The 144,179-nt window shown below is 41.1% G+C and overlaps 2 long non-coding RNA genes across 5 annotated transcripts; both read left to right on the top strand.

Annotated features, from left to right (window-relative positions):
* Window positions 1-24,307: 24,307 nt before the first annotated feature.
* Window positions 24,308-71,920, top strand: LOC138748901 (uncharacterized). Of its 4 annotated transcripts, none has more exons than XR_011348337.1 (6): window positions 24,308-24,384; window positions 33,356-33,484; window positions 34,210-34,360; window positions 65,407-65,578; window positions 65,710-65,817; window positions 71,602-71,920. It is a non-coding gene; the product is annotated as an uncharacterized lncRNA (long non-coding RNA). The 4 variants fall into 4 exon arrangements; XR_011348317.1 differs by lacking the exon at window positions 24,308-24,384 and adding an exon at window positions 27,316-28,125; XR_011348327.1 differs by lacking the exon at window positions 24,308-24,384 and adding an exon at window positions 29,735-30,043.
* A 3,129-nt stretch (window positions 71,921-75,049) lies between these two features.
* LOC138748867 (uncharacterized) lies at window positions 75,050-101,084 on the top strand. Its single transcript, XR_011348294.1, has 5 exons — window positions 75,050-75,081; window positions 76,686-76,754; window positions 92,706-92,942; window positions 96,375-96,448; window positions 97,585-101,084. It is a non-coding gene; the product is annotated as an uncharacterized lncRNA (long non-coding RNA).
* Window positions 101,085-144,179: the final 43,095 nt, after the last annotated feature.

The following is a 144,179-nucleotide window of genomic DNA, read 5'->3' as shown; positions in this document are numbered from 1 at the left end:
TTTGCTTCCTAAAAGAAACTTGTGGATTATGATAGACAACTTTAAGATGAAAACAAAGATAATTTCACATTTGCTGTCTCGTTAGGAAGTTGGAGAAAAATTAGATGAACTTTTATTGAATTTAACATGTTTAATCGCATAATGATGCTGACACATTGTGTCAATTCATCTGACCTAAAAATGTTTTGCTGCCGATTTTCATTTGTACTCAACATCTGATGCCTCTCTTTTCAGTGTCCAATAATAGTCGGCTAGCATTGATGGATCCTATTTGCCCTGATTCTGCTTTCCTATTATGGCAATGTCTTGGTGAAAACTTTCATCATCTTCGTCACCTCCAGCGCTATTATTATAACTGGTTACTTCTTGATGCGTTCATTTATTTTGGAAACCTTCGATTTTTTTTCAATCTAAGCATTGTGAAATGTTTTCATTGTGTTCCATTGATCTAGCATGCAAAAATAAATAGGAATGTACAAATCATCAAATTATTTTTTTAGATTAATGCATTAAAAACTGCAGTGAGATCATTGCTATCAAGAAATTACTTAAAACATTAATATTTTCATTTCAGACAGATGGGGCTGTACTTCCATCTTGCAATGGTTAAATGGTTAAATGAATTTGAATATTTTTGGCCCTCAATTCTTAAATGCTCAAAAATGCTAATTAAATTTATATTTCCTGAGCTATTCACACAGATGCCTTGAAATTAGTGTTGAACATTAGCATATGAATGCTTTACACATACATATGCAATTACATTGTCTATTATTTTTACAAAGATGTTAACCAATTTAACATTAAAGCATTGCACACAATAGGCCTTTATCCATACCCCCATATGATTCCACTTTTTCCATCTCTTTTTTACCTACTTCAGCACTTATTTTTCTCTCTCTATCTCTGACTTTTCTTCTGTCCCCTCTTTTTAATAGTTTCTTCCTCTTTCCACCTCGCCACCCCTCTCCTATACTCAAGCACCCATGGTCCCCTTCTCCAGCTTATTTCCCTGTTCATATATTTAATTTCACCTACAGTAACATGTTAGTCCTAATAAAGTGTTCATACCTGAAAAGTGAACTGGCCATTTCTACCCATGGATGCTGTCTGACCTGCTGAGTTCCTCCAGCATTTTTTTTTGTTTGATCATTTCTAGGATTTAGAGTTGGGCAGTGACAATAATAGGGATGTATTTGTACATTGGGTGATTAACTGCAGTCCATTTTGTACATGCTGCACATTGCAACCATTGCTCAGTAGGGGTGCAAGGAATGGATATTTGGAATAGCATTTCATAGTTTGCTGTTTAAAAGTTACTTTGTCATGGATATCCGTCATCATAGGGTCTTGCAGAACAGAAGCAGGAAGTACGGTGCTCCATGACAATGCCAATTATCATTAGTGAATCTATATGCACTCATCCCATTTACCAGTACTTTGTCCATAGCCTCATATATGAATGAAATCTTTTATGATTTTTGCACAGATTTCACAGAATTTTACTGTTATGAAGCATCTCCGATATCCCGGCATTGGTTGTTCACACAAATGTCTGTTTCTGGCAGCAATTTTAGATAGCATACCGGCATTGCAGTATGCAAAAAGGTGGGATGTGCAACGCCACTGCGTCGACATCGATTGAAACATATTATATACAAGGGACATAAGGCGCCACGGTGTCAACATCATTGTGACGTGTATCAAACGCGACCGACATATCCTCCAAAACAGAGCAAAACGGCTGTAGATCAGGAGGTACTGATAACTTGTTTCAAATTTGAAAATTGTGCGCTTTACGCATCATCTCACGTCGTATTAATTAGCCAATTTGTCTTGGAATACCTGCAGTACAGGGGGTCTAGGAGGAAAAAGGTCAGAACTGGAATGCCACCCGCATTCCAGTTCCAAGCTTTTTACACAAGATGCGTTCTGGGAAAATGGGGATAATTTGCCAGAACACAGCAGCTGTGTAAAAAAACAGAACTGATTAATCCAAACCCACTGCACAAAGACACTTTGACCCAACCTGTGTAGGCTGACCAGGCTAGTCTCATTTACTTGCATTCAGGCCACATCCCTTTAAACATTTCCTTTTCCATTTAACTGTCTAAATGTCTGACAATGAATCTGCCTCCATCACTTCCGCTGGAGCTCATTCTATACAGCCACCACTCTCCTTATGAAGAAAGTACTCCTCAGATTCCTTTTAAAGCTTTCCCTTCTCACCTTAAATCTATGCTCTCTAGTTTTAGATACCTCTGCTCTGGGGAAAAAAAAAATCTATGACTATATCCCTCATGATTTTATAAACCTCTATAAGGACCCCTTAAGCCTTCTAAGCTCAGGGAGAAAAGACCCAGCCTATCCAGTCTCTCCTTATAATGCAAGCCTACCAGTCTCATTGATGATCTTTCTACTTTTTCCTGCTTTCCATCTTAGGGTGTTTCAAGTACTTTACTAGATATTCCTGAAATGTTGTAGGAGTACTTGCCTCCAGAACCCATTCATGTAGTTGATTGCAGATTCTAATCACTGAATAAATTCCTTCTCTAGATCTCTTGTCCTAAACCTATCTGCCATGGGGAAATATTTCTTACTCTCTACTTGCCTATGCCCTTCATAATTTTGTACATCCCAGTCAAGTCCCCTTTTACTCTTCTCTGCTTCAAATAAGCAAATCCAATCTATTCACTCCTCATAATTGAAATGCTCCCTCCCATATCTTGGTGAATCCCTGTGCATCCTCCCTTGGTTTGCATCCTCATAACACTGCACAGTACCTTGATGGTGTTTTAATCAATGTTCCATACAATTGTCTCATAACCTCCTCACTCTTCCAATCTGTTCCCCAATTAAATAAGGCAAGTGTGTGTATTGGGAAGGGTTGTGGCTGTCATGTGACATCCCTGCCCCCTACCTAGTCAGAGGTCACACCAGCTGTCAATTAAGGTTTGTTTCCGCACCAACCATTAGTGCACACCTTGGTGTTGGGTCCATGTAAATTACCTGGACTGGACTCTCCAGGTTACCTTGGGTCATTGGCAGTTGTAATTGGATTAACCCTCCTGACACCGAACCATTATCCCTGGTAACGACCTGGGCTGGAACCTTCAGCACTATAAAAGTGCCATGTGTTCTTTGTTCTCTCTCTTTGCCAGTTTGGGACCACCCTGTTTCACTCTAGGCCTAGAAATGTGGACAGGTACTGGAGAAACTGTTGTTAAAATGTGCAATGTTAAAAGGGTTGGGAGCATTTAATTAGTGTTCCTTGTAGCATAGAGCCATGCCTGTTCTGAGTCAAGGGGGGGCGGGGGGGTGGGAGAGAGACATCATAGTGATTTTCCTTGATCATTGTATGTATGTGTGTGTGTATTTGTTCCCATGTTATTTCCCCATGTTCATTATGTCTGTTAACATGTCTGTTATTTCTTTCCCATAGCTGCTGTAGTGTGTGCGTTGCATCAGTTTTCATTTTTCTCACTTGTGTTCTGTAAATAAAATCCATCCCTACCAAAACTGTGTTCAGAGTCCTTGCCTTTGAGACCTACCAAACCTCTTTCCTCACTCACGACAGTGTGTCATTGGCCTTCATAACCAGATAATCGATCTGCGTTGATACTGTGAGGAATCCCTGGACTTGTACACCACCGATCTTTTCTTTCACAATCTTTCATCCTACTCTTCAATTGTACCTGCCAGCTTTATTAACCCTCCCAAATTATTTCATCTCACACTTAACAGAGGTAAATTCTATCTGCCACATGCTCTGCTGATCTTATCAAATGATAGATATCATCTTGTAACCAGAGACGGTCCTCACCAATATTATCAAAGCAATCATATTTTGTGCCAAGCTTCTTGAGAACTGTTGATTCTGCATTTAACCATGTATTGGCAATTGTTCCTCTATGGTTCTAAAGGCCTTGTGGATGGTGGAAAAGCTGTGGCACATCAGAAGGTAAGTCACTTACCATAGGATGTCTAGCCTTTGACCTGATCTTGGAGCCATGCTTTTTATCTGGTTGGTCTAGTTGGATTTATGGTCATTGGTGACCTCCAGGATGGCATTTGCAGGGCATCATTGAAAACCAAGGATAAGTGCTCAGACTTTCTCTTTCTAATGGTCATTAGTTGGTACTTATATGGCATAATATTATTTGCTTTTTAATCGGCTATGCTTGAATGCCTTTCAGGATGTATTGCATTCAGAGATGATCTTCGTTTGTTGAAGAGTTGAAAATGGATTTGAATATTAGAACCATAGAACATGACAGCGGAGAAACAGGCCCCTTCAGCCCTTCTAGTCTGTGCTGAACCATTTTTTTGGCCTGGTCCCACTGATCTTTCCCAGTCCATAACCCTCCATATCTTTACCATCCATGTACCTGTCCAAATTCTTCTTAAATGTTAAAATTGAGACCACATTCACCACTTCAGCTGGAAACTTGTTCCACACCCCCACCACTCTCTGTATGAAGAAAATCCCCATCACCTTCTCCCTAAACTTTTCCCCTTTCACACTTAACCCACATCTTTTGGTTGGTATCTCACCAAACTTCAGTGGAAGAAGCATACTACTTTTATCCCCTTCATAATTTTAAATATCCCTATCATATGTCCCTTCATTGTTCTACACTCCAGTGAATAAAGTCCTAACCCGTTTAACCTTTCTTTCCCTGTAACTCAGTTCCTGAAGTCCAGTCAACATCCTCGTAAATCTTCTCTGCACTTTTTCTATCTTGTTGATGTGGTTTTTTTCTGTAGTTAGGTGACCAAAACTGCACATAATACTCCAAATTTGGCCTCACCAATGTCTCATACAAATTTATCATAACATCCCAACTCCTGTACTCAATACATTGATTTATGAAGGCCAATATGCCAAAAGCTCTCTTTGCAACCCTATCCAGCTGTGATGCCACTTTCAGGGAATTATGTATCTGCATTTCCAGATCCCACTGTTCTACCACACTACTCAGTGCCCAACCACTTACTGTGTATGTCCTTTCTTGGTTTTTCCTTCCAAAATGCAACACCTCATATTTGTCTGCATTAAATTACATCTGCCATTTTTCATCCAGTTTTTCTAGCTGGTCCAGATCCCTCTGCAAGTTTTGAAAACTTTCTTTACTGTCCACAATGCCTCCAATCTTAGCTTTATCTGCAAACTTACTGATCCAATATACTACATTATCATCCAGATCATTGATATAGATGACAGATAACAATGGTTCCAGCACCAATCTCTGAGATGCACCACTAGTCACAGGCCTCCAGTCTGAGAAGCAATCATCCACCACTACTCTCTGGCTTCTCCCATTCAGTCAATATTGAATCCAGTTCACTACTTCAGCATGAATACCTATTGTTTGAACCTTCCTGACTAATCTCCCATGTGGGACCTTGTCAAAGGCTTACTAAAGTCCATGTAGACAACATCCACAACTTTCATCAACTTTCCTGGTAACCTCCTCAAAACACTCTGCAAGATTGGTTAAGCATGACGTACCACGCATAAAACTTTTGAGCAATTGTCAGTGACGATGTGACCTTGTGATAGAAGGAGCTCATGGATAAAGCAGCTGAGAATCATTGGGCTGAGGACTTTGCTTTTTGGAGCTCCTGCAGCCATGCAAATACAGTGAAGCATTGGCACAGTTAGCAAAGTGCAATGCTGTTATAGCGCCAACGATGGGGACCAGGGTTTGAATCCCACACTATTGGTAAAGAGCTTGTATGTTCTCCCTGTGTCTGTGTGGGTTTTCCCCAGAGGCTCCATTTTCCTCCCAACATTCAAAATGTACTGGGGTTGTATATTATTTGGGTGTAATTGGGCAGCATGGGCCCATGGGTAAAAAGGGCCTGTTACCATGCTGTATGTCTAAATTAAGAAAAAAATTGCAGCTGGGACAATTGGCTGAAAACAAATGTGAGCCATTTTCCTTTGTGCAAAGTGTGACTCCAACTACTGGAGGGATTCCTCTTTCATGTTTATTATTAATTTTTCCAAAGTGCCCTGTTGCCACACATTTACATGCTGCCTTGAAGATGAGGATGGTCTCTGTCACTTTTTCTGGATTCTGCCCCTTAGTCCATTCTTGAACTAAAAGCTTAGTAAATTCTGGAGCAGAGGGGGGCAGATGAAGTCTAAGTGGGGGAATGGTGAGAACATTAATGCTGAGTAAATGGCATTTCCTTACATTGTCGATGACCACTTCCATCACTTTTCTGGTGATCAACAGTAAGTTGATTGAACTGAAGTTAGCCCTTTAGGTAAACAAGAAATATAAAATTGGAGGCTTGGGAAAGGAGATTACAGCAACTAATAGCCTGAATATGCCTGAGATAGCCTGATCTCGGAAGCTAAGCAGGTTCAGGACTGGTCAGTTCTTGGAGGGGAGACTGAGACCATAAGATGTAGAAGCAGGATTAAGCCATTCAGCCCATCAAGTGTGCTTCACATTTCGAATCATGGCTGATCAAGCGGATCAGGAACTTGTCAATCTCCTCTTTAAATGTATCCAATGACTTGGCTTCTGCAACTGCCTGTGCCAATAAATCCCACAGAAGACCCCATTCAATCCCATTCTACCCCTCACCCACATATTAAGACAGTGGCTAATTAACCTATCAACCCACACCCTTTTGGCAAATGGAAGAAAATGGGAGTGCCTTTAGGAAACCCATTTGGTCATAGAGAGTGTGCAGAACTACACCTACGGCACTTGGTCAGGAATGAACCTGGGTCTTGAAGCTGTGAGTCGCGTTCTACAGTTGTGCCATCATGAACCCTGCTTACAAACTTGCATGTGTAGGGGTGGGGTGTGAATTTCCTTTCTTCATAATTTTACCCATCCAGTGGTTGGCCTCATTCTCACAAACTAGAGAGTGCTTTTCTTTCCAATGTAGCATGAAGCATCTATCCCAAACAATACATTAATGCATTTCAGTTATTGCTAATTAATGAAAAAAACTTGTGTGTGGATAATTTAAAATTTTTGTCCAAAAGTTTAAATTTAGACATACAGCACAGTAATAGATCATTTCGGCCTTTGAGTCCGTGCTGCCCAATTGCATCCAATTAACCTACACCCTTGGTTTGTTTTGAACGTTGGAAGGAAACCGAAGCTCTCAAGGAATACCCACGCAGAGATGGAGATAATGTACAAACTCCTTACAGACAGCGTGGGATTCGAACCCTTTCCAGATCACCGGCACTGTAAAGGCATTGCTCTAACCACTCCACCAACCATGCTGCCCAAATTTAAAACAAAAGCAAGTCGCTGAATTCTCTGTGAGCAGACTTTAATTCATTGTAAAATCAATCAATAAAGAAAAACATTTTTTCTTTTGATATTTTGATTGTTTTTTTTTTGTTGCTAGTGTGTACCTGAGCACAATGTTGTCAAATGACAAGATGTAGCTCCCCTCTGCAAATTCCCGTCATGGTCAGGATTTGCCTCAGCTCTGCCATTTGACTGAATTTCCCAGCAAACACCAATGACTTTGTCGGAGGGTAGAGAGGGAGATTATGACTCAGGTGGAGAGGTTGCAGGGTGAGCTGTTGAACAGCAGACCCTTAATTTGAATTGGCTACAGGTTGTCAAAAAATATTTTTTTAAAAATTATTTTCAAAATAACAGTTTGCAAAATTGTGTGAACTCCCAGGGAATATTTGTTCTGTTTGTACTCTACACCTGGTTTCACTGTTGTTAACGTGGTTGTAAACATAGTTATATGGTGCACATATTGATAGTGAGAGGGATTATGCCTCATTTCCAAAAAATAAACATCATGCACAATTGTAATTTCCCCATTGCTATATGCCAATCTCAATATGCCTTAGCTTTAACTGCCGTGTAACTGTTAGACCATATGTGCTAAGATCAGAATTAGACCATTTTTCCCATCAAGTTTGCTCTGCCATTCAAATCATGGCTGATGTATTTTTCATCTCAACCATATTGCCCAGGCTCCTCACGTAACCCATGACTCCCTTGATCAACCTCCACTTTAAATATACACGAGGACTTGGTTTCCACAGCCATCTGTGGCAACAAATTCCATAGATTCACTATCCTCTGGCTAGAGATTTCTCCTCATCTCTGTTCTGAAGGGATGCCTTTTTATTCTGAGACTGTGCCCTCTAGCCCTAGATTCTCCTACTGCTGGAAACATTATTTTCATGTCTACTCAATCTATCCCTTTCAATATTCAATATGTTTTAATGAGATCGCCCTCATCCTTCTATACTCCAGTGAGTACAGGCCCAAAACCATCAAACACAACTTGTTTGTTAACCTTTCATCCCTGGGATCATTCTCATAAACCTCCTCTGGACTCTCGCCATCACCTGCATGTCACACCTTGGATAAGGGGCTCAAAACTATTCATAATACTCCAGATGAAGTCCGACCAACGCCTTTAAAAGCCTTGGCATTAGTTTCTTGTTTTCATATTCTACTCCTCTCAAAATGAATGCAAGCATTACATTTCCATTCCTTACTATCGGCTTAACCTACGAGTTCACCTTCAGGGGAGTCCCTTTGAACATTTGGTTTCGGAGTTGTCTCTGTGAGAAAATAGTCTAAGACTTTATGTCTTCTACCAAAGTGTCTGGCCAGACACTTCCTTACCCTGTATTGCATATGTCACTTCTTTGTCCATTCTCCCAATCCATCCAAGTACCTCTGCAGTCTCTTTACTTCATCAACACACCGTACCCTCCACCTGTCTTCGTATCATCCACATACATGGCCACACAACCATCAATACCTTCTTTCTCTATCCATAGCCAAGTGAAGAAATAAACTAAAAGTGTTGGAAATACACATTTAGTTAATTAACATCTATGTAGAAGAAAGGAACTTGCATTTAAATAATAACTTTCATAGCCTTAGGACATCCCAAGTACGTCCCATCCCTCTTGTTATCTTTTATTGATGGACACTCAATAAGCAACGAAGGCATGAGTGTTCATCTGAAACTTGCACTGACAGATCATCCTTTGAATTGTTCCTTTTGTATCCAGCACTGATAGACTGGATCTCAGTTTAACAGATGCGAGGAAAAAAAATAAGATAGGTGAATAGATATTGGAAAAGGACCCTCCTTTGAAATGGAAAGCTGAAGGCTTGCATTACCAGATTCAGGAACAACTGTTTCCTCTTCATCATCAAACTCCTCATTCAAGGACTCTTTTACTTGTGGACTTTATTGATTTTTATTTATCTCTATATTGCAGTTTGTTTACATTTCTTTATTTGTTTTCAGGCACTTAGACAAGTCTCAGAAATGCCCCTATTGCTCCAGCCTTCACCACCACCTCTGGCAAAGTATTCCAGGCACCCACAACTCTCTGTGTAACACAACCTAAACCTAATGACTCCCCTAAACCTTCCTCCCTTCACCTTGTGCATATGTCCTCTGGGGTTTACTACTCCAGCCCCGGGAAAAAGGTGCTGTCTGTTTATCTTATCTATGCCTCTCATAATTTTGTAGACTTCTATTAAGTCATTTCTCATCCTTCATTGCTCCAAAGAGCAAAGTCCCAGCTCTGTTAACCTTGCTTCATAAGACATATTTTCCAATCCAGGCAACATCCTGGTAAATCTTCTTTGCATCCTCTCCAAAGATTCCCCATCTTTCATGTAATGAGGTGAACTGGAACTAACCACAATATTCTAACTGTGGTCTCACCAGCGATGACCACTGAACTCAATTCCATGATTAATGAAGCCCAGCATCACATAGACATTCTTAACGGTCTTATCAACCTGCACAACAACCTTGAAAGATTTATGGACTTGAACCTCCAGGTCCCTCTGTTCTTCCACACTCTTAAGTATCTGGCCATTAAGCATGTTCTTCTGGTTTGACTTACCAAATGCATCACCTCACACTTATCTGGATTAAACTTCATTTGCCACACTTCTGTCCAATTTTGCATCCTGTTTATATCCTGTTGTATATCCTGTTGTATCCTAGGTCAGACTTCATTCCATTCCACAGCACTGACAATCAGGGGTGCACTGCTAATTTTTTAGGTACCAGAACATCTAATGTCACTAATGGTATTTTTATCCCACAGCCACCAGCCCCTTTCCCCATCCACCACCCAGCACCCATTTCTGTAAAATCCCCTGTATTCAGAGTTGGCCTCAGTACAAATCTAATAAGAGTGACATTGAGGTAACCGCGTATCTGCACAAAATAGCATCTATGGCAGGGGTGGCCAAAGCATCAAAATAAATGGTGATAGGGAGGTCTTGTGAGACCTGGCCTTGGAGACTGCCCTGTGGTATAATTGAGAGTGAGGAAGGAGGACAAGTGTACTGGTCATGAAAGAAATAGGTTCCTTGTATGTCCAGAATTGTGCTCGGTGGGGTGGGGAGGGCCATGATGAAGATCCTGTCTGTATAATACGCGGCCGCTGTTAAAAATTCACCACTAGTTAAAACTTCCCACTTATTTATTTTCCTTTTTTTTACAGGGGTGCAGGAGCAGCACTCCAGTGAACTCTGGCAGCACTCTACCCTTGCCACTAATCTTCATATCATCTGCAGTGTAACTGATCCATCCTTCTAAATCTTCTTCCAGGTCATTTATAAAAATTAGGAAGAGTAGAGGTCTCAGAACAGATCCCTGTGGAACTGCACTAGTCACTGACAGCCAGGTAGAGCACTTTCCTTCCACTATTATGTTCTTTCTACAGGCAAACCAATTCTGAATCCACGCAGCCAAGTTTCCATGGATCCCATGTGTCCTGACTTTCTGACCAAGTCTCCCATGGTAGACCTTGTCAAATGCCTTACTAAAATGCATATGGACCACATCTACTACCCTACCTTCATCTATTTGTTTTGTTACTTCTTAAAAAACTCATTTAGGTTCGTGAAGCTCGATCTTCTCTTCATAATGCCATGCTGACTAGCCCTGAGAAGACTGTACTTCTCGAAATGCTTGTAAATCCTGTCCTTAAGAACAATCTCCAATAGTTGGCCCACCACTGATGTAAGACTCACTGGGCATATTGCAGACTTTCAGACTTAACATTTCATTCTACAACCACATTCTCTATGCAGATTAGATCTAGTCTCTCTTGCTATAAGTCATCCATCTCTGATATTGATCATTTTTGTTCTTTCCATCAGTACAGTCTGGACTGCTGTGTATGTCCTTCTGTCCTTCTGTGCTGCATTTCACTTTGATGGTATTACAAGATCAAACCAGCAACCACAAAGAAGGCATATCACACGAGTAAAGATGAACAATTACTTTATTAACAAAAAATTCACCTTCAAACTTTAATTCAAAATCCCCCCTTTTATAACAATCCCCACTGGTTACTATGCAAATTTCTATAACAGTATAAAACTAATAAATTCCCCAGCCTAAATATAACATGTAATTAAAGTCTAAGTTATATTTCCAACCAGCCCAAAGAAAAACTTAGACAGAAAACAAACACAAAACACACAAGACTCACAAAACTTCGATCTCAACCGAAGCAAAGATCTTAAACAAAATTCAGTTTGTTTGGTAAACTGACGCCAGAAGATCTTTGAGAGAGAGAGAGAGAGAGAGAGAGAGCACAAAATTCGAAGTTGACTTCTTGTGTTGGTTGCAGAGAGAGGAACAATGGCTTGGTCCAGATTCTTCTGGCTGTGTTCAGAATGTTCATCCCTTTTAAAATGCCCAACATTCTAAACTGCCTCCCTGACAATGACTCATGCTCTGGGCCTCCTTCCACTCCACACCACCACGCAGTGGTGGTTTGTCATCCAAGTCCAGAAATTTTTAGATCATTTTCTGTATATGCCCAGTCTGTCTCCCACTCTCTCAGTAGTCCACCTTCACCTTGGCTCTCAAAGGCAAACTGTCACTTTCCAACACAAAACCACACAACTCATAGGCCAATACACAACACAGAAATCTGTAACAGATGGTCTTTTCTTTGTATTCGTATTGTAATTGTTCCTATTAACCTATCCACAAAATGACCTCTACCACACTGCATTCCTGGCCTCAATCCAGCAAAGACATTGTCAGTAGATGCTTTGAAATTGTAGCACCCGTGTAGCCCTGCTGGAACCCGGGTGAGATTACTTGGTAGTGTGTGCCTTCAACACCTTGCAAACAGCAGTCTAACCTATCTGGTTAATCAGTAACCCACCAATTTAAGGGGGATCCTGCCCCTGCAATGTCATGGTGAGTGACTCGTCATGCAGCCAGCCTGTTCCTTATGTTCTTTCTGTTCCCTTTTTGTTTAAAGTTCCAGAGTAACCAGGTGAGCCATTTCTCTTTCAAATAGGCAGAGGAGGACACCTGGGTAAGTTTTACTGGGTTCCCTGACCACCTCCAAGGTAGGCCTGGGACCAGGATAGATTTTGACTGGGCTTTTCCGGTTTGGCCCTTTCAAATAGCCCTGTTCCTGGATCTTTAACCTAGTGGAGTCACAGAGTTATATAACAGACTCTTGGTCCCAATTTGTCCATGCCAACAAAGTTCCCTGAATGTGCTTGTCCCATTTGCTCATTTCCTTCCAAAGCTCCTTCATCCACATAACTGTCAAAATGTTTGCAGCCTCTGCCCCCTCCTCTGCCACCTCACCATGTTCTGTGTGAAAAATGTACCATTTAGGTTCCCTTGGAATCTTTCCCTTTCATGTAAACCCTCTAGTTTTATACTCCCATACCCTCAGAAAAAGGCTGTCACTATTATTTATGCTCCTCATAATCGTATGTAATGTCTCCCTTCAGCTTCCTTTGCTCCAAGGATAAAAGCTCTTATCCAGTCTCTCCAGATGTGGCAATGAACTCCTGCTTCTTCTTTGCACCCTTTCCAGGTTAATCGCACTTTTCTTCTCATTAGGTGACCAGAATTGCACATAACAGACCATGTGAGGTCTCTCCAGCATCTTGTACAGTTGTGACATAACGTTCCAATTTTGGTACTCAATACCCTGACCAACAAAGGCAAGGATAACATTTGCGTTCTTTATCACCCTGACTACATGTGCCATCATTTTCAAACCCCAAGGTCTCCCTGTTTTACAACACTCTATAGGAATATTGTAGAGCAGGAGTTATTTACTGTGTAAGTCATGCCCTAATTTAACTTACCAAATTGCAATGCCTCCAATTTGTCTGAGTTAAATTCCATCTGTCATTCCTTAGATGACTTTCCCATTTGTTCAAGAATCTAGATCCTACTGTCATATTTGGTAATTCTCACCATCCACTCTGCGACCAATTTTCACCGACTTATCCTTCCACCACCTCTTCTGTAACTTAAAGCTCATTTCATTTTCCTTCTCTTCCTGTTCTGTCCAAGAACCTTTAATTTGAAACATTAACTCTCCTTCTACAAATGCTGCCTGACCTTCTAAGTGTTTCCAGCATTGTTTTGTGCTTATTTTCTATTAAATGTGATCAGAGAGGTTAAAAATGCAGTTAAGAAAATACATGAATTCCTGGGATTTATAAACAGAGGCTCCGAGTACAAGTGCTGGGAAGTCACTGAATAGAAGATTTCCACAAAGCACTAACCCCTTCTGTGTTTGTTCTTCCCAATGTAGACTATTCACATTTTGAGTTAATGTGAAAAATCACAGGTATCACTGTTTTACATGTATGTACTAAAAGGCATTTCCCTTGACAAATATTTGCCTCATATATTTTTATGTAATTCTAGTTATACCATGCTAATCATATTAGACGTGCTGCTATTTGTAATTAAATCTTGGATCGCTACCTAGAAATTCCAAAATATCCAAAACTTGACCTTTGCCTCCAAACTGAAACAAGTTACTGACAAAATAGTCGGTTGTAGTGAAATCTAATTTCTATTCATTTTATGAGAGATTTAAATGACCTGACATTTTGGTGAGAATTTTGGACTACTGTGCTCTTGTTAAACAGGTGTTAAAGAAACTTAAGAGTGCAATGTTTAGAGACGGGCTTTCCTTGAAAACAGAATTTTTTAAACATGAGAAAGATAATTTTAAAGATTATGGTACATTAATCTTTATTTGACATATTCCACAATCCTTTGAACTGGAATAGGAATTGAAATAATGATTACAAGTAGTACTCATAATGAAACAGTTCCTCATTTCCAAACCATCAGTAAAAATCATCATTCTGTACTTCTGCAGTCTTCTAAGAATATAGCTATTAATAATGTCATGGTGACTGAGTGCAAAATTGAACTAAATTACAGATTACAATATCAACAGTCAAGTCAATTTTCTAATGGAAGATGCTCTGGCCAAAATCCTTTGAATTTATTGTCTTATCACTGCCGAATGCTTCATCTAAGTATCCTTTATCTGAGCACAATATGATTTTGCTTCATGAAATCAGAATCAGCTAAGATCAGATCATTTTTCTTTATCTTAAATAAAGCACACAGACTACCAGAAAATACAATGCCTACCATATATATTTTTTCTGACAGTGACAATTTAAACAAATAGCTTGGAGTAAGGTTGCTACACCATTTAAACATTTCATTCTTCAGGCCGACATACGGAGGCTGTGCATGAAAAATGCATCAAATCAAGAAAACAGTGCTTCTCCCTTTAATTTCTATACCATTAGATAGATAGTGCTAACTGCACATCTCTCCAAAACTTGAGAATATTGGAATTGTCCATTATAAATAAAAATAAAATCTAATTGATCTTCTGCCATTTTGGTGTTTGCAGAGTACAACAATTGTATGTCATTAAACATAGCAACAAATTATTGGTTGAGATGGATGAATTATAGCCAAAAATGGATATAAATGGTGAATTGCAGCACAGGGTAAAAGAGTCATAGAGTCCATACTGCTCAGAAACAAGCCCTTCATAAAATTCATCCTTGACGACGAAGAAGCTTTTCTGACCTAGTCTCATTTGCATGTACTTGGTGCACATCCCTCCATCCCTTTCTTAATCATGAAGTTATCGCATTGTTTGTTCAATGCTCTCTGTCCGTTCTTCTGGTGGCTCATTTCTTATATTATCACCCTCTTTGTGAAAACTTGTCTCCAGGTCCCCTTTATATCTCTCCCCTCTCTCTATAAATTAAAAATGTAAAAATATTTTTTTTTATCCCAAGGTCCCTCATGACTTTATATAACCCCACAAGTTCACCACTCAGTCTCTTTCATTCCAGGAAAAACAGTTCCGGCATATCCAGTCTCTCACGATAACTGAAGGCCCCAGTTCCAGCTACATCCTTGTGAATCTTTTTTGCTTTATTCCTAGCTTATTCACATCTTTCCTATAGCATAGTGCTCTGAACAGCACAGAATATACCAGGTCTGCCCTCAGCAAAGATCTATACAGCACATCCCAATTCATATCCCAACTCATGTACTCAATGCCCTGTCCAATGAAGGCAAGCAAGCCATTTGCCTTCTTCACCATTTTGTTCACCAGTAGTGTCAAGTTGAGGGAACCATTTATTTGTACTCCTAGGTCTCTCAGTTCTACAACACTCCCCAGGGCCCTATCATCGACCATGGAAGTCATGCCTGGTTCAACTTTCTAAAATGCATGCTTCCCATTTGTCTGAGTTAAATTCCATCTGCCACTCCTTGCCCTTTGTCCCAATTAATCAAGATGCTCTTATAAACTTACACAAACTTCTTTGGCTGCCACAAGAAAGAATTTTGGTGCATATGTACTGTATATATTTGTGTAATAGCCGATTCTGTGTAATAGTCAATCCCCACTTGCTTTTCTCAAAATTAGCGTGTTTTCGGTATAACCCATGTAAAAGTCGAAGAGATGACCCCCCACCCCCATGTTTATCCCTGGCCACCCACCTATCCAAGCTCCCGCAGATCTTCACCCCAGTTGCCCGCCCACTAAAGCTCCCGAAGCCCTGGCCACAGACTCTCTTCTCGGCCCCAGTCACCTGCCCATTCGAGCTCCTGACATCCCAAATGCAGATTTCCACCTGGTCATGGCTATTTCAGATCCTGACGCCTTAAACGAGGCAGGTATTTACTGCAGTCAAAAGTATGATCCATGTAAAAGCTGACCCCATCCCCCCAAATTTGACCTTAAAAATTGGTCCAAAAAACTTGACTATTACACAAGTATATATGATATATTGTACAATATGTGAGTGGTCTAGTATAAGATTTAGAGGCTTTCAATTGAGCGGCTTCAACGTCCAGAGGCTGAGGACAACAGGTAAGATCTTGACATAGTAATAGAGTAGGTAGTGAGATGGCAATTATGGCAGTGGAATGCTTCGATTGTGGGATTTAGGAAATCTGGGAGAACACAATTGTCCCTGATGTTTATGCCTGCAAGAGGTGCATCCAGCTGCAGGTCCTTATAGACCAAGTTATCAAATTGGAGCTGGAGCTGGATGAACTCCAGATCATTCAGGACGGAGAGAGGGTGACAGACAGAAGCTCTAGGGAGAGAGTCACATCCAAAATACAGGAAGCAGGTAGCTGAGTGACCGTTAAGAGAAGGAAGGGGAAGAGGCAGCCAGAGCAGAGCACCCCATAGCTATTCCTCTCAATAATAAATTTTCAGTTTCAGATACTGTTTGGGGGGGGGGGGGGGTGGACACCAATTTACCAGGGACAAGTCATAGTGGAAAGTCTTTGGCACAGAGTCTGGTCCTTCGGCTAAGGAGGGAAGGGAGAGAAGAATAGAGCTATTGTGATTGTGGGTTTGATAGTTATGGGAACAGACAGGAGGTTCTGTGAACAAGATTACAACTTGTGGATGGTACATCTCCCAGGTGTTAAGGTCAAAGATGTCTCAGATCAAGTTCACAACATTTTCAAATGAGAGGAGAGCAGCCAGATGTTATGGTCCACAATGATAGCAATGACTTAGATAGGAGTAGGGATGAAGTCTTAAGGAGGGAATAAAAGGACTTAGGAAGGAAGCTGTGAAGCAGGAGGTCAAGGATGGTAATCTCAGGATTGCTGCCTGAGCCACACACCAGAGGGTAGGGATAGGAAGTTGTGGCAGATGAATGAATGGCTGAAGAGTTGATGCAGTGGAAGAGGTTCATTTTTATGGACTTTTGGGATCTCTTTTGGGGAAGGTCTGACCTGTACAAAAAAGGACAGGCTGCACCTGAACTGGAGAGGGATCAATATCTTGGCTGGTTGGTTTGCTAGAGCTGTTGGGTAGAGTTTAATCTCATTTGGCAGGATGGGAACCAGAATTTGAGGACAGAAAATAGAGCAGGAGGTGAAAAGGATGATACTATGTGTTGAAGGTTTCTGAGGAAGGGCAGGCACGGGAGGAAGCATAAATGTGGACAATAGGAGGGTTTGAAATGTGTCCATTTCAATGCAAGGAGTATTAGGAATAAAAGAGATGAACTTAGAACATACATGGAATTGTGATGTTGTGGCCACTACAGAGGCATGGCTAACATAGGCTAATGCAGGTCTTGGATTTTAAAAGTGATAGGATGGGGAGGGGTGGGGTAAAAAATGGGGAAGAGTAGAATTACTAGTCAGGGATAGTATCACAACTACAAAAAGGGAGAGAGTGTCTACTGAGTCAGTGTGGTTGAAAGTCAGAAATAGGAAGGAAGTGATCACTGTATTGGGAGTAGTCTATAGGCCCACAAATAGCCTCCAGGACACAGGAACAGATGAGTAGCCATATTTTGGAAAGGTTGTTATGGGAGACTTCAACTTCCCAAATATTGACTGACACCACCTTACTGCAAGAGGCATAGAGTGGGCAGAATTTTATCAGGTGTGTCCGAGAAGGATTCCTGATACAGTATGTGGACCAGCCGATGAAGGGAGAGGCCATACTGGGTAATGAATCTGGTCAGGTGGCGGACCTCTCTGTGGGGGAGCAAATTCGGGGATAGTGTTCATAACTCCCTGACTGAGCATAGCTATAAACAAGGATAAAAGCAGTCAAAATTGTAAAATGTTTAATTGAAGAGGGGCTGAGGCAGAAATTAGGCATAGTAAATTGGGAACAGATGTTCTTGGGAGAAAGCACGGAAGTAATATGGAGGATGTTTAGTGACCACACACAGGGTTCTTGATAATTGAGGACTACCTGTATTCCCCAAGTTACTCTGGGAAGGGAGGGAAGAGATTGCTTAGGCATTGGCAATGATCTTTGTGTCCTCCTTGACTACAGGTGAGGTTCCAGAGGATTGGAGAATGGCAAATGTGGTCCCCATGATTAAAAATGATAGGGAGATTAAAAATGATAGGGAGAATCTAAGGAATGAGTAGCACTGGCTCCTCAAGCTTCTATTTGCTTCAATATAACAGTACGAGAGATCAGTGCGATTGAGATGAAGAATTAAACTGACTGGCAATAAGAAGTCAGGCTTTTCTCTGTTGTGAGAAAGCATGGTCACTTCCAATAATTAATGTGCATATACACACAATCTCTCTGCCTTTATATCCCTTTTAAAACATGGGAAACACGATAGGCTGCAGATGCTGTGAATGATGGAGGAACTCAGCTGGTCTTTTTAGTATCTAGAGGAGACATATATTGTCAACATTTCAGGCCTGAGCTCTTCAAGGAAAAAAAATCAGAAAAGGAGAAGCAGGATCTCTCAGAAAGTCTCATAATCCAAACAATTGGGGAGAAACCTAGACCAAAAAGAGGTGTTCATTGGATGTGATCAGGGACTAGGTAGAATTTATCATGTCTGTGCAAAAGGAGACAGGGACTGGAGAGGCAACGGGGGGAAGAAGGGGGTGGTGGGTGGTTTTTCATGAACGTCAGAGAAGTTGATATTAATGCCATCCGATTGGGTGGTGCCCATTTGGAAGATGAAGTGTTGTTCCTCCATTTTACGGGTGGTCTCAGTCTGGCAGTGCATGAGACCATGGACAGACAAGTTGGCAAGGGAATGGGATGGAGAATTGAAATGGGTGGCCACTGGGAGATCTACACTAATGTCAAGGTGTTCAACAGAGTGATCTCCCAGTCTACATCCAGTCTCTCTTTAAATTTTATTTAGTATTTTTTCAATAAAAATAAACAGACTTTTACAGAACTGCATCCAGTCTCTCTGATGTTGAGGAGACCCTATGCTTCCGACTGGGCATCTCTATCCAGATGGCACTAATATCGACCTCTCTGGCTTTCATTAACCACCCCCGTTATCTCTCCTTTCCATGTCTTCTTTTCCACAAGCTTGATAAATTCTCACCTCGTCCAATATCACATCCAATGAACACCTTTTGTTGGTCTGGATTCCTCTCCTATTCTTTGAATTCTGAGACTTTCTGATCTATCCTGCTTCTCCTTTTCTGATTTTTTTCCCTTGATGAAGGGCTCAGGCCCGAAATGTCGACAATATATCTTTGTCTCTGATAGATGCTGAAAAGACTGGCTGAGTTTCTTCAGCATTTCAGTGTGTTTACATTTAAAACGTGTGTCCATTTAAAACTGCTTCTCCTCATTCATCCAATTGAACTGAATCGCACCATTTTTCTATTACATTTCATGTGGGACATGTTCACCATTTTCACTAACCTGACAATGCCCTGCTGAATTCAATTCACCATAATTATTTATTCTCATTTTTGTCTTGTCCCCTTAAAGTACTCCTTGTACAATTATTTAATTTTCATTTGGAGTTCTTAACAGCAGAAAATTCCACATTCTAAAACAAGTTATGAAGGTTTTTTTTATTTCTCCACATTTTTACGATAGTACCATTCTTACTAATTATTTTTACTATAGTACCAGTCTTACTCATGATTACTGTGACATTATGCTAGGGATTCTCTGGTTTAATTGGTGCCTTTGGCCTTGCATATAGCTTTAAGAAGGCCAGGAGTCTGTTCAAATTGGACCATCCAGATTTATTGCAGCTGCTTAGGAAAAGGGATGACACGTTCAATCCTTTGGATAACACCTCAGCTACCTGCTTGAGGATTCTATTGATGTTCCTTCTGGTTTTTGGAAGGAGCCAGAAATACAAGAAGTGAGGACTTCTGTTACCTTGGCAACGAAAAACACTGCCATCCCCATGGTTCTGCTTGTCTGCAGGCCTTCCAGAAGCAGATGGCACAGCTCCGTTGCTGCGCCCTGTTAAGCCTCAGCCTTTAAGAGAGTGCTCTTTAGTCATTGCCAGGTACCAGTGACTGGGTAGGAGACTGGCAAATCAACATTCCACTTGTGCCATCTGCTCTTGCTGGTGTTCAATAGCAGACCAGCATTAACAAGCCTATTGCAGCAAACTTTCTATCAGTATGATTCTATGAAACATCAGAATTTCCAATCTGAATCCATACAGATGAGCAATGTCTGGGAAGAATGTCACTTTGACAACTAGCTGGTGGAGTCAAATAGTCACTAGTTTAAGATGCATTCAGACAGATATTTAAGTGGGTATTGGTCTAATGCAAACAACTGGGATTAGTGTAGATGGGCAAAAAGGTCAGCAACAATGTGGCAGGCCGAAGGACCAGTTTTGGTGCTGTCCAACTCTATGCAGTGCAGAGTCATCTGAGCATTGCAACAACAATTTCAGGATGTCACAGAGCAGCAGATTAGATTGGTGCATCACGTTAGCAGGGAGTTATTGACACTGTAATCTGTGCTACTGTAAACCCTCACATTTATTATAATTTCTTCGATGTACAACTGAGAGTGTCAATGTATTGACCAAGAATGCCACGATTTTCTTTGGAAGAGTAGTCCGGACTCCATCACAAGTGGCAGCAAAACCTACCACAAGTAGCAATTCTGTTGAATGTAACAATATCCCAAAAGGTGTAATTTGGTGGTAGCACCCATTTCCATTTCGGTTTGTCTATTTATTTTGGTTTATGTGGAAGATTAACACAATTCTGGAGAAACTTGGCATGTCAAACAGCGTACTTTATATAGCAAAGATAAAGATACATTCATCAAGCTATCTTCATCATTCTTCGATGGGTTCAAGCCTGAAACGTTAGTTATTTATCTTTACCTTTGCTATAAAGCATGCTGTTTGACCTGTTGAGTTTCTCCAGCATTGTGTTTTTACTTCAATCGCAATGTCTGCAGGCTTTTTACTACTTATGTGGAAGATCAATTGGGCCTATGCCCAGGTGCTTATGTGTCAGACTTCGACCAGAAAAGAAGTAAAAATTCAACAAAATTAAGAGCACACCCACAAGGAACCTGCTTGATTTTCTATCCTTACAATTATGCAGATTTCTTTCTCTATTTGTTGAGCAGAGATAATGTAAACTATTTCAGGATCAAAATACATTTGAAATCCACTGATATTTCTTCAACTCCCATTTCCATCCATTTTTTTTATTAACAGTTTTTTCAAATTTATTTTAACTCTTAGGATTAATGGCCCAGCAGATGACTTTCATGTAAGCTTCACTCTAATGTCAATTTTAACTGAAACTGTAGCTCTTGATGGCATAACTTTCAGCATCTATGTAAGTTGACAGTTGTGGAAGAATAAATATATCCAAAATCCACTATCATTCTAAACTCCCCAGGTATTTCTCTTCCATTCACTCTTCCCAGAATGGGCGGCACGATTAGCATAGCTGTTAGCGTAACGCTGTTACAGCGCCAGCGATCCGGATGGGTGTTCGAATCCCATGCTGTCTGTAAGGAGTTTGTATGTTCTTCCCATGCCTGCATGGGCTTCCTCTGGGGGCTCTGGTTTCTTCCCATCATTCCTTAATGTACAGGGGTTGGAGGATGTACATTAGGCAGCATAGAATTATGGGCCAAAATGACCTGTAACCAAGCTGTATGCTTGCATTTAAATAAACTTCAAGCTTGGAATTTAATTTCTGATGCTCGAAACATAATGCCACATGTAATTAAAAAAGTTGGTTCAAATGTTTCTACACTGCAATTATCATGTGTCTTCTGTATGAATTATTTTGCTCATTGATATGTTACCATTAATACCATTAATGTATTTTTATAGCACCTTTCACAATCTCATGTTGCACCAAAGTACTCTATAGTTTTTAACTAACTTTTCAATTCCAGAAAATTGTTACATGTAGAAATCACAGCAAGAAATTTACTCACAGTAAGCTACAGCCAACACCAAGAAAGCAATAAACATGATCTATTTTAGTGTTGCCTGCGCTGAAAATAGCAAACCTGGAAACTGCCTCAGCGTTTTCTAAGTCTACCCAGGAGGACACATAGGGTCTCGGCAATGCAACAATTGCTTAATGCTTGCAGTAAAGGTTAAATTTAGTTCAAACCTTCAATTGGTCACTAACTCAATTCCCAGGGAAAATAAAAGAGCAGCAGTTATTTGATAATTCATTTCGATGTCCTCAATCATTTGGAGTTGTTTAGACGATGATGAGGACACTACCCTGGAAAACCAAGACACACCATAGCTGTTGCAGTCCTGACAATGCTGTAACTCATACCTGGATTGATGTTTGAACAGCATTTCAAGTGTTAATTAACAAATTATTCAATATGTGAGAGAAGGTGAAGCAATCTCCATCTTACAAATCAAATAAACTGATGACACTTTGTCAGCACCCCTGCGAGCAGGTTAAAAGGTTACCTTGAGCCTTGCAGTGTTAGTCCGTGACTTGTTTCTTTTTTCCATTTTTGCAAGCCTATTAAGACATGATATCCTTGGCCGGAAGCTTGTTAGCTTGAAGTGCATGTTAAATGTTAAGACAACAACTACTCAAGGTCTGCAGCTTGCATTATACAGGGATTACTGATGTCAGGGAAGTGCTGATTTGCTCACAGTTATGTAGGAGCATCGTAAGACTTTTTGAAACTGAGATTCCAAGCCCTGAAAGCAGGAAAAAAGTATCTATGGAGAGGGTTTTACCTATGCTGAGTGCCATCCTCAGTAAAAGACGTACTGCTCGCTAAATAAAACATGGTTACTTTCTGAGCAATACAAGTTCCCAAGTACCTTTACGAATAGTGAAATAGTGTGTTACTATTTGACAGAATTGTATAGGTCGACACAGCTGTTGAGCTCATCAGATATTGAAAAGTTGGGAGCATGCATTCCAAATGGGAGGATCATTTTAAGCATGAAGAACATCTATTTTTCCTGAATTAATTTATTGAATTTTACTATCAAGTAAACATTTCAGGTCTGAGAGGTTCACTGCAACATGCTTGTCCACTGTTCTTAATATGGTCATGGGAGGGAGAATCATCAGTCTTAAATAATTCAGGAGGCATGAAAAGCTGAAAAGCAATTCATCATGAGCACCTCTTTTAAAATATTCCTGTGCCTTAAGTGCATAGTCTATTTGATTTGAAAACTTTTACTGTTCATGAAACTTTTAAGAATGATGTTTCAGTACCTCAGAGATCTGGTGAATTAATCAATCCAAGTACGACGTTAACAAAACTACTGACATTTCTACCTTGATCTTCCTCCATGGGAGTAAATGAGCTCTGGCAAACTTTTATCCTTAGTGTGGAGATACAAGAGACTGAAGATGCTAGAATCTGCAGTAAGAAACAAATTGCTGGATTCAAAGGGTCATATGGCATCTGTGGAGACAGAAGGACAATTGATGTTTTGACCTGAAACATCCACTGTCTCTCTGTCTCTCTGTCTCCCCAGATGCTGCCTGAAGGTGCTGAGTTTATCCAACAGTTTGTTTTTACCATTAATGTATTGTATAATCCTTAAAGTAGTGCATAACTAATATCACAAGTGCCACAAATTCTACACAGTTGATAGAAAGACTGTTCATCACCGGAGGAGAAATCTTTGTCTTGTCTTTGAAGTAAAACAGTGTTCTGTCAAACTGTTGTATCTTTCAATGAAAGACACTCTGAACAGAGTATTTGCTATTAGTTTGATAAATATGAGCTTTATAAGCTGAGTGACTGAGAAAGATAGAACAAAAAGGGCACAGGAGAGGTTGCCTAGTTTAGAGAGTGGGAGTTGTGGGAGAGACTGGACAAATTTGGGTTCTTTTCTCTGAAGTGTAGGAGGCTGATTGAGGAGTATAAAATCATATGAGTCATTGATCAGGTGGACAGTCAGAATCTTGTCCCCAGGGCAAATGCATCACCCACCAGAGATGCATTTAAGGTGAAGGAGGGTGAAGTTTAGGGAGATGTGCAGGCCTATATTTTAGTGTTAGGTGTCTGGAACAGATTACCAGAAGTAGTTGTGGAAGCAGCTATAATAATAATGTTTAAAATGCTTCTTGATAAGACATAAGAAGATGGAGGGATATCGATCAGGTGCAAGCAACTGATTTTTAGTTTGATTTGGACATCATGTTTGATACAGACACATGGGTTGAAGGTCTTCTTAACATGCTGTACTGTTTTCTATTCTCTGTTCTATATTAAAATGAAAGCTTCACGCTGCAAATCCACTTCAGGAAGAGGCGTCCCTGATCTAAATGTTTATGCATATCATTCTATGCAGACAGGTAAGATCTGTGCGTGTCAACATAAACAAGAGCTTTAAATGCATTAAAAAATTCTGACATCAAGTTGGTCAAGCTAACCTTGACTTCATAGTGTTGAAAAGGAGAATGTCTGCGGTAGTGACTGAAGAACTCTATAAAAACTAAGATGGTTCCTTGCGAAACAGGACATCATGAATGATGTTCCTGTTGTACGGCTAATGTGCCTCATCTAAGATTTAACAAGAAGAAATAATGGCCCATGGCAACTGATACATATATTCTCAGTTTACTTGTGTAGAACAAAAGAGTCAAGCATTTTTGAATTGGTATATCAGAGCTGAGTTAACGTAGTAATATTTTCAGATTCCTCATTTGGTTAGGTAACGATCCAGCATGGAAATCTAAAGATAGTAGTTCTTTGACTGCAGAATATCCCCGATAGCATACTGTAGTGTTGGTCTAGCTTATATGAATCACTGAAGACTCTCGAAAACCTCTACAGGTGTACTACAGAGAGCATTCTGCTGGTTGCATCACTATCTGGTATGGAGGTGGAAACACTCAGGACAATAAAAAAAAGTTCCTTAGGGTTGTTTACTCGGCCTGCAACATCACAGGCACCAGATGTCACTCCATCGGAGACAGTTACAAGAGGCAGTGTCTTAATAAAACAGCCTCTATCCTCAAAGACCCCCCACCACCCAGGCCATGCCCTCTTCACTCTGCTACCATCCGGAAAAAGATACAGGAGCCTAAAGATGAGCACTCAGCGGCACAAGGACAGCTTCTTCCCCGCTGCCATCAGATTCCTGAATGATCAATGAATCAAAGACACTGCCTAACTTTGACTTTTCGCGCACTATGTTTATTTATTGATGTAAAGAGTTTGATATGGATGTTTTCTCACTGATGCAGCTGTAAAACAATGAATTTCATGACTTGCTCATGATAATAATTTTGATTCTGATATGTTTGAATCATAGAACTACAGAGTTAAATGTTACCAAGTTCTGAGATTCATTCCTTGTGACATGGTTTACTTGGCTTCGATATACCTAATGGTTTAAATAGTGGTCTTAGAACCATGGAACTATAGAACATTGCGGCACAGAAACAGGCCCTTTTGGCCTTTCTTGTCAGTGCCAAACCATTTTTTTTGTCTTATCTCACTGACTCGGATCCGGTGCATAGCCCTCCATACCTCACCCATCCATGTACCTGTCCAAATTCTCCTTAATTGTTAAAATTGACCTCAGATTCACCACTTCAGCTGGCAGCTCGATCCATGCTCCCATCACTCTCTATGTGAAGTTATCACTCATGTTCCCCCTAAACTTTTCCCCTTCATCAACTTTCCTGGTAACCTCCTCATGGTGATATGATTGTGTGCACTAGTTGGCCCGCCCTCCTGCCTTAGCTCCTCCCTTAGTCCTGCCCATGTAACCCCAGGCCATAAAGGTCGAGTCCTCTCTCCTTCCCACTCATTTTCCTAGCCTGGACCTGGGCCAGCAGTCATTCGCTCAATAAAGCCTATCGTTCCCCTCAGTCTTCTGTCTGTGTAATTTTTGGGGCTACTGATAGCCCCCAACAATTTATTGAGCTAGATTTTTGGACCTCTCCAGTTATCGAGAAATTGCTGTGCCCCGAATGGCTGGAAATAGACCCCCAAGTCCCAGGTGCATCGGTACTCTTCGAGCAGCGGGTGAACTACTTTAAGAACTTCCTCGACGCCACTGCAGAGATGGTTGACTTGGACGAAAAGAAGCTCAAGATCCTTCAGGCACAAGTCAGCCATAAGGCTTATCTGACCATCCAAGGCAGCGCGACCTACACTGAGGTGATGGCTGAGCTGTGGGTGCTGTATAAGCCGAATGTGAACGTGGTTTACTTCCATTACCTGCTAGTGTTCCGGAAACAACAGCCTGGTGAAGTGTTTGCCCAGTCCCTGGTCACACTGGGAAAAGATTGTTTGGGGGATCCCATGGGCACGATATCACTGACCCAGTGTGTGGAAACACTGATCAGAGACACCTGTGTGTCGGGGTTGAGGTCGGACTACATCTGGCAGAGACTTCTCGAGGAGGACCGGCTCCTGCTCAAAAAGGCTATCGATGATCAGAACTCTGTACTCGGCCCAGAGCCATGGGGTGTCAATCGCAGGCAGAAACGGGCCATCTGCATACATTCCACCACGAGGGCCGTCGGCCTGGGACTCAGTATTGGGTGTTAGTGACCCAACCACAGCTGCAATAACGTCGTCTGTATCATCGAGATGCAACCTCTGTGGGCAGGCCAGGCATGCGAGGTGCCTCTGCCCCGCGAAAGGAGCAACGTGCTAGGACTGTGGAAAGAAGGGCCATTACCACAAGGTCTGCACGTCCTGACGGCAGTCCGTGAGCAGTGCAGCATGCAATCCTGAAGAGCTTCTGGCGCTGACTGCTTGCGCGGTGAGGGAAGTGCCATTTTACCAGCCATCGGCACCTCAGCCTACCGCTCCAGTGATGTCACTTCCAACCACTACGACTCCACTTCTGCCTTCTTCATTCAATGCTGCGTGGTCAACATGGAGGTCGCCATCTTGGGCGGGCCTCCCCACCGACGACGACGATGAAGAAGTGCCAGTTTTATCTTCAGTGACACTGAATCAAGCCATTCCTCACCCGATCTCGAACTCAATGATGCAGATTGAGGGGAATGGACATAAAACGAACTGTCTTTTTGATAGCAGCAGTACGGAAAGTTTCATATACCCCAACGTGGTCCAGAGACTCTCCTTCCCGGTCCAACCCATGACCAGGATGGTTTCAATGGCAGCAAGGGACCAACAGATGAGTATCCGGGGATATTGTGTAGTGTTGCTGACAGTGGGGGGTGGGGGGGGGGATGGGCAGGAGGGGAGTGTTATAATGACTTTGATTTGCTAATTATGCCGTGCCTCTGCACGCCAATCCTCCTAAGCCTTGACTTTCAGAGTCAGTTTAGGAGCGTGACAATGGCATTCGGATGCCCCCAACCACCGCTGACCGTCCACACCCTGCAGGATTTGGATGTCCATTCCAAACCGGAAGCCCAGCCCCCGGTACGGTCCTGTGGCCCCAGCACTCAACCCCGGCACCATCTAGCAGCCTCAACACTCAGTCCCTGGCACCATCCTGTGGTCCCACCATCTTACGAGTGCCCCCTCCATCACTGTTTGTGAACCTCATCCCGGATTGCAAACCCATCACCACCAAAAGTCGGCGCTATAGTCAAAGGATATGCAATTTATCTGGGCTGAGGTTCAGCGACTCCTAGTGGAGGGGATCACAGCCCATAGCACCAGTCTCTGGAGAGCGCAGGTCCTCGTGGTCAGAGGGACAGACAAGCCCTGGATGGGAATTGATTACAGTAAAACTATCAACCGCTTCACCCGGTTGGATGCATACCCGCTCCCCCATATAGCCAACTTAGTCAATAAGGTCACCAGGTACAGAATTTATTTGACGATTGAGCTTAAGTCGGCTTACCACCAACTTCCCCTCCATTCGAGCAATCGAATCTATACTGGATTCGAGGCCAAAGGGAAACTCTTCCATTTTCTGAGGATACTCTTCGGTGTTACTAATGGTATTTCTGCCTTTCAGAGAGTAATGGACCGGATGGTGGAGGAACACGGGCTGACGCCAACTTTCCTTTATCTCAACAACGTCACCATCAGCGACCAAATCTTGTAAAGTTCTTGCGTACATGATAGAGGAATTAGGGGATATGGGGAGAAGACAGGTAGGTGGAGTTAGGTCATAAATTAGATCAGTCATGATCGTATTGAATGGCGGAGCAGGCTCGATGGACTATTTTTGGCCTACTCCTGTTCCTACTTAAAAAAAAGTCACTCAACCTGATGTACAACAAGGAAAAATGCGTATACAACATGGAATGCCTGGCCACTCTTGGATGCATCATGACACGTGTCATTGCCCCCGACCTGACTGCATGCAACCGCTTCTGGAGCTCCCTGTCCCTGAAGGCACTAAAAAGGTGCCTGGGGCTGTTCTTGTATTATGCACAATGGGTGCCCAACTATGCCGATAAGGCCCACCCCCTAATTCGGTCAACCACCTTTCCATTATCACCGGAGGCCTAGGCTGTTTTTAATCAAATTCGAGGAGACATTGCTAAGGCCACGCTGCATGCCGTGGATAAATCCGTCCCCTTTCAGGTGGAAACCGATGCCTCCGATTTCACTCTGGCTGCCACATTAAACCAGGCAGGCAGGCTGGTAGCATTTTTTCCCACACCCTTCACGGTCCCGAACTCCAGCACTCCTCTGTTAAGAAGGAGGCGCAAGCGATCATTGAGGTGATGTGCTGCTGGCGACACTACCTAGCCGGTAAAAGATTTACCCTGTTGACTGACCAGAGGGCAGTGGGCTTCATGTTCAGTGCCAAATAATGGGGTAAAATTAAAAATTATAAGATTCTGAGGTGGAGGATTGAGTTATCCACCTACAACTATGACATCTTGTACCAGCCGGGTAAGCTCAATGATCCCCCGGACGCCCTATCCCAAGGGACGTGCGCCAACATGCATCTCGACCATCTCCAGATCCTGCACGATAGTCTGTGCCATCTTGGAGTCACGAGGTTGTATCACTTTATCAAGTCAAGGAACCTCTCGTACTCCATCAAGGATGGCCGGTCCACGACCAGATGCTGCCAGATCTGCGCCGAGTGTAAACCCCAGTTCTGTCGGCTAGAAAAGCCACACCTCATCAAGGCCATCCGCCCTTTCGAACGACTCAGCGTCGATTTCAAGGGCCCCCTCCTGACCATAAATAGGAATGCCTACTTCCTGACGGTGGTGGACGAATTTTCCAGGTTCCCCTTTGCAATTCCCTGCCTGGATATTAAGGCCCTGAGCAGTATCTTCAATCTGCTCGGGTACTCCGACTATATTCATAGTGACCTGGGGGGTACCTCGTTCATGAGTGAGGAACTGCGTCAGTACTTTTTGGCCAGAGGCATAGCCACCAGCAGTACCACTAGCTATAACCCAAGAGGCAATGGCCAGGTGGAAAAGGAGAATGGCACCCTCTGGAAGGTGGTGCTCCTGGCCCTTAGGTTCAAAGATTTGCCAGTGTCCCACTGGCAGGACGTCTTGCCCGAAGCTCTCCATGCCATCCAGTCGTTACTGTGCACCGCTACTAACACCACCCCACATGAATGCCTCTTTACTTTCCCTAGGACGTCAACAAATGGTTTATCCATTCCTCCCTGACTGACAACCCGGGGCCGGTTCTCCTTTGGAAGCACGTCAGAGGCAATAAGGCGAATCCACTGGATGAGGTGGTCCACCTCATTCATGCAAATCCTCAATCTGCATCTGTGAGGTACCCGGATGGCCACGAGGACACTGCGTTCATATGAGACCTGGCTAGGACTGGAGACCCCAAGTCTGCCTTGCCAGCTGCTGACCATGCCACGGACCCGATGGTGCTACACCCGAGCACAGACCTGGATTTCGAGTGGCCTCTCTCGCCGCTGGATGTCCAGGCTTCTACCCCTCATGCAGCTGCAGAGGACCACCCGAGCACTCCAGGATTCCACTGCCAGCACCCCTACAGTTCCTGTAGCGGATACTCCTCCGCCGGCCCCCTCTACAGAGGAGCACTGTACAGACACGCCGGTTCAACCTCTAGCTGGTGGGGGCATCTGCTTCTCCCGCCACTTTGTTTACTGATTGTTAAATACTGCTGTATTGTCGTATTGTTGCTGATATCGCCCCCGGTTTTGTTGTTACTGGTGGGTCCTTTTTTTAAAAAAAAGAGGGGTGAATGTGGTGATAGGATTGTATGCACTGGCTGGTTCGCCCTCCTGCCTTAGTTCCTCCCTTAGTCCTGCCCATATAACTCCGGGCCATAAAGGTCGAGTCCCCTCTCCTTCCTGCTCATTTTCCTAGCCTGGACCTGGGCCAACAGTCTCTAACTCAATAAAGCCCATTGGTCCCCTCAGTCTTCTGCCTGCATCATTATTGGGGCTACTGATAGCACCCAACGCTCCTCAAATAAACTTTGTGAAATTGGTTAAACACAACCTACTGGGCACAACGCCACATTGACTATGCCTAATTAATCCCTAGCTATCCAAATAATTGTATATTCAATCTCTTAGAACACCTTCCAATAATTTACCTGCTACTGACTTCAAGCTCACTGGCCTATAATTTCCACCATTACTTAACCCTTTTTAAACAGCAGAACAATGTGAGCTAACCTCCAATCCTCTGGCTCCACCCCGATGGCTAAGGACATTTGAAATATTTCTGCCAGAGCCCCTGCAATTTCTACACTGGCCTCCAAGGTTCAAGAGAATACCTTGTCAGGCCCTGGGGGTTTATCCACCCATATTTGCTTTCAGACAGCAAGCACTTCCTCCTCTTTAATCTGTTTAGGTTCAATGACCTCACTCTGTGTTTCCTGAGTGAATATTGATGGAAAAAAAAATTAAGATCTCCTCCATTTCTCTTGGCTCCATACAAAGCCGACCACCCTGAGCTTCACGGGGACCAATTTTATCCCTTACTATCCTTTTGCTCTTAGTATACTCTTGGGTTTTTCCTTCACATTGTCTGTGAAAGTAACCTCGTGTCTTCTTTTAGACTTTCTGATTCCTTTTTTGAGGTTTTTCTTGCATTTTTATACTCCTCAAGTACCTAATTTGCTCTGTGTTGCCTATACCTACTCTACATCTCTCTCATTTTCCGAACCAGATCCCCAATATCCCTCGAAAACCAAGGTTCCCTATGCCTGCTAACCTTTTAATCCCGATAGGAACATACAAAAACTCTGCACTCTCAAAATTTCACCTTTGAAGGTGAAATTACCTCCCAGGAGAAAGGTATTTCCTTATATTTTACTCACTGCTGGTTTAACTAACAAAGCCAACTTTTAGTCATCTAATTGTGATGTGGTTTTGTTCATGTGTCTATTTCTTGCTGTTAGTTTTTCTTGGGACCCATAAATCAGTATGTGGTGGAATAGTACATCATGATAGTCCCTTTTCAATTTATGGAGTTTTTGGTCTACATCACTGACAAAGGTAGCATTTATCACCCATCCCTAATTGCGGTTGAGAAGGTGCAGGTGAGACGCCTCTTGGAGCCCTTGTGGTGAATGTACCACCACCTTACTGTTGGGCAGGGAGGACTCTGATCTAGATCTATTAATAATAAGGAAAGGGGTGACATGTTCCCAAATCAAGCAGATGTCCAACTTGGTGGGGAACCTGCTGGTGGTGGTCTGCTGCCTTTCTCCTTGGGAGCTGCTGTTGGAGTAGCCTAGGCAAGAAATTGTAATGTGCCAATGATGGGGCGGAATGAATGTTCAGGATGGTGGGAATGAATGTTCAGGATGGTGGGAATGAATGTTCAGGATGGTGGGAAAGAATGTTCAGGATGGTGAGAATGAATGTTCAGGATGATAGATTGTGTGCCAATCAAGTAGGTTTTTCCTGGATGGTGATGAATTTCTTGATGTGGTTGGACCTGCACTCCTCTGGGATCGAGAACGTTTTTCACTACTCTCCTTACTTACATCTTGTGTCTGGTGGAATGACTTTGTTGTGCCAGGGTTGAGTCATTCACCTCAGGGCCTTACAAAAATTTATGGTAGACAGGCAAAGTCAATATGGTTTTGCGGAAGAGAAGTCGTATTTGACAAATTTATTAAGAATTGTTGAATGAATAAGGTGTTCTCTTTGTGAGAAGCACACATGACTTCAATTACGACTTTGCTTTAATTGATTCTAACCTTTCAGGAAGGAATAATATGTGGTGGATAAAGAGGAAACAAATAAAGCAGAATATTTAGATTTCCACAAAGCATTTTAAAAAGTACCAAATAAAAGGCTATCGTGAAAAACAAATGGAGTAGGAAGAAAAGTATTGCAGGCATAGAAGGCTGGCTATCTAATATAAAAGAGTAGAGTTATAAATGGATATTTTCTGATCGGGAAGATGCAACATAGATTTGGAATCAGGCCCTCAAAATTTTACTATTTATAAAAATTTGGACACATTAAAATGTATGTTTGTTATACTTGTTGATACAGAAATGCAGTAAGCAGGTTACAAATGGATATGTATGTAGGTTTAAGTAAATGACATTGATTTGGCAAATGGAGTATTAGATATGAAAAAGTGATCTGTATTGGTAGGAACACAAAAAGTTGCATATTATTTAAGGAGTGAGAAATTGCAAAGCTCTGAGTTGCATGATATGGAAAAAGGTTCATTTGCAATGAGCAATTAATAAAACTAACACAATGTAAATGTTATTGCTGGAGAAGCAACAGAAACAAAAGGCAGAATATATTGATATTAAAAGCAGCACTGATGAGATCGAATCTGGAGTTCTGTGTAACTGTATTGATTTCCTTGTTTAATGAAGGACGTAAAAGCAATGGAAACATTTCAGAGAAGTTTATGAGGCTAATAACTGGAATATTTGTATATACTTATGGGCAAAGACTGTGATTGTATCCACTGGAATTTAGAAGTGTGATGAGTGACTTGATTGAGACATACAAGATTCTGAGGAGTGTTAATAAAGTGGTTGATTCCACTCAGAGAGCCAAGAATTTTTGGAACTTATTTTCTCATTGGGCAGCAGAAACAGATCCTTTAAATATGTTTAAGGTCGAGTTAGATACATTCTTGATACCGAGTTGATACATTCTGGAGTAGACACAAACGTGTAGTTGACATTAGAATCTGATCGAATCACAGAAGAGTAGGCTTGCCTTTTCCTGCTCCAAGTTCACATGTTTCTCTGTTGAAATGTAGGCCAACACAGTCATAGCTGAATTGGTGACAACCAGATGTTGCCAATGAGCGATTCTGTACTGGCAATACCAGTGAATATCATGGATTCATTTAACACTGAGGCTCCTTCTTGTTGATGATGTTTATTGCCGGTTTATTTGCCATTTTTTAACCAATGTGTGAATTTGACCAGCTGTTGCTGCACGTGGGCATGGATGGCTTCATCTTATGGAGGATTCAAAATGAAATTGAACATGAGGCAATCATCAATGGGCATCCTTCCTTCTGATCCGTGACTGAAGGATCAAGGAGGATGATTGAGGTAAGGTTACTGTTGAGGAATTCCTGAGGCAATGTTTTGGAGCTGGAATGATTGATAAGCAGCAAAGGCAAACCATCCTCCCTTGTGCGATGTATGGCTCCTGTCACTAAATGTGTTTACCTTGATGTCATTAACGTTCACTTTTATCAGGCCTCCATGATACTACACACAAATATCAATGACTTTCACGCTCACTCTGAAATTCAGCTTCTTGGACTTTCACAGTCACATGTTGGAATTATGCATTACATAAATTCAACATCCTCTTCATGCACCACTAAATGAATATAACTAGAACAGAATGCATTTTTGCAGTTGACGGTTTTATTTCCTTCACCAACTGATGAAATATGTTAGCAGCAACATACTGGGAACACCAACTTGGGGCGCGCCAGCCGCCTTTCAGTCATTTGCTACTCATGACATCCTCTGAAGTGATCCAAATCCAAGAAGGCTTCACCACAAATTTACAATATTTTTAAACACTATTTTAAGTAGGTCTGGAATTCTAATCTGAAAAGAAATTTCAAATTTTCTAAAGCTGGGACTGTTGTAAAACCTGACCATTGCAATCATGGACTTTGAAACTTCCAATTCAATTTTGCATTATTTTTGGAGGAATATATAAAATATGGAATACTGAACATAAAATATTAGTATGTCCAAAAGTCTAATCAATACCTAAAGAAAGAAAGGTGACATTTTTGGGTTCAATATTTGAACAGAACTACCACAGCTGGACTGGAGAAGGTCTTCATCATCAATGTCAGGGAAGTTAATGCCACAGGCGTTAAAAGCACTCACTCAACTGAAGAGAAATGACTTAGGGTATCACATACAAATGTGACCACTCCTTCGTACTCTCCAAGTTAGTGGGTAAGTAATTCATTTTTTTCATATTCTATTGTGTACAGTTAGTAGACATTTAAATATTAGGACTTATTTTATTCAGCTTTGAAAATGTGAGTAGCCCAGAAAGACTCATCAAACAGCAATTTATTTTGTCGACTTCTAAAATGGCTTATCTGTATGGTAAACACCAGCTCAGAAAACCATTTTTTTGTAGAGAAGGGTAAAGAGTTTAAATGAAGATCTTTTCTACCACCACCACCCACCCCCCACCTACTCAATGACCCCCCTCCCCCCCAGCACCATTCCCTTTAATAGAAGTTCCCCATTGCTCATACTCACTTTACATGATCTTGTCAAAATTTCCCAGTGGTTATCCCTTTAATGATGGGTAATAAAATTTTAGAGACTTGGTCTTGTAAAGTGATGATTGCTATGTGCAGGCAACTTGTGTCATATGAACAATTAAAAAAATAAATATGGAATCCTTGTATATAGCTTCTGCTATTTTCAATTAAGAACATACACAAGGGAAAAGATGGGGCCAACAATGTTTTTATCAAGGTGCAGTGATATGGAGAAGTGGATTCGAAAGGGAAAGGTAAAGAAACTCACTTTGGTAATGCCTTTCTTACTTCAAATGGGAGCTCCTAAATGGGGGGGGGGGGGGGGGGGGGGTGTGGGGACATGAGTCTAGACAGAGAATCAGACTTAAATGTCTGAATTGATGGGCAGAATTAGTCTGATTTATGTAAGAACAGTATGACAAATACAATAAATATAAGGTAGAGGTTAGTACAGTACAATATTTTGGTATCAGTTATATCTCACACCACAGAAATTAAATAAGTTAAAGTCAGACTTATATAAATGTTTTACGTGTAGTGAGGAGAAAGGAACTTTCTTGCACTTGATTTGGTCGTGTTCTAAAGTGAGACATTTTTGGGTGGATTTAGGACAGATGACTGAAATTCCACTTCCACAACACCCAGAATTGCTTTTATTGAGAAATATAATGGGGATGAGGACAAAATAGCAAGTTGAAATTGTTAAAAATTGCATTGGCAGTGGCCAGAAATTGCCTTGCAGTTACTTTGAAGTCTGACTCCCATCTAGATAGGGCCTGCTGGAATGCAGAAATGCAGAGCTTTGTTGCCCTTTGAGAAAATTACTTACAACATGAGAAATAAATATGACATATTTCTGCAAATATAGAGACCCTATTTACAGATCTCAGGTGTAAATCTTTAGATGATACTTTCTCCAAAGAAGACTAGTTAAATAATTAATTGAAATCTATGGAGCTAGTGGCACTTTCCAGCAACCTTTCTTATTGTTCCACTCTATCTTCCTTCTTTCTTTTCCTCACACAGTTTTTTTGGGGACTTTTGGGTGGGTTTGGGTTACAACCACCATGCAGCAGAAATTTGTCTACTTACATATTTGTATTTTTAAATTTTGTATTTGATCACATGAATGGTCTAAAAATTTTAAATAAAATATTCATGAAGGTTTTCATGGGAGGCCCACTGAAGCTGAGGGGAAGAAAGGTATGTTGCATTGATCTGTATCAAAATCTTTCTGACATATAATACATTGGTTCAGGGTTGGTGTCATTGGTGGGGGGGGAATTCATGGGCCATGCCCCCCCAATGAATTATTGTACCCCCCACCCACCCAGTCTGATGCTGCCTCCATCACTCCCCACTCCATCTCCAACCCCGATCCAATGCTGCCACCCCCTCCCTGGTGCGACTCACTCACCCCCCCAACCCCGGTCTGAAGCTTAAGACAGACGTGCATAAATAGGCTGTTCAGCCCATCAAGTCTATCCTGCCATGTAATCATGAGCTGATCCAATTTCCCGCTCAGCTCCACTGCCTGGTCTTCTCCCCATTACCTTTGATGCCCTGGCTAATCAGGAACCTGGAAAATGACTGTGTTTTAATGCCAGACAGCAGAATCCTCAGGTGAATTTGCAAGCAATTAGATTGGTTCTGAAAGTGCAGACTTCCCATTACCATGATCATATTCCTCTGGCATCTGCCATGCAGAATGTTTCTTCTAATCCTGTTCATCCTGCTGGAAGGCATTGACCTAAGACAGACAATGATCAGGTATGAAAACCTTGCTGGTGAGGACTGTAGGATGGTGTAGTGGTCATGTACAGTGTGGATTATATAGTGAAAATTCCAGCCAGACTTCTAGTAGCCCTGTGGCTTTCACAGAAGTCAGGTGTTGCTGAAGTTTAAAGGAACATGGAGAGGAATCAGATGCCAGGGAAGAAAGCAATCATGCAGCCTGGCACTTTGAAGCGCTAAAGGAGCCACATCAGGTCAAGGACATATGATATTGACCGTTAGAAATTTCTTTCATGGTATACCAGAAATTGACATTCCTAAAGATGTGACTCATTGAAACTGAAGGACGTGACAGGAATCTCAAGGTGCTAAATTGTAGCAGGTGTTAGTGCCATCCAACTGCTATGGTGGCCAGCAAATTGTGCAATATGACCGAGATCACTGTGTAAGGGACAGCAGGATCACAATGGCCCCTCAGCAGAGGTCACAGATCTCTGTAACCACTGATTTAGGACTCTTTAATCTTCAGAGACATTGCTCCTTAGAAAAGCCAAGATAGAAGTGTGGGCCCACATGCACTCTGAGAATTCGGCTTTAGTGATATCACCCCTTGTTCCTTGGCATCCATGGTATGGAAGTTTTATCTAGTGAAATGATAATGTTTCACCTAAAATCTCTTTGGTGAATTGGTGCATGTTGCCTAAAGTGTCAGCCTCCAAAATGTTCTCCAATAGACTGCAGGAGTTTCTGGAAATTGTATGAATATTCCTTTGTTATTTTGTTGCATTGATAGAACACAGTGGTATAAAAGCGCAACTCTGTTGTGATGGCCAACAACTAATCTGATTTGGAATATAACCCAATTTCTGCCTTCAATTAAAGTGTTGCAAGGAATTATTTCACTCTAGGCATCCTTTACACTGCAATCGTGACATTTTAACAAGCACACTTCATGAACCAATCTAAATTCTGGCATGTAACAATTCAGACAGCAAAACAATCCAGTCTTTAAAAAAAAAACATATATATATATATATATATATATATATATGTTTTCAGGTGAATGCAAAAACAACATTCTGGCCAAAAATTTGTTTGTGGCATTCCACATGAACAAGCATTTTTTTTACATCATATAATACCTTGTAAATATTGAAATCTTTATTTATTCTGTCTATTTTGAGTAAATTCAGAGTTCCAGTTCCAGCTGGGTAAAAGTGTAAGAATATCGTTATAAAATAGTTTGTTAAAATATGAATCTCTTTCAAGTCGCTTGTTTATATCTGTTTTCAGTTGTGCAAATATATTGCCTGGTTTAGTGATGAGCAAATGTTGCAGACTAAAGCACTTACAAAACTAGCCTGCCTTATTTTACATGAACATAATATTTTCTAGATATAATAAACACACACACACACACACACACACACACACACACACACACACACACACACACACACACACACACACACACACACACACTATATGAGTGATATATGTATATGTATGTAGTTGTGTATATATTTATATATATATATATATATATACTCCTGTTAAAATGCAATACTTGATTTGTGGATAAATAGGCGCCGATCATCCTCCCCATTAGAACAAAGAATGTTGGATGTCTAAACTCACTGTCAAATGATCCCATGTGTGTGTGTGTGAAATCACATCAAAGTAAATTGGGGATAACTGCAGAGAAGTGTAAGGAGGAGCCTGTGAGTAACCTTGACAGATAAATGGGTAGAACATGTACTCCATGTGCTCTGCCCATCAATTAATGGGAATTACATTATCAAAAGAATAACTTTAAGAATTGAAAGACAGGAGAATTAGAAATTCTCCAATAGGGTGTAAATAGCATGTAAGTAGTTGATTCCTACAAATAGTGACTGTGAAGGATTTTCCTGTTGCAGAATGCAGATTCAATGATAGTCAATTAAATCAGTGCATTAGCAGCGGTGCTGAGCTGTCATTCCACACTGGATATTCTGCCAGGCACCAGTATCCAGGTAATCATTTCCTCACCATTGTGGCATTCTGATACAAATTTCTCCAAGCATTCATGAATCCTTAAGGGCCCATCTTAAACCTCCAAGACCTCTCATTACCTACAAAACTAGGAAACCGATTCTTTTTTTTTAGTAAGGAGAAAATATTAAGAAGAATAAGTAAAGGAGTGAAGATGAGAAAACAAGAAATGGAAGCAGAAGTAAAAACATAATTCTGGAGAAACTCAGCAGGTCAGGCAGTGTCCTTTATCTTTCTTTGGCTTGGCTTCGTGGGCGAAGATTTATGGAGGGGTATGTCCACGTCTGCTGTAGGCTCGTTGGTGACTGACAAGTCCGATGTGGGACAGGTAGGCATGGTTACAGCGGTTGCAAGGGAAAATTGGTTGTTTGGGGCTGGGTGTTGGGTTTTTCCTCCTTTGTCTTTTGTCAGTGAGGTGGGCTCTGCGGTCTTCTTCAAAGGAGGTTGCTGCCCGCCGAACTGTGAGGCGCCAAGATGCACGGTTGGAGGCGATATCAGTCCACTGGCAGTGGTCAATGTGGCAGGCACCAAGAGATTTCTTTAAGCAGTCCTTGTACCTCTTCTTTGGTGCACCTCTGTCTCAGTGGCCAGTGGAGAGCTCGCTATATAACACAATCTTGGGAAGGCGATGGCCCTCATGGCCCTCCATTCTGGAGACGTGACCCACCCAGCACAGTTGGGTCTTCAGCAGCATGGATTCGATGCTTGCAGACTCTGCCAGCTCGAGTACTTTGATGTTGGTGATGAAGTCATTCCAATGAATGTTGAGGATGGAGCGGAGACAGCGCTGGTGGAAGTGTTCTAGGAGCCGTAGGTAATGCTGGTAGAGGACCCATGATTCGGAGCCAAACAGGAGTGTGGGCATGACAACGGCTCTGTACACGCTGATCTTTGTGTGTTTCTTCAGGTAGTTGTTTTTCCAGATTGTGTAGTCTTCCAAAGGCGCTATTTGCCTTGGTGAGTCTGTTGTCTATCTCTTTGTTGATCCTTGCATCAGATGAAATGGTGCAGCCGAGGTAGGTAAACTGGTTGACCGTTTTGAGTTCTATGTGCCCGATGGAGATGTGGGGGGGGGGGGGGGTGCTGGTAGTCATGGTGGGAGCTGGGTGATAGAGGACCTCAGTTTTCTTCAGGCTGACTTCCAGATCAAACATTTTGGCAGTTTCCGCAAAACAGGACATCATGCACTGGAGAGCTGGCTCTAAATGGGCAACTAAAGTAGCATCGTCTGCAAAGGGAAAAATCCATAACCAATATTTTGGGCTTGAGCCCTTCATTAAGGTATGGAAAAATGTTGGCAGGTGTCCAAACAAAAGAGTAGAGGGATGTGTGGTTTCAAAGGAAGGAGGTGATATGTGAAGATGGAAGGGAGGGGACAGTAGCAAGCAAGGGGAGGAGGGATGGCTAAGTGAATAAAGAGGTAAAGGAGTGAAGAGAACTGGAAAGAGGAAAGGAATGGGGGAGGGGGAAGTGGAGAACAGTTAGCAGAAACTGATTAAAGGTAACCACTACTTAACTGTGCTGCCCCAGACATAGAACAGATTCACAGGTGAAGATTTGCTTCACTTGAGATCCTGAATGGTGGTGAGGAAGGAGGTAGAAGTGCAAGAGTAGCTCTTCTTGAGGGCACTGAGTTAGGTAGCAGGAGAGCGATTAGTGGGAAGGGATGGGTGGATGAAGAAGCTGCAGAGAGAACGATTCTGATGGAAAGCAAGAAGGGGAAAGATGTGTCTGGTTATGGGGTCATGTTGTAGATAGCCAAAATTGCATGGAATGAATGATATCTTGTGACCACAAGAAACGCTACACTTGCATTTATACCTCCTCCCTCACTGCCATTCAGGCCCCAAACATTTCTTCCACATGAAGCAATACTTACCCTCTGAATCAGTAGGGATCATTTACTGCATCTGGTTACTGTAGCCTCTTTTACATTGGGAAGATGGGACATAGTTTGGAGGATCACTTAACTGAGCTCTTTTGCCACTGCAACACCAAGAACCTTTCAGTGGCCAACCATTTCAATTCTGCATCCCATTGCCACACAAGTCTGTCCATGGCCTCATGTACTGCCAGTTTCAGGCCACTCTTAAATTGGAGTTTATCCAAACTGTAGCTGTCCCCAGTTTACTTAGATGTAATTTCAATTTAAATGCCTTCTTAGCAGTGTCCAACCAGATGACATCAATATCAACCTCCCCAATTTCCATCAACTGCCCCCTTCCGAGTATCATCTCCCTTTATCCTAATCCCTCTGTCTCCCTTCCTCCAGCTACCCAGTCCCTTCCCTTCTCTCTTCTATCAGACAACTATCTTTCTCATTCTTCCATCCCCTCCTCCAATCACCTCACAGCTCCTTTCTCTTCTTTCCTTACCACCTGTATCAACCTATCACTGACTAGCCTTTTCTCCTCTCTTTTCTCCTCCCCTCCCCTCATGGGTCCGCTTAATATTCAGCTCTCCTGAAGAAGGGCTCAGGGCCAAAACGTCGACAGCCTTTTGCTTTCCATAGATCCAGCATGGCCTACTGAGTTCCTCGAGCACTTTTGTGCACTGCTCCAGATCTTGGCGAAGTCGGCACAATTCTTCTTTACCTCTTGACTCCTTTTATCATGGAAGTGGGAATCACTGAAGGTTGTTACTCTGTGAGTTGTATTTATGATTCTCATAAAGATTAATTTCATTTACAAAATAAATTCATGAAGTACTTAAATCTTAGCACAATATGCTAATTAGTAATGGGTGATTATTTAAAGACAGCATTCTGTCCACTTATCAATATAGTCTATTGCTGTCCACAATCTACATGGTAATTTCAGTATGTTCAAAATATCTGAGTTGACACCAGAAATAATAAAATACCGCCGAGCAGGAAATTTAGACTTGATGTGAAGTGAGAAAGAAGATGCATTCAAGAGGGTGGAAGTGGAATTTAATCCCTCTCTTCTTTCTCCAGCTAGAATAAAAATATTTTTGGAGGAAATAAACATCTCAAAGATTTATGGAAAAGAAATTTGATGACAAATATTAAAAACTATTCAACCAAAATCTCAAATTATTTCTAATACTAAAAGTAATGATTCCTCAATTCCATATATTAACAGTTGGAAAGAAATGCCAGATAGAACTGTTTATTTCTAATGACTGCAGAAAGCAAATCCAGCTAATTATCATTTTACAGACATGACAGTTACATAAAAGGTGTTATGAACATCATATTTCTTTGACTGTTTAAAAGTATATTTACTTTTCAATTGCAGCATAACTAATCTGATTCTCATTTATACGTTTATTGTACAAGTTAGCACCTGTTCTGCAAGAACTACATTTTTGATGACATAAGGGGAATTGATATCTGTTTTTTTTTCCTTTCTTGTTCTTGTAGAACATTTCTAACTACTTAGCCAAGCATCATTACTGAAGTAGATAAATCAGCATAAAAGTAAAAAAAATATCCTATGCATAAATAAGGTTACCCATGAAATATTTCTGAAATTGTGGCGGCGGAGTCAATTGTATTATTTAAGAAAAGGTTGGACAGGTATATGGATGAGAAGAAGATGGAGGGTTATGGGCATTGTGCAGGGAGGTGGGACTAGAAAGGGGTGTTTGGTTCGGTGCGGACTAGAAGGGCCTAATGGCCTGTTTCCGTGCTGTAATTGTTATGTTATGTTATGTTAAATTTGCTCTTAATTACACAAAAGTTATTAAATTGTACTTTATGTTCACAAGATCACAAAATAAAGGAACGGAAGTGGGCCATTCAGCCCATTGAATCTACTCTGCAATTCCACCCTGGGCTAAACGTTTCTCACATCTAGTTCCAAATTGTGGCCTTTTCCTCATATCCCTTGATGCCCTGACTAATTAAATACTTATCAATCTCCTCCTTAAACTCCCCCAATGATCGGGCCTCCACAGCTGTATGTGGCAACAAATTCCACAAATCTACGACCTTCTGGCTAAAGAAATTTCTCCTCATGTCTGTTTTAAATGGATACCCTCTAATTCTAAGTCTGTGCCCTCTTGTCCTGGAATCACCCATCAAGGGAAACATCTTATTCACATCTACTCTGTCAAATCCTTTCTGCATTCTTCTAAACTCCAATGAATACAGTCTAAGAGCTGCTAAACTTTCCTCATATGTTAGCCCTTGCATTCTGGGATTTATCCCAGTAAATCTTCTCTGTTCTCTCTCCAATATCATTACATCCCTTCTAAGGGGCCCAAAGCTACACACAATACTCCAAATGAGATCTCACCAGTGTTCAATAGGATTACCAATATTTAAAATGCATGAACGTTTAGTGCAAATAATCAGGACAATACTTTGGATGATCCAACGCCAGCGACCTGGGATCGAATCTGGCACTGTCTGTGAGGAGTTTTTCAGTTATCCCCATACCCGCCTTGGTTCCTCTACATGCTCCCGTTTCCTCCCACATTCAAAAGACATGCAGGGTGAGTAAGCTAGTTGATTATATGGGTGTACTTGAGTGGCGGGATCTTGTGAGCCAGAAGTGCCTGTTTCTATGCTGTATCTCTAAGTTAAATTAAAAGTAATTGAAGTAAAAAAAATAGAACATCAATATAGCTTCCAGTTTCAGAATAAATTGTGTTTATTGATTTAGTGAAAGAATGTGTTATAAGCCATCGAGAGGATTCATTATAAAGAGTATTTTTTTATTGTGACCTTGTATTATGTGACAATAGTTCCTTGTAGATTGGTGGTGTGTCACATATTTCAAGACCATTCTTCAACTAAATGGCCACCTGGTGGAGGGTGTGCATCTGGATCTCTTTGCACTTCTCTTCCTCTTCCTCTCCATCTTCAATTGAGCTTGATCCATTGGCTATTGATTGTAATACTTGGAACACATTAGAAGTCACTATAAACCTGGATTCCTTGTTAGGCTGCTGCAACCCAAAATCTGATCCATTAAGGGAACTAAACTACTGTTTCAGATATCCTGATTTATCAAGACATTGGTAAATATTTTACATGTGACGTGTGAAGAGGGTGGTAGCTAATTTTAAGGCAGATATATAGAACAGCAGGGGTTTCAGGTGAGATAAGTGAATAATTTTTTCAAGTGTTTTCAATCAGTTCATGAGCCTGAGATGGAAATTGAATTACGAAAGTGTGGAGAGATAATTTTGTTAACTTCTATTGATTTAGCGCAGTGGTTCCCAACCCTTTTCTTTCCACTCACATAGCACTTTAAGTAATCCCAATGCTATTGGTGCTCTGTGATTAGTAAGGGATTGCTGAAGGTGATCTGTGAGTGGGAAGGGAAGGCTGAGAATCACTACTCTAGACCCAATTGTTACTGAAATATTTTGCTCAAGACAAATTGTCATTGTCCCATTTCCTTTGGAGTCATGAATCCATGCATATAACAAGTCAATTAGGTACAACTAAAACATTGGTTTTCAACCTTTTTATTTCTACCCACATACCACCTTAAGCAATCCCTAACTAATCACAAAACACCTATGGCATAGGGAATACTTAAAGTGGTATGTGAGTGGAAAGAAAAAGGATTGGAACCACTGATTTAGCAGTTAGCGCAACGCTGTAACAGTGCCAATGCTTGGAACTGGGGTTTGAATCCCATGCTGTCTGTAATGAATTTGTACATTCTCCCTGTGGCTGTGTGGGTTTTCCTTAGGGGCTCCAGCTTTCTCCCACCACTCAAAATGTACCGGAGGTTGTAGGTTAATTGGGTGGCATGGACCCATGGGCTAAAATGGACTGTTACCCTGCTGTATGCCTAAAATTTAAGAGAATTTAAATTTAAGAAAACCACATCAATTTGTAGGCATTTTTCCATTAGCACTGGATATGGTAGCTGTTTTCAGTTAACTGTATTAAAATATACCCCGATTGTTTCATATGTTTCTCAAAGTTTATGGCAATTAATTATCAACTAGCTGTGTCAAATTTATGTCCAGCATTGCTTAAAAGTTGTTGTTAATTGATGACAAATATGCAGTTGATAATTACTACCTCACTAGTTCCATTAGAATTTATGTCTCCCCTGCTTTGCAAACTACCTAATTAATTTGCACATTAATAATTAATCATCAACGACAATAAAATTCTACAAAACTTAAGAGCAGGAAAAATATGCCTCTATTTTATCAAGTTATCACCTAACCCAAACCTATATAATATTTTGTGATATACCAAAATGAAGATAAATAATGGTTGATTTTTGGGAGGAAACCCTCTTGCCGATCATAATTAATCCAGAAGATTGCTCAGATTCACACAATTCTTTGCAACACTTAATTTTATGACAGTTACCCTTAGCTCTAGCCAACCCACCCATGAAGGAATTTAGTCATTCTCCATCTTCTTGCACATCTAAATAGGTCAACTATTCTCTAGCTCTGCCTCCTGACCTTGAACTTGGACCCATCCTCAAACAACTTAAATTCCACCGTGCTCTGTGGTTGGTGAGGGATTACTTAAGGTGGTATGTGAGAGGAAAGAAATAGGTTGAGAACCTCTGCCCTAGCCCTCCCTCACCCAACTTTATCCATCAATCTGTGTGATCCCTAACTGGAAATCATGGCTGAGCTGCAAGGTCCAATCATTAATGAAGGCCAAGATGAAAGCATTCAAATCAAGCAATTCCATCCAATACATGAAATCTACATAGGACCTCCATAAGGCCAGCAGAGATTGCAAGAGGCAGTACCAATTGAAAACAGTCTCAGACAAACTTTACAGACACCAGGGACTTGTGGCATAGCATACATGCCATCACAGACTGTAAAGTGAAACCAAGCAGAGTAGCAGAACCCTCACTGATGACCTCAATGCGTTCTATGCTTGCTTTGAATAGAAGGCCATTGAGCAAGCGGTATCCAGCACTTTGACTCAGGTGCAACTCACCATGGTAACCATCATCATTTTCCAATCAGCCTTATCGGCCGGAATTATCGGCCGGTGAGCCTTACATCAGTAGTGGGCAAAATGATGGAATCCATTATTAAGGATGTAATAGCGGAGCATATGACTAGCAGAGAAGGGATCGGACGGAGTCAACATGGATTTACAAAAGGTCAATCGTGCTTGACAAATCTATTGGAATTCTTTGGAATGGTGACAGGTAAAATAGATGGGGGAGAGCCAGTGGATGTGGTGTTCCTGGACTTCCCAAAAGGCCTTCGATAAGGTCCCGCATAAACGACTGGCTTCCAAAATCAAGGCTCATGGGATTGGGGGCAAAGTATTGATGTGGATTGAGAACTGGCTGGCAGGTAGAAGACAGAGAGTTGGGATAAATGGCTCATTTTCTGAGTGGCAGGCGGTGACCAGTGGGGTACCACAGGGATCTGTACTAGGACCCCAGCGGTTCACAATTTACATTAATGATCTGGATGAGGGGATTGGATGTAATATCTCCAAATTTGCAGATGACAATAAGCTAGGAGGGGTTGTGTGCACGGAAGAGGGGGTCAGGAAGCTCCATTGTGATTTGGATAAATTGAGGTACTGGGCAGATACATGGCAAATGCACTACAATGTGGATCAATGTGAGGTTATCCACTTTGGTAATACAAACCGGAGGGCAGATTACTATTTGAATGGCAATAGATTAAGAGATGGGGAAGTGCAGAGAGACCTAGGGGTACTTGTACATCAGTCTCTGAAGGCGAGCATGCAGGTACAGCAGGCGGTTAAAAAGGCAAATGGTATGTTGGCCTTCATATCAAGAGGGTTTGAGTATAGGAACAAGGATACCTTACTGCAGCTGTACAGGCCCTTGGTGAGACTCCACCTGGAGTATTGTGCGCAGTTTTGGTCACCTTATCTAAGGAAGGATGTTCTTGCAATGGAGGGAGTGCAGAGGCGATTCACCAGGCTGATACCTGGAATGGCAGGAATGACTTATGAGGAAAGATTGCGCAAATTGGGATTGTACTCGCTGGTGTTTAGAAGATTGAGAGGGGATCTCGTAGAGACATATAAAATTCTGGCAGGACTGGACAGAATGGATGCAGATGGGATGTTTCCAATGATGGGAAAATCCAGAACCCGGGGCCATGGTTTGAGGATAATAGCAAACCATTTAGGACCAAGATGAAGAGGAATTTCTTTACCCAGAGGGTGGTGAATCTGTGGAATTCATTGCCACAGAGGGCAGTAGAGGCAGGTTCATTAAATATATTTAAAATGGAATTAGATATATTTCTTCAGTATAAAGGTATTAAAGGTTACGGAGAGAAGGCGGGGACGGGGTACTGAACTTTAAGATCAGCCATGATCTCGTTGAATGGGGGAGCAGGCTCAAAGGGTTGAATGACCTACTCCTGCTCCTATCTTCTATGTTTCTATGTTTCTATGTTTCTAGAGAATGAATCCATGGAAGGTGACTGGCCCAAATGGAACCCCTGGACATGTTCTTTTACCCTGCGTAGACCAGCTGGTGGGAGTATTCAGTGACACCTTTAACCTATCTCTCTGCTACAGGCAGAAGTACACAGCTGCTTCAAGAAGACTACCATTATCCCACTACAGAAGGACATAATGATTGGCCTAAGTGACTTCCTCCTGATAGCCCTGATGTCTGTCATCAAACAAAAGAGCTTCAAGAGGCTATTCATGGCTCACATTAACCCAACTCTCCCAGTCAGCTTTGCTCCTCTCCCAATTGCCTAATGCTGCAACAGATCCATGGCAGACCTCCAAACAGTCCTGGAACAATGATATCAAGCTGTTATATGTTGAATATAGCTCCACCTTCAACAATAATATAAAGTAAACTCATGTTTGGCAGATTGGAGACAGTACCTTCTCCAATCATCCGCAGCACTGGAGTCCCACAGGGCAGCATACACTGTGCTCTCTGCACACCCATGACTATGGCCAAATACCACTCCATCTCCAACTATAAATTCATGGATGACACCACCATTGTTGTTCAGATCTCAAAAAATGACAAGTTGGAACATAGAAGGGAAATGGAGGGACAAGTGTCTTGGTGTCAGGCAGCAACCTCCCTCACCAAGATTAAGGAAATGGTCATTGGCTTCCAGAAGAGGTGAGGCCTGTCCACATTAATAGTTCTGAGGACAGCTTTACGCTCCTCGGATTCGATGCACCCAGCTATCTGTCGTGGTCCAGCCATGTTGATGAGATGAACAAGAAAATGCACCAATGCCTTCAGAAGCCTGAGGACAGTTGGCATATTATCTGCGTCCTTTTGTCAGGAAGAGTATGAGATCATGTGCCACTCGAGATTCAAGGACAGTTTCTTTCCTGTTCTTGCCAGACTCCTGAATGAAACTCACACAAGTAAAATAATGATACCTTTGCTTCATATTAAGAGATCTCTGTGTATTTTGTTCTTTGTTTTACGTGTTGGTCTGTGTCTGGGTTGACTAGCTGAACTGATCACAATCACCTTGGTCCATGTGACATGGAACTTGAACTTGAAAGTGAACAAAACAAATATTGTGTTATAAACCACAATCATTTCATCCCTTTGCTTTTCCTGAATTAAGATTGTCAGATGCTTAAGATACTGTATATTTTTTGTCAGTCCTCTGATGTCCTTCTGAAGTTTTCATACTTGAAGTGTGAAACAAAAACAGAACCTGACACAAAGTTTGAACTGAGATCAGCTCGAAGTATTTACCCAAGATAAAATAGTGTTATGTTGTCCTCATATCAATTGTCCTGTGTGTAAATGACCTGGAAAATGAGATGAAAGAATGAATACTGTAGTGAACTGTGAGTGGGAGGATGTGGTATTCTGCAGGAGATCAGAAAGCAGTCCCATGTATCTGTCAGAGTTTTGCTTCATGCAGTCAATTCATTACCTTTACAATTTCTGGACTGTTTGATCGATCAGCATCAGTGGGTGTGATGGTGATCTGTATGATATAATCACAGCTTCATACTTTCCAAACATTCCAATTGAATGATTTTGGAGATCGAAGAGCACAAGAGAGTCCAGAAAATCAAAGGAGCATCTTAGCTCAAAGATTCCTCCACACATATCCTTCAGCAGTCTGTGGCCAAACACCCTCTGGGGCTAAACCAGTACCTAACTGTCATTCCGTAATTGACTTTTAGAAGGTGGTACAGGTGCTTATCCTTTTATCTGAAATCCTTGGGACCGAAAATTTCTCGGTATTTGGATTATTCCAGATTATGGAATTAAAATTGTGGCAGATTCTCACAAAACATAAGCCCTTTTTTATGGAATGATGCCAGATTGAAGCCGGCTCAATGAGCAATAGCTGTTTTCATTACCCATAATCTCCCCACACAGTTGGAACCGCTCTGGGAAACGCAGTGCAGTTCCAGCTGCGTGAGGGTTTATGGGTAACAAAAAAGGAGATTGATCCAGCATTAAAACAAACAGAGGCTTACCCTGCCAGGCTCCGCTGCTCCCTTGTCTGCCCCCTTCCAGCCTAGCTCAACTCTTCTCTCCCTGCTCACCGCCCGAGCCACATTCTCTCCTTACTTGCCCTCCCGAGTCACGCTGCTGCTCTCTCCTGTTCAGTTTTCAGAGGTTTTCGGTTTTCAGAATCATGAATAAAGTAGTGAGTTGCCGCCTTGAACTGCTGTGGAATATCGACAATACTATTGAGGAGGGTGTTCCAGGATTTTGACCCAGTAATGCTGAAGGATTGGCAATATATTTCCAGTCAGAATAGTGTGTGACTTGGAGGAAATGTTCACGTGGTGTTGTTCCCAGGCTCTCGCTGCTCTTGTTCTTCCAGGTAGTAGAGGTCGTGAGTTTGGAAGGTGCTATGTAAGGAATCTCATTGAGTTGTTGCAGTACATCCTATTGATGGTACAAACTGTTGCTACTCTGCCCCGATGGAGAAATGAGTGAATTATTGTAATATGGACTCATTGACAATGTAACACAAAGACTGTGTGATCATAAAATCACACATCACAGAAACAGATCTTTTGGCCACCACCACAATGCTGACCTTTTATCCATGTACACGAATGGCATTCAGTAGTCGATGGCCATCTATGACTTGGCAATCAAAATGCTCACCTTGATATATCAGTGGCTGCTCTGGTTCTTAGCAACTGTAGTTGGGGACTGCCACCACAAAGAAATAGCTATGGATGAATCAAGAGCACAGCAGGTGGCAAGATGTCTCCATCCTCAAGCATACATTGTTGGAAATGGTCAAGCTAGGCAGAAGAAAGTGGAAAGTGACCTTATTGATACACTTATCAGCATCCTGATGTGTGTGTCAAACTTCAGATTTATTGTCAGAGTTCATACATGACATCACATACAACCCACAGATTCCTTTTCCTGTAGGCCAGGCAGAATTTCTACTTATCGGTTATTGTAAACTGTACTCAAGAAAGAAGGTATGTATACAAAAAACAGCCAACCTCTCAAAATGCCTTTTCAAGCCAACCTTTGTCTATCAATCCTCACAGCAGCATATTCTCCAACCCATCTGTCTCTGTCAATGCCCTTCATCACATCATCCATCTGTTCTTCCTTTACTTGTGTTCACCCTCAAATTTATTCAACATCACCCTTTCCCTCACATCAACAACACATGCTTTCCATCTGTCTGTTCAATACATGCCATTACTCTCAATCATTGATCTTCTCTAAACCTCCGTACAGGAAAAAAGAAACCAGAACATAAGGAAAGGCATATTACCAGAGAAGGTTGTCTAAAGGTCTTATAGTTACAAACTCCAGGGGAAGTCCATATTTAATTTCAATGTTATGACATCATTATGCAATGTGACCACATAACATTTGTGTTTTAGAAAGAGCTAGATATTTGGGGATCTAACATTCACTGAGCTCAGCTTGGCCTGATTTAAATTTCCACTAAAGGATGAAAGTCAAGTTTATTTTCATCTGACTCCACAATTACAGCGTAAAGAAACAGAGTTCTCTGGTCCTCAGTGTAAAATACACAGACACACAACCAGACATAACACACATACACACCAAATAATACATATGCAGGGTAAATATTTTGACTATACAAATAAATTTTGCACGTCCTCTTCAGATAATGATCCCGGTAGATAACATCGATGGGGGTGGGGGGTGGGAGGTAGAGGGAGACTCCAATGATATTCTCTGCCATTTTATGGTCCTGTGGATTCACCTCCGATCCATTTCTCTGCAGCGACCGTACCACACTGATGCAGCCGGCCAGGACGCTCTCTGTAGAGCTCCTATAGAAGATTAACATAATGGTGGCCAGTAGCCTTGCCCACTTCAGTCTTCTCAGTTTATGCTGGTTGTATTGGGTCAATTATAACAATTGGATGAACAAAATACTGATCAGTGTTTGAAATGAAGTGAAGGACGATTAGATATTAAATCCTTTAACGGACATTGTATTTGAGTCGGTTCTTTTCTAAAGCGTTCCAAAATTAATTTCACTCGATATTTTTCTTCAAACCAGTCTAGAGCTTTGCATACTTATGGGGGAGAAAGGGGAGGAGTCACAAGCTGGCCAGTGAGAGCAGGGTCAAACAAGAAAGGTCATGTAATTTACACATGAGGAATATGTACCATAGTGGTTTCACCAATCTGCTGCTTTTTCCCAACCGTAGTAATCTGTTGACGTCCTGTTTTGCGGAAACTGCCAAAATGTTTGACCTGGAAGTCAGCCTGAAGAAAACTGAGGTCCTTCATCAGCCAGCTCCCCACCATGACTACCAGCCCCCCCACATCTCCATCGGACACACAGAACTCAAAACGGTCAACCAGTTTACCTACCTCGGCTGCACCATTTCATCTGATGCAAGGATTGACAAAGAGATAGACCACAGACTCGCCAAGGCAAAGAGTGCCTTTGGAAGACCACACAAAAGAGTCTGGAAAAACAACCACCTGAAGAAACACACAAAGATCAGCGTGTACAGAGCTGTTGTCATACCCACGCTCCTGTTCGGCTCCGAATCATGAGTCCTCTACCGGCATCACCTACGGCTCCTAGAATGCTTCCATCAGTGCTGTCTCTGCTCCATCCTCAGCATTCATTGGAATGACTTCATTACCAACATCGAAGTACTCGAGCTGGCAGAGTCCGCAAGCATCAAATCCATGCTGCTGAAGACCCAACTGCGCTGGGTGGGTCACGTCTCCAGAATGGAGGGCCATCACCTTCCCAAGATCGTGTTATATGGCGAGCTCTCCACTGGCCACCGTGACAGAGGTGCACCAAAGAAGAGGTACAAGGACTGCTTAAAGAAATCTCTTGGTGGCTGCCACATTGACCACCGCCAGTGGGCTGATATCGCCTCCAACCATGCATCTTGGCACCTCACAGTTCAGTGGGCAGCAACCTCCTCTGAAGAAGACTGCAGAGCCCACCTCACTGACAAAAGACAAAGGAGGAAAGACCCAACATCCAACCCCAACCAACCAATTTTCCCTTGCAACTGCTGCAACCCTGCCTGCCTGTCCCGCATCGGACTTGTCAGTCACCAACGAGCCTGCAGCAGACGTGGACATACCTCTCCATAAATCTTCATCCGCGAAGCCAAGCCAAAGAAAGAAGAAAAAAAGAAGTAATCTGTTGAAGATGAAATTGCTTATCCATGGTGAAACTCTGCAAATTTTTTCATTACCTTCCACTGAAGGACCCAGTTATAGAGTGACTGCTGCTTGTACTTCAAAGAGGAACAGATGGATGGCCCTCAAAGGCAATGATGGAAATAATCACTCACTCCAAGCAGGGCAAGGTGGGTTCAAAATTCTTCATGACAATTATGTTGCCAGATTCAACCAAATTCTTTCATTTAGTGTATAGACTTTCCTGAAGGCTTTCAAGCAATGTAGCCAGAAGTGCTTATCTATTCTTAACAATGTGGTTCGTGTATGATTTTGTCTTCAAGGAGACCTGGTGCCTGTAACATCTTTTCTCCCTTCCCTGATTATTGGTCATTCAAGCCTGATAACTCATCAGGCGAGAAACCTAGCACCACACTTGGCTCGAAAACACATATTGTACCTGTATCAGTGTTGGTGTCTGCAAGTGAGAATCTGACTATTTATCCTCACTGCCTACAGAATCTTTCACAGCTGTTTGACAAGGCTATATTTGTGAAGAGGGGAAAGGGGAAAGTGAGAGCATCTTGCTTAATCCATCAGCAGCAGGTAAATTAGAAGAGAATGTGAAATGGGAAGGTCTACTGGTGGATGTGACGAGTATAATGATACAAGTGTTTTTTTCAGTTCCACTTCTGCTCACAGCCACAGGAATGGTTGTCCCAATGTCACAGAACTGTCTTCTCCATTATCATGACACCCCAAACCATTTCCATGATCAGCAAACAATAAATCAACATGATTTACCAGAGGAGTTACGTGATGGAGTAGTGGCCGGATGGAAAAACTAGCCCTCTCCAGGAAAATAGGAAAAAAGTTAGGAAAAAGCAAAGCGTAACAAAAATAAAAGAAATAGAAGATAAAGATACAGAGAAGAGAAAGAAGATGACTTCCAAGAAGGAGAAAGTAAAAGCAACTGGAAAAAAGTAGAAAAGTCACCGGAGAAGAAAGAAGAAGGCCTTACCTGCATGAAGGAACAGGACGCTGTGGTGGCGAGGAGCGCCCGACCGTCGAGGTCAGTGCCTGCCCTGCGGAGTCATGACCCACCAGCTGGCGCACTACAAAAATGGCTCTTGGAGCCAAACAAAAATGTGCAACTGTGCATGCGCATTGCTCAATCAAAGGAGAAAGAGGATACCGGCAGAAGGGGGGCTCAGCAGAGGAGCGGGCTGTCACAGAGAGAACAGCTGAGGGATGCCCAACAGCAGGGCTCCCAGCTGGAGGACATGGAAGACAGCAGAAGAGGGAGCGATGAAACAGACATGGGAAATAGATGGAGGGATGACCGACAAGAAAACCAATGTCAGGAAGCACAACAGACGAGCAGCCCAGAAGGGGAGGACCATCAACAAGAGGCCCAGCAAGAAGAGGCCCGACAAAGAGATACAAGCAGCTCATCAGGAAAAACAGAAGAGACACAGGCACAAAGAAGAGAAGAAGAAGACACAGATACAGACACAGAAGAAGAGGAAGAAGAAGGCCAAGATATTCACAGAGAAATAGAAGGTAAAACTGATGGACAAAGAGAAATAAAAGGTAAAACTGATGAACAGAATATAGATAAAGTATTTTTTGAAGAACAAATTAGATCAGTAAAAGAATGGTTATCATTAGAATTTAATGCAATTAAAAGGAAAATGAAAAGAACAGAAGATAAAATTCAAAGGTTAGAACTGGTAATGACAGAAATAGGGAAAAGAGTAGAGAATGTGGAAGAGTGGGAAACGGCGGTAGAAATGGAAGTGAATGACAAGAGAAAAATTGGAAGAAAGTGACAAAAAAAATTAGAGACACAAGAGATGTTATCTCAGAAAAATTAATATGTTGGAAAATTATAGCAGGCGAAACAACATAAAAATAGTGGGCCTGAAGGAGGGTAAAGAAGGCACAGACATGAAGGAATTTATAAAAGGATGGATCCCGAAGGTCCTGGAAATGACAGAAATGCAAGAAGAAATGGAAAGAGAAAGGGCACACAGAGCATTAGCTCCGAAACCACAGACACATCAAAAACCAAGATCCATCTTAGTAAAATTTTTGAGATACTCGACAAGAGAAAATATACTAGAACGGGCAAGGAATAAAATTAGAGAAGATAATAAACCATTGAAATACAAGGGTCAAAAAATATTTTTTTTACCAAGACATAAGTTTTGAACTCTTAAAGAGGAGGAAGGAGTTTAATACAGTGAAATTGACTTTATGGAAAAAAGTTACAAATTCATATTAAGACATCCAGCCGTGCTTAAAATATTTATACCTGGGGAGCAAAATAGACTGTTCTCGGATCCAGAGAAAACACAAGAATTTGCAGAACGTTTGCAGGACAGGAGAAGAGATGAAGATATATAACAAGAATGAAGAATGGAGATAAAATATATATAAAGATGTAAAAACAATGTATATGTAAAGAACTAAAGAGGGAAAAGAGAAGGGAAGGAAGGGAATAAGGGGGAGAAAAAGAAGAGAGAGAGCTTTGTTATATGTGTTTAAAAAAAAGTGTTTTCTGGAGAGGGCTGGGTAGAGGGAGAATAACCATCACTGCAAAATCAGTTGACGCTGCGAACAAGATCGCAATCCAAATGAAAAGGGGAGTTGTGCTTGCCCGGCAAGGGATATGGGGCAACTCAGAGGGGGGGGGGGGACTTTTGGGGTTAAGGTATTAGTGGATGTGAGAACTGCAGGGGTGCTTTATGTCTTAAATGTGTTATCGTACATTAAGTGTAATAAGAGAAAACTAGCAGATGAAAATGGGGAAAAGGGGGATGGAGGTGGCAAAGAGGTGAAAAAGAGGTGTATGCAAGATATAAGATGGCCATGTTGAACTATATGATTATAAACATTAATGGAATACATAGCCAAATTAAAAGGAAGAGGCTACTAAATTTATTGAAGAAGGAAAAAAATAGATATAGCATTTGTGCAGGAAATGCATCTAACCAAAGTGGAACATAACAAACGAAAGAGAGACTGGTAGGACACATAATGACAGCATCCTATAATTCAAAAGCTACAGGTGTAGCCATGCTAGTTAACAAAAATGTACCAATCAAAATAGAGGAGGAAATGATAGATCCAGCAGGGAGGTATGCAATGTTAAATTGTCAGATATACACAGAATTTTGGAATTTGCTCAATATATATACGCCTAACGAGGAGGATCAAAAGTTTATGCAGGGTATTTTTTTGAATATTGCAGACACACAAGGAAATATATTGATAGGAGGGGAATTTAACCTTAATTTGGACCCAATGTTGGATAAAACTGGACAAAAGACAAGTAAAAAGAATAAAGTAGCCAAATTTATGGTTAAACCAATGCAGGAAATGAAACTTCTGGATATATGGAGGAGGCAGCACCCAAGGGAGAAGGAATTTTCATATTATTCGAGTAGGCACAAAACTTACTCAAGGATTGATATGTTTTTGTTGTCAGCCCATATTCAAGGGAGAGTTAGGAAAACTGAGTATAAAGCTAGACTACTATCAGATCATTCACCCCTATTATTAGCAATAGAACTGGAAAACTTCCCACCAAGAACATATAGATGGAGATTAAACTCCATGCTACTTTACTTAAAAGACAGGAATATAGGGAGTTTATTAAATGCCAAATTAAAATATATTTTGAAATAAACACAGGATCAGTGAAAGACAAATTTATATTATGGGACGCAATGAAAGCCTTCATTAGAGGGCAGATAAGATGAAAAAAGATTATAATCGGGAAATAGAGCAGTTGGAAAGGGAGATAGTAAGTACAGAAAAGGAATTAGTAAAAAGGGGATGATATAACGAAAAGGAGAGGATTGGCAGATAAAATTTTTAATACAAAACATTACAAACGTACAAGGTGGAGAAGAACATAATGAAAACAAAGCAAAAGTATTACGAACTGGGAGAAAAAAACATATAAAATATTAGCCTGGCAACTTAAAACAGAACAAGCTAAAAGAACAATAATCAAGGAAAAAGGACAAACAAATTACATATAATCCAACAGAGATTAATAAAAATTTTAAGGAATCTTATGAACAATTGTATCAAACTTAGAATGAGGGGAAAGATGATAAAATAGAGGAATTTTTAGCTAAAATTGAACTTCTGAAATTGCAAGAAGAGGAACAAAACAAACTTATAAAACTATTTGAAATAGAGGAAGTACAGGATATATTAAAAAAGCTGCTGAACAATGAAATACCAGGAGCGGATGGATTTCCAATAGACTTTTATAAAACATTTAAAGAGTTATTAATTCCTCTGCTGGAAGTAATGAACCAGATAGAAGAAACACAAAACTTGCCAGATTCGTGTAAGACAGTAATAATTACAGTAATACCAAAGATGGAGAGGGATCCATTAACACCAGCATCATATAGACCAATATCTCTACTTAATTCAGACTATAAGAAAATAGCAAAATTATTAGCAAACAGATTGGCCAATTGTGTACCTAAAATATTAAAATAAGATTAAACTGGATTTATTACGAAAAGACGAACAGCAGACAATGTCTGCAAACTTATTAATCTAACCTATGCAGTTCAAGGAAATAAGAAACCAACAGTGGCTGTTGCTCTAGACGCAGAAAAAGCCTTTGACAGAGTAGAGTGGAATTACTGATTTGAAGTATTACAGAAGTTCAATCTACCAGAAAAAATATATAAATTGGATTAAAACATTGTATAATGGACCATTGGCAAAGGTAGCAGTAAATGGATATGTATCGAGTCACTTTAAATTAAATAGGTCAACTAGACAGGGATGTCCACTGTCCCCCTCATTGTTTGCCTTAGCAATAAAACCTTTGGCTGATCTGATAAGGATAGGAAATAAAATAAAAGGGATAAAAATAAAGGAGAAGGAGTATAAAATCAGCTTATTTGTAGATCACATCATAGTATACCTAACAGAACCAGAGGTATCAGTAAAAGAATTACATAAGGAATTGTAGGAAGATGGAGAAATATCGGGATACAAGATCAACGCAAATAAAAGTTAAGTGATGCCAATGAGTAACGCAGACTATACAGAATTTAAGAAAGAATAACCACTTAAATGGCAAGCACAAGCAATCTGATACCGAGGGAGCAGGTTAGATAATAACTTAACCCACTTGTACAAACTAAATTATCAGCCACTAATAAAGAAATTGCAGGAAGACTTTGAACATTGGAAAGAATTACCACTAACGTGGATAGGGAGGGTAAACTGCATTAAAATGAACGTGTTTCCAAGGATACAATACTTATTTCAAATGTTACGAATTCCTTTAACAGAAAAATTGTTTAAGAAACTAAAGAGAATAATAAGGAAATTCTTGTGGAAAGGGAGGAATCCAAGGGGAGCGTTAGATAAATTAGCAGAGAGGTATAATCAAGGTGGTTTGCAGTTACCAAATTTAGAAATTATAGAGCCGCACAATTAAGGTATTTATCAGATTTTTACCAGACAAGGGAAAAACCAAACTGGATTAAGATAGAACTCGATAAAATAGGGAAAAAGGTACCGGAACATATACTTTATAAGTGGGATGTAAAGCTGGTGCAATATAGAAACTCACCAGTACTGCTTTATTTACTTTATACATGGAAAAAGAACCACTTAGAAAGGAAAAAAAAAACAAATTATCAAATACCAAAATTACTATTGATGCAAAATCCACTAATCCCTTTTACAATAGACAACCTTTCCTTTAGAGAATGGGAGAGAAAAAGAATCAAAAGAATAGAAAATTGATTTTTTGGGAAATAATATATTAACACTTGAACAGTTGAAGTACAAATATGAAATAACTCATGGTACAATGTTTGCATATCATCAATAATTGAAAGCTTATTTAAAGGATAAATTGGGAAACAGCTTGAGATTACCTGAAGGAAGCAGCTTTGAATACGTGATTACAGACACAATGATAATCAAAAGATTTATAACCAACATGTACATTAAGCTGCAAGATAAGGAAAATGAAATAAACTATAAACCTAAGCAGAAGTGGGAAAAGGATCTAAACTTAAAGATAAAAAATGAAGTATGGGACAAGTTATGTTCTGGAGCTATGAAGAATACAGTAAACACAAGGTTACGTATGATACAGTATCATTGGCTACACAGGGTATATGTCACTCCTCAAAAATTAAAAAAATTGGATTCATCATTATCAGATAGATGTTTTTGCTGTAAGAAGGAAATGGGAACAACATTACATGCAAATTGAGCATGTACAAAAGTAAATAAGTTTTGGGAAGAATTAAATCAGATACTAAATAAAATGACAAAAAATAACACACCAAAAAAAAACCCAGAGATATTTCTTTTAAGTAACATAAGAAGTAAAGAATTAAGCCTCAAATTGGATAAAGTGCAAAAAAAATTCATTATGATAGCCTTAGCAGTAGCAAAAAAATGTATAATGTCAACTTGGAAAATGAAAGAGAGCCTGAGAATACAGGAGTAGTACATGGAAATGAATAAGTGTATTCCATTTGAAAAAATAACATATAATTTAAAAAATATAGTCACAATGTTTGAACAAATTTGGGAACCATATATGGAACATATCAGAGAGAGCTTGCCTACGGCCTCCATCCCCTAAAATGAGAATGAAAATGATAAGACAAAATGACTAGATTCAGTGTGTAATAGATGATGCATTTTTCTTGTTTGTTTTATTTTGTAGATGATATTGTTTTATGGTTTTATTGTTGAATATTTATGGATTTTGGAGGCGTGGGTAGAGGGGAGTAAGAGAAAGGGGGAAAAAATGTGAGAAAAGACCACTGTGTAAATTTAATGAGAAATGTTTGTACATATTTTGGTTGATATGGTTCATAGTGTGAAAAATAAAAAAGTTATTAAAAAAAAAGGGTATACTCTTGCCGGGATGATTTCATTGTCAACAACATTCAAGAAGCTGAACACCATCATGGACAAAGCTGCCTGCTTGATTGCCAGCCAATTAACCACCCTAAATATTCATTCCTTTCACCACCACTTCGTTGGCTGCCATCTACATGATGAACCACAGATACTCAGCCTGGTTACCCCAGGAAACTCCTTCTATTATTCACCTCCTTGGCACCTTCCCCTGTGGCTTCAGGAAGTGCCACACTTGCGCCCACACCTCCTCCCTCACCACCATCTGGGGCCTCAAGTGAAGCAACACTTCATCTGTGAATCTGCAGAAGTCATGGAGTCATCTCCTGCATCTGGTCCTCCTGTCGTGGCCTTCTCTACATCAGAGTGACTGAACACAGACTGGGAGATCCGCTCACTGAGCTCTGTCTGCATCAAGGGCAGGAATCTCCCATTGATCAACCATTTCAATTCTGAGCCCCATTCCCACACTAACATGTCTGTCCGTGGCCTAATGTGCTGTCAGATCAACAGCACCCGTAAATTGGAGGAGAAGTATCTAAGTTTTCCTCTGGGCACTCTCCAAACAGATGGCATTAACATAGACTTCTCTGGCTTCTTCTCTCCTACTCCCTGTCCTCCACTGCTTCCCCATCCCTCTGCCTTCTTTCATCCAGCTCTCCACCCCCTTCCCTCTCCATTCGCAGAGCCATCCTCCTTCCCTTATCCACCTATTACCTCCTGCCTGTAGGAATGAGCTTTTCCCCTACCCTTCCCCCCACCATTTTGTTTGATTGCCTGTCTACATTTTGCTCATTCTTTGTTGAAGGACTCAAGCATGAAACATTGATTATGATTCTCTATATTTGCTCTATAAAATGCACTGTTTGACCTGCTGAACATTATGTTTTTACCTCTCCCAAATGTCTGATGACATTATATTATGCAAATATTGAAAAATGGGCCCTCAGCCCTTCACTGGTCCTATATTTATGAGAAACACAAAAATTGTGGCCGTTGGAATCTTGAGTGAACAATGAGATGCAGTCGTAATGAAGGGTGCCGACCTGAATCGTTGATTGACCATGCCCACCCATGGATGCTGCCTGACACATTAAGTTCATTGAGTGCCCATACCTTCTATGTCTTGCCTATTCTATTGCTTCTCTAAATGCCTTTTTTAAGCAGTAATTGTATCTGATTCCATCACTTCCTTCTGGCAGTGGATTCCATATATCAAATACTCTGTGTATAAAACTATACCCCTCAGTTCCCCTTTATGGCTACATTGTCTTACCTTAAACCTATGTGTTGTTGTTTTTGATATCTCTACCATGAAAAAAAAATTATCTATCCTATCTATGCCTCTTTTGTTCCATGTCTATGATCTTCCATCTCAGGTGTATGTTTTTGCTACACTGAGAATGGTTGATATCTGGTAAGTGCTGGGATTAGTATTGGTGGACAGGAAGGTAAGCATGGGATGATGGGCCAAAGGACCTGTTTCTGTGCTGAACAACTCAATTTTTTTGAAGCCTTAGAGAATAAAATACTAATGTACATGGCATGCAGTTGGTTGGGTAAAAATTAAAATTAGTAAATACAAATATACATTCATTCATGTTTAAACAGGATAGTAGGTCCAAAATTACATGTCAATCGCCATCTTACCTCCACACTTCTCACGATGACCAGAGACCCAGAAGGAAAGAAAATGTGAATTTATCTGGGGATTGGTGTCTCATCCTCGAGAAATAGAATCTTCATTTTTGGCCTTCTCAGCAGTAGGCCAAAAGTCCACTTTGAGGCAGCCCTTTTAAATGAAGCATAAATAGTTCTTATCTCCTGCTGTTGAGGTCTGCACATTTCGCAAACTGTGTTTGCATATCAGAACACTGTGACAGTAACCCCTTTTTCACTGGCAACCCAGTTAATTGGCTGTGCTGTTTCCCAGGATAGGAAGTCCTCAGGGCCATTTCAACTGGGACACTAATTGCTTTTCCACTGAACACAGCTCATTGGAGTGTTCTACCTTCAACTGGAAATGAGTGACTTTCTGCTGTCCCTTTTCCACTGGTTTTATCAGCATGCCAACATCAGCTGATGTTAGGGATATGAGTAGGGTCAGAGGCATGAAATTACATCATTTGATGCTGGTGTTCGAACAGTGTTCCTTTTCCACTGGACCCTGTCCCAGTAAATTCCCAGTTAATAGCTGGGACAGATTGCCAGTGGAAAAGGGGCTAGTGATGCCAATTTTTCTCTGCACATGAAGTGCTAACACTCAAGTTTGTCTGGCAGCCTATATGCGCAAAGGCACAGGCAATCATGTTATAGATTCATTTCCAGACATTAACCTCTTTAAATATTGTGCTGTAATATTTCTAAATGGCAGAGCTTGTGAATATAAAAATATAAGGTAAGCCTTGAACTGCAGACAAACAACAATAATGAAAAAAGAATATATAATATTCCTTCATAAACATGGCGGTTAAATACTAAGTTGCTATTTTTTCTGGCAAGGTATAATATGAAAGGTTGTGCAACAGGACCATGTTGCTTGTGTTCTTAGGTGTTGCATTTTAGGTAATGTACACCCCCATTGATAGGTTTCATTTGTGCTTGAGTTTATGAGCTGTTCAAAGTCATTTTTTTCCAGCCTATATATGTCTCAAGCTGAAAATGATTTCTTCCGTTAGTGAGAATGACAGAAATAGGCTGCGGATGTAAGAACGTGCCCAATTGGTAGCAATATGCATAGTAACATGTGGTACAGCACATGTAATGAAGTTCCCAATGTGCAGCCTAGAAGGGTATCCTCCAGTGTGCTGTGTGATTTATTTCTGCTGTCGAAACACAGGACGGCAAGGACTTGTCCTTCCCAGAACCGTTACAGACATTTTGCCATTCAAATGTCACTATAAAGCAGCAGGCTTACCTGTGTGCTGAATGGTTTAGAATAAGGTTTACTCCCGGCATCGAACCAAACCTAAATTAGACAGCTGGTTTTCAAGAGAGAGAGTTATTTTAAATTGATGTTTTCTGAACAGATGCAATGACTTCCTGACGTTGAGTTCAATGACCCACTTTTGTTGAGATGAGTGAATTATTCTGTCCCACAGTGAGAGCATATAGTATGTCTTCCCTTGTGCACGCGTTCGCCTTCTGAGCCCTCGATTCCATTAGCATTTATATATTACTTCTCATACAAGGATTTGCGTAATTTACTGAAACAAATCTATTTTTTTGTAATTCTCTCCAAGCACCTCAAACCCAGTTTGCTCGGCCAGCAGAACTCAATTAAAAAGTACCATTTATTCTCCAAAAACTGAACTTTCAGCACTCTGTATATTTATCTTTTAAAAAAAAATACATAAAGGGGGAAGTTAATTGTGTTCCATATTGTAAATTATGCCCAGTTATGACAAAGGACATTAATTAGTCTTATAGTACTCTTTCTTCTATTTTTAAACCAGATGAGTTACAATATCATCAGGGTTTGGCAGTCATCTGTTACAACTCTAATAGGGCTCAGTTTTGTATTTTTAGTTGTGCTCATACATTCTTGAGTCCAATTTTGCTGACATTATACTTCTGATTAGCAAAGTTGCTCTATAATTTTAGATGCAAATCTGGTTTTGTTATACAAACAAGCTAAAGGAATGATGTATCAATTAAACTCAGGATCAAGACTGCTTCTTTGTCCATTCACGTGTTCTGAACATTTGTTGTTGTTCCATTCCATTGGTGCCTTACAACCTTTAAGTAATTGTTTATTGACCTTTTGTTGGTCGTTCTCATTTTGTTGTTGGCAAGTACTATTCTGCAGCCCAATTATTCATTGTCTCAATACATAACATGTTTCTCAGAGATGGGGCTTTGGAAGGCGGTCAGGAAAAGATTATTAATTTTTGCATTTATTAGCCAAGAAAGGGAAAATTCCAGTTCTGAGTTCAGCAGCATGTTCATTCTCCTGGGAGACTGCTGAGAAGGTCCATGGCGTCCAACTCAAGAGAGTTGGCATTGTGGTCCAGCATAAACCTGAGGAACATCATCTCAGTTTGGCACAGGGCTTGGGATTCAATAATGAAATCAACTATTTCAGAAGACTTGCCTTCCCCATCTATGATTATCTGTGTTTCCTACATCACCTTGGAAACCAAAAGACAAAGTGAAATTCCGTAGGATTGCCTGAGAGGAGGAAGAAAGAATCTTGTGAGTTTTATGGCCCAGAGGAATATAGAGGGTCATTCAGCCATTCTGGGTGAATTATCCAAATCTTGCACCTGGACATCAGTCTTATCCCTGCTGTGCCACATGGTCATGCCCACAGCCACCTTGTGAGGGAAACAATGGACATTCTCAACAGTCTCCTTGGAGAATTCCCAAACTGCAGAGCCCAGGGCAGGAATTTTCCATTTCTTGGCTGAAAATCTTTGTAGAACAATTGATGAACTCCAACTGTAGTTCAGATTTATATCAGATGTCAGCCACTGACGTGTGCCTTCCTGTTACAAAAGATTGGGAAGCTTTTTTTAAACCACAAGAAGCATTGTTTGGAATCAAACAAAAAGGATTACATTTGGTGGAATTTTTCCCTGAAGAATCTGCAAAGATTTGGTCTCTGGTTTAGCATTCCTTTCTTCCCACTTTGTATTGTTCTGCATGTTGACTGCTTGTTCTCCAAGTCATGTTATAGTCCAAGAATAATATGCATCCTGTAAATTCACTCGTGTGGGAAAAATTATTTAAGCTGAAACTTAACATCAGAATGAAGATCTTCAGCATCTAACCCTTCAATCCTTTTTAATTTGAGAACTTTAAAGAACTCTAAAAAATGCTAGTCCTCATCAAATGAAAATAATACCATGGGCAGCCAACTTACAAGTAAGAAATGATCTCCCTACACGGTATTGATGGAGGGATTTCTATCTGGGTTACTGTATGTTCAGCCATGTAAGGTTAAGAGGATAAAGAAAATGAAAATTAAAAGCAGCAAAACACAACCGGCGGGTCAAGCAGCATAAGTGAGAGAAAAATAATTGTCAATGTTTTCGGTTGGAATCTATCAGTTTGATAACTTATTAGAACTGGGAACAAAATAAAAAATTAAATATGGTTTAAGTTGCAAAGAGGTTGACTGGATAGAAAGAATAATAGGAATGCAGGAATGTCTCAGAATTAAAATCACTTTAATTCTCCATTATGACTCCTGCTTTGACATCTGTCATTGGCCTTCCACTCTTTTCTAACAAAGTCCAATGTAAACTGAAAGAGCATCATCTCACCTTCTTTGCCACCATACAGACCTTAGGATTTAATAATGAATTCAACTATTTCAGATGATCTGCCTTTCCCATCTGTGAATGTCTACATTCCCATATCACCTCAGAACCCAATAAGCAAAGTGGAAGCAAGACATCTCCATTTCTATAGGATTGCCTGAGTGCAAGGAGGAACAAGGAATCTTTTGCCTGAGAGGAATATCGAGGCTCATTCAACCATGATTGCATTGAATGATGAAGCAGGCTTGAAAGGCTGAATGGCCTTCTACCTTTCCATGTTTTAAGAGTATACCAAGGACAGAGATAGATAGATTTTTGCATATTAAGGGAATTAAGAAATATTGTGGTTAAAGCAGAAGGCGAGGCCTACTTTCCAACAGCCATCAGACTTCTGAACAAATCTCCCACAGTGGTAAAATAATGTTATTCTTGGTTCTGTTTCAACTGATCTTTCTCTGTAACTCTGGACTCAGTGCTGAGCTTTACTTACTATATTTATGTATAGATTGACATGCTGGGTAGCACACAAAATGAACCTTTTCACTGTTCCTCGGGGAACATGACAAAAAATTAAACTTGAACTAACTACCCCTGCTTCTATTATTCTCTAATAGAAATGAGTGGAAGGAATTTTCTCATGACAAACACACAAGGCAGTTGTTGGGGAAGACAATTACACTGTCCACCCAATATCAGAATTCATTTCCAGCTTGCTCCAAATCTGAATAGTTAATGAGCAGAGGGAAGCAATTCCCTGATCGAACCAATATAAAACACCAACAGCTTCTCTGAGGAATGGAACAAGAAATGAGAATTTAAAAGGGGTTGGAAAGCTTTTTGAGCTGATCAAATCCCTTCAGGTCAAATAATAATCATTGCCAAAATTCCCTCTGTCCACTTGTACTTGAATATTGCTTCAATGTACTACAACTGGGCTAAGAACATGATTAAATATATTACTTGCTGCTCATTCAGATATTCACCAGAATATCAAGTTGGATAAGCCTTGGGCAAGCAGCGAGTGATAGAATTAGAAAAAAAAAACATTATTTTTGATCAAGAGCTCTGCTTCACAGCTTAATTTGGATGGTAGGACTATGAAAATTGCTGCCCTCAACATTCTTCCTTCCACATGTTTACTGACTACATAACCTGCTGTGACGATTGTCTGGATGATGTTCTTTTATGGGCGACAGTCCTCTTGGGAATGACTGCCCATCCGTCCTCCACAGATCAGTGCATCTTTGATTATCATACCCATGCACTGCAGCATGAAGGATGGAATTTGATAGCGCAGCTCACACCTGCTACACCACTGGACTGAGTCCCTTGGTACCTCTGAAGCAGGCTGAGATTTACGCCAGGCATGGCCGATGTACAAGGATGCCCGTCATTAGTTAGAAGGTAAATTCAGCAATACTTTTTGCTTCTTTTTCCTTATATCATTGCATTTCTATTTGCTAATTAACAGTAATTTGTTGCATTCTGTCTTCACTGATTTAAAGAAATTTTTTTAAATAACTTTGATGTTTCAGTTCTATTTTAGATGCAGCTGGATACCAATGAATAGTTAAAGGTTATCAGAATGAGAGAGTCAGAGTCTCCACTACCTGCCCTTTCAACGTGCTCCATCTCACCAAAGGGTAAGAGAATGGAGGCTTCTATTGAAGCCTAACTCTCTGGTGTTGCAGCAGACAAGTGCAGGCAATAGCCCTAGAGCCAAGGACAATATGGCCCCATGCCTTTTAAAGTGCTGCTTCTGTATTCCCGTTAATATCTGAATTGACATTGTATCTATTTCAACCTTGAGGTATTTTTGTCCTCATTATTCCTTTGTGTACTGCCTCTGTAACATTTAAATGTAACCCACAGTTAGCATGGCGTCACCATTCCCAGGTTCAAATATACTGATGGATTCCTCTAAGTGCTTAAGATGATTAGCACTATTTAAAGAAAATAATTTTTGCTGGGGCCAATTTGTTTCCAATTTTATTTCTGACTGTGGGTGCACTTTGTTAAGATAGCTTAGGCTATCGGGGAAGAGGATGATACGCAGTGCATGCATTTTGTGAGCATGTTGTACGTCTGCGGAGACAATGCCTTATGCAATCTGTATACACAATTTCCAACTAAAACAATCTTTTATAGCTGTTTTTAAGTAGAATGTTACTGAAAAATGAATGAAGGCAGTTTAAAAAAAATCAATTGGACTTCTTTTGTTTCCCGAGATCATGGGTTTGGCCTGTGTGGAGAGATTGAGACATCTGGGATTTGTTGAAATTTAGAAGTACAAAACGATCTTATAGAAATGTATAAAATTATCAAAGGCATAAATAAGAAAGGGATAGGTAAGTTGCTTACATTAGTGGGAGACCAGAACTAGGGGACATAGCCTCAAGATTCAGGGTAGTAGATTTAGGATGGAGATGAGGAGGAACTTCTTTTCCCAGAGGGTGGTGAATCTGTGGAATTCGCTGGCCATTGAAGCAGTGGGGGCGACCTCAGTAAATATATTTAAGACCAGGTTGGATAGATTTTTACATAGTAGGGGATTAAGGGGTGTAGGGAAAAGGCAGGAAGGTGGAGATGAGCCTCTCATCAGATCAACCATGATCTCATTGAATGATGGAACAGGCTCAATGGGCCGGATGGCCTACTCCTGCTCCTATTTCTTATGCTCTTATCAATGACAGAATTGCTGAGAATTGACACTGTGAAAGGTTATGGCTCTTAATTAAACATAGAAAAATAATTTTTTAAGAATACAGTGTATTAGAATCATGCTGTGCTATCTTAACAGTTCTTGTCTGATTATTTAATCCTGCATTAAAGTGAATTAAGCATTGTGGTGTATTGGAGGTATACGATAATTTTAATTTCAGTTTCATTGTTTGTTTCAAGGTCTATAATGGAATTGTTATATTTTAATATATGTAAAAGGTTGAGACTGACTTTTCTCCTCTTGGAGTTTTATTTTCTTCGAGTTTAAAATGCACATGTCACCAAAGACAACTTTTACAACTATTTCCAAGATCAAAGCAATAGCACAAGATCAGCTCTCTCAAGCACCATAATCCTTGTTCACTTGACTGTCTACTCACTTATAAATATTGTAACACACTCTATTTACATCACTCCCCAATCATTTTCCTTTGTGCTGGTTCGACATGATCTAGCAGCACCTTTCCAATAAGCTGGGATCTCCACTCTTAGGTAATGTGGATGATCACCACTTGAGGCAGTAAAAGATCTATTGCAATCCATTCTCTGATTTTGCACAGTATTCACAACAACTGTGATTGGCACTTTGTCTTTTATTCCTTCTTCAACAGTCATCTTTGGCATCAGAGGTTGATTAAAGCATCTGTGTTTCCATGGTATTTCTGAAAACAATAGCCCACCTCACTGACAAAAGACAAAGGAGGAAAAACCCAAAACCCAACCCCAACCAACAAATTTTCCCCTGCAACCACTGCAACCGTGTCTGCCTGTCCCGCATCGGACTTGTCAGCCACAAACGAGCCTGCAGCTGACGTGGACATTTAGCCCTCCATAAATCTTCGTCTGCGAAGCCAAGCCAAAGAAAAAAAAAGCTTGTTCATACCATTCCAGCAAAGTGGGGAAAAATAAGATATAATGAAAAGAGAAAATAAACAGCGAAGGCAAATTAGTAAGGAAGACAAGATGAACAGAGTTATACATGAAGAAGGCCCAGGGCCGAAATTTTGGTTACCTTTTACTTCCAATGGATGCTGCACGACTTGCTGAGTCTCTTCAGCTCATTTGTGTATTGCATATGAAACTAAAAGTTTGTTGAACATGAATATAATAGAAAAAAATTCAAGAGAACAATGGCCTTCTACAGAATGAGGCTGTGAGGAACAACGAGTTTAAAGAGATATTCAAGCAGTCTTTACCACAGAAGATATGCCTTTACTGTTGAATAATATTGGGAAGAAATGAAATACCATCATTATCATAGAAAATTGGTATTTGGCAACATAATGGAGGAAAAGACTAACAATTCCTTTAAAGTATTTGGGTTGCTTCCAAAGGTTTTAAAAGAAGTGGCCATTAAGATAGTAGACACTCTTAATTATAATCTGTCAAAAACCTTAAGACATGCCAAAGCATTGGAAAACTCTAATATTCAAGATTATTAGCATCCAATTCGACAGTACAAACTGGTGAAGCAGCATTCTTCAGTCCACAGTGCAAAATGTTGCAAATATAACCAGACAGAGCACACAGAGGTGAGTACAAAACTTGTATATATCCATGTATCTCTATAAATAGCTCTCTCTCTATCTATATCTATCAATCTCTATCTATATCTCTATAGATAGATATAGATATAAATCTATACACACACACACACACACGCACACGCACACACACGCACACACACAGTGCAACTCTGATTATCTAAAATCGGATTCTCCAAAATCCTCATTCATACAATTTTTTTTTAAAATTTGGACAAATGAGGATATCCAAAACAAATCAGAAATCCTCATTTATGTGAAATATTAAACATTATTTTTGTTATTGTTGTTTAAACACTGTTACAAGTGCTTGTTGCTGCTGCTGGTTGAGTGTTATAAAAAAAGACCAGTTCTCTCAAAAAAGGTTTATCTGACTTAGACCCAGTCCTAACAATTCTGGATAATCGGAGTTGTTGTTGTTGTTGTTGTTGTGTGTGTGTGTGTGTGTGTGTGTGTGTGTGTGTGTGTGTGTGTGTGTGTGTGTTCCGCACTTTTTCAACTTTTGTGTAAAGGATGTCAGTTGCCCTGGCCAGACTGGGGGTGGCAGTAGTGACCAAAATAATTGACAACAAGGAGGTCTCGTGAGAACAGGCCATGGTGGCCGCCATGTTGTATTTGGCTTCAACCTTTTGATAAGTTGAGAGCCAACAGGAGGAGGAGGAAGGGAGGACGGAGTGAAGGTGGTACTGCAGGGACCTCGGAAGGGAAAGGCCTGGGGTGAAAGGAGACAGCCCCAGGAGAGAGACCACAGGCAATGCTGGCTGAGGAATGAGAAGCAGTGAGTGGGTAAGGTAGAAGAAAGAGAAGAACGAGGTGTGCATTTGTTGAATGTGTGTGTGTGTGGTGGGGGGTGGGTGGTCATGCAGAGAAGAAGGTACTTGGGCTGTGGCCTGGAAGCCAAGAAGGTGGCAGCCCGAAGAAGTTTGGGATCCACTGCATTAGATTAATCTGGTATGATTTGATAGGTCTCCTATTTAAAACACTCCTATTCACAAATGGTGGAGACAACACTTATCGTAGAAAAAAGAAGGGACAAGTAGCAGAAAGATCTATCAGAAAAATGTTGGAATCAATTATTAAGGAATTAGGAGAAGAGCATTCCAGAAGGCATTTGACAAGGTGGCTCACGAAGGAGCCCATGGACCAGAAAGTATGATGGCTTGGAGAGAGGCTGGGGTAACAGGAAAGAAGCAGTAAGTGAAAATAAGGGTAAATGTTCAGGTTGGAAATCTGTTTCACACCGCCAAATAAAGTGGGTTGAACCAGCCAATTTAATGGTAATCTGGCAGTGTGAAAGGTTCAAACTGGGCAGGGCGGGTAAAAATCAACCGGGGGCTCCTGCTCCTGGTGGGGGCAGGTGTCAGAGCCCAGCTGTGTTAACTTGCTAATCACTCTAGCAATGTGAATGCTCAACTGGCTCTACCAGGCACCATTAGTGATGTCATTGCCTGTGTGTGTGCATCAGTGTGGTCAGGTAGTCTGGAGATAAAGGTAAGTGTGTTCTTCTTTGGTAATGTTTTAGTGTAGTTTGTAGTGCAGTCGAAAGATTTTCATGTATCTTTTAGACCACATTGTGTAGTGCTGTCGAACAGGAGTGTGGGTATGACAACGGCTCTGTATACGCTAATCTTTGTGAGGTTTTTCAGTTGGTTGTTTTTCCAGACTCTTTTGTGTAGTCTTCCAAAGGCGCTATTTACCTTGGCGAGTCTGTTGTCTATCTCGTTGTCGATCCTTGCATCCGATGAAATGGTGCATCACCTACGGCTCCTAGAACGCTTCCACCAGCGTTGTCTCCGCTCCATCCTCAACATTCATTGGAGCGACTTCATCACCAACATCGAAGTACTCGAGATGGCATCGAATCCACACTGCTGAAGATCCAACTGCGCTGGGTAGGTCACGTCTCCAGAATGGAGGACCATCGCCTTCCCAAGATTGTGTTATATGGCGAGCTCTCCACTGGCCACCGTGACAGAGGTGCACCAAAGAAGAGGTACAAGGTCTGTCTAAAGAAATCTCTTGGTGCCTGCCACATTGACCACCGCCAGTGGGCTGATATCGCCTCAAACCGTGCATCTTGGCACCTCACAGTTCAGCGGGCAGCAACCTCCTTTGAAGAAGACCGCAGAGCCCACCTCACTGACAAAAGACAAAGGAGGAAAAACCCAACACCGAACCCCAACCCACCAATTACCCCTCGATAAATCTTTGTCTGCGAAGCCAAGCCAAAGAAGAAAAGTAGTGCTGTTAGCATTATCTCCTTTGGAAGTCTTTTCGAGTACTTTTAGTCTAGTGGAAAGACTTCAAAGCACAGACTTTTACTCTTTTGATAATAAGCCAACTGGGGGGAATGAGTGGTGCGGGAGCTGCTCTCCATAAGAGCAGACAGAGATGGCTGTGCATTTTACTCATACTGTAAGAGATGGCCCAATGTATCAGAGAATAGCTGCCAGGCACAAGGAGGCAAAACCCAAGTTATAAATAAACTGAAGAATCTATGCAAGAGGTTTCTTCAGGTGAATGATTATAATCATAGAAGTGGAAGAGGCCAGATGGAGTGGCCTTGCTTTAATTTGGCTTACTAGATCTAGGGTGTCAGTCCATCAGCATCCCCTGTGGCCCTGAGATCAAACATGGAGAGGCCCATGGCCCAGTGACACCCCTCTCCACCCCTGTCCCAGTGGGACAGCCATCCCCAAAGAGACAGCCACCTTCCCCAGTGAGACCTCCATCCCCACCGAGCCAGGCCACCACAGCAAGACTGGTCATCCCAGTGGAACAGCCAGCCCAGTAAGGTGGACAACCCCAGATGGGGCACCCAACCCCCTTCTCCAACCCAGCCATGTGCCCCACCAGCGAGATGATCCCAGAGCCCGTGCCCTCAACCAGTGGATGCGTCCACAAATGCTCACAACACACAAGAAAAAGCCTCAACAGCAGCCAGATAATTAATTGTGCATGAATACAATTTTTCCAAAGTGTTTCTTCAGTGTTTGCCCATGAAGTGGGCTGCTGAAAGGCCTTATGAAAGGCCTGCATTAGTACCTGTTTTTGCTAATCTGAAGAGGATTTTCACTCTGACAAAAAAAGGTGAGAGAAAAGTTAAAGAAAAAAGAAGAGAAAAGTTATCTGGCTTATTTCACATGTTCCATTGCTCTGCAGGATCGAAGAGGAGGGGGATGAGGAGGAGACCCACCAGGTTGCAGGAGGTTTATTGCAAAGATCCGATGGGGGCTGATGGAGATTGACCAGGATGGCCAGGGGTGTGACCACTTGCATCATGAGAGAAGAGCGGAGCAAGTGGAGAGGATCCAGTCCACACACCTTAGTGTGTGGGAGAACGGCATGGATTGGTGGGCAAGCATGATTGCAAGCCTTCAACACGATATCCAAGAGCACACTGGCATGATGTATGAAATGCTGCGTTTGATGCATTCTCCTGCACTCCTCCCGGTGCCGTAATCCTCCCTGCGCCCTCTGCCCTCCCCCATTCATCATCTGCCTCCCCCTCCAACATCCATCCTCCCCAGAAGAACGAAGACAACAACATCTGCAATACCCTCTTGCCTCCCACCTCACTATTATTCCTTTCCAGCGTCTGGGGAGGGTCAATCAGAGGTGGGGACCAAATCTTTCAATCCTCCCTCTTCCTCTTCCTATCTCCATTACTTGCAGGAAGATTAATATTTAAAGTCGGGTCAATAGATCATTTTATACTGAGAACATTTTTTTATTGGTGCATTGCTCCAAGATTTTTTTACAGTTAATGGTTACAAATGTTTACTATTAATAGTTTTAAACCCTGACATGACTTTTTTGCCACCCCTTTTTTACTGGCAACAGTTGTATCTCTTGTATATTTCTCAACCATTGGTTGGCTTGTTACAAATTGCACTGAAGTTGCACCCCTTTTTACACAAGGCTCAACCCTGATACTGCAGCTGTTTACAATATACATTAATGATACTAAAGAAAAAATCAACTATTCAAAAGACATACACTGACAGAAAATAGCAGGAAAGGTACAAGTAGTATACAAAAAGGTATTGAGCAGTCAGATAAGTAGGCAAAATTTGGCAAAATATGATGAGAGAAAATCCAAATATATTCTTTTTAGAAGGAAGTACAAATGAAGAAACTATTAATTAATAGGAAACAATTAGTGGGTAGCTGAAAAGCAAAAGAATTAAATCGTAAAAAATTGACCCCACAAGTCCAGGAAAAGGCAGGAAAACAAATATGATTAAAGATGCTGTAATTTAAACTAATTTTTAGACATACTGCATGGTAACAGACCATTTTGGCCCACACGTCTGTGCCGCCCAACTTATACCAAATTAATCTACACCTCTGATACATTTAAAATGGTGGCAGGAAACCGGAGCCCCCGGGAAAACCCACACAGCCACAGGGAGAACGTACAAACTCTTTACAGACAGCGCGGGATTCGAACCCCAGTCATGATCGCGGGTGCTGTAAAGGCATTGTGTTGACTGCTACGCCAACCATGCCGCCCCATTACAAAAGCAGAAATGCCAGCAGTGCTTAACAAATCAAACAGAATTTGTGCAAAGAACAAAACAGTTAAAATTTCAAGTCAAAAACTCTGCATAATGTATGCTAAAGAAGGGTCTTTGACCTGAACTGGTTTTCTTTCCTCAGATATGTTTGCCCAATATCCCTTCAAACCCATCCGATCCATGTATCCATCCATTATTTTTTCTTGAAGTTTCCAATTGTCCCTTCCTCAACCACCTTCTCCAGCATCCCATTCCATACACCTACCACTCTTTCTGTACAAACTCAGGTTCCTGTTAAATCTCTTGCCCTCACCTCAAACCTATGTTACCAATTCCCCTACTCTGGGGAAAAGCCTTTATGATTTCACCTGATTTATTCCAATCATGATTTTGTATACCCTGAGGAGATCACCCCCCTTCTTACTGTGCTCCAAGAAATAAATTCCTGAGTGAAACCTGATAGGCTGTAGATGCTGTGATTGTAATAACAACACTAAAATGCTGGAGGAACTCAGCTGGGCTATTCAGCATCTAAAGGGGACAAAGATATATTGTCAAAGTTTTGGCCCTGAGCCCTTCTTCATGGAAAAATCAGAAGCAGGATGCATTAGAAAGTCTCAGAATTCAAATAATGGTAGAGGAATCCAGACCATCAAAAGGTGTTAATTGGATGTGATCAGGGACTAGTAGAATTTATTTTGTCTGTGTGAAAGGAGAGATGATGGGGGAAGAAAAAGGTGGAGATTCTTTTAATGAAAGCCAGAGAAGTCAATATTAATACCATCCGGTTGGAAGGTGCCCAGTTGGAAGATGAGGTGTTGTTCCTCCAATTTATGGGTGGTCTCAGTCTGGCAGTGCATGAGACCATGGACAGACATGTCAGCAAGGCAATGGGATGGAGAATTTAAATGGGTGGCCACTGGGAGATCTACGCTATTGCAGCGGACAGAGCCGAGGTGCTCAACAAAGCGATCTCCCAGTCTGTGTCCAGTCTCTCCGATTTTGCACCCACACCTCCTCCCTCAGCACCATTCAGGGCCCCAAACAGTCCTTCCAAACGAAGCAACGTTTCACTTGTGAATCTGCAGCAATCATCTACTGCTTCTGGTATTCCCGTTGTGGTCCCATCTACATCAGAGAGACTGAACGCAGAACGGAAGATCTATACTCATCGATTCTTCTGTTCAACAACTCTTTCCAGATCCCTACCATTCACTTTCTAGGTCTTACGCACATAAGACCTCCAAATAAAGCAACACCTCACATTTCCTTGTATTAAATCCTCTGATGATCTGCCCAACCGATTAAGATCCTGCTGCAATCTTTGGCAAATGTATTCATGATCTGCAATAATGGATACTTTAATTTCATTTGCAAATTTGCAAATCATTGCCATATTCGAAATAGCAATGGACTCAGCACTGAACCCTGTGGCACACCACTAATCACAGGCCTCAAATCTAAAAAGCAACCTTCCACCATAACCCTCTGCTTTCGAACATGCAATCTTATGTTAAAGTCAAGAATAAAATACCTGCAAAAATTAAGGTATGTTTTAAAGTTTCTTTAATACATCAAGTGAAATGCATTTGCCCAATGCAAATTTTTAATAATCTCTGCATTATAATTTCTTACAATTGAGAAAACTGTAAGTGATATTCATCTCATTTGATCTGCTTCATGATAGAAAATAGTGGAACCTATCAACTGTCATGAGGATAAATTACACAAGGTCTAATAAGTAAGGCTTGAATTAAACATCATTACTTGTCAGAATTAAAGCAGCACAGACTTCATTAAAATAAAAATTGTGTCAAAACACTGATGGTTTTGAAAGGAAAGGAATGGAATGTGCTATTTACTATTCCCAGCTTGGAGTTATTATGGGCAATGAATACTTCATGTTATTGCAAATACCACCACATCGTGGTCTGGAAAGTCAACATTTTGAATATTGTTTTTCATAATGTCATTGACCCTTTATGATAATTTAATTGTCATATCTCATTCGAGTTGTAAAATATTAATTTGTATTTTTTTTGTCTTTAGATCTAACTTCCCTGTCTCTTTCTATTATTCCCCAATAATATTGATAGATCACCTTGAATGCAGAGCTTTCAAGGTAGCAACCAAGCTTATAATTATTAACACATGCCAAAAATAAGTGTCACTTATTGAATGTTGGAAGTGTTAGGATCATTGAAAAGAGCACAGCATTTTGGTGGCTCAATTTTGGGACCAGGACTAAACATTCAAGAGATACGAATTAAAATGCCACCATGTCAATTCAGTTAAGGTAATGTAGAATGAAAGAAATACCATATATACTCGGGTAAGAGTTGAGTTTTGAGGTCCAATTTTTCAGGTCAAACTTTTATATGGATTCTACTTTTTTGAATATTTAAGAATTTCAAAGCCACATCCATGAATACATATTCAATAAAGCTATAAAGCAGAAAAAATTACAGATGGAACGCGATAGTTGGGGTCCAAGATTTCATAGTGAGTTACACCCGAGTCTCGGAACAGATGCATATATGTTAGAGTGTCCACGGATAATCAAACCCAAATATTAACAGTTTTTGAAAGTTCCACTATCTGTAACTAACAACTTCAATTAAAAAAAACAAGCACATTCTTTTAATATTGGTATTCTGAATTTTAATCAACTTATTTGCAACGTTTGTGGTCCATAAGCGATTCTGCGGATTAACAAATCATGTTCTAACAAGGTTTCACTGTATATATAAAAAAACCCATCCCTCCCTCCATTCCCCCCACCCACCCTCCCGCCACAAAGTACATCAAAGAGAGAAAACAAGAAAAGAAAGGAAAAAAGAAAGAGTTGGGAGAATGTAAAATAATATAAGTCTCAATACTAATAATAATGAAACTGGGGGTTACCAACAGGATCAGCTTCCCCAGAGTCCTTCATATTTTCAAAGTGTGAGATTCATATTTTAAAATAAAATTGATACTTATTATTTAAATTATGTTATTTACTCAAGTGGAATACAAGTACACAATTCAGCCTGCCATCTCTCTATCCCTAAATCTGTAATTGATTTCCAAGTAATGGCTATGCATTTCCTAGAAACAGCTAAAGCTAGTCGTAAAAAATCAATTTGATACATGGTTAAACTTAATTTAGGTCTAACAAATTTAATATTACCTAACAAAAATAATATCGGGTCCTGTAGGAGTTTAACCTCTAATATTTTCTCCAAAAAAATGTCCTACCTGTAACCAAAATAATTTTACTCTAAGATACGTCCAAGTAGAATGTTAAAATGAACCAACTTGCTGACTAAATCTAAAACATAAATCTGATAATATTGGGTTCAATTAAAAAAAATTTTTAAGGATTAAGTATGATTGATTCAAAAAATTATATTGAACCAATCTATACCTAACAATAATAATTTTTGTCACATTTTCTTTACATAATTGCATCCAATCATTTTCATCTATTCATCTATTTAAATCAGCCTCCCATCTTAATCTTGATTTATGAATTCCTAATTTAGGAGCTTCTTTTTGAAGTAATTTTATACATCTCTGAAATAAACATTTATACCACCCTGATCTATCATTAATTCTAATTCATTCTGTCTGGGTAATATCAAATTACGACCTAACTTATCAACCAAAAAAGCCTTAACCTGATAGTAACAGAAAAAAGTATTATTTGGGGCATTAACATTTTTCTTCATTCGTTGAAAACAGATTCTACTTTTGACCATGGAAAGTATCTGTGTCATTCAAGGCATCGGGAGCACAGATGGCCCAGACCGGGTAAGTCCATGTTTGGGGCGTCAGCTCCTCAGATGGGTGGGCAGCTCAGATAATGATCTGCTGTTGGAACTTGGGAGCTCTGGTGGGCGGCAGATGGGATGTTGAGAGTTCTAGTAGGTTGGCTGGCCAGGGCAAGGATCATCAGTTGGTATATCAGAAGCTCCCGGAGGGCAGGTGGTTGGGGCATGGAGTGCTCTGACGGGCAGGCAGCCAGTGCGAGGAACTGCAGTTGGCACATTGGGAGCTCAGATTGGTGTGTGGCCATGGCGTTGGGAGTTCAGATAGGTAGGCAATCGGGGCCAAAAATATGGGGGGGGTCAACATTTACACAGGATATATAGAAAATACACAATTTTGGGGCCAAAGGAGGGTCGACTTTTACACAGATTGGCTATTACCCAAGTATATATGGCATATTCTTAGAAATGATGATAACAAAATTATCAGATTGATGCATAAAATCTGCTTCAACAATACTCTTACATTAGAAAATCTACTTTCCTTAACAGCTTAGATGTACCTGTGACATCAGATCTATTAATATCATTAACATTTAACTGCCCTTTTAAATGGCCTGGCATGTTGTTTCTTTGGTGCATTAAAGAATAACAAAACAAGACCAAGCTGGAAATAAAATTGAGACAAAGCAAAGTCATTCTCAGTCTTCTCCTTTGTCTCTTCATTGGATTAAGTTGAGTAAAAGGAAAGCAAGAGGATCAAGCAGGAATTGAACTGTAACAGCCAAGTATAGAGTGAACAAATACATGAAAGAGGGGAAATGGGTTTCAATAGCAGATGAGCTAATGTAAGATCTGAAATGGTGTTATCGATGTGAAAGTCGATGTTCTCAGAGATAGCAGGGACTTGTAACCCAAAGTTCATTTTGAGATCAAATATGATACCAAGCAGGCGAGGTCAATTTCCATTTCTGCTGGTTATAGGAAGTGTATCCTGGAAATATAAGAATTATGCTGACCACCTGGAAGAATAAGTATTCAATTGACTGGAGGACACTATCAAAAGAAATGCATTTAATTCAGTTAACATCTGACGAAATGCTAAACTAGATACAAGTAAATGTGCAGGCATGCAAACACGCATATGCTTGATATCTTAAATATTTCTCTGTCCCGTCTAACTGACAATCTCTCCCATTTGACCAATGTGTCGTCTTTGCAATTCCAAAGCACAAATGTTGTGGGGAATTGCATAAAATGTTTTCCTCTATTATTTTGAAAGACTTGTCACATCCCAGCAGATTTTATCCAAAATGACTAAAACTGTGGCTCCTCCTGGTATTCACATGGAACATTTAACATAGAACAGTACGACACAGGAAAAGCTCTTTGGTCCATAATATCTGCACTGAACACAATGCCAAAATTAAACTAAATCTCTACTGCTTACTCCTGGTAGCCTGCTCCAGACACCTCATAATATCAGTGTAAACAACTGACCCCTCATAGCCCCTTTAAATTTCTCTCACCCCAGTCTGAAATGAATATCTTCTAACGTTTCACATGTTCATCCTGGGGTAGAAAGCTTTGATAATCTATCAGCACATCTCATTATGCTATAAGGTTCTATCAGATCTCGGCTCAGCTTCTGAACTTCAGACATTCCAAAGAAAACAGCCCAAATTTATCTAAGCTCTCCTCATACCCTCTATTCCAGGCATCTCCTTTCATCCTTTCCAATGCCTCCACAGCCTTCCTGCAATGGCATGACCAAAAGTACACACAATACTCCAAGTGTGGCCTAAACAAAATTTTATTTAACTGCATCATAATTTTTTTCCTTTTATACCCAATGCCCTGTCCATTGCAGGCAAGCATATTATGTGCACTATTTGCCACCCTAACTACTTGCTTGGCCACTTTCAGGGAGTTATGTCCTGATCTTGCCTTTTCTAAAAAAAAACTTAGACATACAGCATGGTAACAGACCCTTTTGGACGATGTGCATGCGCCACCCAAATATACCCAATTGACCTGCACTCTGGTACATTTTTTAAGCCTCCAGATCGAACTATACATCAATGCTTTTAAGAGCCCTTTCATCAATTGTGTACTTTCCCTCTACATTTGACATCCCAAAGTCACACTTAATCAGATTAAACTCCATTTGTCATTTATCTGCCCAAATCTGTAACTGATTATATATCCTGCCGTCTCTTTGGATAACCCTCTACACTGTCCACAGCTCCATCAATCTTTGAATTGTCGGCAGTCTTATCGTTGCCTGCCTCCTTTTTTCATTGAAGTAATTTATATAAATATCGCAAACAGCAGGGGTTCCAACTCCACTTCCTGCAGAGCACCACTGGTTGAGGCCCTTCAGCCAGAATAATGAATCATTTGTCTTCTAAGGGCAATCCCATTCCAAATCCATTCACTGTGGGTTAAATGCATCTTTACCTTCTGGATCAGCTTATCATGAGGGGAATGTCAAATGTCCATGTAGACAACATCCACTGTTCTAGACTCATCACTATCTCAAAATCCTCAAGCATGTTTGTAAGACATGACCAGCCCTGCATAAAGACATGCTAATTGTCCCTGATCAGATAATTATTTTCAAAAGGTCTGTCAATCCTATCTCTAAATATCTTTTCCAGTAGCTTCTCTGTCACTGATGTGAGATTTACCAGACATAATTTTATGTCCTTGAACCGTGCTGTCCAATTACACCCAATTGATCTACGCCCCAAGTACATTTTGAATGGTAGGAGGAAACTGGAGCCCCTGGGGAAAACCCACACAGACACAGGGAGAACATACAAGCTCCTTATAGACAGTGCAAGATTTGAACCCTGGTCTCGATCGTTGGCGCGATAATAGCATTGTGCTAACCATTACACCTATTGTGGGATTATCTGTATTCCATCTGTAGATGGAATACAGGTGTACTGTGGAGAGCATTCTGGTTGGTTGCATCACTGCCTGGTATAGAGGCATCAACGCTCAGAACAAGAAGAAACTCCCGAGGGTTGTTAACTCGGCCTGCGACAATACAGGTAACGGACTCCACTGCACCGAGGACATGAGGTGGCATCTTAAAAAAGCAGCCTCTATCCTCAAAGACACCACCACCCAGGCCATGCCCAACTTCACTCTGCTACCATCAGGAAAAAGGGACAGGAGCCTAAAGTCGAGCACTCAATGGCACAAGGACAGCTTATTCCCCACTGCCATAAGATTCCTGAATAATCAATGAACCAAATACACTGCCTTACTTTTCATGCACTATTATTCTTTTTTTATATAGTATTACGAGCCCAGAGGACCCCAAAACCTAGCCACAATAGATATTCACAAAGACAAATGGTTACTTAAACAAAAGTTGCTTTTAATTATATTTAAACATGAAAACAGAATCACACTTTAACTTATCACTATTGACTTAACTAACCTAACTTAACCCCCTTCTAATTCTAAGCGCATATGTATGTAATGTATGTGTGTAAGTTCAGAAAAATTCCTTGATTTACAATCCAATCTCACTTCTCATTCCTCCAAGTTCACTGGTTGCAGGCAATTCTGAAACTATGCACAGAATTTAACATTTATAAAATTCACCAGGCTTTGGTGCTTGAAAGGTAAATGGTTACCACTCAGGAAGGTTCTTGTCAGTTTTCAGAGAAAGATTTGTTATTCCAGGAGACACAACTGATTTACTTCCATCAGCCACTTCAGTGTTTTGCTAACGAAACCTGTCCCTTCAGGGTTCTCCAGATGATAATCTCTTTCTTTCAGGTCACCACAGAGTGCTTTTTTGTTTTTCTTATTCCAAGTGAAACATTATACAGCCAGTCCTCTCCTCTTGCATGAACCACAAGGGCTTTGAGCAGGCTGAACTAAGCACTCACAACTCATCTTCCAAATGGGGTTTTCCACAAGCTTGGCAACTTGTTCTGTTCTAGTCCCAGTTGCTGCTGCTGACTGTAAAACTGTAGAACTGATCTCTGTGCCTCTCTCTCCTTCCCACTGTCACACACAGAGAAAGCCTGTTTTACTCTCTTTGCTTGCAAAGCCACCCGACCCTCCTAGAACAGTAAGTTCAACTCCAGACAGAATGCGGCTCCTACAAGCTCTTTCATCTGTGGCCTTTTTGTAAACAACAATCCGTTAATGAAGTTTCATGGGCAATCTCCAAAACTTTTGCAAAGGCTTTGAGACCCCAACATGTCTAGCATTAGCAGAGCTCCAGTATTTAAAATAAGATCTGTTTTATAGTGTTTATATGTGACCTACACTAAAAACCTTGCCCCAATTTATCTCCCAAAAACATATCTATATACTGTTACAATAGTAATGCTCCAAGATGGTTATGATATGAAGGTTTGCACTGAGATGCCATAAAACACCAAATTTCATGACTTGTTCATGAAAATAAATTCTGATTCTGATCTGTATTTTTTTTTTGGACAATGAAACAACATTGGCTACTTTAATTGAGTACATTAATTGAGTAGCCCATTTAAAGGAAAATAAGCAAAGATAGAGAGCTGAGTGAAAATGCCTTTGCCATCCAGTCAATATTCCCATGAGCATCGTCTGGTAGTAAACATAGAAAATAATTCTTCAATAAATGGAACATAAATTAATTTCAATGATCTGAGAGATTATCTTCACCCAGAAAAAGAAACAGAAGACCATTTAAAGATCACATTAGACAAGATGTAGAATTAAGGTTTTAACTGTATTTTATTTATGGAACAAGCCAGCATATGTAATTACTTTTAAAAAACTGCAAGCAGAGAGTAAAACACAAAAACCTGCATGAAGTAAAAGTACAATGCTAAGAGACTCAGTAGGTCAATCAATGTATTTTATAGAGCAAAGATAATGACGCAAAACCAGCATTTCTGGCTTGAACCTCTTCATCAAGGTTTGAGTAGGCAGGTGCCTGAATAAAATGGCTGATGGGAAGGGCAGGGAGAGAGGGCATACCAGCAAGCAGGGAGAGGGTGGGATAGTTCTGTGAATGTAGAAGAAAGGGGCTGGAGAGCTAGAGGTAAGGAGATAAGGGCATAGAGAAGAGAGGGAGAATAGGGAATGGACTTGCAGAAACTGGAGAAGTTGATGTTCATCCCATCTGGTTGGAGAGTGCCCAGATGGAATATTAGGTGTTGGTCCTCCAGTTTACGGGTGGCCTTTGTTTAGCAGTGCATGAGTCCATGGCCATTTTTAAAACCAGGATCAATAGAGGAAGCTTATTAAACACAAACAATGACTGCACTAGCTTTGAAGAAGAGTACGTAGAAATGCATACTTGACTAACAATAAATTGCTCTTCAAGGAGCTGTCAAGAAGTTTTTATTTACCAGGAATATCTGAGCTAAAAATTAGTTTTAGTTCTCATTAAATATTATCACCATTGGTTAAGGCAGTGGGTCTCAATCTTTTTTTTTAAGGACGCCATATGTGATTAGTAAGGGTTTAGGGGCAGCACGGTGGTCATAGTGGTTAGCGCATTGCCTTTACAGCACCAGCAATAGGGACCTGGGTTCAAATCCCACACTGTCTCTAAGGAGTTGGTAGATTCTCCCCGTGTCTGTGTGGGTTTTCTCCTGGGGCTCTGGTTTCCTCCCCTCATTCCAATCTGGGACTCAGGGACTCAGGGTGAGTGTGCAAATTTTAACAAAATGTTAAATCCTCAATAGTAATCCAAAAGAAAACTTCAACAAAAGTTTGTAATGGAACAGGCTGTAAGAATGCAAGAGAAATGACCTTGTGCCTACATTCTTTGTTTAGAAAATATTTTCTCTATTAAACTAAATGAAAGTTTGTCCCAGTGAAACAAGAAGCATCATGTACAAAAAGAATGCTCTGTCTTTGACCGAGGGAAGATGATTCTAGAACTACCCAGTAGGTCTAATGTGAGAGGGGAGAAATTTAAGAGGGATCTGTAGGGCAACTTTTCATCAGAAAGTGGTCCATTTCTGGAATGAGCTGCCAAAAGGATGTGATAGAAGTAGGCACAATTTTGACATTCAAAAGATATTTGGATAGATAATTTGTTAGGATAGGCTTATAATGACACAGAAAATTCAAGCCAAAGGGCCCATTCCCTGCTGTACAACTCCATCATTCTCCATGACTCGCTCTCTGGGCATGGTGATTTACCTGCTCTGCGTGTTGTACTTAACTACATCTGAAGCAAAATTATTAAAAGAGATATTACCTAATAGCATAAATTAAATATGTTTTCTAATGCCATTCTAAATTCAGAAGGAGGTGCATGCTTTAAATTATGCTGCAGAAGCCAAGATTCATAACATTTTTCTTTCGAAGCCGAGTTCTGACAGATCAATCAGTCTTCTACTTGCCTGTGTGTATTGGAGGGACCACGAATGTGTCTGAGAGATTATGAGAATCCACAAATACTTTGCTATTGTCCTGGTTTTACTCATCAAGCATACATTTCTCCCCAAAATAAACTTAATTCATGATTTTTAAAAAAATACAAAGAAAAACAGTGCAAAGTGATTTTATTTTCCTAGTGTCATATTTTCATTACTGTACAATGAGGTGTTTATTATGAATTATACCGCATAGAATTATTGTCACTAATGTGGCTCCGGTGTGACTTCCCTTCATTTGTTTGAGGGGTTTAACATTTATCTTGGCCTCTCAATGTCCAATAACAAGGACCAGAGACTGCAATCATTCTCTACTATGCTATTTTAATTTTTTAAATAAACTTTATTCACCATAAAATATATATAAGGAAAACAATGCTGTTGTTAGAAATTAAAGTACCTTTAAAGAAATTGCTCGAGACAAAAATTGAGAACAAAGAACATTTATTACTACAACAATGCAAAGTTGGGTGCTTCCCCTTACCCTGGGAATACACACATACACTGGGGCTCACCCAACTTTTATACAGTTGATTTCAGTATAGGAATACCCTCCCCCTTACATTCTTCTGCCTCCTGCTGGAGAGGTTTGGCATTAGGCAATCCTGCCTGCCTACGTGCAATTTCAGTATACTTGGAGGACCAGGGGGTATCCTGTCGGTGTCCCTTCATGTTATTGTCCTTATTCACACCTTCCTGGCTACAGTCTCTTGATATGCAGAGTTGACTCATTCTATCTAGGGTTGGCTAATTTCATATGTATAAATCTGTGTATGGTTAGCTAATTAGATATGTAGGACTTGGTACTTCTGTCCAGGGCTAGGAGACCCTTATCTGATCCAGACTACCTCAACTTCCTACATTCTATTGTTCCTTACCACTCCTTATCTTAGTCTTATGGTCTTGTCACAAAGACTAGAAGATTCTTATGTTAATCGTGCTGACTCTGCTTTCCTGCATCCTAACCCCCAAGCTTATCCTGTTTGTACTGGTTACAGCCATTTACTGATGAACTTTAGTTTCTTCCATGTTCATAATTTTAGATCAATTTTCCCATCTCTCACAATCCTCACTTTTCTTTTAGATCAGTAATACTGATCTTTCACCATGATCAGTGTTATTGATCTTTGGTTACCTCGCCAAACGAACCCAGCTCAGCGCGGACATTGGCGACTTCAGGGGTTTCTACGAGGCTCTAAAGGCTGTGTACGGCCCCTCACCCCAAGTCCAAAGCCCGCTGCGCAGCTCAGACGGCAAAGTCCTCCTCAGCGACAAGATCTCCATCCTCAACCGATGGTCAGAACACTTCCAATCTCTTTTCAGTGCCAACCGCTCAGTCCAAGATTCCGCCCTGCTCCAGCTCCCTCAACAGCCCCCAAGGCTAGAGCTGGATGAGGTTCCCACCCTGGATGAGACACATAAGGCAATCGAACAACTGAAAAGTGGCAAAGCAGCAGGTATGGATGGAATCCCCCCAGAAGTCTGGAAGGCTGGCGGCAAAACTCTGCATGCCAAACTGCATGAGTTTTTCAAGCTTTGTTGGGACCAAGGTAAACTGCCTCAGGATCTTCGTGATGCCACCATCATCACCCTGTACAAAAACAAAGGCGAGAAATCAGACTGCTCAAACTACAGGGGAATCACGTTGCTCTCCATTGCAGGCAAAATCTTCGCTAGGATTCTACTAAATAGAATAATACCTAGTGTCGCCGAGAATATTCTCCCAGAATCACAGTGCGGCTTTCGCGCAAACAGAGGAACTACTGACATGGTCTTTGCCCTCAGACAGCTCCAAGAAAAATGCAGAGAACAAAACAAAGGACTCTACATCACCTTTGTTGACCTCACCAAAGCCTTCGACACCGTGAGCAGGAAAGGGCTTTGGCAAATACTAGAGCGCATCGGATGTCCCCCAAAGTTCCTCAACATGATTATCCAACTGCACGAAAACCAACAAGGTCGGGTCAGATACAGCAATGAGCTCTCTGAACCCTTCTCCATTAACAATGGCGTGAAGCAAGGCTGTGTTCTGGCACCAACCCTCTTTTCAATCTTCTTCAGCATGATGCTGAACCAAGCCATGAAAGACCCCAACAATGAAGACGCTGTTTACATCCGGTACCGCACGGATGGCAGTCTCTTCAATCTGAGGCGCCTGCAAGCTCACACCAAGACACAAGAGAAACTTGTCCGTGAACTACTCTTTGCAGACGATGCCGCTTTAGTTGCCCATTCAGAGCCAGCCCTTCAGCGCTTGACGTCCTGCTTTGCGGAAACTGCCAAAATGTTTGGCCTGGAAGTCAGCCTGAAGAAAACTGAGGTCCTCCATCAGCCAGCTCCCCACCATGATTACCAGCCCCCCCACATCTCCATCGGGCACACAAAACTCAAAACGGTCAACCAGTTTACCTATCTCGGCTGCACCATTTCATCAGATGCAAGGATCGACAATGAGATAGACAACAGACTCGCCAAGGCAAATAGCGCCTTTGGAAGACTACACAAAAGAGTCTGGAAAATCAACCAACTGAAAAACCTCACAAAGATAAGCGTATACAGAGCCGTTGTCATACCCTCACTCCTGTTCGGCTCCGAATCATGGGTCCTCTACCGGCACCACCTACGGCTCCTAGAACACTTCCACCAGCGTTGTCTCCGCTCCATCCTCAACATCCATTGGAGCGCTTACATCCCTAACGTCGAAGTACTCGAGATGGCAGAGGTCGACAGCATCGAGTCCACGCTGCTGAAGATCCAGCTGCGCTGGATGGGTCACGTCTCCAGAATGGAGGACCATCGCCTTCCCAAGATCGTGTTATATGGCGAGCTCTCCACTGGCCACCGTGACAGAGGTGCACCAAAGTAAAGGTACAAGGACTGCCTAAAGAAATCTCTTGGTGCCTGCCACATTGACCACCGCCAGTGGGCTGATATCGCCTCAAACCGTGCATCTTGGCGCCTCACAGTTTGGCGGGCAGCAACCTCCTTTGAAGAAGACCGCAGAGCCTACCTCACTGACAAAAGGCAAAGGAGGAAAAACCCAACACCCATCCCCAACCAACCAATTTTCCCCTGCAACCGCTGCAATCGTGTCTGCCTGTCCCGCATCGGACTTGTCAGCCACAAACGAGTCTGCAGCTGACGTGGACTTTTTTACCCCCTCCATAAATCTTCGTCCGCGAAGCCAAGCCAAAGAAGAAAGAAACTAGTGTCAGTGTGACTGATCACCCCCCCCCCCCTTCCTCACTTTTCTTTTAGATCAGTAATACTGATCTTTCAAGTGTAAGGTGTAGTTTTACCCAGCTGGTCAATAACCGAATTGTAATCTCTGTGTAAAGTCTTTAGGTAGGGGAGCACCATGAAGGTCAGAGTAGCGAGTCCAGCTGCTTATTAGGGTTGTGAGTATCAGGCTCCAGTTCTCAGTAAAGAGTCTAGTCCATCCCACATCAGTCCGAAGTTGCCACGTCTGAACATGGGCATGGGCAGATTCACGTTGAAACATTGAAGCAGTGTCTTTTAACCACCCGACTGTTGTAAGCATTGTCCTGACGAAGTCTGTGAGAAACGCTGCCTTCAGCAGCGAACGAGTAGCAGTAGTCAGGCGGTTCCGTTGAATTGTGGCTAGTATCTGATGTCCTCTTCAGCCCCGAACCCTAGGGCCACTGATCTCCGAAGGCTGTCTGGAGCCTGATATTAAAGTGTCAAGCAGCTCACGTTGTTGGTAACTGGTGCTCCCCTTCACGGGGTGATGAAAAGAGACCAAGCTGGGGGGGGATTGTTTCTTGTGATTTAACTGTGTGTTGCAGCTTGTCTGCTAACATTAGCATGGGTATCATTGAACTTGTGAGTTGCAGCCTGTCTGTGTACATTAGCATATATATTAACTCTCTCTTTCTGCGACATGTACAATCCTGACTACCATTCTGTCTGTCTTTGTTCCACCATGTCCTTTGTGCTATCGCTTTAAAACTCCTGTCTTTAATACCTGTGTAGGCTAAGATACAAATTAGATGTACTCCACTAAAGCTGTTCAGTTCCCCTGGTCCGTATTGGAATCCCTTGTTAACCCATATCCCACTATGACTATACATTAAATCTATGCCCTGTCTACATTCTAAAGGAGCACAATTGTAACCTCTGCTGCCCCTATTCCAGGAGGACTTAAAACATAGCGAGTAATGAAGTGACATAAACAGTTAACAAACAATACCCCAATAAATGAATAAACAGTTAAAAAAATAAACAGTTAAAAATACAACAATAAATGTATAAACAGTTAAAAAAATACAACAATAAATGTAACATTACGGCACTTTGTCACGGCGCAGTGTAAGTTTCAGGTCTGAAGGATGAGGAACTGCACGCCAGGTTGAGGGTTGAATCTGTGTGTCGTGATGTTGTGGTTCAGAAGCTGGTTTAATTCTTTGAATGTGGGTCCAGCCTTTCTCTCTTGTTCTTACTGCGGTGTCTGTAATTAAAAGTACACAGAAGGGACCATCCCAGGCAGGTTTTAGTTGATCCTCTTGCCATGCTTTTACATATAACCAATCACTAGATTTTTAAAAAATGAATAACAATCTGACTTTCCTTTGTGTTAGTGTAAAAATTGTAAAATGAAACACAAACCATATTTGCATGGGTTTTGAATATGTTAGACCTTATTAAAATGCAGTTGGAGTTGCTTGTCTGTATGGACATTGTAGCACAAGAGCCTCTGCAAGAGAACTTGAAACATATTCAACCTTTAGTTCTGCCTTAAGTAAAATGCCTTGTGCCACAGCTCACAACCATATTCCATATAATAACCATATAGCAATAACAGTACTGAAACAGGCCATATTGGCCCTTCTAGTCCGCACCGATTTACATGAAACTCCAACTAGTTCCACCTACCTACTCCCTGCCCATAACCCTCCAACCCCCTCACATCCATGTACTCATCAGTGCCACTGTAATATAGTTGAACTAACCGCTGCACTACCCAAAGTGAGACAAGAGCCCATGCATTTTCTGACTAAAGGTCACAAGTGTAGCCAACAGACTACTTCAAGGCACTTTCAGCCTTGCTCCTCTGTGCAGCCATGTAATCTTTGAGAAGAGGCAAACATAACCAAGGGCATTAAAAGGGTAAAAATCTGGCAATTTTCTCTCCACAGAGAGCATTGGGGAGCCTGGAACTGATTGTTGATTTTGTAAAATGAAGTTGAACAGGCTTGTACACATTTTCAGACTGCTTGTGCAGTGAGTGCCATACACCATGGTCTTCTGATTCATTGGTGAGGAGGTGATCAGTAAGATGCAGCAGTGGAAGCGCTTGCTCAAAGGCTGGAGGAAAATTAGACTTAGACCTGGATTTGTCAGAATGATAAGAGTTTATCTAAAGCTGGCTTTAGATAGAAGAACATCACAGGTGCTCCTCAATTTACGATAGGGTTGCGTTCCAGCAGACCCAGCATAAGTTGAAAAAAAATCTTAATTGGAGACGTACCTTGTCTAACATTGACAGCACTGTATCAGTCCTCATACTGATCCCACTACCTTGCTCTCTCCCAACAGTCCCTGTAAGCTTTCCGAAAATGTGATTAACCAACGAGGAAATCAATGATGCTTGTGATGACCTTTAACACATTATATGAAAGTAAATGACAGTCATGCTATTGTGTCATCGTAAAATCATAAGTAGGGGAGCACCTGTATTACCTTTCATATTTTTCCAATGTTGATTGCACACACAATCATTTAAGTACCGGCTAGTTTCTATAATATTGCACTTAAAGTTTAGCTGCATGAATCCTGGAGCTTGTGGAGTCATTAGTGAATCAAGAAATATTGGTGCCATGCCAATTTCTCTGTACCATGCCAATTTCCCAGTCCTGAAGCCGGTACGTAGTGAATAGTATCAGGTACAAGATCTGTGAGTAATTAATGCTATTATTCCTATGCGCCCAATTGTTCTGAACGATGCCACCAATTTAAATCATATTCCACCTATTGCAGTACTCACACACCACCATAGACCAGTTCGCAGGTTTATTTCTCCATTAAGCTGAATCCAGTCGCGCAGGGTTTACCTCCGTGATTATTTACAATGTAACTTCCGCACTACCGGATTTAAATATAAACCTGATGAATGGGGAAAGTTATCATGAATTAAATAACAGCGGCAATACAGAGAAATTGTGCTGAGGCATTAATTTCACTCCGGAGGAAAATGCACCAGAGAAATGAATGATTAAACTTATAGGAATCCCCATAGGAATCCCCAGAGGTATCTTTATTCTCCAGAGGTGGGTGATCTTTAAACTCACGGACCTTGACTGCTGAATGTGTAGAAGAAATACCTCTAACTGCAAGACAAGAGCCTGAAGCCTCAATTTCAAGTGCCACAGTGCACTTAAAGGGACATGCACACTCCCCCTTCAACTGGCTGATCCAGCCACTTTACACATCAGATCCTTTCTTTATCTTACATACACTTAAAATAAGATGTGTCGAACTCACCCTATTTGCGCAAATATTTCTCCCTGCAAATGTTATAACATCACAACTCTCAGGTACTCCCTGTGCAAAATCACATTTAAATACAATTTATTTCATAAATTGGAATTAACTGGTAGTTAAATTCGCTAATTCTACAGTATTGAAAAACGATCATTTATGACATTTAATTTTTAGCATGAATTTTAATCAATATTGGTCAGTGACTGAAGTGGGAAGTCGCGATTTATGAAATTATCTCTGGTCTCTACTCTCCCACTCCCGACGCTTCTCCCAACATTCAGGAGCTGGCACACAGTCCCTGCCTTTTCCATGTTACTCATCTACTATTACTTTAACTGCTTGCATCAAAATGTTAGCCTTTGCTTTCTGCTTATCCTCAGATGTCTGGACAAATGCTTTTTGTGTGATCTGTAGAAGCTGGGTTATTCCCTGCTCATGCCAATTTTCTGTCTTTTGTAATTTTCTCCTAATGTCTGGGGCTGAGTTGGTAACAAAACCTGTTAGTACCAATTGTTCCCCTGCTGGGGATTCTATGTCGAGACCCCCATATTGTATATATATTTGGTCCCAAAATTTGGTCTAACTGTTCGGCACATCCCTAGGGATCTTCTATCTGGGAGGTCAGTTCTTTCTTAAAGTTACGCACTTCAGTACTGGTCAGGGGCACATTTACGAAACCGAGACCCTCTCCCATGGGAACTTCCCGCAGTGGTCTCATCCAATTGGTTTCTGGCTTATTAGGTCTGGGTTCCTGCTCCCTGGGAAATGAATCAAAGAGTTCTGCCCTTTCTTCCTGAAGAGTCTCACGCTGTTCTGAATTAAAGTTACCTCTCTCTCCTGCCAACAGAGGTGGTAATCGAGTGCTTTGTAAGCAAGTTATCATACCACTCCTGCTCTCTTCTCTCTTCTCTAGTGGTGGGGGAGGTGGGGAAGGTGCAGAAGGGTAGGTCATAGGAGGGGAAGGAAAGATAGGAGCCGGCATAGGAGGAACATAAGGTGGAGGGAGGGAATGTAACACATCCCAACCCTGTGATTCAGGGACAAAAGGTTCCTCCTCTCTCTTATCCCTGAATTCTTTCTCATTCAAAACCAGTTGTTCAATGGGTCCCTTGAGCCAGCAGGCTGCATATTCCCTGCTCTCAACATTGTCCTTCTGGTTTTGATAGAGCCATAGGTTCAAAGCTTGACACATCCATTCATCCTCGGATCCGAATTTTGGCCAGTACATGGAGCTCCCTTTAACCGGGTATTTAACCCATTCAATACAACAATACCTGACCATTGTCAGTTTTTCTTTACCACGGGTCTTTCCTGTGCCCCACTCAGATAATATCAACCCAAGCGGGCTGTACATAGCTATCTGGTGTTCACATCCTGAACCAGGACTCTCTACCCATTATTCCCATGCTTATAAACAAGTAAAATTACTCTTACCGAGTTCCAGTAGTAATGCTCTAGTGCGCTTCCTTCCGTCGTTTGTTCTCAATGCCTCTTCTCGGATATCACTCGCTTCTTCCACTGACCAGCCACCCGTCGCCCGTGAGTCCAGCTGAATCAGCCGGGGTGCACCTACTCTCGTCGTCGGGGTACTCTGTCAGTGGAGGGAGTGTGATCCCGGACGAGCCCCCATTTGTTAGAAATTAAAGTACCTTTAAAGAAATTGCTCGAGACAAAAATTGAGAACCAAAGAACATTTATTACTACAACAATGCAAAGTTGGGTGCTTCCCCTTACCCTGGGAATACACACATACACTGGGGCTCACCCAACTTTTATACAGTTGATTTCAGTATAGGAATACCCTCCTCCTTACATTCTTCTGCCTCCTGCTGGAGAGGTTTGGCATTAGGCAATCCTGCCTGCCTACGTGCAATTTCAGTATACTTGGAGGACCAGGGGGTATCCTGTCGGTGTCCCTTCATGTTATTGTCCTTATTCACACCTTCCTGATTCTCGGGGCTACAGTCTCTTGATATGCAGAGTTGACTCATTCTATCTAGGGTTGGCTAATTTCATATGTATAAATCTGTGTATGGTTAGCTAATTAGATATGTAGGACTTGGTACTTCTGTCCAGGGCTAGGAGACCCTTATCTGATCCAGACTACCTCAACTTCCTACATTCTATTGTTCCTTACCACTCCTTATCTTAGTCTTATGGTCTTGTCACAAAGACTAGAAGATTCTTATGTTAATCGTGCTGACTCTGCTTTCCTGCATCCTAACCCCCAAGCTTATCCTGTTTGTACTGGTTACAGCCATTTACTGATGAACTTTAGTTTCTTCCATGTTCATAATTTTAGATCAATTTTCCCATCTCTCACACTGTCAATATGTTGTATTGTCATGCTTGTATATACATTTTGTTACCGTATGTGGTAGTGTTAATCATTTATCCTATTACATGGCACTGTTGCTTCTCATGTGGTTCCCTGGGCTTAACTCCCCCACCAGTCTCACCCCTTAAAGCCTAGAAGCAAAATAAACCTAGAATGTGGTCCTTCCCCTCAAAGCCCTTGCATTGGCTGCATTAAGCTCATTGTGTACTACTGCAGCCTCGAGTGTGTCAGACAAGTATACACTCACTGTCATCTCACTGTCTGGAAGACCAACAAGTTTTGGGAGTACCAATGAGTGTTTTTCATTGAGTTGATGAGCAAAGCCCAAATAAGGAAAGATTGGGAAGTTCACTATTATCCTGAGTTGCAATCTGCATTCTGAGCTATTTTGTTTCAGATTGTAAATTACGGTAAAAATGTTTTTTTTTAACAAAACTGCTACATGTTGCTTCCAGGTGAAACTCAGCTTACTAGGCCAGGTCTTTTCCTATTTGTTGTTGAACTATGAAAAATACTGTAGTTTATTTGTAATCACATGTAGATCCTGTGCAAAATGGCTTCAATTTGGTATTTAAGCAAAAAGAGTTCATTCTAAACTAGAATTTGTGCCAGGTATAAATTGTAAAGGTCAGGAAACGTACAGCAACAGTGCAATGAATTTTCATCTCAATGGGGATAATTTCTTGTAATAACTTCACTGTTTAGTTTACTTCTGGTATTAAGCATCACATGACTCTTTGTCCAATAGCACAGCTTCCAGCATCAACAGAGAAGGATTCGGAACTTGTGCCAGTCAGATTTCAGAGAGCAGATAAAAATAATGGCCATGGATCTCAATAAATGAGGCAAAACTATATTGGAGCAGTTAGCGTCTGAAAACAAAGGATGGAATAATGCTCTAGGACAATTTTCATTCTGATGGTGAGAGCTTGTAAGGGAATAGATGCTATATCAATGGAAATAAATTAATTCACCCAGCAAAAAGGTAATTATGTCAAAAGTCTTGCAATGTTGTCAATATGTTGTTTGTTACTACCCTTCCCTAATCATATTCTGACAGTCTAAAAGAAAAATAACATTTTTGTAGTTTCTTGTGTATTTGCAAGATACATTAATACTTCATATTCAGTTATTTCTGAAACACAATCTACAAAGACATGAAATGAGATTAATGACAAACTGATTTCTTCTCTTTGTATTGTGTATGAGTTGGCATTGACCAAGATACCCAGAAAAGTTTCCTGGTTGCCTTCAAATAATGCTATTAGTGTTTTTAAGACTGTCTAATTAGGCAAATTAAGGTTTTATTTAATGTCTTATGTGAAAGCTGCTATTTTCAACAATGCCACGATCTCTCAGTACTGCAGTGAAGACAAGGCATGGATATTTGAGGGCTGGAGAAAAAAATAAGCCCATTAGTCTCTGATTTTACCAAAGAACCTGATGGAACAGGTCCCTGGAAGAGAACCCAATGATCCAGAAACCTGAAGCCCTCCCTCCTGTGCCGAGACTTTAGCCACGTGTTAAGCTGCATAATCTTCCTATTTCTAACCTCACTAGCATGTGTCATGGGTACCAATCGTAAAATCACAACCCTGGAGGGCCTGTCCTTCAACCTAGTGCCTCGCTCCCTGAGCTCTCAGGACCTCCTCACTCTTCCTACCAATATCATTGGTCCCTACATGGACCACAACATCTGGGTGCTCACCCTTCCTCCTGAGAATGCCATGAACTCGATCTGAGATATCTCAGACCTTGGTACCAGGGAGGCAACATACCATCCGGAATACTCGACCTCTTTCACAGAACCTCTTATCTGTTCTCCTAACTATGGAATCCCCTATCACTCCAGCTCACTTCACCTCTCTTCCCTTCTTAGCCACAGGACCAGACTCCATGCCAGAGACCTAATCACTGTGGCTTATCCCTGGTAGGTCATTTCCCTTATAACAGTATCCAAAATTGTATGCTTGTTATTGAAGGGAATAGCTAAAGGGGTGCCCTGCACTGCCTGCCTGTTCCCTTTCCCCCTCCTGACTTTCACCCATCTACCTATCTCCTGCCTCTTATGTGTGTGTGTGTCTCTGTAACTCCTGTCTATCAGTCCCTCTGCCTTTCAAATAATCTGGAGTTCATCCAACTCCAACTCAAATTCCTTGACTCAGTTTCTCAGGAGCTGTCAGGAGCTGGATGCCCCTCCAGCAGATGAAGTTCTCGTGGATACTGCTGCCTTCCCTGATGACCCATATTCTGCAAAAGGAGCATTCCCCTGCCTTGGCTGCCATTCCCACTATGACTAGATGAAAAAAAAAATATGATATAGAAAACCTGTCCTTACCCATGCTTACCTAATGAATTCCTTTAAATAAGGTGACCCTTCCTTACTCCAACTCCTGTACCACCACCACCTCGGCCTCTTCTTGCTGAAGCCTCCTGAGCCAAAGCCTTACCACTCTGACTATAACAGTGGCCGTTCGGCGACACAGTCCCTCACCTGATCTCGATCACCCTTCAACTGTTGAACTCAATTTGCCGAATCAGCTGCTCTCTGCTGAGACTTCCCTTTCCAACTCTTTGGTCTTCAACTTGAATTCAATTGCCCAGTCAGCTGCTCCTCTGTCTTCAACTGTTGAACTCGATTGCATTTGTACAGTCAGATGATAATATGCTTGAACTTGATCTTGAATGTGACTAATCATCTCGTCTATTTCTTGTGTAGCAAGTTTCGCATCTTTCCCATACCCTCAGCACGAAATTCTCCAGAATGGACCTGCATTGTTGTTCATAGCCATTTGCGTATCTGCATTCTAAGCCTCCTTATTCTCTGCAGTATTCATTAGCATGTGACTTCCTTATATGCTTCACCAAACTGCATCTCTCCAAATATACTAACATAAAAGCAGATGATTTAGGAGCAGGAGTTTGCCACATGATGCCACCAAACCAGCTTCTTCTTTTACTAAGATCGTGGAAGATTTAATTTTATTTTCCACTCTGCATTCCCATCTATGCACAATAACATTTCATTCCTTTCTTACCTACCTCTGCCTCAGAAATATTCAAAAAGTTATTGTGTTCTGTTTTATAGGCAGTTGCCTTCTATTCTGTGCACTGATATTTGATTTATATTTCCATTTTTTCCAATCTATATTTTGCATAAGCCTCCTAAATATATTTGAAAGGTAAAAGTGGGATAAGCCCAACAGCAATGTCCTCTGTTTTGACATCATTCTAATTTGCATTTTCCTGAATCAAACTTGCATGATGCCCACCTCATTTTAGTCCCTAAAAGATTCCAACATCCATGTGACCACTCCCTTCTAGTTAACATTCTGGCTTGTGAAGAATAAGAATCATTAGCGTTAATGAAAGATCTACCTACTAATACCCCTGTATTTAAATTATGTCAATGCTGCAGCTCCAGGTAATGGGGTATAACCATTCGGCAAAGAAAATGGCAAACTCTGCTAATAATGAGCTACATTGCAAGAAAATATAAATTTTCTAATGTATTTTTAAAAACTCTAACTGAATTGTGTTCATCGTTCTTTGAAAGTGGATTCTCATGTAGATAGGGTGGTGAAGAAGGCTTTTGGTATGCTGGCCTTTATAAATCATAGCATAGAAAATAGGAGCTGGGAGGTGATGTTGAGACAGTTCAAGGCATTGGTGAGGCCATGTTTGGAATGTTGTGTGCAGTTCTGGTCTCCAAATTATAGGAAGGATATCAATAAGGTAGAGAGGGTGCAGAGAAGATTTACTAAAATGTTGCCTGGATTGCAGTATCTAGAATACGGAGAAAGATTGAGTAGATTGGGTCTTTATTCATTGAAGTGTAAAAGGTTGAAGGGGGATTTGATAGAGGTATTTAAAATTATGAAGGGGATAAGTAGAGTAGATGTGAATAGGCTCTTCCCTTGAGGGTAGGAGAGATTGGAACTAGAGATTATAAGTTAAGGGTTGCGGAAAAAACTTTAGAAGTAATATGAGAGGGAGCTTCTTCACTCAGAGAGTGGTGGCTGAGTGGAATGACCTTCCGGAAGAGGTGGTTGCAGCAGGGTCAATTTTGTCATTTAAAAGAAAGTTGGATGAGTACGTGGATGTGAGGGGATTGGAAGGTTATAGGCAGGGAGCAGGTAGGTGGAATTAATGAAGTTCACTGAAATGAATGCGGACTAGAAGGGCCGATATGGCCTGTTTCTGTACTGTAATTATTATATGGTTATATGGATATAAAAATGAGTAAGCTTTTGTTGATCATGTCATGAGCCTAAGTATACCTTATATCCCAACACTGGGTGAAATGCTTTCAGTTCTCTACTAGAGTGACTTTTAACCATGGTAAACCCAAGAGAATCCATTCTGTTAAAAAGAATAATGTTCATATTTTTAAAAATATACAAAATTGAATCTTTAGGAAGGAAGTAGAAGAACTGCAGATGCTGGAATCTTGAGCAAGAGAAGCTGGAGGGACTTGGATGGAGAGAAAAGGTGAGATGACATTTTGGATCTGGATCATTAGATGAAATGAAGGGAAGGGACATAGCAAGACTAAAATGGGGTGGGCAGAAGGGCAGGTGAGCAACCTCTTTTCTGCTAAAAAACTGATCACCAATTTGGTGATTTTTCTTTGTGGTATTAGGATTTGGAATTGAACATATAAAAATGTAAAATTTTCACTGTTTAGGATAAAACCGCTATATATTAGAACATTAAACAACCTGGTTGAGAAAGGTTCAGCTGTTTCTTTGCTGAAGTTGTTAGGATATACAAAATCCACTTTGTATTTCTATTTCCAATTGCTTGTTACTTACTAATTATTGAGATTGACTTTGTGTTCTGATTAACAATATATTCAATCTTTCTCATCTAATTTAGTTGTTAAATGTTAAAAATATTGCCATTATTAATGTTGACTCTGCTTCTTCTTTAAGCATCAATAGTTTTGTTTTTGGGGAAACACATTGAATGATATATCTAAGGGAACATAATGGTTAAATTACTGGATTAATATCCAGACACCTAAACCATTTATCCCAGAACATACATCTGAATCCTACCATACAAACTGGGGAATTTAAATATTTTTAATCATGTATGCCCAGAATTAAAACTACGTGTATAAAATGCTGGCTAAGAAACTATTGGATTCTTGTAAAAAACATATCTACTACCTTTGAAAACACTTTGCATGCCACTCAGTCAGAAATAACAATAGATGAACATGCGATACTGCTAAGCCGGTTGCACATACTGGGAATTAAGCTTTTTAAACTTGTAATCTTCTGTAGTGTTAGCTTTGAAAATCAATTTTCCAGGCCAAACAAGTTTCTAAATCTCTTTGCTTATCTTATCATTCAGAGCCATGATATACATTAATAGATTTTATCAAATGGAATGCATTAATGCATATATTTTACAGGAATTTTATGATTAGAAATCATGTACAAATTGGAAGAGAGAACAATAGTGATCACAATTCAGCAGTTTATTTTGACTACATAAATTTCATTAGACTCAGCAGTTGACTCTTTAATCACAGCTTGTTATTGCTGTAGATTTGATCTATAAGATGCATTCACCAACTTTACTTTCATTTACCTTTCTCTTCCATGTAATCCACAAAGAACAAGTGCTTCAAGTCATAGGAATGCTCTCATCTTCAAATAACTCTCCAGGTCATGCATCTTTGTGACTTGGATGTATAGCAGTCAGCCTTCAATCATCTTGCACCGACATCTTGAAATTTTCTACCTAGTAGAAAGCTCTGTCAGCACCAAGTCTCAGCTACTCAAGAAGGCGGTTCATCTATGCTCCCTCAAGGCAGCAAAGAACTTTTATAAATGTGGACATGTCGGTGGCATCCAACACATCTTTAGTAGGTTCTATGTAGAATTTTCATTGAATATTATGATGAGTTTCCATCCGTTATAAATATAATGAATAAAATGTGAATCGTAGTCACTGCTCACAATACCAGAGGAGAGGAACAAATACTGTATTCACTTTAAAAAGAATTGTTCATATGACGTACCATCTGGAAGTATCAAGAGAGAACAAAAATATCTAACAATTGCGGTTAATGCAACACTACTACAGTGCCAGTGACCCTGGTTCAAATCCGGCGCTGTCTGCAAGGAGTTTGTACGTTCTAAGAAACATAGAAACATAGAAGATAGGAGCAGGAGTAGGTCATTCAACCCTTCGAGCCTGCTCCGCCATTCAATGAGATCATGGCTGATCTTAAAGTTCAGTACCCCGTCCCCGCCTTCTCTCCCCATGTCTGGGTGGGTTTTCCTCGGGGGCTCTGGTTTCCTCCCACCCTTCATAGCATATGGAGTTGGTAGGTTAATGGGTGTATTTTGGGGGGAGAGGGGGCACACGGGCTCATGGGCCAGACAGGCCAGTTCATGTGTTATATGCCAAAAGAAAGACCACAGTATTTTCAATCTATTGTTAGGAGAATACGTATTGAATTTGAAAGAACAATTTTAAAGTCAATGTTGTAGACTTATGCAGACCCTGACAAGAGCAGGGTCACTGGATAAACCTTCAGACAATTTTATATATATGGTATGGACTTGAAAAGGGCATAAGCACTTTTTAGGCATATTCCCCGCGGCATTCAGACAGCTGCAACACTCTATAGCTGCACGGAGCATAGAGTTGCAGAGGGGAAAAAAAAGAGCCCTTGATTCAGTGAAAGAGACTTCATTCGTGAGATAAATACGAGGAAGGATGTCATGTGTGCGGGGAGGCCTATGATTTATTAGGCCCACAACTGCAAAAGAATCCTGGAGTGGGTCTATCTGCCTCTTCTTCATGTGATAATTTTCACACAATAAATTTCACACACTCACAATATATGGCAGGGTTAGTGACAAGTAATGAAAATGATTGTTGTTTATTCATTGATGTTTCATGATCAGTGGCAGTGGTTTTGCAGAGGAGGATATGAGGGATTATTCTGCGCAATCTGGACTATCTCAGATAATGAATGGAGAACTATGTTGATGACTACAGAGTGGTTCACTTTGCACTGGCAAAAATAATTTTGCAGACTATATATGAAAACATCTTAATGAGCAATACATTCTAACCTGCACAATCAGTAGCCCCTTTTTCACTGGCACCTTGACCTAGGAATTGATAGCCAATTTAGTGATAAAGGGTCCAGTGGGAAAGCAAATCAATCGGCAGGCCAGCACCAAATTACACCGGGGGTTGGCAGCCTCGACCCCTACTCACAGCCCCTGTATCAGCTGATACCAGCCTGTTGATTAACCCACTGAGCAAAGGACAAGCTGCATCCTGGGGTATCCCGGTTGAAGGTAGACCCTCCTATCCCCAGGGGTGACTTGTGTTCATTGTGAAAGCAGGTCATGTCCTGGTTAAAAGTGGCCCAGTGGGAACAGAAAAAAATGGCTTCTTTAACCAGGACACTAAACGGCCAATTAACTGGGATGCCAGTGGGCAAAAAAAGGGCTAGTGGGGGACAAGATTGAGTGGAGTACATCAAGGATTTCCCACTGGTTGAATTCCTCATCTTCCTGCCTCCTGCTGTTTTCCACCATGTCCTTTAGGCTGTGGGTCTGCACTGAGTAGCAGTTGTTAGTTTGTACATTGTGCAGCTTAGCGCACACTATGAAGTCCTCGTGCCCTCCAGGCATGCACAGATGGGTGACCCAGGCACCAGTATACAATGAAGGGATTTCCTACAATGAGTCTTGGACTTGTGGATCTTGTCTACCAGATGAATTAGGGTTGCAAATTGGGTCACAGTGTTACAGAGTAAAACAGCATCGGACAGGCTCCTTGGCCCAACTCGTCCATGCTGAATGTTACTTGTCTGATTTCCTTGCATATGTCTGCCCTGGCCTTCATATCTCCCTCGCCTTTCCTATTCATGAACCTATCCAGGTGTCTCTTAAATGTTGCAGTTGTATCTACCTTTGCTACTTCCTCTGGCAGCTCGTGCCACATCCCAGCATCCACTTTATGAAAAATGTGTCCTAGTTTCCTTCCCTCTATCAACTAGTGAGGGTCCCAGGCAGACATTTTCATCTTTGAAAATCTGCAACAGCTGGTATGGAACGAACATAATTTTGCCTCATTATTAACATGCAGTTGCTGCAGTGATCTAAAGTATCAATTTCTGGGTCAATCTTAAAAAAAGATCTACAGGATTAGATGACAGTTTTGACCTATTGATCGCCTGTGATATAACAGTGCTTTACATCTGCAATTTATTTTACCTTCAGTGGTACAGTGCTAATGAAAATCCTCTCACTGGTGCTTCAGAATTCTAGTGCCAAAATTTAAATAGTTGTTGGCAGCATTATAAGGAAAATAAAACATTGAGTATTGAAGCATTAAACAGCACAAGAACAGGCCCTTCAGCCCACACCATCTGTACCAAATACTTTGCCAAATTAAGCTAAAACTCTTCTGACTGCACATGATCCATATCCCTCCACTCCATGCATACTCATGTATCTACCTAAAAGCCTCTTAAACACTACTTTTGGATCTGCTTCCACCACTAGACCTGGCAGCATGCTCCAAGAACCCCCCACTTTCTGTGTAAAATCTTTGCCCTCACATCACCTTTACCCTTTCCCCATCTCACCCAACATAAAGTGTTACAGAAATCAGATCGATGTGATATTTAATGACAATGTTTAACTGATCTAATTCCTATAAATATATTTTCTCTTGTTATGATGTCATTACTAAGGTCCTTTAAGATTCTGTGTGCTTCTATGCTGACAGTAGCGTGGTGAAATGGGATTTCTAATGATGTAGTGTTGGATATTCAAAGTGTTATTTTCACAACAGGAGCAATACATGATTAATTGACTCCAGAAATGGTTAGTCTAATGTAATCAATTGTTAATCAGCTGATCACCAAATCATTCACCCCATCCATGAACATTAATTGCTATCTCAACTGTAAAACAAAAATTAAATGAAATAACCTTGAAATAAAAGAAAGATATAGTTCTAAAATTTGTCTCATGTTAGTGACTAATTGATCATTCCACGTTCAATGCTTCTCTCCATCATTGTGTTGGAGTAGAAGGTAATACAGATTCAAATATCTTTAAAAAATAGGAACAACATAATGTGGCAAGAAAAAGGAGGAAAAAGAAAAAAAAATGCTATTTTAGAAGAAAAACTAAATTTCACCTTTTCTTATTTTTGTATGATCACAGTCTACATAAGTTCTTTTAATTTTCTTCCTTATTTTTGTTCATGATTCATTTCTTTTTCAATTAGATTATCATGGCCTGGAATCCCTGAATGAGCTGTAATACATCACACAGCACCAACATATGTTGGAGCCCTGTTCTCTTAATCTGCCTTGATCCCAAAAGCCTTATCCACCTGCTGCAGTTACCAACCACTCATTACAGGCACATAGATTTGTCCTTACCTGTCCTTTGCCTGAGATCTTCAAGGTTAACATATAACTGCAACTGTCATTAAGTGCATGTAAGAGGCAAAAGTGGAAAGTGCTGCAGGCTCTGCTAGCAAAAGGCACTGGCAAATTTCCCAGACAAATCTCTCTCACCCAATGCTGATAGAACACAATGAGGAAAATTATATTGTTTCTCTTTTGCTCGTCAGACATGATTTTCACATTGACATTTTGCACAACTCAACCAATTAAAACTGGCAAAACTAAGGTTACACAAGGTGCTGGGTTCTAATTTTATCTTTAGTGTATTTAAAATTAACCTTTACACTGAATGGATTATTACATGTGAATCACTGCATGGATAAATGGAACTCAGAAAAGGCCAGCACTCAGAAAAGCCTAGCGGTCAGCGCACCACTGTCACAGCACCAGTGACCAGGATTCGAATCCGGTGCTGTCTGGAAGGAGTTTGTGCATTCTCCCCGTGTCCATGTGGGTTTATTCCGGGTTCTCCGATTTCCTTTCGCCGTACAAAAACATACAGGGGGATGTAGGATAATTGGGTGCAATTAGGTGGCATGGGCTCTGGGAGTTACCGTGCTGTCTATCTAAATTTTAAAAAATTAAAATGTAATAGTTACTCAAGGAGTCTATGAATATATTCTCATGTATGTTTGCATACACTATAATATGTTTCATAAAGAAAATAAACAAAGAAAATTCAAGCTATTATTTTACTCTTGTTTCACCAGGGCTTATTTACATCGTGCATTTTCAGATGTTCCATTCACGTGCATTTTGTATATATACCACAAGGCTGAATATAAAAATACTCATGGATCTTAGTTAAAAAATTCCATATAATACACCACTATATCTTAATATAGCTCCAACAATTTCTCACATAAACATTGGCTTTAGTCACATTTAGTTTGAAAGGTTAATAAGCAGAAAACTGGGCAACTCTCAATTAATTCCTTCATCATTCAATGGACTAAACTTTTGACAGGGCATTTGGGATACTCCCTGTGGGGTAATAATTCTTAAAGTTGTGAATACCTGTCCTGCTTGACAAAGAGAATGTATCAATTTCTCGGTGGTCGAGCGATTGATGCCATTTTTAGTGACAATTAACCACAGAAAAATTAAAGATGTTAAAAAAGAAAAATCATAAGTTGGAATGTGCCTTCCACCAACAGATAATGTCTTCATGATTACAATTAAGAAAAATAGACATGTTATTTAGCTTTCAAATTCTCTTGGAGGTCTGCTAAGACTAATGAGCCTCTAATATAAGAGGAGGGCAGAGTCTATCAATCATGGTGAATACTACATTAGCAGTGTTATAGAGCTTAATGGTCCAACCCATTTAAAACACCAGTGGGCAAATTTTCATCTTCACCATTCCATTAGGGTAAAAACCTGACAAAGTAGGTCACCTTCCTATTGTAAAATACATCCAATTTTCATTCTTGGAATTGAACATTTGGAGTCACATTCTCATGCATAATCACAAGAATTACTTCTGTATTTTTGAAAATGGTTTCATGTCTAAAGATTCTAAAGGCCATGTCTTAAAAAAAAGGAGCCTCTATCCTCAAAGTCCCCCACCACCCTGGCCATGCCCTCTCAACACTGCTACCATTGGGAAAAGGGTACAGGAGCCTAAAGACGAGGACTCAGCGGCACAAGGACGACTTCTTCCCAACTGCCATCAGATTCCTGAATGATCAATGAACCAAAGACACGGCCTTCCTTTTCGTGCACAACCATTTGTATTTTTCGTATTTACAGTAATTGTTGTATGATGGTTATAATATGAATGTCTGCAGTATTGACGCTGCTGCAGAACATCGAATTTCATGACTTGTTCCTGACGATAGATTCTGAATCTGATTCCGATGCATATCTGCAAAATCAAGGGGATTTGTGGATGATATAATTTCAGAAACCATGCATAAGATGGTACATAGTGAAATAAGTATGTCACTGATTCACACATCACAGTTGGAGGAATTTCAGGCAACCATGTCTATTCTGACTTCTACCCAGTTATTCTTCTTTCTTGGCCTTTTCCCCACAATGATGCAGATATTTCCCCAACTATATATCCAATTCCCTTTTTGAATCCAGCTTCCTTATCATTTGAAGTTGTAAAGATCCTAACTTACATTAAATGTTCCCTTTAGTATATATCAGGTTCTGTTGACTATTTTCTTAAAGCTTTATTTTCTGATTTCCTGCTGTTGTACATGTTTTTGTCCCATTTTTCCCCCATCAAAATTCTGTGTAATTCTGAACATTCCTTTAATCTTAACCTCCTTTGGTTTAAGGTGAAGAATTCGCACCCATAGTATTTGGACACAACTGGAGGACAATTATAACAGGTAAGATGGAGGATTTGAAGGTTTTTAAAAATGCCGAATGTAACTAAAAAAACTCACAAGGAGGGAAATGGTGAAGTATGAAAGTAGGCTAGCCAATAATATCAAACAGGATACAAAAATTTTCTTCAAGTGTAGAAAGAAAGGTGAGAGTAAATTCAGGACCACTGGAAAATTAAGCTGGTGATGTAATAATGGGAAACAAGAAGATGGCAAAAGAACTAAATGAGTAGTTTGCATTACACGGAAGACACGGGCAGTGTGTCAGATGTCAAAGGACATCAGGGAAGGGAAGGGGAATGCAGTTACTATTTCAAGGGACAAGGTGTTCAGAAAGTGGAATGGTCTAATGGTGGATAAGTCTCCCGGACCAGATGAATTTCATCCTCAGGCTCTGAAAGACATAGTGGTAGAGATTGTGGAGGAATTGGTAATGATCTTTCAGGAATCAATAATTCTGGTACGGTCAGAGAGAACTGGAAAATTGCAAATATCACCCCATTATTCAAGAGGGTGTGGGGAGAGGCAGCAGAATGGAAATTATAGACTAGTTAGCCTTGATGTCAGTGGTTGGGAAAATGTTGGAGTCAATTGTCAAGGATGAGCCTACGGAGTGCGTGGAGGCACATGACAGGATAGTCCAAAGCCAGCATGGTTTCCTTAAAGGAAAATCTTGCTTGACAAACCTATTGGAATTATTTGTAGTGACAAGCCGGCTGGATAAGGGAAATGCAGTGGATGTTATGTATTTGGATTTTCTGAAGGCCTTTGACAAGCTACCACACATAAAGCTGCTTAACAAGATAAGCACCCATTGTACAACAGGGAAGAGCAATGGCTGATTGGCAGGAAGCCAGAGAGTGGGAATACAGGGATAATATTCTGATTGGCTGCCAGTTGCAAGTGGTGTTCCACAGGGGTGGGTGTTGGGGCTGCTTATATTACTGATTTAGATTATGAGTTGAATGGTTTTGAGGCCAAGTTTACAGATGATAGAAAGGTAGATGGAGGAGCAGGTAGTGTTGAGGAAACAGGAAGGCTGCAGAAACATTTGGATGGATTAGGAGACTGGGCAGAGAAATAGCAAATGAAATACAATGTGAAAGTGTACGGTCATGTACTTTGATCGAAAAAATGAACAGGCAGCCATTTTTAAATGTAGAATGGCAATAATTTCAAGAGCAATATAATATAAATGCAAGATTATGATGTTGCGGCTTTATAAGGCACTGTTGAGACCTCACAGAATAATGTGAGTGGTTTTAGACTCATTGAAGAAAAGGATGTGCTGACATTGGAGAGAGTTCAGAGGAGGGTCACAAAGATGATACACAAGTTGTGGGATGTAAGGAAAACAAGCAGTGAGGTCATGGGACCTATACAGATTAAAGAGGAGGAAGTGCTTGCTGTCCTAAAGCAATTAAGTTTGGATAAATCCCCAGGGCTTGATAAGTTGTTCCTTAGGACATTGAGGGAGGCTAGTGGAGAAATTGCAGGGGCTCGGGAAGAAATATTTAAAATGTCCTTGTAGCGTGAATAAAAGCTCTCATGACTGGAGGGAGAACAAATGCTTTTATTAGCTTATAACTATGGGTAGGATTCAACAATGGTTTTCAGAAGAGTTCTGGATTTAGGTGGAAAACCAAAATTAAATGTGGGCAGATGGGGGCAGAGCCAGGAAGCGGGGCCCGCCATCAGCACAACACACTACCAGTGAATCCGAGTTCATTGCAGTCACCCCTTCCTGCAGTATTTTGGTCTGTGAATGAAGACAGAGAACATGGGTTCAGAAACAAATGGTTAAAAAAATATACAGTTATTTACAAATTTACCGATTTAAGTTGTCCGGGGGTCTGGAGATCCTGGTGGAGTGCCTTAGCACTGAGGGGCCTTGGACTCCTTGGGTCTTCTGGTCCCCTTGTGAGGGAGGAGAAGTGGGCTGGGTTTCCTGCTTAACAGTGGAGGGGGATGCACTTTCCTCCTGAACCAGATTCCCTGAGGCCCTGACTGGGGGTGGCGAGAATGAACTCCATGGCTTGCAGGGCACCTGAAGCAATGGAACCTCTGTTCCAGTGGGTGCCAGGTCCCTGATGGAGACGGTGTCCTCCCTGCAATCCTTGTACTCCACATAGGTGTGTGTGGGATTGGCGTGGAGCGGTTTCACCCTTTCCACCAGGGCATCAGTTTTGCATCTCCTCACGTACTTCCTGAGAAGGACTGGACCAGAAGTGGTGAGCCAGGCTGGGAGTGTAGTTCCCGATGCTGACCTTCTTTCGAAAGTGAATAGGAGTAGTGTTGGTTGTGGTACATAGTAGTGACCAAATGGAATGGAGCGCCATAGGAAGAACTTCCTGCCAGTGTGAGTCTGGAAGGCCTTTTGACTTCAGGGCCAATTTGACAGCCTTCCAGACCGTGGTGTTCTCCTTTTCAACCTGCCCATTCCCCAAGGGGATTATAGCTAGTAGTCCTGCTGGATGTGATTCCCCTCACCAGAAGGTACTGATGTAGTTCATCACTCATAAAGGATGAGCCCCAGTCGCTATGAATATAACTGGGATACCCGAACAGAGTGAAAATAGAGTCTAGGCCCTTTATGACTGATGAGGTGGTCGTGTCTGGACATGGGATAGTGAATGGGAAGCCAAAGTACTTGCCAATGACAGAGGGGAGGGGAGAGGTCCCTTAAAATCGATACTGAACCATTCAAAGGTCCTGGATGACTTGATCAAGTGCGCCTTTGTGGGGCAGTAAAAGTGTGGCTTGCACTCCACACAGACTTGGCAAGACCTGGTGATTTCCCTGATGTTTTCCATGGATAGGGCAGATTGTGCGCCTTATCAAAATGACCCATGCAGGTAACCCCTGATGGCAGAACTCATTATGCAGAGACTGCAATTGACCAGTGTGTGCAGAGGATAAGGCATCTGGAGGGTTATTAAGGGCTCCTGGCCAATAGGCAATGTCATAATTGTAGGTGGAGAGCTCGATTCTCACCTAGCAATCATGTCATTCTTCATTTTTCCCATCTTGACATTATTAAACATAAATGTGACCGAGCCTGGATTAGAGTATCTAGAATACAAAGAAAGATTATGTCGACTGGATCTTTATTCATTGGAGCATATAAGGTTGAGGGAAGATTTGATAGAGGTATTTAAAATTATGAGGGGGATAGATAATATGAATAGGCTCTTCCCCTTGAGGGTAGGTGAGATTGGAACAAGAGGTCATAAGTTAAGGGTTAGGTAGTGTAAGGTAAAACATCATGAGATGGGAATGTGTAAGGAGTTACCCTGTACAGGGCTGTAACAAGATGTGAATGCATCCTTGTACTTACAAGATAAGAGAGACATTGATGGATTGAGAGGCAGGAAGCTAGCAGGGAAAGGATAGCAACAGTTTTAGTCATTGGACAAGTAATGATATGATGATGTTCTAAGCACGTATCCAAGGGTATAAAAAATCACCATTTTGCTGATAACGGCAGAATGCATTCTCCGACTAACATGGTTAGTTGCAAGTGTTACAATCCGGTAATAAAGAACAAAGAACCCTGATTTCGACTGTCTGGTGTTTGTCTCACTCATTCATGAACAAAGCAGACCTAACAGTAGGCAAAAATTTAGAAGTAACATGAGAGGGAACTTCTTCACTCAGAGAGTTGGTGGCTGAGTGGAATGACCTTCCCAAGAGGTGGCTGCAGCAGGATCAGTTTTGTAATTCAAGAGAAGGTTGGATAAGTGCATGGAAGTGAATGGATTGGAGGGTTATGGAACTGGAGGAGATCATTTAAATCAATGCGGACTAGCGGGGCCAAGCTGGCCTGTTTCCGTTCTGTAATTGTTATATGGTTAAATGAAATGGTAAGAAGCCACAAACCAGATTTTAAGTTCAGAGAATCATGTTTAATAGCTTTCCAGGAAGTCAGTGCAATGCATCAGCCTGCAGTGCTTGAACCAAACTATTGCTTTATCTTCATACTGTATTTTATTTGAATTTAGACCAATTAAAAGATATGGATCCACATAGCCACACTTTTGCCAATTCACCAATGACACTTATCTTCATCCTTCCAAGATGTTAATTTTTTTTCACAATGCCATTATTAATAAATTTTCCCCATCTGTTTCACTCAGCTTTTCTGATGAGAATGCTACTTTGATTACAATACAAAGCATTCTAGCCTTGACTATCCATAACTGTAGCAGCATGGTTGGTGAAATGGTTAGCACATGGCCTTTACAGCATCAGCGATCCGGACTTAGGTTTGAACCCCCACACTGTCTGAAAGAAGTTTGTACATTCTCCCCATGTCTGCATGGGTTTCCTCCAGGGGCTCCGGTTCCCTTCCATCCTTCAAAATGGACTGAGGGTTGCAGGTCATTTGTGTGTAAATTGGGTGGCACGGACTCATGGGGTGAATTGGCTTGTTACCGTGCTCTATGTCTAAATTTTAATTTAAATTTTAATCTAATTGTTCCATAGCAGTTTTCCAACCTATTAAAGCAAGAACTTATGGTTGAGCTGCAGGGAATTAGTAGTGAATGGAGCCATGGAAGTATCTTGGAACCATGCTACTAATTTTCATAAAATCAACCTTGCACCTTTGATACCGCAGTCAGCAACCAACATGCTGATGCATGCACTGATGACATTTTCCCTGTATGTGTACGTTCAGCAGTGTATAGTGTGCACCTCACCCCCAACCCCTACCCTAGCACCACCACCAGTTCTAAAGAATATAGGAACATAGGAAGTAGGAACAGGAGTAGGCCAAAAATGGCACATCGAGCCTGCTCCGCCATTCAATACGATCATGGCTGATCTAATTTATGACCTAACTCCACCTACCTGCCTTCTCCCCATATCCCCTAATTCCTCTATCATGTAAAAATTTATCTAAACAAATTTTAAATATGTTTAATGAGGCAGTCTCAACCACTTCCCTGGTTAGAGAATTCCAAACATTCACTACTCTCTGGGAAACACTATTTTTCCTCTACTCCCCCGAATCTTGAGACTGTGTCCTCTCCTTTTAGTTTCCCCGGCCAGCTCAAAAAACCTTCCTGCATCTATCCTATCCATACCCTTCATAATCCTATATGTTTCTATAAGATCTCCTCTCATTCTTCTGAACTCGAGCGAATACAATCCTAGACGATTTAATCTTTCATCATAAGTCAACCCCTTCATCCCAGGGATCAACCTAGTAAACCTTCTCTGGACCGTCTCCAAAGCCAGTATATCCTTCCTCAAATATGGAGACCAGAACTGGACACAGTACTCCAGGTGCGGTCTCACCAGTACCCTATATTGTTGCAACATTACCTCCCTACTCCTGAATTCAATTCCTCTAGTGATGAAGGCCAACATTCCATTTGCCTTCTTAATAACCTGCTGCACCTGCAACCTTTTTGCGATTCATGCACAAGCACTCCCAAGTCCCTCTGCACTACAGCATGTAGTTAGGGGATTGATTTGTGCAGTTGGGAGCGGGCCACCTAAACCCATAGAGAATAAAAACCTACAAAATAAAAACTGTCTTTATTCCCTGGAGCAGAGAAGAATGAAGGGTGATTTGATGGGGGTGTTTCAAATTATGAGGGGGATAGATAGAGTAATGTGGATAGGCTTTTTCCACTGAGGATAGGTGAGATATAAACTAGAGGACATAGGTTAAGAGTGAAGGGGAAATGTTTAGAGGGAACATGGGGGGGGGAACTTCTTCACTCAGAGTATGGTGGGAGTTTGGAATGAGCTGCCAGCTGAAGTGGTGAATGCAGGCTCAGTTTTACATTTAAGAGAAATTTGGACAGGTACATGGATGGGAAAAGTATAGAGGGCTATGGAATGAGTGCATCCCAGTAAGACGAGGTTGGGCACAGACTTGAGGAGCTGAAGTGGCCTGTTTTTGTGCAGTAATTGCTCTATGGTTGTACATTAACTTTATTTCTCTTTCCACGCATGCTGCCCGACCTACTCTTTCCAGCATTCTCTTTTTTTCAGATTACCTGCATCTGGAGTTCTTCAACATTTTTCATATAATGTTGAAGCTATAGGGACTTCATCATGTCCAGAATAGGAAGTTACGGATTTCTTGTTGCACAGGAACATGCTCATAGATGGATGCCTAATGCCCAAAATATTAAGTGTTTACATTTTATGCCGAACAAATTAATGCTTTCCTATCTTGCCCTTTGAAGTTACTAACTGCTAGGTGATCCTACTAGCTGTACAATGATGAATCTGAAGACATGAATGGATGGCAACCAAAAAGGTGGTGTCAAAGAGAGAGAGAGAGTTTTTTTGCTTGTCTTGTTTGCTTTGTGATTGGAAGAGGAATTGGAAAGATTGCAAAAGTGGGTTTTGGACCCAGTTGTTAGATGTACATTAAAAAGTTAATGCACGTTCAGCAGGAAATTAGGGAAGAAAGTGACACATTGGCTTTGATTAAAATGCTAGGGATATATTTGAGGGAGTCTTTGATGACATCAAATTTGGACTATTGTGAGATGGTTTTGGGTTCTTATCTCAAGACTTGTCTTGGTGCAGTTCAATGAAAATTTATCAGAGTAGGAGTCTTATGAGAACAGATGAGTCTGTACAGAAATGTACATGCTTTAATGAGGTCAGCTCTCTTCCTCAAGACCAATGATCTCATTGAAGCATAGCAGTTGTTTATGAAAAGGCTCAAGGGATGGATAGTGAATTATCATTTCCTTTGGCTGGAGAGTCAGCAGTTAGGTTATCTTGTCTCAGGAAAAGGAGTAAGAATTTAGGCTGGAAGAAATTCTTCATTGAATAGGCCTGAATCTTTGGAATTCTCAAACCTGGATGGTCTCGGATGGTAATCTTTGGGTTGGCTGGCTTTGGAAATCCAGGTGATTTAAAGAAGCGTGAATGGGAGAAAATGTGGGATTAAAGTGTAAGATCTTGTCAAAGAATGAAGTGGGCTCCAAGGTTCAAGTAGCTTATTAATTTCTGCTATTCCAAATTATTAGACGAACCTCAGAGAAGATCACTGCAATAAAAGCACCCCAGGCATTCTTTCCCAAGCCTCCTCTTCCTCTGCCCAATCTTCAAAATCATCTTTGAGATTCTTGTGCTACTGCAAATTCAATCCTCATTGCTGTGCATTTGGAGTTCTGAAGACACTGGTTAGTATCCACCACCTAAAATACCTCTTCAATCTATTTAATTTGTTTAGATGGTTATTGCTCACAGAGGTCTAATTGCTTCAATCACACCTTTTTTGTTATATGATGTCCATGGAGTGCAGTGCCCAAGGTGGTGGTGGCCCACATTCAGCATCCCAGATCATGAAGGTTGCAAACTCTGGGAAAGAAACTGATGAGTACTGGACACCAGAGGAGGAAAACACCTCACCCTCCCCCTGCCAAGGAAGATAGGTCTTGGAGAGTACCCAACAGGGTAGACAAGCACATCAGGAGCTTGGTGGCTGAAAACCTCATGCTAGCCCATTGAGGTGCTGGAGACCAGCTTCTGGAAACCAGGTATCAGGAGTGTCATTCATGAGGGGTGGCAAGCAGGCATCCTGAAGGACCTTGGACACTGACAGCTTTTCAATCACATCAATAGTTCAGAACAAGGGGCTGAGAAAGGCAACTTGAAATTCTCAAGCTCATGTTCATCGCTGGGATGGACAACCAAAGGTTATGGAATGGAGGAGATGGTGGGATCCACAGATATTTAATGCCTCTAAATGGACTTTTCCTTCTCTTTCTTGTCTTGAGAATAGCAGACTAGTGGCACTTGTTTGTGTGCTTTTACAGGGCAAACATAGGCAAACAAAAGATGTATTTTATGTCCATGACAATAAAGGAATCTTGAAAATTGAAAAATCCCTTATCTGCAAGCCATCATCTGGTAACTAGTTTGCCATCAGTTTTGGTCTTGAATATATTCATTTAATGAAGATTCTCAGACAGTGGGTTAGAAAAGTACAAAAATCAATCACAATTTATACAAAAACATTCTCCTTACCTCATTTCCAAACAGCTGACCTTGAGATAAGCTTTTTACTTCTGTACTGCCCACCCAGATGAAACAGCCTATCAGAGCCTCTACTCTGTTGTTCCAAAGTGCAGTGCAACCTTCTGCACCTCCAAAGTACAAATATTCTGTGAAAAGTAATCCATTTACTGCAGCAAGCAAACACACAAGTACACGTACTAAATAATTACTGGTATATGCCTGAGTATTCTTACTGATTGCTATGCTCTTGCTGTTCTTTTGTACCAGAACACCTTGGAACCCAAAGTTAAATTGAAAACTCATATATCTAACTGAGAAACTAATGGACTAAAATTTACAACCTGCCACTCCTAAGGGAGTTGAGAGCACATAGCCCAAGGGTCTAGTGTTCAACAAGGAAGGCAGTGGTTTCGAACTAAAACCCTAATGGACCAGGCCCAAACACATAACCAAATTAGTATTCCCCTGTGAACCTTTCTGATGTTTTAAACTGCAATCTGCCTATTTTCAAATAACTTTGTATACAAATGAGCTTTCCACCAAATTCTCAGTCCATAGCATTAGTCATATTTTATCATTACACTGCTTCATCAGAATCCTACTGTTAAGAATGTGTTGTTTCGTGTCAGCTTTGTCCTTGTGGTGTCATTTCCATTAAGTCTGATCATTTGTATGTTCTAGATAATTAATGTTAGATTCCTTTAAGGATAAGTCAAGGTAGGACAGCTTAGTCTCGTGGAGCACTCCTCCTGAACACAATAAAATCCAGGGACGTTCCCAGTGTCCAGGCCAAATGTATGTCCGGGAAACCTTTCCAACTGCAGCAACTGGAAGTCTGAGTTTTGATGCTGGAATCTCCATGGAGCATCTGCAAATCAGAGATCTTCACCTGCAGCAAAACCATTTAGAGAGGTGGGCACACCCCAGCATAAGACTGCATAGGCAGAAAGGGTAAAGGTGACTATCAGGCATAGGCGTATCTAGGGTATGGCAGTTGGGGCAGAAAGGCACCACTGTCCTTGCCTTACCTACCCAATATTTGAGCCAGGCTAGTCCAATCCCACTTACTCTTGGGCACCCTGGAGCGCCACTCCAGGTGCCAGGCAAGCATTTTATTGGGGCTGCTGGCTCGCTGATTGCAGCCCTTTGGGGTGGCCAGTTAGCAGCACAGCAGTCAAGCCACAAGTAGCACTCACACCTTGCAGCTGGTCCACTGGAACCACTGTGGCTCTGCCAGCACCATGGAAATGATTGCAGACTCCGCAGAGTGAGTGAGTATGATATTTGTGAGCTTTTTGTAATGAATTAAAAGCGAGTTTGTGATGGCATGTGTACGGTATGTGACTGAAAAGGGTAATATGATCTGAAGATTTATTTGACTTAATTAGCGTTTGACCACTCTGTATTGTATGTAACGTAGTGAGTGACCAATGAAGGGTCGTAACCATCACAGCACTACCCACCAGCACTGCTAATCAAGGTTTCACACCTCCTGCACCCATTAAGTGCACACCTTGTATTGGCCAATTTAAATCCCTTTGTACTTGGCCTTGGGCCATAAAGACCTTTGGCCTTTGTAATTGGCTTGATGTTGATGGCACTGAGTCATTGATTGGTCCCTGTAAATTACCTGGGCTGGGAGCAAGGGATCCTCCAGCCAGCCCACTTGTATTTGGCCAACTTGGTGTTGAGCCATTGGCCTCCTCTAAACGACCTGTACTGGACCCCACACCCCCACCCCCAACTGGCCCCCAGCACTATAAAGGATGCAATGTGTGCTCTAATTGCCCTCTTTGCCATTGTTGGGACTCAGTCTTGAGACCATGTTGGGCTCAAGTCGAATTGGCTCTTTGCCATTGGGACAATCCTGCTTCACTCAGCTCACTCCAGGCCTTAAACAGCTTCTGAAACAATTATTGATAATGGTAAGTTGCTGCCTGTTGGCTAAGATGTGAACTATACTGTTAAAGGATTGAAACCTGATTGATTAAGGTTGTTAAATCAGTATCCTAGTTTGGCCTAGTAAATTCCTAGTATTTAGTAAGTTTATAGAGGATAGGTGTGTGTGTGTGTGTGTGTGTGTGTGTGTGTGTGTGTGTGTGTGTGTGTGTGTGTGTGTGTGTGTGTGTGTGTGTGTGTGACTGAGTCAGTCAAGGGTTTGCATGGGAGTGGGACTGGTGGGTATCTTATTTGTTTTCTTTGATTGTTCTACTGGGTACCCAATCAGTGTGTGTATATTTTAAAATTACTGTGTTAAATTTCTATCCCAGCCAGAGGTCCATACTGCTGGAGGAGCTCATTGGAGCAACCCTCTGCCACCAACACCAGGCCTCTCCGGCTTCTGGCACCTCACCAAGGTGCTTCAGCCATTCAGGGCCAATCTTCGGGCACCTTGCAGTGGCAGTGGCTCAATGTGGAATCCAGGGCCAAAATGGCCATCTTTCTTACTCATAAGCCACCATCAGTTGGAACTGCTCTGCCAGTGCCACTGCACCAGAGGAGGGTGGCCTTGTGAGGTGCCATGTATCATGGGCTTTCTGTGCTGCAGTGTTGTATGGTTAATAGTGGGCAATAATGGTTAATAGTGCCATGCAGACTCAGCTCCTACATGAGTCTGAGCCAAGGTCTGCAGCATCTTCCTCCTGCTCATTCTCATCGCCCGATTCAGTCAGTAGAAAGAGCACTTGGAGCAGTTGATGGGTTGGGCGACTGGACTGGCGTGTGACCCAGGAGCCGGGACGTTCTGAGCGAGTCGATGTCGACCGACACTGACCCGAAGTTATCAGCAGGAGGCCAGGGTCACAGAAGCCATGGGTTGCACATTCCAGCTGGGAACAGAACGGCAAGTAAGAAACAAAGACTTTTAATAGCTTATCACAATGTGTGTGTAATTTACGGGGATGTGCTGGGCAGCAGCAGCAGCACGATTGGTGTGTGGCGGTGCTTTGTGTGTGTTTTTTTTTTAACAGAGGGGGTGATGTTAGTCCCACTTGACCTAGATGGACCACCGCCAACAGGCAGACTCAAACAAAGCAGATAAATCAGGAGTCTCTTGCAGTTGCCTCTTTTCAAACAGAGGAACCATATTACCTGCTATAGAGGAGGTAGCCTCTCAAGGGACTGCAGCAATTGTAAATTCTATGGCACTGTTGGTTGCATGGGAATGAAGGAAAAAAAGTGGGAGAGCAAAATAGATAATAGGATCAAAAAGCATTCAGACAGCTGAAAGGACATTTTGCCTCCCTGGTGGTGAACTCAAGGTTGTCACAGAGTAACATCTGGATCTTCTAGAGGTGGACGGTGAACTTTTGGGGACCATGGTAGCGAGCCTTTCGTTTAAAAATCATGTCATCTTTGAAAACTATATATGGGGAGTTGGAAGATAAATTAGAGATAGGAACTCAAGGGTAAAGTATACTTACAGTTCCATGTGGTGTAAGAACAGAAATGGAAGGTTATGTATGATAAATGCACAGCTTAACAAAATACCTTTATGCAGAGTTGGAAAGTTACTTTCTCAGGGGAATGCAGATGCTTTAGGAGTGGATTTAAAATTATTGGGACATTTTGACCAGTTCTAGAGAAGATGGGACTGCTATACAAGTTGGACGAGTTGCATCTAAATAGGCCAAGGACCATTCTCCCTTCGGGGGAGGTGAGTTGATACTGAAAGGATTTCAGCTCATAAAAAAAATGATATGGGTATCTTAGCAGGAAGTTAGTGCAGAGGAATCAAGAAAAGAAAGAGAAAAACGGGAAACAAGAGCAAGATGCAAATAGGTAAATGTAAAGACTAGGCTAAAGGACGTCAGACACTATCCATCCCTCTCCAACTGTATCCTCAACTTTCTCATCGACAAACCCCGATCAGTGTAGATTGGCGACATTACCTCCTCCTCTCTGACTATCAACACAGCAGCACCCCAGGCAGCGTGCTTTAGTACCCTATCCTCTTCTTTTTACACCCATGTCTGTGTAGCTCAGCTCCAGCTCAATCTACAAGTTCGCTGACGACACCATCATTGTTGACGGAATAACTGGAAATGATGAGTTTGAGAATCTGGCTGGGCAATGCCAAGCGACAATCTTGCTTTCCACATCATCAAGAACAAAGAACTGATTGTTGACTTTCTGCAGGAGAGGCTGAGAGATTATGCGTCTGTCTACATTGATGGGAAGGACACGGAGAGAGTCAGAACCACCTGAAGGAAGGCTCTGGCCCAAAATTCCTTTTGCTTTCCATGGATGCTGTTGAGCTTTCTATTCAAAAATTCACTGGATTGATTTTGGTTCTAAGTATATTATTTTTGAAGAACTATTGAACAGGTGAGATCTGTACTTAGAACTGTGAAGAATACATTGAAATACATAGGATTCTTGGGAGGTATGTCTGAGATGATGCTTTGTGTGTGAATTCAAGATCAGAGGATATAGTGTTAAATATAAGGGGGTGTCCTTTTAAAATTGAGAAGAGGTCAATGCTACTCTCCCAAAGGATACGAATCTCTGGAATTTCCTTCTTCAAAAGCTGCAAACATTGAATCCACGAAGGCATTCAAAGTTGAAACAGGCAAATTTTCAATCAAGATCTGCGGTGAGACGGCAGGGAAGTGAATCTGAGGAACAATAAAGCAATCTGTTTATTGCAAATGATTCCATATCTTTAAAAACTGATTATTTACAGTAAAAGGGAAAAGTTCATTTTCATATAAAGCCATTTTCACTGAAATCTTTCCCTTTCCACCTATCTCATAATCAATTTTATTCCATATTTCAATTAAATGTTTCAAAATTAGTGGATCTTTGCTTATTAACAATTTTGAATTTCACTTATAAATAAATTTGGACGTAGACTTCTCATCAATTCTCTCTAACTCTATATTGGCCCAAATAGAAGATTTATTTAAATCAAATATTGCATTAATAAATTTTAATTGTGCAGCCTTGTAATAATTCTGAAAATGCGGAAGTTGTAAGCCACCTAATTCAAATTTCCAAGTTAATTTCTCCAAGGGTACCCCAACCATTTTCTCCTTCTATGAAAAAAATTATTGCAATTAAGTTAAGGTCTTTAAAAATATTTTGGGGTACTAAACAAGGAATAGATTTTAAAAGATATTGGATCCTTGGAAAAACATTCATTTTAATATGATTCACTCTGCCGATTATGGTTACAGGTAAGTCATTCCATCTGTTTAAATCAACTTTAATTTTTATTAAATAATGAAACATAATTTAACATACAGATTTTCTAATTTTTTATCAATTCTAATGCCTAAATATTTTAACAGATTATATTGTCAACTTAAATTGAACTACACATTTATAATGATCATAATCTCCTTCCACTCACAGTATAACTTCACTTTTATCCTAATTAATTTTGTAACCAAATATTTCCCCATAATTTTGTAACTTTTTATATAAAATAAATTAAGGAATTTTCAGGATCTGTTATATAAATCAACAGCAAACAACTAATTCTATGGTCCTCATTATTCACTTTAATTCCTTTAATACTAACATCTTGCCTTATTGATTGTGCAAATGGTTGAATTGCAAAAACAAATAGTGCAGGAGATAAGGGACAACCTTGTGTAGCCAATCTAGTTAATGAAAAGGAAGAAGAAATTTTTCCATTAGTAACTATTTTAGTCAAAGGATTTCAATATAAAGCTTTAATCCAATTCATAAATTTTGGCCCAAATTGAAATTTTTAAAAAAGGTTAAATAAAAAATTCCATTCTAATAGATCAAAAGCCTTTTCTGCATCTAACGATAAAACTAATGCTAAATCCAATTGTCTCTATGTATTAAACTGATTAATTTAGCTACATTATCAGCAGAGCATCTTTTCTTAATAAATCCAGATTGATCTAAATGAACCAACTTGAGTACATATTCATTTATTCTATTAGCCAGAACTTTAGCAACCATTTTATAATCAACATTTAATAATTATATAGGTCTATAAGACTCAGATTTTAATAAATCTTTATCTTTCTTGGGTATTATTGTTATTACAGCATTTGAAAAGGATTCTGGTAATGAGCAAGTTACAGTTGCTTGTTTTAATACTTACATTAATAAAGGCATCAACAAATCTTTAAACTTTTTATAAAATTCAGACATAAACCCTGCTTCACCAGGAGATTTCCCATTTTGCATAGAATGTAAAGCCTTAATGACTCATCCAGTTGCATTGCGAACTTTCATGATTTCAACTTCTCAATAAGCTGTTTTTCAACATCTGACCCGTGCGATCTATTCTGTTGCAGACAGTACTATTATTCAATGGCATTGCTCGGATATCTTTGTCATCCTTTTGCAGAACTGTTCTGAGAAACCAAGTTTAATCCATTCCTCCCCAATCATATGATTCTTCCCATGTTTTGCCATAAGCAGAGAAATTTCATAGGCAGTTTCAAGGGTACGATTCCGGGCTGTAGTTTGTGCAACGAATAACAAAGTGATTTTTGATCTATTTTCCAAACTTTTCTTTCAGTGATTTACATGAATGAGGATGAGGTTTAAGTCAGCCTTCTTTCATTGATTCATTTGTCAAAGTCTGTTGGCATAATAGGCAAAAAGGTGCACATTCATCGTGTACAGCAGGTATAAACCCAAACTTCAAGAACTCCACTGAATATTGACGAAGCTTTTGCTTGCTTGGTCTGCTCATTTTGAATATACAACAGCGCAAGCTCCCTGAAACAGATTAATACAACAACGCACACTCCCTGAAACTGATTAATACAACAGTGGGAGCTCCTTGAAATGGATTAATCAGTATTTTTTTTCATCTTAGAATTGAAAAATGTAATAAAAGTAATGATCAAATCAAAGGAAGAATACTGACCCTAAAAAAGATGAAAAGAACAACATTAGCTTGGTTTCTGACATTTATTTTCTTGCAGAGAGTGCATCAGAACTGTGCTAGCCTCGTATATTACTCTCTGGGGTCCCTATAATTTTTACCCGATTTTGATGTTCTCAGGCTAGCGCCCGGGGCAGATACCCCCTCCCCCCCCCAATCAATACCCTAGTGCACAAAGATACACACAGATACAGGTCTCACTCACTGCTATACTGAAAACGTAAACGGGTGTGGACGGAGGCATGATTGTTGAGATAATTTGGAATCCTTGGCGCTAATGAGATCATTTGGAATGGATGATAATAAGACCGGTCAGAAAAATATAATGTTAACCAAAGATAAAAACAGTTAAAATAAGAGAAACAACAGAGAAACATCAGAAGAGCAAAAACAGGTTATGAAAATAAAAAGAACTATGATTTTACTTGTAAGTTACCATGGTTGTGTTGGACTGAGAATGTTGCCAAGTCAAATCTTTCACACCAACATAATGAGTTTATTTTTTCAAACCAAATTTTCAATTGTTTCCCAAAATATTCCTTCACCCCATTAAAATATTCCTAAGCCACATGCCCCACCAAACTATTCCCATGCCCCACCTGTGGGACATATGCCCCACAGGAGGCACTTTTAAGCTGCAGCACCTGGCTAGCCCTCCTGGGATGCAGGTGGGATTAGTGGGTCAAAGGTGCCACCAGCATCTTTTAAGTTGCAGGGCGATTGACCCAATAAATCGCCAAGCCGGCGATATGAGGGGCATCCCGCCCCAGCAATGAAGTGTTGAATGACGTGCCACGCCCTTACTGGAATTACTACTGGAAGTGACAAATCGAAGTTCAAATGACGAACGAGAATGATCTTCAGATGCTGGCTAAGCAACTCTGCTGTGCTGCAGTACAGCAGGCAACTGTTGTGACCACCACTGTCAGGAGGAGGAGCAGCAGGATGTAAGCACTGTGCATTTCAGTAGATGCAGCCCGGTCACGCGCGCAAGTGCTGACATCACTGGAACAACCCGGTCAGCCATTTTAATTTTCAAGCCATCGGTGGACACAACTTCGATAAGTTAAATTGGGTTCCCTGACTATCTCTGAGGTAGATCAGGGACCCAGTTAGATTTGGATCACGCTGACTGGGTCGGACCCTTTTAAGCTGCTGCATAAGTGGGGCGCTAACAGGGCAAATTGCCCAGTTAACCCTATTTTACATGGCAGTTTGAAAGGGCCTCTTGAGAATCTATGGTTTAGGATAAGAGGACATAATTTCAGGATTGAAGGTCATCTGCTTAGAAGAGATGCAGAGGAATTTCTTCAGCTATGGAATATGTTGCCACAGGTTGTTGTGGAAGCCAGGTCATTGGGTGCATTTAAGGCAGAGATTGATAGGTTCTTGATTAGCCAGAGCATCAAAGATTATGGGTAGAAGGCTGGGTGGTGGTGCCATGGGAAAATGGCTAACAGGCAGGGCACACTCGATGGGCTGAATAGCTTATTTCTGCTCTTATTATATTTCACTTTCAATTCCGCTCCATTGGAACAGGTGGTAAAGTTATAATTCATAGTTAATGAGATGCGAGGATTCCAAAAGGGATTAAAGGATTAAGATGATGAGGTGCAAGGTCAAAGTTAATGTAATCATCAGGTCTCATTATACTAATGGGCTCTATTCAAATGCATAAATTCTGTAATTAAGAGGCTACTTACTGTTCTGTTCACATGATAATGTAATCAGCAAACTATTCTTTGTAGTGAGGGTATTGACAGGCGAGATATGAAAATGTTGAGATGTTTTGACAAAATTATAAACATAGAAAAATGGGATTTAACTGATGAAATTAAATCTGGAAGTGAGCAAGGAAGGGATGACGACTTGAATGACAACAAGTCAGGAGTCCTGCTTACTGATCCAGGAATGCCTTTCAAGGCCCAGTGAAATGCAGACTGCGACCCTAAGCACCCCCACTACCTATAACTCATGTTGTCCACCACTTTCCCTCATTGTGTATCTCTAAACATTTTTTAGTCATACAGCATGGTTATAGGCCCACTTGGCCCACAAGTTCATGCTGCCCAATTTACACCCAATTAACCTACATTTTGAACAGTGGGAGGAAACCGGAGCCCACCCCCCACCCCCAGGAAAACCCACACAGACACAGGGATAATGTACCAACAGAGCAGGATTTGAATGCCGGTCCCGATACCCGATGCTGTAATGGCATTGCGCTAAGCACTACACCAACCATGCCACCTTTTGCCATTCTTTGGTGACATTTTAATTCTACAGCTACTTCCCCTTGTTATCAAAATTTGTAGCCTCTTTTACTTATGTCTAGTTTAGGTTTGCAATCTTTCTCCCTCACTCACTTCTCTGAAAGGTGGGATAAAATATCCGTGAACATTCACCCCTCTCTCAACTCTTCTCACATCATACTGTTGGCTTGAGCTATTGAAGAGTACAGATTTGTTTGTTTGGAACATTCAAATGTGTTTTATCTTTTAATGCAAATTCGTAAAGAGGAAAGAAACTACAATAAGACCCCCTGGTATTCAGCACCTGTGGGGATTGGTAGATGTCGGATAAGTGAATTTTCCAGTTGCTTGAGATTGTGTGTTGTGTAATTGGCAAGCGAACAGTGAGGCGTGCCAATTTTAAACTTTCGTATATTTTGCCTATTTATTTTCCATGACATTTTTGTCGGTTGAGACTGTTTGTTGCTTGAATACTGGATTACAGGGGTCTTACAGTATATTTTTGTATGTTTCTATATGAGGCCCCTTATGTTTTGTTCTTTGTGTTACATAGATATGGGCAATAGGTTTACATTAACTAAAAGGAATTTTAAAAAAGTGTAATACTTAAAAGTTTTTCCATTTGCGGTAAAAGTTAATGCTTTTGGATAAATGAGAGGCAATCACCAAAAAAAATTAATCTGATTTCATTATCCTTGCATTCTTGGCAGGAGAAGCCACTCTGTTGCCATTCCTTTACCCATCAGTAAACACGCAGATATAGAGAATGATGGAGTGATGAGGACAGAGGGTGGTGGTGAATGGGTGTTGCAGATCGATGGGGTTGTGGATAGGTTGATGGTAGGTGGGCGGTGGGTTATGGTGAATTGGTGGTGAAGAAGGTGGGCAGTGAGTATGGTGAATTGGTGGTAAAAAAGGTGGACAATGAGAATGGTGGATGAATGGGAGATTTTGGGTGGTGGGCAGAGAGTTCAGATGGTAGGAAGTGGAAGGGGTGTTGACGACAGTCGCTGGTGAACTGAATGTGGATCAGTAGGTGGTGTTTAGGGTTGGAGGTGGCAATGAGAATGTTAATGGTGGACTGGTAGTTAGTAGTGGAGAGGTCCAGTGATCATGTGTGTAAATGTCAGAATATAGAAACTTTAACAGATGTGCAGATGAAGGGGTTTCTACCTTAAAAAAAACTATCTTTTTCTATTTCCACTGTTGCTGCCAATAGACAATAGGAGCTGGAGAAGGCCCTTCGGCCCGTTGAGCCAGCACCGCCATTTTACAGATCATGGCTGATCACTACCATCAGTACCCCTTTCCAGCCTTATCCCCATAACCCTTAACTCCTTTGCCCACTAGAGTCTTGTCTAACTCTCTTTTGAACATAATCAGTGAATCTGCCTCTACCACCCTCTGTCGCAGAGCATTCCACAGATTCACACTTCTCTGGGTAAAAAAATGTTTTCTCATCTCCGTCCTAAAGGGCCTACCCTGTATTCTTAAACTATGCCCTCTAGTCCTCGTCTCCCCCATCATTGGGAACAAGTAATCCGACTTCACCCTGTCTATCCCCCTGATGATTTTGTATACCTCAATCATGTCCCCCCTCATCCTTCTAAACTCCATCGGATACAAGTCCAGTTTTTCTAGCCTTTTAGCATATGTCAACCCCGCCATCCCTGGAACTAACCTTGTAAATCTGTGCTGCACACCCTCTATAGCTAGTATGTCCTTCCTCAAAATTGGAGACCAGAACTGGACGCAATATTCCAGGTGGGGTCTCACCAGGGGCCTGCAGAAGGGTGTCTCTGTTCCTATACTCCAATCCCCTCTTTATGAAAGCCAACATGCTATTAGCCTTCTTCACAGCTTTCTGAACCTGCATGCTAGTCTTCAGTGACCGGTGAACAAGTACTCCCAGATCCATTTGCTCCTCCCCACTCCCTAGCTTGTCTCCATTTAAATAATACTCAGCTTTCCTATTATTGTCCCCAAAATGGATAACCTCACATTTGCTTACATTGAACATCATCTTCCATTCAGCAGCCCACTTCCCCAACCTGTCCAAGTCCATCTGCATTTTCCTGACATCCTCCTCACACCCCACACCGCCACCCAGTTTCGTGTCATCTGCAAATTTGCTCAAGTTATTAATAATCGCCTCATCCAAATCATTTACATAAATTATAAACAACTGAGGACCCAATACCGATCCCTGCGGCACTCCACTCGTCACATCCTGCCATCCTGAAAAAGACCCGCTTACCCCAACCCTTTGTTTCCTATTTCTTAACCAATTTCCTATCCATGTCAGCACCTTACCTCCAATACCATGCTCCGTGATCTTGCCCACTAGTCTCCCGTGCGGTACCTTATCAAAGGCCTTCTGGAAGTCCAAATACACCACATCCACAGGCTCTCCCAAGTCCACTCTCTTTGTCACATCCTCGAAAATCCTCCACTTACCCTTAAGGAATCCATGCTGACTAGCCCTTATACTATTATTTCTGCCTAAGTGTTCTGCTATTACTCCTTTTATGATAGACTCCAATATCTTCCCCACCACCGACGTCAGGCTGACCGGTCTATAATTTCCCATTTTCTCCCTCCCTCCCTTCTTAAAAATCGGCACCACATCAGCCACTCTCCAATCCTCAGGGACCTCCCCCGAATCTATGGAACTTTGGAAAATGTCGACCAGTGCTTCCACAATTTCCATAGCAACTTCTTTAAGCACCTTGGGATGCAGCCCATCAGGCCCTGGGGATTTATCAGCCCTCAGTCCCAACAATTTACTCACAACCTCCTGTTTCTGGATCCGGATATCCATTAGATCCCCTACTTCCCCAGGAAAGTTCCCCAAGTCTCTTGACACCACATGACCATTACCCCCTAACTGACCATAACCTATATCCTCCTTGGTGAAGACAGTTGCAAAGTATTTGTTAAATTCCTCAGCCATCTCCTTGTTTCCAGTAATAATTTCACCCTTTTCCATTCTTAATGGACCAATTTTGGACCGAACCAATTTCTTCCTCTTCACATATTTAAAAAAGCTTTTGCTATCCTCCATTATATTATTTGCTAATTTCCTCTCGTACTTCATTTTCCCCTCTCTTATGACTTTCTTAGTTACCCTCTGATGCTCTTTGAAGGTTTCCCAATCCTCTAACTTCCCACTCCGCTTCGCTATCCTATACTTACTCCCTTTGGATTTGATATTACACTTGATTTCATTAGTTAGCCACGGCTGCCATTTGCATCTCCTAGAACCTTTCCTCCACTTTGGAATAAATTTTTCCTGAAACCTGTGAAAAATGTCCAAAAATACCTGCCATTTTTCCCCAGTTGTCCTCCCAGCTAGTGTATCTTTCAATTTATTTTGGCTAGCTCCTCCTTCATAGCTGCATAATCCTCTTTATTTAACTGCAGTACAGATGCTTCCGACTTCCTTTCTTTTTCCCTTTCTATTTGCAGCTCAAAAGCAACCATACCATGGTCACTATTCCCTAATGGCTCCCCTACATTGAGGTCACTTATTAACTCTGCGTCACTGCACAGCACCAAGTCCAGAATCGACTTCCCCCTGGTAGGTTCCTCCACTAGCTGCTCCAAGAAAGTATCTCATAGACATTCAATAAAATCAGTCTCTTGTGCTCCTGCCCCCGTCTGATTATCCCAGTCCACCTTCATGTTAAAGTCCCCCATAACTACTGTATTGCTACCACTTTGACATGCCACTCTTAATTCCTGATTTATACTTCTACTGATATCTAAGCTACTTTTCGGAGGCCTGTAAATGACCCCCATTATGGTCCTCATGCCTTTACAATTTCTTAATTCTATCCAAACAGACTCTACCCCACCTGTTTCAATGTCTTTCCTTTCAAACGCCTGAATTTCATTTCTTACCAACAGAGCTACCCCATCTCCTCTTCCTAACTTTCTGTCTTTTCTATAGGACGTGTACCCTGGAACATTTATTTCCCAATCCTGCCCTTCCCGCAGCCATGTCTCCGTTACTCCGACAATATCATAACCCCCCATTGCCATTTGTGCCTCAAGCTCATCCATTTTATTCCTTACACTCCGTGCATTCATACACAATACCTTGATACCATATCTCCTTTCTCCCTCCACCTTTGTTCTTGATGCACTTGCCCCTACTCTCCTATTCTTTTAGGGGCAAGTGCCCTGCTGTGGTGCCTGCCCTGCTGAGACTTTCCAGCATTTTGTGCATTTTTCCATCCTCTGCAGGTACTTGATATTCACTCTTTCCACTGGGAAATTTAGTCTCAGAAGATTAATGCCGGTAGTTAATGTTGACTTTAGCCAAAGCCAACAAACATGCCATGGGGGATAACTCAATAGGCTTTAGTTAGACCATTTTTTCATTCATCATGCAAACTTTCTGATTGATCAACAGTTTGGTATTGTACAGGTAATCTTCTAATTACATTAAATTAGACATGCAGCAATGTTACAGGCCAATTCAGCCCATCGGGTCCGTGCCGTCCACTTTACGCCTAGTTAACCTACACCCCCATACGTTTTTGAATGGCGAGGAAATCGTAGCCCCCAGAGAAAACCCACGCAGACACGGGGACAATGTACAAACTCCTGATAGGATTCAAACCAAGGTCCTGTCCTGATTGCTACCATTGTAAAGGCCTTGTGTTAACTGCTACTCCAGCCATGATGCACATCTGGTATCAAATTAACCTGTGCATTGGCTCTCCCTTCCATTACTTAATTTTCTTTTATCTTATTTTAGTGAAATGCCATATTCAGAAACCCACTATCTTTAGCACATTTTCTGTCTGAAAGTAAATCCAGCTACATTGGATTGTTTCACCAGTGCAAAAATACTATATATGATTGAGGCGTTGAAGAAGGTTGTAATAAAGAGGAACAGAAGAGATTTTTTTTACAGGTATTGCCAGGGCTTGAGAATTATTGGGAAAGAGAATCTGTGGTAGTGTTTGCAGCCTGAAATGTTGACTATCTCTTGACTTCCACGGATACTCAACGAACTCCAAGATCTGGGCCTCAACACCCCACTGTGTAATTGAATCCTTAATTTCTTCAACTCAAGACCACATTCAGTAAGGATTGGTAAGAACATCTCCTCCACAGTCTCTATCAGTCCTGGATCACCCTTGGACTGTGTTCTTAGCCCCCCCCCTCTCTACAGATTTTACAGCTATGACTGTGTGGCTCAGGACGACAATGACACCATCTACAAGTTTGTTGATGATACCATGGTAATTGGTTGTATAAAAAGGGGCAATGAGTCAGCATTCAGGAGGGAGATTGAAAACTTGGCTGAATGATGCATCACCAACAATCTCACATTCAATATCGCCAAAACTAAGGAGTTGATTACAGGCTGTCCTCGAGTTAAAAATGCCCGATTTAACAATAACTCAAACTTACAAGATGCTGACTAGAAGTAGAATGCTGTGAACTTCTGGTTTGAGCGTGGTTATGCTATAGGAGACTCTCACGTGATCCTACTATCACCCAGCATCGCAAGAGAATATGCTGTAGGATACACTTGCATGATACTGCCGTCCCCTAGCATCACGAGAGAATAACATATCGCATTTCACGGGAATATTGAAAAGGAGGGAGGGAGTGTGTGGGTGGAAGGGGTAGTGAGCGAGCGGGAGAGAAAGGGAGTGAGAGAGCAGGAGGGAGGGGGAGTGGGCAGAAGGAACAAAGATACGGGAGGGCAGTGGGTTTGGGGTCACTGCCTCCGGCCAGAATCGCGACAGAGTAGCCATCTCTCTATCTTTTCCTATGAGTGTTAACTTTTAAACATGGTCTTATGACCATATGTAGTTCCTTTTATTATTACATACAGTACTGTATTATTACCTGTATTACTATTATGTACTATTATGTTTAAGATGTTTTAGTGTAAAATGTTTTATATGCATATAAAAGTTAAATATATACTATATATTCTATATACTAAGATTAACATTTGACTAAATGATGCTAAATAAGGACTGTATGTACCTGTTCTGACTTGCATACAAGTTCAAACTAAAGACAGACCTAGGTAATACAACTCGTTTTTAATGCAAGGACTGCCCATATTCACTTCAGCTAGGGAAAACCAGAGGTGTATGATGTAGTGACCATTGTGGGATCCGAGATGGAGAGGGTGAGCAAATTAAGTTCTTGGGAGTCACCATGTTGGAGGATCTTACCTGGACCTAACACACCAATGGCATCGTGAAGACAGCATATTTGTGCCTCTACTTCCTCAAGAGTTTGCCAAGGTTTGGCATGACACTAGAAACCCTGGCAATTTTTTGTAGACGGGTGGTTGAAAGTGCGCTAACCAACTGCATCATGGTCTAGCATGGGGACAACAATACCCCTCAGTAGAAAGCCTTGCAAAATGTAATGGGCACAGCCCAGGACATCACAGGCAAAACCCTCTGGAGAACATCTACAGGGAAAGCTGACGGCAGAGAGCAGCAACAATCTTCAAGGATCCACATCACCCAATACATCCTCTGTTCTCACTGCTGCCTTTTTGAAAGAGGTCTAGGTGCCACAAAACTCTCACCACCAGATTCAGGACCAGCTGCTACCCCACCACCATCAGACTCTTCATCAACAAACTCAATCAGGGATTCATGTAAGGGCTCTTCCCTGTGTACTTTTATTTTTTTCTCTCTGTATAGCACAGTGTTTACATTTCTTTATTTGTTTACATATTTACATAGCTTCAGTTTTTTTGCGCAAACGATAAGTAGAAATTCTGCCAGGCTCGCAGGAGGAAGAATCTCATAGTTGTATGTGTGTACATAAGTGTGACAAGAAATATGAACTTTTTGAAGTTTTTTTTTGCCTGCCCTGTTGACATCCTCTTGCACTTTGTGTTCCTCCAGATTTCTACTATCTGTAGTCTCTCTTGTTATTTCAGCTGCTGTTGTTCTGAACAAAAGAAACTGACTGGAGATTTTACGGTGCATAAGAGCAACCAGAGACCATATAATTGCAAGCCCAGCAACCTCAGCAGTCAGCATGGTTACAATGATGTTACAGTGCCAGCAACCTGGGTTTGAAATGGGCAGTGTCTGTAAGGAGTGCGCACATTATTCCCGTGTCTGTCTGGGTTTCTTTCAGGTGCTCTGGTTTCTTCCCAAACTTCAAAAAAAAAGTACAGGGAAGTTGTTTTAGGTCTGAGATGAGGAGGAATTTCTTCTCTGAGGGTGGTGGATTTCTTGAATTCTTTGCCCCAGGAAGTCGTTGAGGCTGGTTCCTTGTTAAGAGTAGGTTAGATTTGGACCTTGTGGCTAAGGGGATCAAGGAGTATGGGAAGAAGGCAGGTGTAGGGTTGAAGTTCTTGATTTTTTGCACAACAGCAATCTTCATCTGTCTGAATGGTGTATGATCTTGGTTGGACTTCACTAAGGACAGTTCCCTTATGAGTCGATAAGTTTGTTTTGTCTTTTAGCCTTACTTGGTCAACCAGTGTAGAGTTCTGATAGGTTTTTTGTTCCTCTGTCAAAATAATACTTTGGCTTTTCTTTGTTGTTCTTTGAACTTCCTCACTTTCTCCCCCTCTTTTGTTTTTAGGATGTTTTCCTAAGTTTGATCTTAGCCGACGTCCCATAAGCAGTTGTGTTGGTAACATACCACACTTGAGCGGCATTGTGCGATATACTAGGATGCTCTGGTAGAAGTCTGTTCCACTGTCTTTTGCCTTGTTCATTATCTTTTCAGTGTCTGTACCGATTTTTCCACTAGACCATTGGACTGGAAAATGAGGACTTGACATGGTGTGTACGAAGTCGCACTCTTTGGCAAACTGTCGGAACTTTAAATTGCAAAACTGGGGTCCATCGTCTGTGAAGACCTCACTTGCCATGCCATGTCTGGAGAATATGGCTTTCATACCTGTTATTACAGCATCTGCGCAGTGGTGATGTTCAGTTTATACACCTCTGGATACAGGGAGTAATGACTACCAGATAGTCCTTCCCTTGACATTCGAGTAGGCCAGCGTCTACCTTCTGGTAAGGTCTGTATGGTGCTGGGTGTGGCTTTAGTGTTTCTGCAGGATTGCTTGCTTGATATTTCTGGTGTATTGTAGAGTTTGACATTGCATTTGTTGTATCATTGCTGATTGTTGGCCAGGACATCACCTCTTGTGCTCTTCTCTTGCATGTTTCAAAGAAAAGCCAAAGTATTATTTTGACAGAGGAACACTCCATTGGCTCATCTATTTTCTGAATCATGTTCAGGCTTTCCATCCTGTCCAACTCTGGTTTTAGTTGTTTTTAAAGCGCAAATGGAACTTTTCTGCATGGATGTATTATCGGTGGCACATATTTATCCACTCTGATCATGTGTTTTCCTGGAATGCAGCCTAGACCCTGAAATAGGTCATTGTACTCTTTCATGAGCTCATCATAGACTGTCTCTCCTTTGTTTTCCACCATGAGGACTCTTTTTACCAGGTTCAGTTTCTCACTGGCTGTTAAACCTAGTACAGCCTGTACATCGTTTGGTACCTGTAGTTCACGTCGAAAGAATCAAAAGCTTGTTGATCCAAACCAAAGCTTTTATTAACTGGAAGAGTGGAGGGTATCAAATGTAGGTTGTCCAGTCCAGAATGATCTGAGTCTGGCTAGGAGCAACCCTTTAAGACCTGCCAGTAGGCATGGCTATGCTCTGAGCCAATCATGAGCATCTTACACTACAATATATACATATATACATTGGTGATAGAATCTGTGCTATCACAGTACCATGATGAATGCAAGCATGTATTCTTTGTCCTAGTGTTTCACTTTGAACATACATTTTCCTTGCACTGGTATATCAGTACCTGAAAATCCTATCACCTTCACTTTTGTTCCATACATCTTTGGTCTGTGTATAATTTTCTTAAAATCAGTCTCTGATATTACATTAATTTGTGTTCCAGTATCCAATTTAACTGAAATATATCTGTCATTCACTTTTAATCTCGCATACAGTCTCTGTTTCCTTTCTTGTTTTTAGTCACAACATCTACATAGAATTCTTCAATCTCCCTTTCATCTACTGCATGAACCTTGCTTTGTTGCACTTGGTTCCTACAGCAATGGACATAATGGTTGCTTTTGTTGCATGTTTTACCATATGCTGGACACTTTTTTTGGTAGGTGTTGTGTACTGCATCGATGACATGGCTTTCGATTGTCCCTTTAATTTTTGTTCGCTGGCCACGTCTCTCTTTCCACTTTGGCGCACTTTTTTGTTAAATGATTTATGTCTGTTCTTGCTCACTGCATCCACTTTGCAGCTAGTTTCACTGAGTGGTTCTTTTGCCTGTGTTTTTACAATTTTTGTAGCCCTATAGAGTGCTATGGCTTTTTCCAAGACTAGAATTTGCTCTCTTAATAGTCTTTCCCTTAGACTATTATCTGGAATACCACACACAAGTCTGTCTTTTATCAGCGAGTCAGTCCACAAAATTCACACATTTTGCTTCTGCTTCTCAATTCAGTCACATACTGATCAATACTTTCTTCCATTTTCTGTACATATGAAAAATCTGTGCCTCTCAAATGTTACTTTTAGGTATGCAGTATGCCTCAAACTGTTCCATTATTTTTTTACAGTTTAATTTTGTCTCCTTCAGCAGCAAATGTGAAGTTATTATACACCTCCAGGGCTTCATCACCCATGACATGTAAGAAAACTGACATTTTCACTTTATCACTTTTATCGTCAGCTCCGAATGCCACTGAATACAGGTACACAATCCTTTATTTGGACATCTAAAATCTGGAAAGCTTCAAATTCCGGCAAGTGGGGAGAGAGATGGCAGTGAAAGTTGGGCGGGTGAGAGGGAGAGACCAGCAGTGCGAGTCAGGCGGGCGGGAGATCGGCAGCACAAGGTGGGCAGATGGGGGGGGGGGACCAGCAGCACAAGTTGGGCGGGGAGGGCGGTGGAGACGGCAGCAAAATTCAGATGGGCTTAAATCTGGAAAAATCCAAAATTCAGAATACACTGTCCCCCAAGGGTTCCAGATAAAGGATTGTGTACTTGTACAAACCACAATGCTGTTTAAATCTGTTCCAATTTTTAGCCACATTACCTGTCAGCTGAAGTTTTGCTGGTGGATGTAATTCTTCCATTTTTCACTTTGTTAGCCTCTCTTTACTGATCAGTTGCTGACTTAGATTTTACTTTTTAAAGTATTTCTTTTAATTTCCTTCATCCCACTTCTGACACCATGTTTCATCTTGTATTCACATGTGAACTCTTAGACAATACATAGATGAAGAAAAAGGCTCTTTACTTTAAAGTTATTGAAAATAGCACATGAGGCATGCCATGAGGATGCAAGCCTCCATTACAGATCTAACATACTGCTTCTTGCTCTGTGTCAGCCCCATCCAGGCAGCCAACTATAATCAAATACTAACTATAATCAAGGCCTTGCTAATGGCAATGCAAACATGATCACTATCATTACAGTATAGACTTCTCCTATTCAGTAAATTGGACTGGTTCCATCATCCTGCATTGAGTGTAGTGACAGAATATATTATATTTTATATTATGGATAGATATGTTTTTGGAAGATATATTGTGGTGTTAGCTAGGTCACAAACAGATACAAACACTTCAAAACAGATCCCATTTAAAAATGGAAGTGTTATGAATAAGATGATGCCTACAAATCTGCAAAGACAATAAATTCCTGTGTTGGAGATTTTCACAACAAGGTCAAATGGAAGTACTCATCTCATGATACTGATAAGATCTCCCATAAATTGGTTTTGGGATTCGGCAAGTTGTTTTGGTGGAGTTTACTGTTTTAGGAGGGTCATGTGGTTTTGCAAGCAGAGAGAGTCAAACAGGTTTTTCTCTATGTAAGAGAGAAGAGGGACTGCTGGTTTTCTGTAGTGACTTTTGGAAGCTTGTTTGAAACCTAATTTTGAAGACTGGTTGGGAGTTCTGAGTTCAGCCTGTTCAAAGCCCTTGTGGTCTATACAAGAGGAGATGGCTGGTTGTATAATGCTTCACCTGAGATAAGAGAAACAGAAAAGGAACTCTGTGGTGACCTGAAAGGAAGAGGTTATCATCTGTAAAACCTTGATGGGGCAAGTTTCTTCAGCAAGACACTGATGTGGCTGATCTGAAGGAATCAGTTGTGGGTGTCCAAAGAGCAACAAATCTCTCTAAGAAAACCGACAATACCCTCACCTTTCAAGCACCAAAGCCTCATGAAAATTCATAAATGTTAAATTCTGTGTACAGTATAAGAATTGCCTGTGAGATTGGACTGTGAATCAAATAACTTTTCTGAACTTGCAGACCAAAAACACATGTGGTTAGAATTAAAAGGTTAAGTTAATAGTGCTAAGTTAAAATTTGATCCTGTTATTATGTTTAAAGAAAATTAAAATAAACTTTTGTGTAAGTGACCATTTGTCTTGGTGAATTTCTATCGCTGCTGGGTTTTGGGGTCCTCTGGGCCCGTCATATTACTTAATCAGATTTCAGATTTATTATCAGTACATACATGACGTCACATACAACCCTGAGATTCTTCTTCCTGCAGGTGAGGCAGAATTATCACTTATTGGTAGTGCAAAAAAAATGTATATAGCATAAACATGTAATAAACAAAGAACACAAAACAGATAATAAATGTGAACAAACTGCAATACAGTGAGAACAAAAAGAAAATCAATAAAGTGCACAAGTAAGAGTCCTTAAATGAGTCCCTGATTGAGTTGGTTGAGGTGTTCTGATGGTGGAGGGACAGCAGCTCTTCCTGAATCTGGTGGTGCAAGTCATGTGGCACCTAGACCTCTTTCCTGATGGGAGCAGCAAGAACAGAGTGCGTGTTGGGTGGTGTGGGTCTTTGATGATTGCTGCTGCTTTCTGACAACAGATGTCCTGGGCTGTGTCCATTATCTTTTGCAGGGATTTCTGCTCAGGGATATTGGTCTTCCCATACCAGTCCATGATGCAGCCCGTCAACTCACTTTCCACCACACCTCTGTAGAAACTTGTCAGCTTTTGTAGTGTCATCCCAAACCTCCACAAAATCCTGAGGAAGTAGAGGCACTGACATGCTTTCTTCATGATGCAATTAGTGTGTTGGGTCAAAGAAGTCTGAGCTAGTGACTAACAAGAACTTAAAATTGCTCACCCTCTCCACTTCTGATCCCCCAATGATCACTAAATTGTACACATCTGGCTTTCCCTTCCTGAAGTTAACAATCAGCTCTTTAGTTTTGGTGACAGTGAGTGCAAGGTTGTTGTTGGTGCACCATTCAGCCAAGTTTTCAATTTCCCTCCTTTATGCTGACTCGTCCCCTTCCTTTATACAATCAAAGAACATTATTGCATAATTTGTAAAATGATTAGATGAGACTAAACTTGCCTGATTCTTGAAGGATTGAAACCTATCAATTTATATCTCTAACCCTTACTACCTTAATGAAATTTATCAATAGATGGACACCCATTGACAAAGTTTCATTTGCTTACTAAGATTGCAGCGAAGTAGTTAGCGCAACGTTGTGACAGCACCATTGACTTGGGTTCAAACCCTGTGCTGTCTGTAAGGAGTTTGTGTGTTCTCCTTATGTCTGTGTGGGGGTGGGCTACAGTTTCCTCCCACCATTTGAAATGTACCACATTAAGCAGGAAAGGCTGCAGAAAAGATTCACAAGAATGTTTAATAATAATAAAAATCTGAATAAAAAGGTAGGGAGGAGCACAGATCATCAGGACAAAGGTATGGATCTGGAGGACTGGAGAGAAAAGGTGAGAATTAATCGGGGGAGGGGTATGGCTTTGCGAAAGCAGAGCTGAAGGAAAGGAGAAGTGTAACATTTCCTGCAGTCACAAAGGTAGGTATCAAGGGGGTGATAGGCGAGAATGGAGAAGTTGATGAGGGAGTCATAGAGGGAGGGAGCCAGGGCAGAGGTGTAGGAAGGGGAGGGTTTGCTGGTGAAAGCAGAGTTGATGGTTGTAGAGGAAAAGGCACTTTTTTTGAAGGAGGACATTTATGATAATCTGGCATGGATGACTTCATCCTCGAAGTAGATGCGATGGAGACAGAGGAATTGCAAGATAGGAATGGAATTCTTATGGAGGACAGGATGTAAAGAGGTGTAGTTGAGGGAGCTCTGGGAGTTGATGGATTTGTAGAAAATGTCTGACATTTTGTCTCCCAAGATTGATACAGGGAGAATGAGAAAGCAGAAAGTGTTGCTAGAGATGGGCCAAATGAATTTGAAGACCAGTTGGAAGTTGGCAGCAAAGTGAATAAAGTCAAAGACCTCACCATGGGTGCAGAAGGCAGCACCAAAGTAGTCATCAAGAAGCAGAGGAAGAGTTACGTGGCCTTGCTTGTGTAGGCTTGTAGCATGGATTGCTCCACATGGCCAACAAAAAGATAGGCGTAGCTGGAGCCGATGTGGGTACCCTTGGCATCCTTCTTGACTTGAAGGAAGTGGGATGAGTCAATGAAAAGTTATTGAGAGGGAGGACAATTTCTGCCAGCCAGAGGAGGGTGGTGGTGGAGAGGGACTGGTTGGGTCTGTTGCCAGGGAAGAAATGAAGGACTACGAGACTTTCAGTATGGGGGATGGAGGTATATAGCCATTGGATGCCTGTGGTAAAGATGAAGTGGTCAAGTTCAGGGAAATGGAAATTGTTGAAGTGATGAAGACTGTGTGATGTATCGTGGAGGGACTATAGTAAGGGGGACAAAACTGAGTCGAGGTAAGAGGAAATCAATTCAGTGAGGGGCAGTATGCAGTAACAATGGGCATACCAGGACAACTGTATTTTTTGGATCTTGTGTAGAAGGTAGAACTGGGAAGTGCATGGTTGGGAAACAATCAGGTTGGTCACCATTGAAGGGAAATGACCAGAAATGATTAATTCAGAGGTAGTGTGTGAACGAGTGGTTTGATGCATTTTGGTGGAGTCCGCTTGAAGGTGTCTGAGAGCAGTCATTTAGCTTTGGTGAGGTAGAAGTTAGTGTGCCAGACCACAACAGTGCCACCCTTGTCTGTAGGTTTGATAGTGAGGTTGGGATTGTTGTGGAGGGCAGACCATTCAGAGGGAGTGAGATTAAAATAAGTGAAGGAGTGGTAAAATCAAGATAAAGGTATTATTTTTAAAAAGCTGAAGGTTCCATTATTGTCATACAACATTTAGAATGTAACATACATGAAATTCTTCAACTTTTGTCTACCATAAAGCAGTCTCGATGTCTCGGTGGTAGTTGGAAATATAAAGGTTCAGAGTGGGCAGAGGCCAAAATGAAGAAGAAGGACATGGGTTAAGGATGAAAGGGGAACATTCGTGAAAACCTCTTCACACAGAGTAGTGGGAGCGTGGAACAAGCTAGCTGATGAAGTGGTGAATGCAGGCTCAATTTTAACGTACAAGAAGAATTTAGACCGGTTCTTGGATGGGAATGTATGGTGGGCTATGCACTGAGTACAGATCAGTGGAACTAGGGAGAATAATAGTTTGACACAGACCTGAAGGGCCATAGGGCCAATTTTCTGTGCTGTAATATTCTGTTTAAGACAGGAATTCTGAAGGAAGAAGTGGGCATGGAGACAGAGGCAACAAGGAAGAGTTGGGCATTATGGTCTGCCCCAAACTCGTTGAGGTGGAGGGACGAAGATGAGGCCTTTATTGATGATGGAACCTTGTGTCTCCTAGTGGGGAAGGTTGGAATACATAGTGAAGGCCAGGCAGGGGTTGGAGTGGGGCCAGTGGAGTGAAGGGTGTCGGGGGAGAGCAAGATGGGTGGATCAGGATGTGAAGGGTCAGAAGGATCCAAGGGAGGAAGGGGAGGGTTGGGGAAGTCAGGGGAGGGTGAGAGGGCAAGGGTGAAAGTTTGAGACGGGCTTGGTCCTGTAAGCTGTTAGAGACTGAATGAGCATTCGTGCTGGAGGCTTGATCCTGAAGGCTGCTGGTGCCAGGGTGACTATGATCGTAATATTACTCCTTTTGAATCCTGAACATGAAAATAGATGTTGAATGTAATATATCATTTCTGTAACAAACCTGGTGCATCATAACTGGTCTTACCTTCCATTTTAGCACGAGCAATATCAGAATGGTGGGCCGTGGAAACTCGGTCACTGATTATATTCAAAGCAGACATTGATAGATTTCTAGAGGAATGATTGCAAATGGGAAAATGGAAGTTAAATCTTGTTTGATTTAGAGTATCAGCCATTAGCGTAATAGTAAGGCCCTGGAGAGTGCTGTAGAACAGAGAGGCACATTAAAGTGGCAATGCATGAAGACAGGGTGGTGAAGAACACTAATGTACAAAGGCAAACACCAAACGACCTATGCACAAAGTGAAAGGAGGGAAGTTTAGGGGAGATATTACGAGAAAGTTTTTTTTAATGCAGAGAGTTTTGGTGTCTGGAATGCCTTGCTGGAGATAGTGGTGGAGGCTGAATCATTAGGGGCATTTAAGAGACTCTTAGACAGGCACACGGATGAAATAAAAATAGAGGGTTACAGGGTAGGGTGGGCTTAATATGTGTTTTAAAGGATTATTTAGGTTGGCACAACATTCAGGCCGAAGGGCCTGTAATGTGCTGTTGTGTTTTATGTTCTAAGGTGCTTGGCACTTTTGTTTTCATTAGTCAAGCCACTGAGTAGAGGATCCTGTTACAATTGTACAAGAGGTTGGTGGAACCGTACTTGTATTGCATGCGGTAACCCACCTCTAGGAAACGGATCATTAAGCTGGAAATGACGCAGAAAAGATTCACAAGTCTGTTACCAGGACTGGTGGCTTAAATTACAAGAAGTCAAATAGGTACAGACTTTTCTTCCCAGAGCAAAGAAGGTTGAGATTTATAAAATTATGAGCAACATAAATTAGATAAATATTCATGGTAATTTTAGGAGAATCTAAAGCTAGAGGGCTAACTCTAAGGTGAGAGTGGAAATTGCAAAATGGTCCTAAGGGGTATCTTTTTTCATGATGGTTTATAGAATGAGCTGTCAAAGGAAATGGTGGAGGCAGGAACAATTATCTTTTAAAAATCATTTTAATGAGGTACAGAGGAAAGGCTTAAAGCAGTGGATTTCAAACTTCCCCCACTACCTCCCCACCGCCCCCCCCCACCCCCGCCACACTCTCATACTATACCATAGGTGCTCTGTGATTAGTAAGGGATTGCTTAAAGTGGAATGTGGGTGGAAAGAAAAATGTTGAAAACCACTGTTTTAATCATACCTCATTGACTCGTTATGTGCATGGTTCCATAACTCCAAAGGAAATGGGCCAATGACCATTTTTCTCAAGCAAAATATTTCAGTAACAATTGAGTCCAGAGAAGTGGTTCTCAACCTTCCCTTCCCACTCGCATCCCACCTTGAGAGCACCAATGGCACAGGGATTACTTAAAGTGGTATGTGAGTTTAGTGGGGTAGTTTGAAAACCACTGGACTTTAGAGGGTGATAGACTGAAGGCAGGCAGATGGGACTAGTTTGGGAAGACAATTTGTTCGGAATGAACATCTTGAGCCAAAGGGCCAGTTTCCATGCTGTTATGTTGTTGAATGGTGGAGCATGTTTGGCAGTCGGGGGTAAACAGCCTATCCTTGCTACAATTTCTAATGTGCTCAGACTATGTTATGATGACTTGGAAAAATGTAATTGCATTCCTTCATTGTTGTTATCAGAGTTTGCATTTATTTCTCAAACTTCCAATACACTAAAAGCACCTAGTGATTGTTCACTTACAAATGAGATAAAAAGGTAACTCAGACTGAACATATATCCATGATGATGCAAGCTGAGATATCAAAATGAAGAATTTCCATTGCCCAGTGTTTTCCTCCTTTAATCTGAATGCTGAACTCCGAAATTGTCTGTCAAATTTAATACACCGAAGGACTTCCGCTGAGATGCATTTGCCATGTCATATTATTGTCAAGCAAGATGAAGCAGTTCAGCAGTTGCTCATTTTTGAAATTAAGATGTGTGCTGGAGAGGCTTCATTAAAGTGCTGTTCATTACCTAAAACATTCCTTGTCAAACACTGGGATCACAACACAATGTGCAAATTAAAAGAAGTTGTTTGCTATTTTTGATCTCTATTAAGTGGCACTTCAAGTGGAATCCACAGCACCTGCAGATTGTCAATTGTTAAACAATGTGGTACTCCGATGAAACAAATGCTGTCAATCAGATATTCGTCCATGAGATGCAAAACGTCTTAAAATCAAAACAACCCTGAATAATGTAGGAGTTAATAGAGAAAAGTGGATATGTATCATTTCATTATTTGGATTTGTGTTGATTAAAGGAGCTCCTATGAGCCTTCTTGTGATTAGAATTTAAATAAAATGCATAAACATTTGGAAAAAAAAAATCATCAGACCTTAATTTGTGACAATTTGGCATGATCAGCTTCAAGCCTTATTGAGCTATTATCTCGAGTCAGCTTGCTTCCTTTTGTGTAAGGCCAGCCCCCTCCCCTAGAGATGGCAACATACTTTGAAAAGAAGTAAGAGCTAAGATGAATGGGAGTGTATTCTCTAATTATTGGTTAACTTGGTCAACTGAGATTTCCACTTTACAAGTCTCGACAACCAAAAAGGCTTTGATACAATTCTGATGGCCTTTTCACAAATAGGAAACAGTTGTCAAGTAAATTAATTGTATTTGATTGGGAATTTGAAGAGTGATATTAGCATGGAAATCCTTCAGCAGCAAATAGCAGTTGGGACCAGTACGCACAGGGAACCAGTTTTGTAGGGAGGATCATGGCAACTCAAACAAGTCCATGGGTCCAGCTTGTCCATGCCAAACATCTTGCCCTCCGGCTTTCATCTTTTTTGTCCTGCATTAGGCCATACCACTCCAATCCTCTCCCATCCATGTAATCATTTAACCATTTCTTAAAGAAAAGATAATGTCTCTATCACTGTGTCTGGCAGCTCATTCCATATGCCCTCTGAGTGAAGAACTGTCCTCTCACATCCCTACTAAATCCCATTCCCTCACCATATAGTTAGGCCCCTTTTGTCTTAGATTCTTCTACTCCAGGAAATAGACTGTTACAATTCACCTTCAAGATTCCTTTATTGTCTTGTAATAAAACAGGTGTAATATTACACAAAGCTTACTAATCTGCCATAAGGCAAAGATTCGCCATCAACAGAAATTCCCCGGCAACCCTTACAGTCAGAGAAAGATAAGCAAAAGAGAGTCCCTGAGTATCCATGGATTTGCCTTGAGCCACGTAGACTTGAACCATCGGCAACCCGAGCTCCAGATCTCATCCTCCAATGTGATCATAAAGCCTTCAGCATCCTCGGCACACATACCAGTTCCTATACTTGATACTGCTTCAGCCAGTATCCAGCAGTCCACTGTCTGGAGTGAGTTCTCTGATCACAGCCACCTACAGCCTGTGGGGTTACTTGGCTCAAGTCACAAACCGCCTGCCACCAGTTCCTCAGCCGTAGAGCCCCTCGCTGGTCTGCTGCCATGGTCATCACCCTGTTGTGTCAGCTCCTCTGCTTCTCCTTCTTCAACGAAAGGTGTTCTCCCTGTTTTCTGGTGCCCTGCGCCAGTTCTCCGCTTCCCTGGAGTCCGTAACTCCTAGAGGCTGTTGCCAAACACAGGCACTGCTATCTTGGTCCCGGACCCCCTCGGTCAAATGATTTTAAAATAAACCACTGTCAGCTCCTTTCACAGGCTTTTTAAAACCTGCTGGAGGCTAACAGTAGTTGGACTGGGCAGTAGAATCTGCAGAGGAACACTGTCTCCTCCCTCCGTTTGTCTGCACCGGTGGTAGCACTGCTGTGGCAGCAGCTCTGACAGCAGTGCCATTTTTTCTCATGCCCCCACATGATTTTCTAAGCCTCAATAGATCCCTTCTTCACATCCCATGCTCTAAAGAAAACAGGCCTAGGTTTTCCAGCCTTGTACAATAACTCAACTTCATAATCCTGACAAAAACTTTGTAAACTTCTTCTGTACTCTTTCCAACTTTATAGTATCCTTCCAACACCTAGGTGACCAAAGCTATACGCAATATTCCAAGTATGATCTCAGTGACATCTCGTCTAACTTCCATATGATGTCCCAACATGTGTATTGAATGCCCTGCCCAATGATGGCAACCATCTGTGTGAGGGAGCAGATTAGATGGGTCTCTAAAGCAAGGACTCTGAACACCATCTGACAGTAAATAACTTAATCTGCAGAAGATGCACATGGGAAAATTGCAACAGGGATAAGATAAATGCACACATGCGTGCACGCACGCACGCACCCCTAGAGTACAGTGTGCTGTTACATATATCAAGAAAAAGAAACAATGCAATACCCAGCACCCTTTGACTCAGTGCAGGCATGGCTCTGTGCTACTCAGGACACTAACTAAAATGCTCACAACCCTTTACTAGTACACACCTTACCAAATGATTTCTCCAGCGCCACTCCACGATACTCAGCCTAGAGTGGAGCAGGGTGGTCCTTCAGATATAGCAAAAAGTGAGAGAGGTGAGTGCACGTGGCACCCTTTATAGTAATGGAAGGCTGGGGAGTCTAGCCCAGATAATCTACAGGGATCCAGCAAGGTCTAATTGATTACAGAGATCAATGGCCCAAGGCCAAGTACAGGTACTTAAAGGGGCCAATGGTCAGGTGTGCACTGATGAGTGGGGTGGAGCCAAACCTTAATTGGCTGGTGGTGCAGCTTCTGACCAGGTTATGGACAGTGCTGTCATATGACAGTCATGACCCTCCACAGTGCACATCCTAAATGCTTTCTTCACTACTCTGTCTGCCTGTGCTGGCATCTTTAAAGAGCTATATGCACCTGCACCCCTGGCTCCCTGTGTTCCATAGCACTTCTCTGAGTTAAACTGTACAGGCAACACAGTTAGTGTAGAGGTTCGCACAATGCTGTTACAGCATTGTTGTGTTTGGAAGAGTATCAGTTTTGGTGGATTCACAAACTGACGAGTCTGGACACAAGTGTTACAATTACAGTTAACTTTATGGAACACATTGGAGACAAATGGAAGAATGTCAAACAATACTTACTCTACTACTAAACAACTATATAGATATTCAAATTGGACTCAGGTTGGACTCTATTACCAGTGGTTGCCTATCTTCTACAGGCTCATTAATGTGTAGACATGCTACAGACTTTCAAACATACTCCCAGTTCACTGTACCAATGGGGTGTGACTCTTTGCAAGCACTGATCTATCGCAGTACAGGCAGTGCCTGGGTTAAATATGAATTCTATTACCTGGGTCGGTCTTTAACCCGAATTTGAGTTGGAACCAGAATATATGGTCTTTAAGTAACATTAGTTAGTCAAATGTTTATCTTAGTATATATTTTACATTTATATGCATATAAAACACTCCAATACATGAAAACATCTTAAACATTATAATACAACACATAACAATAATATTGGTAATAATACACAATTCTGTACGCAATAATAATAACTATATATGGTCATAAGATCATGATCAAAAGTTAACACTCACATGAGAAGATAATAGAGAGATGGCCACAGTGCAGATACTTTCAATTCAAAGAAATGTGTTATGCATCAATGGTTTATATAGTTCTGAGCTGGGCATCTGGCCCAATGATAACTCTAAGTAATTTAAATGAGCCAATGGCAAGGTGTGCACTAATGGGTTAACGGAGATCTACTTTGATTGGCAGGAGATGCGACTTTTGAATAAGTTTCAGACAGGGAGGAGAAGTGACTATCCGTAGTCGTTGTGTTCCTCCATGATCCATATATAACAAGCTTCAGTGATGGGGTCCAGGGTTTGAATCCAGCACTGTCTCTAAGGAGTTTGTTGGTTCTCCCCATGTCTGCATTGGGTTTCCTGGGGGTTCTGGTTTCCTCCCACCTTTTGAAATGGGGTGTAAGTTAATGGGATGTAGTTGGACGGCATGGACTTGTGGGCTGAAAGGGCCTGTTACTGTGCTGTATGTCTAAATTAAAATTTAAAATTTAATTTAATTTAAAAAAAATGTATTTGCCATTCAGTAGCTCAGTTCCCCATCTAGTCTAGATCCCCAAACCCAAATAACATGTTTCATTGTCCACTGCAACTCATAATTTTAGTTCATCAGCAAACTTATTCATATTGCCATAAAAATCCTTACCAAGATCATTTACCTATATTTTTTAAAAAACATGGATCCTAGTACTAACCCATGAGCCACTCCATTGGTCTGAAACATTGCTCTTCACAACCACTCTTTTTAGCTTTCTATCATTGAGCTATTTTGGCAAGTTGGCCTCCTGTAACATTTTACCCTGTCCTTCTATACCAATTTACCATGTTGGACCTAATCGAACACTTCACTCAAATCCATGTTAATAACATCCATGTTAATAACATCTACTCCTCAATTTCCTCTCTTGAACAAAGAAATTCTATCAAGTTTGTGAGACATTATTTTCTAATGCTCAAAATCATGTTGGAACACCTTAATTTTCCCCTGTTCAGGCAAATGCTGATAGATTCTATCTCTCAGAATCATTTCAAGCAGTTTCCTCCTCCTTACCTTGGGCTAAGTGGTCTATAGTTACCTGAGTGGTCTTTTCAGCCCTTTATACATAATGGCACCACATTTGCCATCCTCCAGTGTTCTGAAACTTCTCCAGTCCTCAGCAATGATTTCCAAATGTCTGCCAAGTACCTAACAATTTCCTTCCTGCCTTCACACAGTGGTTTGGGATGCACCTGGCCTAGACCCAGAGATGTGCTGCTGTTGATGCTGAGAGCAAAATTGGAGCCACACAACCAGATTCTCTACCTCCATCCTGCATTCTGACTCATCTCTTATTATTAGATAAGAGTAGTGAAAAATGCCCTTGGTGGTCAGTAGGCATGTGCTGGTTTGAACGACATCTCTCCACGTTGTATCTCTTTGATTCTATAGGAAAATATAGGAAATTTCCACTTAGGTAAATATTTGATTACATTTGAAATCTTGGTGGGGCGGGGGCGGGGTAGTGGGTGTGAAGGCATGCATACGCAGGGAGACAAACAGCTCCAGGGGATTTTAAAAAATATTTAAAAAAGAAAATCTCGGGGTCAAAATTGATGGAGCAAACAACTTAAAAAGTGTATTAACTTCTGCCTACAATTTTTCACATGCCGTTCAGTCAGAAGATATATAATAATTTGATTAGCTTTCTAAAATTATAAGCTTGAAAATGTTGGGAATGTAAACGGTTTAGTTTCTTTCTTTTCTTTTGAATATATTTTTATTTATTATGAAGAGAGAAATATCGCATGTTACACATAAACAACACAACTTTAAAAAGCATAGAGTACGAGTCATAAGAAAAAGTTTGTACATTGTCTTGTATTCAATGCTCGGATACAATGGAAATCCCCTTAGGAAAACTTCACCTCAAATTCTAATATTACAATGTATTCATGGTAAATTATCAAATTAAAGTAATCTACTTATAAAGGGAAAAAGAAGAATAAAAGGAAAAGAGGGAAAGAAGAAAAAGAGTCTTTTAATATTGTGACAGAGTATTTAGAGGTTATTTGGGAGGATTTGTTAGAGCAGCTTGCGCACACACATTTTAAAACACAGAATATTTACAGGACTTTTGCAGAATGCTTTTTGCAGGACGCAACAAAGTATCGACAGCAGCTTGCCCCAGAAAGCATGTGATCTTTTGCAGGCAGAGGAGAACAATTTTGCTTTCAGAGAGGAGAGACACAGAAATCTGTTCCAGAAGGACAAAGTTGGTAAACTTTGGAAGGCTGTCTGGACTGGCAGTGTGAAAGGTGACCTGAAAGAAAGAGGATCATCTGAAGAACCCTGAAGTTTCGTCAGCAAGACTGATCGAGAAGGAATCAGTTGCGGATGTCCTGGATAAGGAATCTCTCTCTGAAAACCAGCAAAAACCCTCCTTAGTGATGACCATTTGCCTGTTAAGCACCAAAGACTGGTGAACTTTGTTAATGCTAACTTTAGTGCAGAGTACAAGAATTGCCTGCAACCAGTGAGATTGGACTGTGATCCAAAGAACTTTTCTAATCTTAAATATACATTACACACACTTGCACTTAGTATTAGAGGGGGGGATTAAGTAGTTAGGTAGGTTAAGTAATAAGTTAAAGTTCAATTCTGTTTTCTTGTTCAAATATAATTAAAAACTACTTTTGTTTAAATAACCCTGTGTTGTGGTGCATATCTATTGCTGCTGGTTTCTGGGGTCTTCTGGACTCCATAACATTTTATGG

Source organism: Narcine bancroftii, chromosome 1, assembly GCF_036971445.1.
Source record: "Narcine bancroftii isolate sNarBan1 chromosome 1, sNarBan1.hap1, whole genome shotgun sequence".
NCBI lineage: Eukaryota > Metazoa > Chordata > Chondrichthyes > Torpediniformes > Narcinidae > Narcine > Narcine bancroftii.
The sequence above is the reverse complement of the archived record's forward strand: the minus strand, read 5'-3'. Positions and strand labels throughout refer to the sequence as shown.